General features: G+C 36.2%; 10 protein-coding genes and 1 long non-coding RNA gene across 15 annotated transcripts in view; 6 read left to right on the top strand and 5 right to left on the bottom strand.

Annotated features, from left to right (window-relative positions):
* Nucleotides 1-273, bottom strand: part of LOC114540219 — a 3,978-nt gene extending 3,705 nt beyond the window's left edge. Inside the window, exon 1 of the mRNA XM_028560489.1 lies at nucleotides 129-273. Coding sequence (XP_028416290.1) covers nucleotides 129-241 — 113 coding nt within the window. The 5' untranslated portion in view covers nucleotides 242-273. The remainder of the gene's footprint in view (nucleotides 1-128) is intronic.
* A 1,328-nt stretch (nucleotides 274-1,601) lies between these two features.
* Nucleotides 1,602-9,526, top strand: LOC114540217 (vacuolar protein sorting-associated protein 51 homolog). The gene is made up of 25 exons (XM_028560487.1): nucleotides 1,602-1,628; nucleotides 2,196-2,411; nucleotides 3,264-3,349; nucleotides 3,745-3,900; nucleotides 4,162-4,235; nucleotides 4,323-4,455; nucleotides 4,638-4,726; nucleotides 4,882-4,927; nucleotides 5,065-5,107; nucleotides 5,314-5,363; nucleotides 5,562-5,646; nucleotides 5,940-6,064; nucleotides 6,260-6,360; nucleotides 6,554-6,633; nucleotides 6,767-6,909; nucleotides 6,983-7,105; nucleotides 7,308-7,415; nucleotides 7,491-7,595; nucleotides 7,846-7,893; nucleotides 7,981-8,137; nucleotides 8,328-8,394; nucleotides 8,606-8,732; nucleotides 8,851-8,963; nucleotides 9,234-9,312; nucleotides 9,402-9,526. Exons 1-25 carry the CDS (start codon nucleotides 1,622-1,624, stop codon nucleotides 9,429-9,431), a joined length of 2,391 nt encoding a protein of 796 aa, XP_028416288.1. The 5' UTR covers nucleotides 1,602-1,621; the 3' UTR covers nucleotides 9,432-9,526.
* Nucleotides 9,527-19,959: 10,433 nt separating this feature from the next.
* LOC114540215 (ras-related protein Rab-24-like) lies at nucleotides 19,960-22,335 on the bottom strand. Its single transcript, XM_028560484.1, has 8 exons — nucleotides 21,861-22,335; nucleotides 21,293-21,361; nucleotides 20,988-21,066; nucleotides 20,831-20,898; nucleotides 20,642-20,741; nucleotides 20,485-20,535; nucleotides 20,322-20,384; nucleotides 19,960-20,226 (listed from the first exon to the last, which is right to left on the bottom strand). Exons 1-8 carry the CDS (start codon nucleotides 21,975-21,977, stop codon nucleotides 20,168-20,170), a joined length of 606 nt encoding a protein of 201 aa, XP_028416285.1. The 5' UTR covers nucleotides 21,978-22,335; the 3' UTR covers nucleotides 19,960-20,167.
* Nucleotides 22,336-22,590: 255 nt separating this feature from the next.
* LOC114540221 (WD repeat-containing protein 6-like) lies at nucleotides 22,591-25,485 on the top strand. The gene is made up of 7 exons (XM_028560492.1): nucleotides 22,591-22,771; nucleotides 23,225-23,320; nucleotides 23,969-24,059; nucleotides 24,124-24,309; nucleotides 24,470-24,740; nucleotides 25,024-25,181; nucleotides 25,394-25,485. Exons 1-6 carry the CDS (start codon nucleotides 22,678-22,680, stop codon nucleotides 25,144-25,146), a joined length of 861 nt encoding a protein of 286 aa, XP_028416293.1. The 5' UTR covers nucleotides 22,591-22,677; the 3' UTR covers nucleotides 25,147-25,181; nucleotides 25,394-25,485.
* On the top strand, nucleotides 25,387-32,118 carry LOC114540232 (WD repeat-containing protein 6-like). Its single transcript, XM_028560507.1, has 15 exons — nucleotides 25,387-25,634; nucleotides 25,789-25,964; nucleotides 26,247-26,572; nucleotides 26,777-26,935; nucleotides 27,115-27,192; nucleotides 27,310-27,405; nucleotides 27,654-27,752; nucleotides 27,890-27,956; nucleotides 28,283-28,345; nucleotides 28,453-28,927; nucleotides 30,960-31,387; nucleotides 31,535-31,681; nucleotides 31,791-31,876; nucleotides 31,974-32,059; nucleotides 32,112-32,118. Exons 1-15 carry the CDS (start codon nucleotides 25,387-25,389, stop codon nucleotides 32,116-32,118), a joined length of 2,541 nt encoding a protein of 846 aa, XP_028416308.1.
* LOC114540220 (ADP-ribose glycohydrolase ARH3-like) lies at nucleotides 31,972-34,967 on the top strand. 2 transcript variants are annotated; one of them, XM_028560490.1, is made up of 5 exons: nucleotides 31,972-32,059; nucleotides 32,281-33,308; nucleotides 33,509-33,744; nucleotides 34,047-34,109; nucleotides 34,174-34,967. In XM_028560490.1, exons 2-5 carry the CDS (start codon nucleotides 32,817-32,819, stop codon nucleotides 34,598-34,600), a joined length of 1,218 nt encoding a protein of 405 aa, XP_028416291.1. In that variant the 5' UTR covers nucleotides 31,972-32,059; nucleotides 32,281-32,816; the 3' UTR covers nucleotides 34,601-34,967. The 2 variants fall into 2 exon arrangements, with proteins under 2 accessions (XP_028416291.1, XP_028416292.1); XM_028560491.1 differs by lacking the exon at nucleotides 34,047-34,109.
* Nucleotides 34,968-40,680: 5,713 nt separating this feature from the next.
* Nucleotides 40,681-58,324, top strand: LOC114540223 (fibroblast growth factor receptor-like 1). Of its 3 annotated transcripts, none has more exons than XM_028560494.1 (7): nucleotides 40,681-40,887; nucleotides 43,657-43,848; nucleotides 54,651-54,953; nucleotides 55,247-55,267; nucleotides 55,594-55,872; nucleotides 56,097-56,462; nucleotides 56,736-58,324. In XM_028560494.1, the coding sequence occupies exons 2-7, from the start codon at nucleotides 43,770-43,772 to the stop codon at nucleotides 57,446-57,448; spliced, it is 1,761 nt and encodes a 586-aa protein (XP_028416295.1). In that variant the 5' UTR covers nucleotides 40,681-40,887; nucleotides 43,657-43,769; the 3' UTR covers nucleotides 57,449-58,324. The 3 variants fall into 3 exon arrangements, with proteins under 3 accessions (XP_028416295.1, XP_028416294.1, XP_028416296.1); XM_028560493.1 differs by lacking the exon at nucleotides 40,681-40,887 and adding an exon at nucleotides 42,135-42,383; XM_028560495.1 differs by lacking the exon at nucleotides 40,681-40,887 and adding an exon at nucleotides 42,481-43,143.
* Nucleotides 58,325-58,635: 311 nt separating this feature from the next.
* LOC114540236 lies at nucleotides 58,636-59,816 on the bottom strand. 2 transcript variants are annotated; one of them, XR_003689013.1, is made up of 5 exons: nucleotides 59,689-59,816; nucleotides 59,287-59,349; nucleotides 59,103-59,146; nucleotides 58,858-58,878; nucleotides 58,636-58,752 (listed from the first exon to the last, which is right to left on the bottom strand). It is a non-coding gene; the product is annotated as an uncharacterized LOC114540236 (long non-coding RNA). The 2 variants fall into 2 exon arrangements; XR_003689012.1 differs by having other exon boundaries at nucleotides 58,636-58,878.
* Nucleotides 59,817-62,326: 2,510 nt separating this feature from the next.
* On the top strand, nucleotides 62,327-63,695 carry LOC114540218 (transmembrane protease serine 3-like). Its single transcript, XM_028560488.1, has 2 exons — nucleotides 62,327-62,536; nucleotides 63,157-63,695. The coding sequence occupies exons 1-2, from the start codon at nucleotides 62,350-62,352 to the stop codon at nucleotides 63,672-63,674; spliced, it is 705 nt and encodes a 234-aa protein (XP_028416289.1). The 5' UTR covers nucleotides 62,327-62,349; the 3' UTR covers nucleotides 63,675-63,695.
* A 14,416-nt stretch (nucleotides 63,696-78,111) lies between these two features.
* LOC114540233 lies at nucleotides 78,112-94,008 on the bottom strand. Its single transcript, XM_028560508.1, has 23 exons — nucleotides 93,923-94,008; nucleotides 92,850-92,900; nucleotides 91,856-91,879; nucleotides 91,310-91,369; nucleotides 91,108-91,157; nucleotides 90,911-90,998; nucleotides 90,243-90,594; nucleotides 88,914-89,038; nucleotides 88,440-88,544; nucleotides 88,174-88,233; nucleotides 87,943-87,989; nucleotides 87,717-87,804; nucleotides 86,923-87,274; nucleotides 85,574-85,698; nucleotides 85,097-85,204; nucleotides 84,662-84,718; nucleotides 84,431-84,477; nucleotides 84,210-84,292; nucleotides 83,145-83,208; nucleotides 80,705-80,792; nucleotides 79,890-80,241; nucleotides 78,560-78,684; nucleotides 78,112-78,190 (listed from the first exon to the last, which is right to left on the bottom strand). Exons 1-23 carry the CDS (start codon nucleotides 94,006-94,008, stop codon nucleotides 78,112-78,114), a joined length of 2,616 nt encoding a protein of 871 aa, XP_028416309.1.
* Nucleotides 94,009-122,737: 28,729 nt separating this feature from the next.
* Nucleotides 122,738-127,829, bottom strand: LOC114540234. Its single transcript, XM_028560510.1, has 6 exons — nucleotides 127,755-127,829; nucleotides 127,053-127,149; nucleotides 123,976-126,748; nucleotides 123,558-123,657; nucleotides 122,970-123,127; nucleotides 122,738-122,823 (listed from the first exon to the last, which is right to left on the bottom strand). The coding sequence occupies exons 2-6, from the start codon at nucleotides 127,059-127,061 to the stop codon at nucleotides 122,738-122,740; spliced, it is 3,126 nt and encodes a 1,041-aa protein (XP_028416311.1). The 5' UTR covers nucleotides 127,062-127,149; nucleotides 127,755-127,829.
* Nucleotides 127,830-144,179: the final 16,350 nt, after the last annotated feature.

A 144,179-nucleotide genomic window follows, 5' to 3' on the forward strand; every position in this document is an offset into this window, starting at 1 on the left:
CTATAATACAAACTACAAACTTGTGCTATTTAAACAGGCATTGATCTGTGTATTATAAAGTGAAGCGACATCGCCGACATGTTATATAAAGTAAGAACACAGTCACAGCTCGCTGATAGTAATCTTACCATAATATAGATCCATCGCTTATTGAGCTTTCTGAGCTAGTTGAGATCCAAAGATCGCTCTTAATTACACGATGTTTAAATCTCCCGTAAGTCTTTATCTTTTTAAACTCCATAACTTCGCTTCGAATGTTGATATTTTGTTTGTTTTGATTTTTGGCGCGCTAGAATGTTGAAATGCTGATTGTTCGGAACGAACGTCGTGTGATGTCGTAAGAGCTCGGATATCGTTCGGAAATGATCGTGACTGTTCGCGCGGATTTCTCTTATTATTTTACCGCGTGTAGTTTACTACAGTTTGAGAACAAAAATTTTTGCCGCTTTTTGACTGAAAATGTTGGTTTTATTCAAAACGTCCGTCGGGTACGCTATTTCCAAGGTATGAAGTGAACTGTTTAACATTTGTGACCCTTTTTTACCATCCAAAGTAGTCAAATTCCTAAACATTTTTTCAATAATGTTTAGGGCCCAATCTTTGGTATAAAAATTGGCAAGATGCACACTTTATGTTCTGGCAAAGTCTGTTTTGCCAGTGGAGTGCTTTTGCCGTACATTATGCACATTAGTCTACTATTTATCTATCCAGCAAGCCATAGTTCAGAGGAGTAAATAGAAAAATACTAAATTAGAATTATTAGTGTCCTGATGATCTCTTTTGATGATTTACTCTTATTGCTTCACAGAAAAGAATGCCTCATCAAGCTTGGCAGAATGTCACTTGATCCACAAAAGGACCTCATGTGATCACTGTGTGGGACCCTTCCTCATCAGATGAAAATTGCTCCCGAAACTTGCTTGTTTTGTAAACTTTGCCACCATAATCATAGTATCTGTGGAAATCTGTGGATGGACAAGTGGCATGTGTCAATGAATGTCATCTTATGCTGATTTTTTGTCATCTGCGATAAATGGTAGACAAGGATTGTGAAAACAACAATTACTATTGGAAAATCTAAACTAATCAATTACATTAGCACTGTTTGAGCACAAATATTATGGCTGTAACCTACCAAGTTATTGATGGATTAACTATTGACGGATTACCTTTTTTATTCAATAAAAAAGATTAAATATTTTCTTAATTCAAACAGTATTCAATATGTTAAAGCTAATTTTAATCTATAGTTTGCAATGTTCGTGCTTAAATTTACATCATCAAACCTGCATTCAACAATTTTCTCAAAACTCCACCTTAAGATCACCTGTTATGTATAAAGATTTGTGCACAGGAGAATGATGGGATATAAATCAACTTTCTGAAATTTGATTGGACATCCAATCAATATTCTTCAATTTCTGCAATTTCTGTTATCTATACATTCTATACATGTTGTAACATGAAGTATTTCACATAACATCTCATTCCGACATTTCGTCCATTTAATTTTGAAATTAAAATAACTTCTCGGCTGCTTGTTTTAAATCGGAGGAGAAATTTGTTTATTTTTATTGAAGGGAATGTACAAGATGATCTTTTAAAAAGGAATTTGTGTAAAATGGCTGGTAAGTTATATTTTCTACGAAGATAGTATAAACCATTTCATTTGGGTAGGATGACTATCGTTTGTAAATATATAAATATTTTCAAATTCCTTTGACTTGCATATGCCAATCTTTGGCATATAGTGAACAAGTGGCATTAATCGAAGGCCCACATGTGTAGGAAAGAGATTTTAACTGAAACTTTTTATTATAAAAATGTACACCTAAAAACTATCACTTGAACACAATTTAGGCAGGAATGCTTAGGTCTGTGGTCTTGTATTGGGGGGTCCAAGGGGATGCTGGTCAGCTACCAGCCATGGGGTAGGATGTGAATATATGTTCAAAATATTCTGAGAATCATATGATATGGTGTTGCTTGGTTTGTCGAAGCCTCGGGTATAGGACTCCAAGCTCTCAAGTTCACCAAAATTTCCTGACGATGACTATGTTATGATTCCTCTCATTATATAAACTAGAGTAGAGACGATACTGATTGATTACACCAAAATAATTATAATTGGCACTGGTACCGAAACCTGCATTTCCAACGGTAAACAAAATGTTTGATCACTCTAATATTTGCAGAGGAAGATCCAGACAGCAGTGTCGCAAGGGCTAGGCACAGACAGAAACGTGGCCTGCTGAAATTATACTATGGGGTCGGAGAGGAGCCTGGAGAGACTCCGGTTAATCCTTGCGATATTAATGGGGCTCATTTTAAACCTGATGATTACATGGAGAAACTACTGAAAGAGAAAAGTCTCACTGAGCTCATGGACAAAGAAACCGATATTACAAAACGTAAGGACTGTAAAACACTTGAAATTCTTATTATATTCAGTTTATTTATATAATTCAGTGACCTAATGTAGCTGATAATTTTAACCTGAGTTTATGTCAGTCCAGTGAATTTAATGTAGATCAGTGATTTATGTTAATCCAGTCAATATAGTTCAGTGTTTCATGTAACTGTAGAAAAGCTAGATTATCAAAATTAGTAACCAATGTACTTTTATTATTCTAAAATAGCCTCCATTGCAATTCAGTGGATTCAAGGGAGATCAGTGGCTAATGCCTAATGTAGTTATGCTAGATTATCTTTATATTAATCCAGTTTATATATATAAAGCAGATGAATGGTTGATGAGCTGTGTAATTTATTAATCCAGTTAAATAAGTTAGATCAGTTACATGAGTAAATTTTGTAATGCTGGGTCAACCTGATATCAATCCAGTCGGTGCAGATATAAGGCCAAATTAATTGGATTACTTGTATATCAATCCAGTTAAATCCATGAGCTCACCTTACTTCAGAAATACTCGATCACCTTGAAATCAATCCAGTCATTGCAGAGATCATTGACTTGTACATATCTTCTGGGCCACTTTTATGTTCATACAGTTAATTTCACAGTAGATCAGTGGCTAACAGGCTTTGGTAGAAAAGTGAGGTTGTGGTACCCCGGTTCTCTACAGGTGTGGGTGCTGCCATCCTCCTCTAACCTACCTCCCTGAGGCTTTCCTTTTTTTCCCAAACTCTTTTCATCACCCCTGACACGTACACTGATGAGCTCTATAGAATGGTCACTTTGACCAACACAATTCCAGGAAAGAATGTTAGCAACTATGTATCTGCAATTTTACCAAATCTAGAAATCAAATCTTTGGACAGCGAAATGCAGACGTTGGTTTACGAAAATTACAATAAATTCATCAGCGCTACGGACACGATTCGCAAGGTGCGTCAACTGTTTTCTTTCAACAACCAATCCAAAAGAAAAACGCAAAAACAGACTTTTAGCAAATTATTGCGATGGCTAGTTAAGGTCTTTCAATCACATTTTGAGCTAATTTTTATCCACGTGATAAGATTAAGTATTTTGGCTCCAAACTTGGTAATTTCACTGTAATTTTAGTATCAGGTTATTTTCAAAATTTTCGCTTGCTTGCCAAGATATAAAACTAGTGTACGGTGCAATTTTTCTATTGTGGCATTTAGTTAGATGGAAAAAGCACGTTTTTGACTGCATCCGTTTGTGATATTGCGATTTTTCGATGAAAACAACAATTCAGCGTTTGAGCCCTATTTGAGGAAATAAAAGAATTGACGAAGTGTTGTTTGGACATATTGCAGATGAAAAATGATTTCAAGAAAATGGAGGAAGAGATGGATAATTTGTCAATAAAAATGTCCGCGATTACAGCATTTAACGACAAAATAAGCAACACATTGCAAGACAAACGCCTGCAGATTACCAAGTTATCAGGCGTTCATGCGTTGTTAAGAAAGGTTGGTGTTGTATCATCTGTAATAAACTTGAAGTTTAGTTGAAGTTTGTCAAGCGAGCGCTTCATCAACTGTCGGCACTTTGTCGAATGAAAACAAGAGTTGCATTAGTGTTAACGAGATGCTCCCATGTTTATATTCCCGTGAAAACTCTCAGTTCAAATCGTGATAGTTAATTCATGAGATTTGGCAAAGAAGAATTGTGTTTGTGCTACTTCTTGTTCGATTATCGGCTTCAAAAATAGTTTATAATTTTCGTTCCAGTTGCAATTCTTATTTGAACTTCCGTCCAGACTTAAAAAATGTGTGGAAATGAAGCATTACTCCCTGGCTGTCAGGTAAAACATGATGTATAACAATTTGCTTGTTATTTTTATTTTTGATACAGTAGAAGTTGTACAGGTTTTCTTTTCCATTCCCACCAGGTACTACACGAAGGCTCGCGACGTTTTACATCAATACCAACATATGCCTTCATTCCGTGACATTCAGCAAGATTGCGAAGTTATTGTTAAAGATCTTAGAAATTGTTTGAAAGATCACTTCAGAGATCCAAAGGTGGGCTTGCCTTGATAATCTTATCAGTAAAATAACCAGGCCGACTTACGTGTCATGTATTTTGGATGATTTTCTCCGGGTGCAAAGTACCTGAAATTATACATACACGTTCGACAAGTTGTGAATGACAATTTAGAATGTCTGACAATTTATATTTTGAAAATTTTACTTTTTCTTGTCAGTCGACTCCTAAACAACTCACAGAATGTGTTGACTTGCTGCTCCAGTTGAAGGAACCACCAAATGAACTATGTGATGAATATCTTGCACAGTAAGCCTGTTAACTTTCAATTAGCCAACTTTCTGTAAACATTTCTCCCGCAAGATTTACTTGCAAAGAACTATACATATTACCAAGATTCATCCTCACAACCATGCACATCTTATTCAAATTCTATAGATAAGTTTGTTGTTTTCTTATTTCAGTGCAAAAGAAAGGCTTGATGAAAATCTACTGGAATTGAAAAATCAGGTAAACTTTGATAAAAAAAAATCACATGCTAGTTTATCGTACATGCAGAAAGATCGAGGCTTGAGATTTGCGATTTTGCCAGCACATTTATCCTGCCTCAGTGCGATATCAAAGAGTTGAATTAAATATGTGTTTAGGTCGATTTAAAAGAGGATAAATCTCACCTAGGCTCGTATGATGGTAAGTGAATGTTTACATCAGAGATTGTTGATATCCGTGGTGGATTGATATGCAGCAAGTATTAAATGAGGTTGAACCGATTATGAATAATTATCAAGCCGAAGTTTGAAGCATTTGGCCTCGATTTAGAACGACAAACTGAGACTTTATACTATTTCAAATCATCTGACTGAAAACCGCACTTAATACTTGTTTTTGTTTTGCAGATAGTGTCCAAACCGACGCCAGCTCTGATGTCACAAGTCATGGGATCATGGTGAGCGATTTCAACAGGCACAAAAATTTTTGTTATACGCCCTCAAACTAGAAAATAAAAATCGTCAGAATCTAGGTAAACAAAGATGCTAACTGCTTGGTGAACAAGGGCATCTAGCAAAGGTCTTGGATACAGTAGACTGAGTAAAATATATCCATGCAATATTCTGTGCTGATCTTTGTTGTACTTTGTGTATAGGATATCTTGGAGTTCACGGACCACGGATGTAACAATTTTCTCAGCAATATATCTCTCGTCATTGCTTCTTACAATGAATTATTTAGTAACAGAAATTATGGACAGTAAGTTTTGTTTTGGAAGAAAATTGTGACAAAAGTTGTCGCATCTGTATATAGTATGTTAATACATTTGTGGATGGTAGCTAGATGAAAGATTTTGAAAACACATTGAATTTGCAGTGAAAATGTGCATTTTTTCATTTCAAACTTTCTTGTTTATATCAAAAGAAATTTTATCTTAGGGTTTTGTTCCCCAATAAACTGACCTTGGAAGTTCTGTTTCTGCATGATTATAACTTTGGAACATCGCCTAATTGTGTGTGTTTGTTTACCGATGTTTTTGTTTATAGCGATGATGAGAAGCAAAACATGGACGCCATTGCTCGAGAGAAGATAGTCACATTTGTTTTGACGCTGATGGGGGAATATTTTAAGATCGTTGAAGATCGCTTGGAACTTGAGGTAACAAGACAGTCTTTTTGTTGTGAATTTTCTAATGTATTGATGATGACCATCAAGAATGGTCTCATGTTCTCTTGGAAACACTATTTACAAGACAATTTAAAACAGAAAGTAATATCTAATTACTAATTTCGCGAAGAAATAGCGAAATAACATCAAACAAGGATGTATTTCGAACATTTTCTTTCTTTTTAGAATGCCCATGGCGATGATCAAATCTTGGTTAGGTCATTGGATCGATTCCATCGAAGACTTCAAGCCGTTGAAAAATTAATGCCCGAGTTGGGAGTTTTAAGGTTCGTACGAAAGTTTTGGCGCCAAATTTCCCGCCATTTTTGAGTTGCTCATCTCCGAAACCATCTGCCAACGTCTCTTCGCAACCAATCACTCCCACGTGCCCATATTTTCTTAAATACACACATTTTTAGATGCACGACATTGCTGAATTATAACGTCGTACTAATTTGTCATAATAACCCTGTTATACAGGTCTGGCGGGAATATTATCACCAGAACTGCTCACAAAAGGGTGCAGTTTTATACTCAAAGTCTACAACGGCAGTTTGCTGGTAAGTTTGTGTAGAGTTATATTATAAAATCGACGATTTTGAATCAAAACTGTTGTATGTTTTGTTGTAAAATGTATTCGAATTTATATCAATCATGTTTTCAATAAGTTTTCTTCGATCTGATTTAATCCAGCGTCCTTAACTGATCTGAGACAAACATTGGCTGCTCCAAAACATCAAAACAACGCCGAAAAAAACGAGACGTTAGCTGAACTTCGTTCAAATTTCCACACAGCTATCATTGGACAAGTTAAAACAGCTTTGAACAACCTAAAGGTCGGTGAAAGTCAGACACCTAACGTCTTGTCAACTATAGTTTCGAATATAAATGTTATTGTTTATATTTTAGTCGTTTATCGGTACAGACATCACCTTTGCTGTTCGTCCGTACTTTCGAGGTCCGTTCTGTTCTGACGATATTCGCCAAAGCCTCGTTGTTAGTCATATCAAACAGATTCTCAGTTCTGCCCAGGTATAAGAGTGTTTGTTCTGGCTTGAAGTTGAAGGAGAAAAATAACTTTACCACCGTTGCCTTGTGATACGATTTATAAGCTCATGCTCTGGGAAGCAATGATATACATGTAATTTGGCTTATCAAAGAAAAAATGGACTCTTAAATGTTTATTAGTGACTTGCTGTTTAGGACTGTGCAAGTCTTTTGTGTGTGTTTTCAGGCGTTCTGCGATAACGTTCGTGAGAAAACAATGCATGCTCCACCATCCCTCGTGTTGTTGTTGTCGAGATTGTGTTTGGATTTCCACGAGTCTTCTGTCGACTATCTAGTGAGTGATATTTTAGTGTGAAATGTGAAATAGGAATGATGATGTTCATGTGTGTTTTTTGTCTTCTTCCATTAGTTATCATTGACAGACCAGCAGTTCCCGGTGGATGAAGAGCTGGGCAGGGGATCTGTCATTACCTCTGTGACTGAACTGACTGACTTGGCCAAGACAGCCTCTCAGGTAAATGGTGATTATATCGTGTATTTAAGTTCATATCTTCCCTCAACCCTCATCCTCTGTATGTGGACCCTCATTATCTCTCATCAACCCTCATCAAGTTTGATCGACCCCTCATAATCTCTCATCGTCCCTCATAAACCCTCACTCTCTCGTCAATCCTCATTATCTCTCATCAACCCTCATCAAGTCACCAATCTCTCATCGTCCCTCATAATCTGCATCAACTCTTCTTATTTGCTATGTTTTTCAGCACCTGATAAATCACTTCGTTAGAATTCAAGGCCTCACTGTTTCTCAGGTAAAGAAAGAAAGAGATTGTTCAAGTAGGATACCCATACATACAAACCACGATCTACACTGTAAGCACTTATTCTTTTCTTTAAAGATGATTCGTAAAAGTGTCGAAACTCGTGATTGGCTGAGCACGATCGAGCCACGCAATGTCCGCGCGGTAATGAAGCGGGTCGTGGAAGATATCACCGCCATCGACGCTGAGGTTGGATCACTCTATGAAGAGGGCTCAAGAAAAGCCCACAGCTCAGGTATGGCGAGAATTATTGAATTCGTATACTGTAGCTCCAAGAATGACTCAGAATCAGGCGTATAGTATTATGGAAGTATTCTAGACTATTTTGCAGTGTCAAGCACCAGTTGTGATCAACAGTATATGAAGTGTAATTTGGAAACATATTTGATCATAATCGCTCTTACACGTCGCATTTCCACATCTAGATTCTAGCAAGTGGACTTATAACCAGCAACGCAGCCAACAACGAGGTCAGTGGAGTTTCACACCAAGGTAAATTAGAATACGGGATATGTACCTAACAGTTAAGTTGCCACGATCAAGACACGAGGTTGGGATTTCAGGGGAGGGTGCAACTAGCTGTAGCGATGTAGGAATTGACAAGGGTGTCGCTGACCGTAATACAAAACTGGAGTCACACAAATACTTCTGCGCTATGCCAAGTAGTATAGGCGATGGTGTCCATTCCCGTTTTACGTTTTAGTACTGGGTATGATCAAAGTCTCTTGAGCAATATTCAGAAACTGTTCTCGGAAAAGATCGAGATATTTAGCGCGGTCGAGTTTTCCAAAGTCTCAATTTTAACTGGGATTATCAAAATCACGCTTAAGGTAGGTTTTGACTGACCTACATTTCCAGCAGTCCTAAATTTTTTCCAGATTTGCTCGAAGTGTACTTCGAATGGGTCTTTAAAAACATAAACCATTCTAAAAAATTCATTTGATTTAGACATTGCTGGAATGTGTCAGGTTGAGAATCTTCAGTAAATTTGGTTTACAGCAAGTGCAGGTGGACACTCATTATCTGCAAGTGTACCTCTGGAGATTTGTTTCCGATGAAAAGTAAGAGCTTTCTGCTGTGGTATCATTGTGTGGTAATGTGATGCATGGTATGATATTGTATGGTATGATATAGGTGTACTATACGGTATTGTATTGTATGGTATGATATAGGTATAGTGTATGGTATGGTATTGTATGGTATGGTATGATACAGTTATAGTATATGATATGGTATATAAGTATAGTATATGGTATGGTATTGTATGGTATACAGTATATGTGCCGTGATATCATGTGGTTAAGCATGTTTTTCAACGTCCAAACATATAGGCTGGTCCATGTAATGCTAGACGAAGTGGTCAACAGCACAGTTCACAGATGTGTTGAACCTGATCTGATGGAAAGTAGCGTAAGTACAGATCCAACTTCGTAAAAACACCAGAATACATCCTATCTGTTTATGCGTAGTCGTTTAAAGAATATTTTGTTTTTCCGCAGGTTGTCGAAGTTATATGTGACAGAGGCTAAAAGAAATATTTTGAAAGTCCAAACACGATGGGAAAGTATTCTTTATTCGCCTGTAAATCTACGCAAAACAATAGTACATTTGATTAAAAAGTTTCTTATAATTCGCTTTAGCGAGTCCTTTTTCGCTTGCTGGAGTCTAAACTTCATTGTTTATCAATATTCGCCGTCTAAATCTTATTACTCCGGCGTCAGCGACGGAGTTGAAAATTCACCCTGGTTTTGTTTTTGTTTTGTTTTTGTTGTTTTTTATTTTTCGTCGTCGCAAGTCTGAAATGGCGCGATACATTCTAGTATTTAGTATGTGTATGTAACCGTATTTATCTACGTCCCAGTCTTATCTCCCAAGAGTTGTGGTGCACAGCTTTGGCTAATTTTCCGATGTGCGATTCGATTTCGCTCGCATGATACGGCAATTCCTCCAGGAGGAACAAATAAACCGTTGTTTTCATGCTGTTCGATTAAGTTTAGATTGAATTGGGGTATGAATATATTTAATACATGTAGATTCTGGTCCTATTTTAATAATATCGCTGCTATTTCGCTGCTTCTTTCAAAGTTTTATCAGATGTTACTTGATCAGTTTATCTCCGCTCGAGCTTTCGGCCGTACTTGGGCCGGCTGTGGTCGATGTTGTCGGCCCCGACGAGGCAGTGTTTGAAGTGGTCGCTGGTGTCAGCAAATGTCTTAAAGGCATTACTTGTTGGGACGACATAATTTGGCACAATACGAAGCACAGAATGAGCTTCCGTGTGTCTTCGACTCGGTATATTGTTTGAACAAATACTGCGGGTGAAGTTTAAAAACAAGTTACGGCATAAAATGGTATAGAAAATATCAAATAAACAAAAATCGAAGCGCCGAGCAGCCATTATGAATCCACGCGAGTCGCCAGGAGACATCTCGTGGGGTACGAAATTTCCATCCCGAAGTTGAAAGGGCCAATTTTTGAAATGGATTGGGGACATTTTTAATTTCGAGGCTTTAAAGTTTTAAACGTTTTTTTGCCGCGCTGAAAGTCCAATATTAGCAATATTAGCTATTGATGAGACGATCCCACGGGCTATAATAACTGTAATAAGAATATGAATTCAGAAATTTTAAAAAAAGAATTCTGGCGTGGCTAAATTTTTGCCATTTGGAAATACCACTGAGGTATATAAAAATTCCCTGATGTTTTGAATATGTTTAAGTGTGCCAAAAATCATGTAGTGGTTAAGAGATGCAAGTGGTAAATCCACAGACCCTTGGTGTTGGCCTGTGGAGTGTCAAGAGAAGAAATTGGCGTGAAAAAAACTCATTTTTCGTTGTACATTATTGCACTTTCTTTGTTATGCTAATTAGAAATTTGCAGTTATCTTTAATTATCCACACATGTGTTGTGTGCAGGCGGTGATCGTGCACTATTCGATGAAATTAACAAAATTTTGAATGTCCTTTAATCACTTTACTTCCTAATGAAATCAATATGTTTAGCTTTCATTAAATGCAGTAAGTGAAAAAGGTTACTTTACGTTTATTAAATATACTTCAACGCTATTGCAAAACGATAAAAACTCAAAAAAAGTATTAAGAAAACACGCGCAGTCGCAGTAAATGAGTAATAACCCCACAATCAGCACATAGAGTGATGTCACATATAGTAAGCCTTTGATGATTTTAGTTATATCCTTGCGGTCTTCGATGTTGTGTTGTGCGCTTGAATGCATCCTCAAATGGGACCATTCGATGATGATGAGGATGCATTCAAGAGGAGAGAAAAAAGTTGTTTGAATTATTGGGTGGAAGTGTTGGAAGAAAGTTTTAACTTTTAAATGTGCCAAAAGATGTTTGGACTTCATGAGCCGTCGTGATGGTGTTGTGGTTAACACAAGTGAGTTATTGGTGGTTCTAGCCTGTAAAGTGTCAAGAGAAGAAGTTGGCGTGAAAAAAGCAGTTTTCGATGTACTAATTCAATGGAAGTGCCGGGAGATATGTCTAAGTGTACCAAAAAATGTAAGTATTTCAAGAGCTGCTATGATCACGTAGTGGTTAAGAGATGCAAGTGGTAAATCCACAGACGCTGGTTTTGGCCTGTGTAGAAGAAATTGGCGTAAAAAAACACATTTCTCCTTGTACATTATTGCACTTTCTTTGTTATGCTTAAATTAGCATATTTGCAGCTATCTTTAATTATCCACACATGTGTTGTGTGCAGGTGGTGATCGTGCACTATTCGATGAACTTAACAAAATTTAAATGTTCTTTTATCACTTCATTTCCTAATTAAATCAACCTGTTTAGCTTTCATTAAATGCAGTTAGTGAAAAAGGACACTTTACGTTTATTAAATACACTTAAACGCTATTGCCAAACGATAAAAACTCAAACTAAGTATTTAGCAATCCCGCGCAGTCGCAGTGAATGAGTAATGACCCCACAATCACTACATTAACTAATGTCATATATAAGTAAGCAGGTTCTTACTCCTCTTGCAAACACGCCCGTTGCGCTGTGAGTGTTGATTTAGCGCGCGTATTAAGTCGAAAGCCGTAAAAAAGTTTTAAGTCAAATAAGAAACAGCGTCCATTATCCGTGGGGCGAATGGTCTAGTGGTGACGACAATAGCCTCACAACTGGGAGGTTGACTTCGAGAAAAGGATAAAGTAAATTAAGTAACCACAGCCGTTCAGCACAAGATCTTTGTAGTGTTGCGGCGAAGACAATGGCCTCCCAATATTAAATCGACGGTTCGAATCCAACCTTAACCGTTTTTCATTATGAATTTCATGAACAGGATGAAGTAAATTAAATAACCACAACCGTTCATTACTAGCTCTTGTAGTGTTGTGGAGAAGACAATGGTCTCCCAAGTGGTAAATTGATGGTTCGAAGCGTACCATAACCGTTTTTCATTATGAACTTCGTGAAAAGGATAAAGTAAATTAAATAATCATAACAATTCAGCACAAGATCTTGTAGTGTTGTGGTCAAAATGTTAGTCTCATGTGTTGAGAGTCAAAGGTTCGAGTCTCGTTTTGGATGAAAATTTTCGTTATTAATAAAACATGGTAAGGTTATGGTGAATAAATTGGTGTAGGCTTCCAACAATCACCAGTTAGCCTTGTGGTAAAGTCGTGGACTATCAAGTACAAGATCGTGGTATCAAGAACAGTATGGTATGTTTCTCATGGTGGTGGAAAGAAAAAGAAAGAGACAAAAAAATGGTAGGTATGTTGCTCGGAGGAGGTTTGTACTCGAATAATCTTTGCAAATCAAAGTTAATCTTTAGGGAAATTAGGAGATAGATAGGGTGAATGAGGGGTATATGAGTACAAAAAGACTTAGTAATAATTGGGCGGCCTCGGCTGCCGGGGCAGGGGGAGGGTATAGGTGAGAAAACAGCATATAAAAATGTTTAAGTCTTTTTGTACTCATTTAAACCTCTTTACCCCTATTTATCCTCCTATTTAGGAGGGCATATTCGCCCTCTCGCACTACTCCTCTCACACTCACAAATTCTCACCTTATTACCTTGTTGTTCTTTTTCGGTTTATCCAGGGCTTGAACCATCGACTGTATACTTGGCAGCTCATCGTCTTCACCATTACACCACCAGTTCTTGCGGTGAAAGCCTACAGTTTTTATTTTACCTAATCCTTCTTTGGAAGGATCTTTGACGAAACACAATACCTTTTGGTAGGATCTCAAATGAAATAACAATTTAAATGAGTTCACTTTAATTCATTTTCTTAATTTATTTTCTCAAATTTCACACACTGTATCTTTACTATCTTATTCGTAGCTTGTAATTTAATATTAACCATTTGTGTTGTCGCTAAACTTATCACATACAGGTATGCCGCGCCTTAAAGCACCATCTTTCCATAAGTTGGTTATATGCGACCCAAGTGAAGCTAATGGTTACGGTGCGATTGTTTTGTATTTTTAATGAGGTGAAGTCAAAGTAAAGTACAAGAATTAACAATGTATTTCAAAATCGGGCTAAAAGAAAGCCGTAAAAACCCGTCTGAATGTGAATTGGTTGTGAAAAATTTATACGTATGATTGTTGGGTAATGCGTTATCATTAGGATAATAATTGTGTTTATTTTCCTTAGCCTTGTTCCGTCCTTGACCGTGCTGGTATTTCTGAAACTCTTCTGATTTATCCGTCTAAATGTGAGTTTAAGACGAGTTTCTCTTGCAGACGGGATTCCCGTCCAACTTACCCGTCTCTTAATTTAGCGGACGGGAAAGTTAGACCGGAAAATTCGGACGAGAAACCCGTGTGTGATTCACACGAGTCCCCCGCCTTCGATGAGTTTCCCATCTCTAATATGAATCCGGCTAAAAGTATAGTCATGAGGCAACAAGCATTACGTCTGAAATGGCATCTGAAATCGCAAATATCCAGTTAAACAGACATTGACTATTTATTTCAAGACTTTGTTGTTTAAAGAGTCGAAACACTAGCTTGTATTGCTAGCAGGTTCGTCGAATATAAAATACGCTAATCTAATATTTGAACCTTTGTACAAAAGAGATCAGCGTCTTAACAACTGCTTGACGACCACATCGTTTGTCGATAAGCTATTGTTCTCTGCTTGACTTAATCGTTTCTTCGAAGGACTTTTAAATGAATAATTATGAATTGTTGCCGTAATATTGTAGAACCGCCGTTTGTTTGTTTGTTAACTGCGGAAATTACAGTTTTGAAATGAACAGCTTTTTTCTTAGCGTATTCGACGAATGCATGCTTGTTGCCTCATGATTATACGTGTTATACACATTGAAATACATTTTTAATTCTTGTACTTTTTGCTTTTATACCTATTTTGAAATGCATTGTTAAAACTTGTACTTTACTTTGACTTCACTTCATTAAAAATACGAAACAATCGCACCGTAACCACTAGCTTCACTTGCGCCGCAGATAACTAACTTATGGAAAGATAGTGCACTATGGCACAGGCATGCTTTAAGTTGTGTGCGCTTTGGACGAGAAAATTAATCATGAACATTAAAATGAACTTATTGAAATTGTTATTTTATTTGAGATCCTACCAAAAAAGTAGTAAATAATATAAAAAAGTGTAGCCTTTCACCGCAGGTTGTGGTTTTCTGGTTAAAGCAGTGCTCTCCGAGTTTAAAGGCGGAAAACTTTTCGAAAAGGGTTAGGTCAAATAAAGAACAATAGACTTTCGACAAATGACGCGGTGGTCTAGTGGTTAAGACCGTGATTCTCAATCCCGGGACAAGGGTTCATATCCTTGCAATGCAAAAAAACTAGCCTTGAAAACATCGGTATGATTTGTAAGCTTGAAAAAGTTAACACATTCAGTCTTCAGGAAGGCTGTAGATTTGAAAGAAATTGGAAGTAAAAAAAAATTTAGAAACATTTGAACAATTTTCGCTTCATAAAAGTACGTGAAATTAATAAAAAAATGCAAGTCAAAAAAAATTTAAAAACATGTGTCTCCTAAAAAGGCTGAAAATCAAAAACATGTCCGACTAAAACTTCAAAAAAAGTTTAAAAATTTCTCGCCTTTAATGCTAATGTTTACTCACCTTAATGATTTTTTTTTCACGAAAATTTGACAGGGTGATTTTCTCGAGACTGAAAAAATTTACTTTTTTTCACTTTTTTGAAATTCTCTTAGATTTTTTTTTGACGAAGAAGTATTTTGTCTTGGGCTACCTGTGTTGGTCCTGACACAGGTAGCCCAAGACCAACACAGGTAGCCCAAGACAAAATACTTCTTCGTCAAAAAAAAATCTAAGAGAATTTCAAAAAAGTGAAAAAAAGTAAATTTTTTCAGTCTCGAGAAAATCACCCTGTCAAATTTTCGTGAAAAAAAAACATTAAGGTGCGTAAACATTAGCATTAAAGGCGGGAAATTTTTAAACTTTTTTTAAAGTTTTAGTCGGACATGTTTTTGATTTTAAGCCTGTTTAGGATACACATGTTTTTCAACTTTTTTTGACTTGCGTTTTTTTATCAATTTCACGTACTTTTATGAAGCGAAAATTGTTCAAATGATTCTCATTTTTTTTTTACTTCCAATTTCTTTCAAATTTGCAGCCTTCCTGAAAGCTGAGAGTCTTAACTTTTTCAAGCTTACAAATCATACCGATATTTTCAAGGCTAGTTTTTTTGCATTGCAAGGATATGAACCCTTGTCCCGGGATTGAGAGATCACGGTCTTAACCACTAGACCACCGCGTCATTTGTCGAAAGTCTATTGTTCTTTATTTGACCTAACCCTTTTCGAAACGTTTTCCGCCTTTAAACTCGGAGAGCACTGCTTTAACCAGAAAACCACAACCTGCGGTGAAAGGCTACACTTTTTTATATTACTTACTACTTTTTTGGTAGGATCTCAAATAAAATAACAATTTCAATAAGTTCATTTTAATGTTCATGATTAATTTTCTCGTCCAAAGCGCACACAACTTAAAGCATGCCTGTGCCATAGTGCACTATCTTTCCATAATTAGTTATATGCGGCGCAAGTGAAGCTAATGGTTACGGTGCGATTCTTTCGTATTTTTAATGAAGTGAAGTCAAAGTAAAGTACAAAATTTAACCATGCATTTTAAAATAGGTTTAAAAGAAAAAAGTACAAGAATTAAAAATGTATTTCAATGTGTATAACACGTATAATCATGAGGCAACAAGCATGCATTCGTCGAATACGCTAAGAAAAAAGATGTTCATTTCAAAACTGTAATTTCCGCAGTTAACAAACAAACAAACGGCGGTTCTACAATATTACGGCAACAATTCATAATTATTCATTTAAAAGTCCTTCGAAGAAACGATTAAGTCAAGTAGAGAACAATAGCTTATCGACAAACGATGTGGTCGTCAAGCAGTTGTTAAGACGTTGATCTCTTCTGTACAAAGGTTCAAATATTAGATTAGCGTATTTTATATTCGACAAACCTGCTAGCAACACAAGCTAGTGTTTCGACTATTTATACAACAAAGTCTTGAAATAAACAATCAATGTCTATTTAACTGGATATTTGCGATTTCAGATGCCATTTCAGATGTAATGCTTGTTGCCTGATGACTATACTTTTAGCCGGATTCATATTAGAGACGGGAAACTCATCGAAGGCGGGGGACTCGTGTGAATCACACACGGGTTTCTCGTCCGAATTTTCCGGTCTAACTTTCCCGTCCGCTAAATTAAGAGACGGGTAAGTTGGACGGGAATCCCGTCTGCAAGAGAAACTCGTCTTAAACTCGCATTTAGATGGATAAATCAGACGAGTTTCAGAAATACCAGCACGGTCAAGGACGGAACAAGGCTAAGGAAAATAAACACAATTATTATCCTAATGATAATGCATTATACCCAACAATCATACGTATAAATTTTTCACAACCAATTCACATTCACACGGGTTTTTACGGCTTTCTTTTAGCCCTATATTGAAATACATTGTTAATTCTTGTACTTTACTTTGACTTCACTTCATTAAAAATACAAAACAATCGCACCGTAACCATTAGCTTCACTTGGGTCGCATATAACCAACTTATGGAAAGATGGTGCTTTAAGGCGCGGCATACCTGTATGTGATAAGTTTAGCGACAGCACAAATGGTTAATATTAAATTACAAGCTACGAATAAGATAGTAAAGATACAGTGTGTGAAATTTGAGAAAATAAATCATGAAAATTAATTAAAGTGAACTCATTTAAATTGTTCTTTCATTCGAGATCCTACCAAAAGGTATTAAGTTTCGTCAAAGATCCATCCAAACAAGGATTAAGTAAAATAAAAAACTATAGGCTTTCACCACAAGAACTGGTGGTGTTGTGGTGAAGACGGTGATCTGCGAAGTATACAGCCGACGGTTCAAGCCCTGGTTAAACCGAAAAAGAACAACAAGGTAATAAAGTGAGAATTTGCGAGTGTGAGAGGAGTAGTGCGAGAGGGCGAATATGCCCTCGCCTTGGGCGAGGAGTAGACTGAGGGGGGTTCTCTTTCCCCCGGCTTTCCTGACTTTCAATGCAAGCTTTCTTCAAACATTTAATCGTGTTAGGGGATAGTTAGGGGTATGTGAGGATAGGAAAAAGTAGGGATAGATAGGAGTAAATAGGAGGATAAATAGGGGTAAAGAGGTTTAAATGAGTACAAAAAGACTTTAACATTTTATATGCTGTTTTCTCACCTATACCCTCCCCCTGCCCCGGGAGCCGAGGCCGCCCAATTATTACTAAGTCTTTTTGTACTCATATACCTCTCATTCACCCTATCTATCCCCTGATTTCCCTAAAGATTAACTTTGATTCGCAAAGATTACTCGAGTACAAACCTACCCTGAGCAACATTCCTACCATTTTTTTTTATTTTCTTTTTATTTTTCTTTCCACCCCCATGAGAAACATACCATACCGTTCTTGGTACCCAGATCTTGTACTTGACAGTCCACGACTTTACCACAAGGCTAACTGGTGATTGTTGGAAACCTACACCAACTTATTCTCCATAACCTTACTATGTAATATTAATAACTAAAATTTCCATCTAAAACGAGATCCGTACCTTCGACAGTGGACATATGAGACCAACATCTTGACCACTAGACTACAAGATCTTTTGCTGAAATGCTATGGTTATTTAATTGACTTTATCCTTTTCACGAAGTTCACAATGAAAAACCGTTGTAATAGGATTGGAGTTATCAATATCCTCTAAACACATGCCAGAACAAAAGTTCCTCAACAGAATTCTGCCAAAAGAGTAGGTACCGATACTCGGTGTGCGCCTGTGGGGTATGAGTTGTCTGCTTAGTATATACGACATTGCTAAATGTGGTTATTGTGGGATTATTACTCGTTTACTGCGACTTCGCGGGGTTTATAAATACTTAATTTCACTTTTTCTCGCTTTGCAATGTCGTTTAAGTACGTTCCATAAACGTTAAGCGTCCGTTTTCACTCACTGCATTTACTGCAACCTAAAACTGGTCAATTTTTCAACAAATGAAGTGAATTAAGGACATTTAAAATTTTCTTGACATCATACAATAGTCCACACAGTGCACGAATGGCCACGTGCATACATCATGTGCGTAGAGAATTAAAGACAGTACACTTACATGCACGACGCATGTCTGTAAGTTGCAATTAGCATAATAAAAAAAGGCCCAGATAACGTTTCGAACCATGGTCATCTAGATTGCGAGAACGTTGTCTTCACCACTAGACCACCAGCGCTTGACGTTCAAGGCTACGTTTATCTCAATCCTCTTTTTGGGTGAATAATGAAAATCATTCTTCCGAGGATTCGAAATACCGACTTCAATGTTGCGAGACCATTGCCTTCATCACTAGACCAAAAGAGACCTAATGATTCACAGGTTCTTTTTTTTATCTTACCTAAATCTATTCTTTCGGGTTGTAATGATAATTTAACTTCTATACTTTTTAAAGTACGATGTGCTTCTGAATTTCGCGATCGAACATTTAGGTTCGCAAGGCATCTAAATGCGAATATGAACTGTATTGTTTATAATTTTCTTGTATGATTGCATGGCGACTTTAGTAATTATAATAACTTGTAGGTACACCACGTAAGTATTAAATACTGCAAAGCTTTCGGTCCGTTAACCCGGACCTTCATCAGTGCAATTACTTGAATACACGTTTGCGCGTCACTTAAATATCATGTTAGTCGTGATTAGTTTGCTCTAATTAAACCGTTTCATTTAATTAAGTTCTAATCAATGCGCGCGCCCTAGACAAGTATTTGACTAAGAGACACCGAAAAGAGCACGCCACGTACTATTAAGAGCAAACTAATCACGACTAACATGATATTTAAGTGACGCGCAAACGTGTATTCAAGTAATTGCACTGATGAAGGTCCGGGTTAACGGACCGAAAGCTTTGCAGTATTTAATACTTACGTGGTGTACCTACAAGTTATTATAATGTATTGTTTATGTTCAGAAGCTCTATATTAAAGACTGGCACGTGCGCCGGAGTTAACGCCAGAACAGGCGTCTTGTTTCTAGACAAATTACAACGGAAAATTTGCTAGCATTAAACAGTGCGAACTCGTTTGGTAAAACTAAAAGCGACAACAATTGTTAACAAATCTTTTTCATTCCAAAAAATATTAGTTAGTTTAAATAAATTTACATCGATTTATAAATCATACATTTTCGAATCAATCATTTTAACATGTCCCATTTACTTGTTTGAAAACTTTGAATTACTGTGGTAACCCATGGACAAAGAATAATACGGCTGCAAACTGCATTTGTGTAGAAAGATTATAAAATGAAAGAAAAATGACTCGCCATTTCAAATTAAACAACGTTCGCAACTCAATATAAAGCCCCTTTAAACACCTCTTGAACACCCTTAGAATGATTTGTAAATTCAAGAGCGCTTTTTTACGAATAACTCAAAACTCATTGGGTTTACATGATTTTCTTGATATGTTTTGAATTTCCGGCAAATATCTATATCAACAACAGCTTTGTCTAAGCGCTAACAGCAATTAATAGAAAGTAAACGGCGAACTAATATGTTTAAATACAAAATTTATATGCTTGATTTAAACGAAAGTAGCTTCTAGTTACATTAACTGCTGAATTTAGACTGCTTTAAACAGCTATCGCATGAAAGACCTATCTATCGCATTTCTAACTTGTCCAATATACGGCAATAGTTTAATTTTCAACCAGGAAATAGTTCCAAGTAATCAATCCCAAATCAAGGCCAAAGGCCATCAACGACAAGGGCATACTTTATGTTTCTTTTCTTCTTGCAAAGTAAGCTTGGGAGTTTCTAAAAATAAATATAATACAATCGACATCTATTCTCAGAAATCCAAGTTTAATACATATGAATGCGAGTTTAATGATTTGCAGAATGCTTTCAACCTTTCGGTTTGTTTTCGACTGGTTTTTCCAAACACGCCTTCGCGACAGCATAAAATAGTTCGGCTAGGAAGGAAATAAATAAAAATAATTGACTTTTTTAGAAGTTATTGCCATGGGATTTTGGAAACTTATGGTATCTAAAACCATGGTTAATAAAACTCACCAACATTTTCACCGTTTAAACTAGAAGTTTCGAAAACTTTCGCGTGGATTTCTAAGAAAGATGAATAAATTGTTACAACTTTGGTCTACAGTATGCTTTTCTTAAACAATGTTTTCGTGCTAGTGTTTGGTTTAAATCTTCAAAATAAATCACCTACCATCTGCATAATCTGTTGTGGTATGATAATCAACCTGCCTCGCCTTTTTGTCTTTTTTAACTAAATCTAATTTTGTTCCACATAAAAATATTTCACAGTTCTGAAAAAGATTCAACATCTAGTTTATTGTATAATCTCTTCAGTAATTCACTGGATATATTTTGTACCAGCAAATGTCATGTTTCGAACCTCCTCATGTGTGTGCAGTTCGTTAACCCAGAACTTCACTTTACTGAAGCTACTTCCATCCGTAAGATCTGTAGGGAAATTGATTTGAGAGTAAAGATAGAATCGATTTAGCAAATACATGAATACAATCCACTATACTTGTACTTGAAATATTTACCGTAACAAATTATTGCAGCCATGGCTCCTCTATAGTAAATCCGGCTCATCGCTTCATACCGTTCTGATCCTGCTGTATCCTTTATAATTTAAATTACTGCCTGTTTTTAAAAGTCCATTTTAAATAACTTGTAACCCCTGGACCCCATCTATGCCACCCTGTGTATGGGCTTTATCTTAACCTACCATGTCATCTTTCCCTCTCTGAAAAAAGCTGAGTACTGAAATTAAAGTAACCCCAACTTGGCGTTATCTTAAGACTGTTCCATGTGAAAACCCAAGAGCTGTTATTAGATATTAATTTACCCAAATTCCTAATATGAGTGTTTGGTCGTTGATTACTTCTCTTTTTGCCCCAAAAGCTGCACCTATCGTCTATGAAAATAATATGAAATGATGGCAGAATAAGACGGATTGATGTGTGTTAAGAGAAATATTGATACAAGCGTGGAAAGGTGCGGTATAAGAGGTCCTTCAGGTACATTTTAATTTAATGGATTGATTAAATTAATTAAAAATTCTGATTACACTACCTTTTAAATAGCAGTTCATTGGTTATACAAAAGGCATATAAAATCATCTGGCATTATAGACAGAATATAGTACAGAATATAGTACAGTATATATTAGGTACATTCAGAGCCATTTCACACTAGTAAAGTTGAGGTGAATATTATGGCAGAATGAGTAGTTGATTGGCCACAAATCTTAATGATCATAATGGTAGTTATTGAGCTAATTTGGGGAATCAATATCCTTATTAATTTTTTATTATACATATAATAAGGGCACTTGCCATTTCATCTTACATCATATACAAAAAAGTCACTAAAGATTAAACCTCAGGCGCGTCTGATCCAAACGATATACCTACATTTTGATAAGGAATATCCTTATTAAATCTGTCATGAAGGTATCTCTCAACGAGACAAGTTTTACCACTGTATTCTTTGCCAAGTAACACAACCTTTGCATCGACCTTGTTTGCCATGGAAAAACGCGCGATTGCCGATAGAAATATACAGTTTGAAATATTAACACAAGCCCTCTGTAAATATGGGCTTAATAAATCCTCAAATTGACTAGTTATGCTGAAAAAAAACTAGCGTTTGACGATGTCCGAGTGCTGTTCATGCACCATTAATCAGCAATTTTACACATCACGTTGAGGACGTTTTATGTATCCAAAGTTCCTCAGGCAAAATCCGGGCTTTGAAGAGCTGTCGATTCATCCACAAAGCAGATTTTCCAAATTTAGCGTCGAAAATGTAAACAATTTTCAAAGAATTCCCAAACAAAACCGAAAGTTGCTTCAACAAATTGTGTTTGTATACAAAGGACATTTACCGTAGGGCAAAGCACCAAAATGTCGTATGAAGCCATCAAAGTTCCGGTGTATGTCTTGTCAAAAATATGAGTTTAAAATTCCTAAAATGACTGAGAAATATATATTAAAAAGTCTAAAGATGATTTCGCTGTATTTTGTACATTTTTGCTCAAAATGATATCATTTTCAGGTCAATTTTATCCCGCGGGGAAAGTATTATAGCGGCACTTTATACCCTACGCAAGGTTCCTATGTTTCCATGCTGACTCTGCTGGAATCTGGAGGAACGATTCGATTCGAATTGTTTAACAGACGATCGACAGCTCAAAATGTCAATTCCAGCTCAATTCTCGCTGGCATTACAATGAATTCAGACGCGAGCTTTACCGTAGTGGATCGTGAACTAATTGCACCAGTAACCGCTCTGGAATTTGACGAAAAAGGGAACCTTTTTGTCGGTACGTGTTTCGATTTCGTCTGTAAACACTGGGAATTGTTACATTTGACGGTCAAAGGTCATTATGCATTTCTTCGAAAATCGCCTCGCTCCCTGTTTAGCTGAAGGTCACACCGTCACATCATAATGTTCCATGAATTTCGACCCCCTAAAAGCACCACTATTCAAGCTAACATTCCTGAATTCTGGTGAAAGCCTTTTTATAGGCCATTTTTTTCGACTGAATCCCATTTCGTTGGAAGCACGTGTTTGCAATTCTAAAATTTTACTTAGAACACACTACATATATAGCGTGTAATAGAATATAAATAGCATGTCATAGAATATAAATGGTTTAGCAACTGGGTTATCAGAATTGACAAAGCTTATTACAGCTAAACACGATTTAAGATGCATTTTAAAACCTCAACACAATGAAATTACCAGCTCAAATACCTGCATAACTACTGTTTAGGTGAAGGACCTTATCTCAAAATATATGATGCTACCATTGGAGAACTGGTTACAAAAGAGAGAATATTTGAAAGCCAAAGGATACATTCAATAAAACGTAAGCACGAACTGTAAGTCCCATCATATTTTTGATAAATATTTGAACATTTGATCAGATGTGGATATAAAGATAAATTTTGATAAGATCAAGCTTAAATGAACTATGAAGATTACTACATCTTTGTCCTTTGACATATCAATTTTACTAGTAAGAAGTCCATTTTGTGTCTAGTTTGATGTTTTTCATTAGACAATGCTTCTTCCCCTTAATTAGACCAATGACAGTAATTAGACAATTACTAAACCTGTAATTTGAACACACCCAAATGACCTCTAATTATAACACATCATGATTATTTATTACTACCAATTTATTATTACCTAATTTGAGTAGACCAATCTTTTCTCTAATTAGAACACACCATGTCCATGTACCTCCAAGTAGAACACAAATTGACTCCTATTTATTGTATGTCATTTATATCCATGTATTAGGAATCTCATTCTTCTTTTCTCTCCAATTAAACCACACCCTTAATCTCTAATTTAATCTCTATGATGGTTTAAACCACCATCATCAAACTATAATGATTCTATACATTGACCTATTCATACCAGCCCTTCTATATCCAAATTTCATAAGCCTATATACGTAATGAAAAATTAAATTCTCCGTCACTGCTAGTTTAATCACATATTTTTACAGTCTATCATTCAGACACACTCGGAACCAGGATTGTCATTTGCGGAGGACGGATTGTGAGGGTTCTGGACAGGCGAAATAGTGGCTCAACCAGGTTCAATATTTTTACAAATCTTAAATCTGTCCTAGAACATTTCTGATGCTTTGTTGTGTTTTAGCAAAGTCGAAACAATTCACAAAGAGACATTTAATGACTGGATTTGGGATGTTTGCTTACTGCAGGAGACAACGACTGAGGAATCCAATCGCATTGCTGTAGTTACAGGTCATAATGCTGTCTGGATATATGATTTTAACGAAGCCAAAAAGTGGTTGATATCTCAATGCGAGGAACAATGTATTTTGTATCCTTTTGAATTAATTCAGTGCGAATATACTCTTGGATATAGAAAACTGACGTCTGTAATTATGCCTACAGTCATTGTCCAAATGTCTTCAAATTTTCATGGAGTTTGACCATAAAACATGAGATTTTTTTCCATAATGGCCATCAACCGCGTGCAGATATTGTGCGAGATTCATCGGTCGAACGTTGAAGCAGATGTGGTTGGCGTGTGGAACAGTTTTTAACGAAGTTTTACTATGGAAAGTTACGGATAAGTCGCAATGTTCTTGCGATGGCAAGGTGCTTGTTAAAAAGCGACTGACAGGCCACGATGGCGTGATATTCTCGGTGAGGTACAGCGAGGATCGTGGATTGCTGTGTTCGGTGTCAGATGACAGAAGCATACAAGTTTGGCGGGCTGTCTTCGCACCTGATTATTCAGATGTTACAGTAAGTTACAGTCTAATGATGATCTTCAAAACCCTGCTCGATCAAGAAAGATTGTTTAGAACACATTTGTAAGACGCTGCAGGGGCGTGGCCGGTCCGAAATGAATGGGTGCACCCCTCGAATGCACAAGTGAGACGCGGTGGTCCCCATCCCTTCCGATTCCCCTGTGGCTACAGAAAAAATTTCCTGTCTCAATCTTTCTTATTTTGCCTTAGTTTCAAGCAGGTAAATTAGAGGGAACTTCGCCTACTGACCAATGTCTTTATACACGCGCAATATTCAGGTATCGGCCAAGCCATTGTTAACTCTTTATGGCCACAAAGCGAGGGTCTGGGACTGTCTCATCTTGAAGAACCATATTGTTAGCATTGGAGAAGACTCAATGTATTTTGTTGTGGAATTCTGATGGAAAAATAATTCGCTCGTGGAAAGGGCATATCGGTAATGTCGTGTTTTAATGTAAATCCTTTAAATCTCCTACAGTGCCTAATTTTCTCCTACGTTAGCCAACCTTAACCTACTTTAGCCTACCTTTACCTACTTTAGCCTACTTTAGCCTACCTTAGCATGCCCCACTTGGACTGTATTTCGCTACCAAAGGGAATATCATTCAATAGTGAGTCTTCCTACCTACCTACCTCTTCCTATGACAGGGAAAAGTATTTGGTCTTTGGCTTGTACAACGGACGAACAAACGATTGCAACGGGTGGTGGAGATGGCGCCATTAGGCTTTGGATGCTTGAGAATGACGTGGAAAATACGAGGAAAGAACATCATTTCGTTTCGAGCATCCCACAGCAACAAGAGATGACCACCTCTCAAACGAAAGAGGAAACTCCTCGATTGATCGGCTTACTTCAAGATGCCAGTGTCCTAATCATGACAGATCAAGGGTTAGTGTATTTACAATTGGTAATATATTGACTTGAAGAAGGGATCCTAATCCTTTCTTGATCCTGATCGATCCTAGCTGATCTCCTCTTGATCCTAATTGATCCTACCTGCAACCGTGCATAAACATACTACCCACTGTTTTCATTTTTTTAGGAACCTTTACAACTTCACGTGGAAACACGGTGGTACTTTACAATCTCCGGGAATATGGAGCCTCATTCATCATGAGCCAGCGTACGCGTCTTACAGCATCATGGCGCTGTCTGATTGTCGAACGATCGTAGCTCTTGGCAACCTCAATGGCAGTATCAAACTTATTTCTTTAACTGGTAGGCAGCGTTTAATATTGGTTAAACTTCCTCCTCTCTCTATATCGACACATGCACATAATGTATCGAGACCGATTTTAGTTAGGCACATGGGGTACATTTTTTAATTCTTTGAAAGAAATCGAAAAAGATCAGTTTTATGGAAATTCTGAAGAAATCGAAAAAGATCAGTTTTGTGAAGATTCTGAATGAACGTTTTCGAGATCTTTTAAAAGGAAGAAAATCGCTCATAACGTCGTTGGACATCACGTTGAATATTTCTTTACTCTTTTCTACACCCAGAACTTTCGTGGTGTGCCCTCGAGAGAAAACCCTACACTGACAAAGTTCTAAGTCTTCACTGGATCAAAGACGAACGAGGCGAGGGTAATTTTCATCTGTTCTCGTGCGGACCAGAAGGTTTGGTTATTTGGTGGTCAGTCGAGGGTCGAGGGAAGAGTAAAGAATTTCACTGCGAAGTGAAGGCAAGATTCCGTTTACCGTATTGTCGTCAGAGATGGCCAAACTCTGTGTTTTTGGTCGACGGAGATTCCCTCTGCTCGACGTTTCTTCTCTGTGGTGATCGACGAGGGTCGTTGCATGTTTTTAAAGCGACGAATGAAAACGAGGTGAGTGTTAAAACGTTGATAGATTCCGTGGATCTAGAAACGATCAATATATTTATAAGCAAGTGGTCGTATTGGTTGTTCAAGCAAAGTAGGGGATTTCAAATCTAAACCTGATAAAGTTAGACAGATATGTCACCTGGGCTAAAGAACAGTTCTGAACTTATGAGGTTGCAAGATCTTTTATTTGTATTGTTTTTCGTTCAGGCAACGGATCCAAAACAGTCCTTGATTGGTATCCACGGTCGGAATGGTGTGACATCGATATGCAGGAATTCTGGGTACATTTATACCACCGGGAGAGATGGCTGTATAAGACAGTATAGATTGTCTGAGGGAGAACTGGAACTACTCGACAAGAGAAAGGTTTGAGAATATAGTATTCATTTAATTTATGCAATATACGCACTGATCGCAAAATGTAAACTGGATGGAGAACGTAATTTTTGTTTACTATTTTTTTCCAAAGACGGATTTTACCTTTACCTAAACTGTCTATATTTATCCTGAATTGCCACGATCATATCGGTGCTTTTTTGACGTAGGTTTACAAGGGGATGGAATGGATTGATAGGGTTAATTTCACGCCCGAGGGTGAAGTGTTGGTCTATGGATTTCACACGGTAAGCTGTCTTAGTCTCGGTTTACGCTGTCGATATTTGAGTTTATCACTGATAAATTCTATGACTTATACGATTGGTAGCAGTCTTGATTGATAAAACGTGCTTTCTTTGATCCAGGTGGATTTTATTATCTGGAGCATGACTCGAAATGAGGTCTTGTTTCGTATTCCTTGTGGTGGCGGTCATCGCAACTGGGATATTTCCTCTACCACGGTATAAACTTACGCAATATATCTACTCCAACATTTACTCGCTTCAGGTCTGTTTTAGAAATGATGTAACGTTTACAGTTTAATATCTGATTTGGAAACGTTTTCAGATCAGAGGTCATGCTCCATTTAGGATTACTACTGACTAGGATTCTACGGTCCTTTCTCATCCAATTCAAGCCATGTTTACGAGCTGCGTACAATTAAAGAAGCACGTATAACTATAAGATTTACATCTGCTTGTTCATTTAGACAAATCATGATCTGGTATTCACGTATCTCAAACAGTCCTCGATAAACTTGCATATCTTCTCTGCAATTCAGAAACAACAGCGTTCATCCATTATTCAGGTACGTCTCGCTGTAACCGCATACGTGTCTGACATCACTTGTTTTCAGCCGTCCCGTCGATGCCGCAGGTCATAGCGAGAAGCAAGCTTTACTATCATTATTTACTTGTATTATTTAACATTATTTATGTGTTTTAGGAAAGTTTTCATGGACGTGAAACCAACTGTGTTCATTTTATCAGACCTCTACAAAAAACCAGCGAAGGTGAGCCTGTATTAATACGTCTTTCATTTGCCAGAAATAACAAGGGATAGGTTTGTTGCTATGGAATTTCGCCTTGAGTGAAAATCTGATCTAGAATCATCTCAGCAATGAACTCAGACATATTCCACATTCAAGGCTTTTCAAGTTTCGTTTTGGAAGCTGACTTAGGAAGCTGACTTGAAATTTTTGCGATCTTCACCATGTAATTTGTTTATTTATTCTAAGCTTTCGGTCCTTGAGCCCGGGCCATCAGAGAACTTTTAAAAACAGATTTGTTAGTCCTTGTCTTTTCTGTGGCTAACAAACAAGTGCATTTTTTTTTCTAGAAATTCAGTTAAGCTCTCTTTTAGTAACTGGTAGTGAAGATACCACGATTAACATCATGTCCTGTATCCTTGGTTATTTACGTTTTCAGAATGAAATACATTTTCACAAGTGATACGTATGTTTCTATATTTCCAAAATCCCTTGTCGCCCTTAACAGCTATATACTAAGACAATCCCCAGGAAATCAATCGACAAAGATTCCGTAAGGTTGCATCTTGCGAGGGTCATATCTCAAGCGTCCGTTGCTTGGCTTATATTGAACTAAATCCTCAAGACTCTGAAGAAACGCCTTCTCCTAAACACCTGATATTCTCTGGTGGTAGCAGAGCCTCCATAAAATGCTGGACGTTGAATGCGGACAGTATTCTGAGCGACAAAAAAAGCGACAGCTCTTCGAAAGAAGGGGCATCTTTGCACTCTAGTTGTACGCTTTTTGCAGAGCTGAGAACTCTCTCACGTAGGTCACGAAAGAAGAAACGACTCCGCCACGATGTTGATGTCGAGGATTTCTCGTGTGATGTTCGTATCATGTCGCTCAGTATACTTTCACTTGCTGAAATTCTAACTTATCCAGGTGGAAGTTTAATGGATATCCGCCCGAATGCTGTTGGAGTAATTGCTGCTTGCTCGGACGGATATCTTAGGTAGGATTAATTGATTGATCTATGGTCCAGTTCGCCGGAAAACGACTAATTCGACCATGGTCGAGTTCGTCGGAAAACGACTAATTCGACCATGGTCGAGTTCGCCGGAAAACGACTAATTCGACCATGGTCGAGTTCGTCGGAAAACGACTAATTCGACCATGGTCGAGTTCGCCGGAAAACGACTAACTCGACCATGGTCGAGTTCGCCGGAAAACGACTAACTCGACCATGGTCGAGTTGCCGGAAAACGACTAATTCGACCATGTCGAGTTCGCCGGAAAACGACTAACTCGACCATGGTCGAGTCGCCGGAAAACGACTAATTCGACCATGGTCGAGTTTGCCGGAAAACGACTAATTCGACCATGGTCGAGTTTGCCGGAAAACGACTAATTCGACCATGGTCAAGTTCCCCGGAAAACGACTAACTCGACCCTGGTCCAGTTTGCCGGAAAACAACTAATTCGACCATGGTCGAGTTTGCCGGAAAACGACTAATTCGACCATGGTCGAGTTCGCCGGAAAACGACTAATTCGACCATGGTCGATTTCGCCGGAAAACGACTAATTCGACCATGGTCGAGTTCGCCGGAAAACGACTAACTCGACCATGGTCGAGGTCGCCGGAAAACGACTAATTCGACCATGGTCGAGTTCGCCGGAAAACGACCAATTCGACCATGGTCGAGTTTGCCGGAAAACGACTAACTCGACCATGGTCGAGGTCGCCGGAAAACGACTAACTCGACCATGGTAGATTTAGCCGGAAAACGACTAATTCGACCATGGTCGAGTTCGCCGGAAAACGACTAATTCGACCATGGTCGAGTTCGCCGGAAAACGCTAACTCGACATGGTCGAGGTCGCCGGAAAACGACTAATTCGACCATGGTCGAGGTCGCCGGAAAACGACTAATTCGACCATGGTCGAGTTCGCCGGAAAACGACTAACTCGACCATGGTCGAGGTTGCCGGAAAACGACTAATTCGACCATGGTCGAGGTCGCCGGAAAACGACTAATTCGATCATGGTCGAGTTCGTCAGAAAACGACTAATTCGACCATGGTCGAGTTTGCCGGAAAACGACTAACTCGACCATGGTCGAGTTCGCCGGAAAACGACTAATTCGACCATGGTCAAGTTCCCCGGAAAACGACTAACTCGACCATGGTCGAGTTTGCCCGAAAACGACTAACTCGACCATGGTCGAGTTTGCCGGAAAACGACTAACTCGACCATGGTAGATTTAGCCGGAAAACGACTAATTCGACCATGGTCGAGTTCGCCGGAAAACGACTAACTCGACCATGGTAGATTTAGCCGGAAAACGACTAATTCGACCATGGTCGAGTTCGCCGGAAAACGACTAATTCGACCATGGTCGAGTTCGCCGGAAAACGACTAACTCGACCATGGTCAAGTTCCCCGGAAAACGACTAACTCGACCATGGTCGAGTTTGCCCGAAAACGACTAACTCGACCATGGTCGAGTTTGCCGGAAAACGACTAACTCGACCCTGGTCCAGTTTGCCGGAAAACAACTAATTCGACCATGGTAGATTTAGCCGGAAAACGACTAACTCGACCCTGGTCCAGTTTGCCGGAAAACGACTAATTCGACCATGGTCGAGTTCGCCGGAAAACGACTAACTCGACCATGGTAGATTTAGCCGGAAAACGACTAATTCGACCATGGTCGAGTTCGCCGGAAAACGACTAATTCGACCATGGTCGAGTTCGCCGGAAAACGACTAACTCGACCATGGTCGAGTTCGCCGGAAAACGACTAATTCGACCATGGTCGAGTTCGCCGGAAAACGACTAACTCGACCATGGTCGAGTTCGCCGGAAAACGACTAATTCGACCATGGTCGAGTTCGCCGGAAAACGACTAATTCGACTATGGTCGAGTTCATCGCTATTATTGATTGATTATGACCGATCTATAGGATTGTTATATTAGGTGGGATTTTTGGGTCACATATTATAGCATTGCTTTACACAATATTTTCATTCATTTTCTTTCAGATTTTATTTGTTTGACTATAAACTAAAAACCTTCACGAACATCGGTCGAGGAAAGTGCAACGAAAGATGTTTACTTCGTACAGGACATTTTAACCACATCGAATCTGCGAAAACTCACGTTGTTGTTTACGCGTCAGACACGGCTGGGTACATCAGCTTCTGGGATATCACGCATATGTACGTTGAGCATTGTGCTCGTTTGTACAAAAATACTGATGATTTAGATGCAATAGATGAGCAGCTTTGTAAGTTAGACATGGAAGATGATGGCCCTGTCTTGGATGACGATGATTTCCAAACAGGAAGTGCTGTTAAGTGTTCGAACGACCGAATTATGCTTAGTTCAAAAAACGATCATATAAGAAGACCATTTTGTTCTTATAAAATCCATCAGTCCGGGGTGAATTCTATCAGCTTACTAAGAAAAAGTAAGAGTTGTTTTACTTCGTACACAACGAAGCTGAGTAATCCTACTATTATTTGTTCTGATAAAGAATATCTTCTCTGTCTTAGCTCAAAATGGTGGCCACATGATTCGTTGTATTGCATTAAGTTGAACATTTTTTGTTTTTGAGACGACGGGAGTTTTGTGCTGTGCAGCGGCGGTGATGACGGCGCTGTTGTATTTACTACTTTCAAAATTCATGGATCAAACGAAGAAGTAGAACTGCGATGTTGGAACATGGTTTCAATTCCCGATGCGCACACGTCTGCCGTTACTGGTAAGCTTTTTTTGACACTAGCACCAGCTTGCGCAGACCGACAATGCAAAAATATTCGCAGCAAATTATCAATTCGTTCACAAGAAATCAAATCGTATGCATTTTTGAGGTGTGAAACTCTTGGACAGCGAGACAGCTGTTTCTACTTCCGTCGATCAGAGAATGAAATTGTGGAGAATGGATTGGAGTGATGAGGTATAGGAATTTGTTCAAAATTTTTTAAAAATATGTGTAGCCTACCTTGGGCCCCCTTTTTGGCTTTTTCCTGATCTGTTTAATATTTCTGTTTCAGGGAACAAAGTTGTGTGCGGTCAATTTAATTGATATTTTCTGGCTCGATGTAGTCGACATTCAAGACATAGACGTGCTGCGGAACAAGTTAGTATAAATGAAGTATTTATCGATCAAAACTTTTCATGATATTATTCAGAATTTAGCCTGTTCTAGAATGTCGGTAAAAATGCACGAAATTCACAAATACATAAGGCCTAAAATGAATGGAGTTTAAAATAGGCTTTCATAAACAAATATGGGCGATTTTGGACGCGTTTTTGACCACAGGGATGTTTTTTAAACAGTTTCTTGCTTCTTTTACGTAGCAATGGAACATACAGCATCGCAGCCTGTGGCGTAGGTTTACAAATGCTGACTTTGAAATCCCTTTGTCCGTAATTCCCGACCTAAATTCTGACAGAAGGAAATATTTTTCGTTGGGTTCGCCAAGAATGACAGCCCGTTATGCATTGGCCTCGACAACTCATCAAAGAAAGAATATTGATGTTCAAGTGATGGAAAAGTTTTAAAGCATTTGGAATTTTTTTGACCGAGGAAAATGGTTTTTGGTTTAGATTTTTTGTTGCTAATACTGCGGTATATACATCTCGAAAATGTATATAGATCAGTGTAACAAAGAGTTACGATTTTATCAAAATTTATCCCATTTCTAACCCTGGAGACTGCGCACGAGTCCTTCGATGTTAGCCAATCAACATCGTCTTAGCGGCAAGCAGAGCTCGTTTCAGCCAATAGCTTTATTTTATTTCATTTCAATTTTTTAAATTTTTTTTTACATGACGTGTCGTGATTAATTACCTAAGATTGCTGGCTCTTAAGTTTGTTTACTTCCTGATTCAAGATGGCGGCTGTTTCAAGCGTGAAGATTTTGCGTAGCAAATTTAGCGGCTGTCTCCTTGGGGCGCTGTTTGGCGATGCGTTGGGGGCAGAGTTTGAAGGCTACTATTGGATGTCACCCGTACCCGAGTGGGCATTTGAAGTTTTTTCTGAAGAAAAGCTTTTGAACTTTCGGGAAATGGATAAACCCCGTTTCAAATTCACTGATGATTCAGCCATGATGATGGCCTTGTGTCGCTCCTTGCTGTCCGAAAAGACGCTTAACATCAAGAAACTAGCTCGGGAATACACCGAGACGTTTTATCGTGAGCCATATCGTGGTTACGGAGGTGGAGTGAGAAGTGTTTTTCGCAGATTACGAGATGAAACGTTCAAGGATGTCACCCTGCCAGCACGAGAGCAATTTGACGGAAGTGGCTCGTATGGCAACGGAGCTGCAATGAGAGTCGCTCCTATCGCTTTGTTCAACCACGATAACCTCGAGGAGCTTAAGAAAGTAAGTTTAGCTTAAATCCAGGCAAATTCATACTCTAGAATAACTAGTTATTTGTGGTCAGCTTTTTTAGTGAATTTTCCTTTAACATTTCATATCAATCATACCTTATTCATGGAGGGGTGTTCTTTAGTTATTCCAGGAATTAACGTCTTGATGTCTGCCAAATTTTCAGAACATATTCTCGCTCAAATCATTTCTAGAATTCCGCCCAAAATGCTCTGGTAACGCACGCGCATGCGCACGGCATTAACGGTGCGGTTCTTCAAGCAATGGCGGTTTACGAATCATTGCAAACACCGCCAGGAACTCTTGATGTTGAAGGATACATCGACAAAATGATCGCTGCTGCTGAGGAGTTGGAGAGGGTCGACGTGGAGAGTGTCGAGGTGGAGAATGTCGAGGTGGAAAATGTCGAGTTGAATGAACCAGCAGAAAAGTAAGCAAACAACTCCCTCTCCCCACGAAACTTAGACATACGATATGTTGAGAGAAAGAATTATTCTCTCCACTACCCCAAACCCCCCCCCCTTCCTTCAGGTCACGAATCCTACGTCATACCACATACCCACCCCAGGTTACCCTTACCTTTATTGCTTTTAGAAAATAAATTCCAATTTAAAAAATAAAGGTGTTTTTGATTCACTGTTTTTAGCGATCTTCGGCGATTGTATAGATCCAGTGCCTTTTAAAACCATTTCAAATAGAACCATTAAAATACGTTAAATCTTCCCTTCGCAGTTCCAACATTTGCGATGCTTTTTCTCGGAGGCTTTTGTATTGTTTCACACTCGGAAACAGTCGGTAAGCTATTGTGTCTAGATCGCTTTCGCGTTTCTATGAATATAATCTGATGTTATATTATCAGATCGAACGATGAAGGTCGAACACCCGACGAGGAACAACGGAGATATGACATATACATAAGCCCCAAGTCGTATGTAGATCAGTTTCGAAATATCAAAGAAATGTTAGTGGGATCCAAAGGCAACCCAAGCACTCGACAAGTCATTAATACCTTGGGCACTGGCATAAAGGCCATCGAGGCAGTTCCAGCTGCGATATTTTCTTTTCTGTACAAATCTGATGCCTGTGTAAAAGATGTCCTGTTCTACGCCATGTCTCTGGGTGGCGACACTGACACCATTGCATGTATGGCGGGCGCAATCGCCGGAGCGTACTGGGGCCGAGAAAATATCCCGGAGGATTGGTACCCAGTCACAGAGGGGGTGGAAAAGATGACCCAGTATGCCGATGAACTTTACGAGTTGCGTGTTCCGCAAAGCACTGGTTAAAAAGACTACAGAATAAATGAAGTCCTTTCAAAGATCTTTTAGACGCTGATTGTAGAGGGCCAAAGTGTTTAGTGACTGAGTTTTTATCGGTCAAAGAGATGCGATGCAATAGAATTTTATTTAAGGAACATAGAAACCTATAGTATGGTGTCCGTTTTTCCGCTAATAATGCAACACACGACGCAACGCTTTTTATACAATAATGAAAATGTAATATAGTACAAAATCAGTAGTTGATAGTTGTTCGAAGATTTTCATAAAAATCTTGTATAATAACTAACATAGACGATGTGAAATTCTTTTTTTAATTGAAACCAGTCTTCGAGCCGTCATTTGAACGGTGTTTCAAGAAGGCATCTGGGCTATAGCTGTTTCTCAGTATAAAAAAGTTATGGAAATGTAATGATATATAGTTTAACTTATAAAAATGTTTGAAAATACAAGAAAATAAAGTAACAAAGGTCTGGCAATGGTTGAACTGCATACAGCGACATATTCTTGCCAATTTTGGTCAATCGGTCGAAGAGATGCGATGCAATAGAATTTTATTTAAGGAACATGGAAACCTAATTATGATGTCCGTTTTTCCGCTCCTCAAAGGAATGCCTTTGGCGAGCAGGAACGCCTTCATTTAACACCTTGAAGCGCGCCAAGGCCCCAAAACATCCGCTGCTTGAGAGTGGTACCCACACAAGCTCACCATATGGCAAAAAGAAACGATATGCGTGGTAAAACTCCAGAATATTTTTCGTTAAAACACAAATCTCTTCGATGTGCTTCGGAGCAGTGCGAAAGCTTCGCACGGACAAAGATGTCCGAAACGTGACGAATGGCAGATGGTGTTTTTGTATGCACTCTTTGAGTTTATAAAATTGACAGGAAATTGAAAATCAACAAGTCAACCTTTGTAATAAGCACAAATAGCTTCGCGTGGGTTCGTCGATGTAAATTAACGTTTGCATTAATAGACTTGAAGTATTCAAATGTATTTTTTGCATATTTTACTAAACACCTACTTCGAGAAAGAAAGAATTAAACATTGATGTCAGAGTCAATTTCAAATATTATGTTACACAAAGCAGAAGTCTTTCTACGCCTACAGTATATCTTGTCGAATGTCGAAGAGAAAGATTTCATAGCTTGAATTAATGTTCGTCAACTCAACTCTAACCAGGATTTATTTCATGATAAATATGGCAACTTTAAATTTTTCAATTTTTTTTGCCACACTGCGGCAACACCCGGCCTGTCGACAATCCATGATTGTAAACTCATCCCTATTTTGGCGGGGAAATGCGATGCATTCTGGTATACAGTGGTTCAAGCAGATACGATCTAGTAAATATTGGTTCATCATTTTAATGAAAATTCAATGCAAGCGACTATATTTGGATTTTCGAAATATGTTCGCCTTTTTTGAGCAAATAAAATATTGACACCCGACCAGACATGGGTTTTAATTAAGAAATGATCGTTTGCAAAATTTAACTGGGTAGAAATAATATTTTAACTTGTCATTCAATGCTAACTTTCAACACAATTCATGCACAGGCGATGCTATGCTTAGAAATGATCTCACGTCTATCAAAAGAGCTGATGTTCGCTGGATATACTTTGTATATATAACACCAAGCACACTCTGGTCGAAATTACTCGAGATTTTCTACATCGAAAGATCCACAATTTCGAAGTAAATCAAGCTGTCAAAATATATATCGCGTGTATGCAGTTCTTGCAATTTGCATACATGCATGCACGAACAATTACCAATGTTCCAGCTATTGTCTTGTAATTTGTTTTTATTCAATTATCACCAATGTTTACTGCACATTGACAGACAAGCTTTAAAGAGCAATGGCATTTTACTATTTGCTACTGACCGCGGTTAAAATATTTCCCAGGTAATCATGACAATTCTTTACAACAACGTCAAAACTAAATCAATATTTGCTCAACCATCGCGCGGGGTTAATGTATACCTTCGCAGAAAAAAACCCATGCGATTGTTAAAACACACAATTCAATGTTATTGCAAACGTCATATTTTTAAACAAGCTGGTCGAAATTTGCGAGCTTTTTTATCCATTGCCTCCTTACTAAATCCAAATTCCACGTTTAATCCAGGCCGTCTAAACTTGATGATAAATTTAGGACTCAGAGTGGACGATAAAAGCTATATTCATTACGTTACGTGCTTGAAATTTTTGTATGTTTTCGTAACAATAAAGACAAAACATATATATTGGACACTCGATAACTTTAAGGATAAGCAATTTACTTCAACACAGTTTTGCGTCGATGTCGGCTGGTTATGCTATCTTAAACCTTGCAAAATTCTATGAACTTCGACATATAAAAAGTAATCTTCAAAATGAATCTATCGAACTGAAAAACAATTTAAGGTATTCTGTATTATTCTGCATTTATGCACAATGCTTTGTGATCAATATTTTCCCTGTTTATTTTACACAATCTTTACTGACTGTACAAGTCTTCACCGATGCTCGGGGGGAATTTATTGCGTGTGCAACCGACATTTAAGACTGTTAATATAATTCAGTCAGTATTAAGCTAGCGTATTAATTTCACTTGTCTAAGTACTATAGTCTGAAAACTCGAGAGTAATTATTTCCATGGCAATTGTATCAATATTTACCAAACCACACTACTGTGTTAATGTGGTTTTGGCTGCATGAGAAAACACGCCACCATTGGCAAAAATACCAATTGTGTTTACTCAACAATTAAACCACCCATGTTGATAGTCGAAATCCCCCTGTGTTTTCCAGCAAATTCGTATCTAGACACGCGTCAAAGGGACCCTAAAACATCAATAAATCAGTTCTAATTTGCTATTATATAACAAGGCTAGGGTTGATTGCTCAGAAAAGATAGAGGTATATAACTTTTCAGTTTTTGGCTTGGTAAAAGATGAGATTTGCTGCTTCTAAACCCGTCGTTTCTCTTAATTCTACCCGTTTGAAATTCTTGTCAAAAGAGTAGAATATATATATAAACCTTATTAATTAATGGCGCTTTATACGTGCGGATCGAACACACTTGGTAAATAGCCCACTGAGAAAATTACCTAAGGCTAAAGCTAACAGGGAAGTTCACTTTAAAAGGTTTTCATCCATTAGTTCTGCTTGAAAAATCCTCGGCAAAAAGGTTTCATGTCCTGTCTTGTTCATGAAAATCATTTTCAATGAAGCTTGCTGCATGTACATACACAACCTTGCTCCTTATAGTTTGTCCAACTCATAAATAGTGCATTCATGGTTCCATGAATATAGCTACTCTATACATAGATATATTTAATCATTCCTGCGGTTTACCAAATATTGCCAATTCAATTGCCATGGAAATATAGTCAATAATAATCATATGTACAAGCAGGTTTTTAAGATAGAAGATAAGTGCGTGAGTGATATATATTTAAACATTGCATGGGGCTGACAGTATCTATAGGAACGTTTTCGACACAAACAATTGATTAAATCTTATTCTGCATCGAATGGTTTGACCGGAATCTCACAACGATATTTAAAGCTTTGATAAACATGGAGTTATTAGATTATTTGATGTGAAGATTTGCGTTAACCCCGGTTAAGCTTGCCGGCTTTTGAGCAACGACGTTTCCAGGTTTATACGAATGCATATGCATGGAGTGTATATTTTTGTAATTGCATAAAAAATAGCGAGGTTTCTGTGTGGATCGAGTCAGACTTTTATCTCAGCAAATGTGATCATCGTAAAGATTAATTTCATCCCATAATTTGGCATTCCCCGTTATTCGATGTTGTTGGTAACTGAGCAACTTGCCATCGAGTTTTGATTATGTTTGCATTATAATTGGGACGTTAATTCAGACTCACAATGTCACTATATACTGTATATGTCGCGTATAGCCAAATGCGTGGGTATACTTGGAAAGTATACCAATCTCATTGTCATTTCGACGAAGATTAATTTTCTATATATGCGTATAATACTCGACACTTTTCAAATTCAGGAAATTGAGTGCTGTCGTATATATATGTTGTCTTACAAGAGCCTCTCATTAAGATCATATCTTTTTACAAAAAAAAAAGGGAAATTTGTCCATTTTTTTTCAAAGGATATGTTTGTCATATAAGCGTTAGAAGCATGCAATCGCGAACGATAAATCAATCTTTTGAAAAATATGGGCAAATCCACAACCAAGATATCTACGTTTTCTGTCCGTTTTTTTTTTAAATGTCTATATGTGGGACGTGCTAGTCGAAATATGAAATTTTAATATATATTCTGATCATATCAGCTGGCTACGGCCGCCCGAATCGAAACTCTCTGGCATAAGTGTATTTTTATAAATATACTTTGTTTAACATGAATGGCAGCACGATTTTATATCTGCAGATTGTGATTTCACATTTATGATCGACATGAATTGTGTATTTACTTTGAAAAACAATTATTAACAATGTAAACAGCAGTTTTAAACGTTTCTAAATTATATTGCGTGCATGCTGCAAAGATGCATCCTTCATCTTAGCAACAGACGACTGTATATTCTATAAACACAGCTTTTTTTCATGGAAATATCTAAATTAAGGAATTTGAAAGTGTCCCAATGCACGAAACCTTGATTGAAATAAAACTGACGCGCGTATATAATCCCTTTTACTCCGGCTGCGCAATTATCTCAGCGTCAGGGCTGAACCACAAGACAGCAGAGCTAATATTCAGTTAAACATGTTTACAAATTTCAAATCAAGCCTCAAAGCGATCCGAAATTGGGAATAATTAATTTGGGGAAATAAAAGATTGAAATTTTTCGCACTTTTTCCCGTCTATTGTGCTGAAACAATGTTTAAAACATGACTATAAGTAATTTAATCCGCATTTAAATATATAGCTAGTAGCTCCATGGTCTCGTTTTTGCCATAGCTGTTCCACAAATCGCCAAGGTGGGCAGGAGTTTGCGGTTGAAAATATGTTTGTATATATGCTGTCTGAACAATGCAAGGGGATTGTTCGAATAACCGAGACTTGAAGTCATCGTAGTTTACAGAATGTGTTTGCCAGTTGCAATTGTGATATATATTTGCTCGAGGCAATGTTCAGCCGACATGCTACGTGTAAAATTTGAAACTTGAAAAGTATTTCACACTTAACGGTTCTGAGACAGACGATTGGGACATGAGCCAAGTTTGAAAAGTTATCCATATAAGCTAGATGGTATTGAGTCATATAAAAATCCGCGTATAAAAACACCCTGATAAATTGATCTCTTTCGTATCGTTACGTTGAACCAATTCACCTTTGACAATCAATTTACTCATTAATTTTTCGCAAAGTCATATGCTGTAACTGATATATCACTCAAAATGTTCCCCTGATATCCTGAACCGAAACTAAACCATTACTTTTTTTGGTGTAGGGAAATTTTTCAACAGTTTGCAATTTTTGCAATAATGTATGAACTATGAACTCCTTTATTAGTTTAATACTCTTGTTTTTGGATGCCAAATAATCGCGATATTAAAACCAGAAACCGCAGGTCACCAAAACTAATACAATTCATGGCAATTATAGCTAAAACTTGTATTCGTAGATACAGGCTTTTGAACGGATTTAGCCGACTTTGTGAGTCTAGAACGCAGTTCGGGCATGTCCTTCCAATAATATATGTGTAGACAGTTAAATAGAAAAACAAATTATTATCGGAATAGATTGTGATAATTTTCTCGAAGCGCTGAGATAACAATTAATCTTTTAGCAAAGTTATCTTTTAACTACCAGCTTGTGTTAGTCCGTATCGAAATTCCACGCATAAAAACATTTAAGCAATTTTTTAAACACACCATGCCTTCTTTAATTTGTACATTTTGTACACAAAGATAATGCATGTTAATTTCGAACAAAAAGCCGGCTGATTTTTCCGCACCGTCTTATTTATCTTTTGTAATACGCGGCACAGCAGTTTTTGCGTAAAACGTGCTTGAATTTTGCCCCTCAGGTTCCGGTTAAGTATTGATGAAATTTTTCATCCCACCTTTCAGTGCCTACATATATATTTCAATTCAAATTGATTGAACGTTTGATGGCATCAGCTAGACGTATGTTTTAAGACGGACCCCCAACCACGCCACGGCGTTTTTGTGAATATTCAATGAATGTGTTTATAATATAAAGCTGTGTAACGTTTTATCCCAAGTTATTCACAGCTCAAACTGTGTACGAGAATAACACTCGCAGCAGCTGTCACCGTTCATATTGTGATTACCTATCGAGCAACACAGAGGGTAAGTTTGTACTGTTAAACTAATTCGTACTGTGCTAGGGCTTTAGTCACGTCCAGGGCGAATTTATGGGAAAACATTTTTGTGGCATATCTGTCAAAAGTAATATTAAGCCTCATCCAATCTCGAGCAATTTCGGGTCTGTACTTTACCCATTTAAATTAGAGATGTCGTTTTGTGTTTGCATTAGCAGTTCGCTATCAGAATAGAAGCTGTCAAAGAAGGGTTAATATTTACACTTGCCTTTCTCTATCGTTGACACTACAACGTCGGTTAATTGAACCTAGTAATGCCGAAGACTTGAAAAGCAAACAGGCTTTTTCATCGAAAGAATGGCAGGCGAAAATCACGCGACACATCTTATTAACTTTGAACAAATGTTAAATAGTCCACACAGGGCGATCGAAATGCCTTCGAAAGCGTTTAAACTTTGCTAATCCGGTTGCTTCCAAGCTTCGCTTAGAGATTTCTTTTGAGTCGAAATAATCCGGAATTGAAAAGGTCTCATCTCATTGTTTTCAAAAAGCCCTGCCGTGCAAGCGATGTTTTAAGATATTAAACGCAGCAAGGGTCTGCCTTTCAAATTTCCATTAGCTTGCACGCTAGCCATCTGCTGTGGCCACAAATTATACACTTCAATGTAAATTCAAAGCTCTTCGCGGCCATTCACAAGAGTTTCAGCAGCGGGAAGTCTGGCTAATTCAAATGAGATAGAAATTATCGACTACTCAGCTTTGATTGGCTTTTGTCACATGCGGTTGGCTGTATCGAACGTGCGCTAATTATTATGATTAAATTGTCACAAAGGACGAACGCTGATTGGCCGAGCGCCCCCAGAGAGTTTATTTAGTTTGGGTAATCACTTTTAGGCCGCATTCAAACACGCTGCATGGGGTGAAAGCCTCGCGTTGCTTTCATCTCCTCAGAGCAGATGCTAGGGACGAAAATTAAAACTGCGCATAAACTCGGTAAAAATGACGCTAATGTCTCGTGTTGCGGTCTGCCCCAGACTAAATGAATGGTTAAAAATGTGCTCGCAAACACGCTCCCGTGTCAAATAATTCAAGCAGGCCTAGCAGATGCATTTAATGTTTAAACAAAAGCGATGTTTACTTCGCTGCATATCATTCACAGTTTGACACTGACAGCACAATGGAACTCCCATTTTTAATGTGAAAAACAGGAAAATTATCGATTTTCAGCAAATAGATCGGTTGGTGTTTGCCCAGAGTTTTGGAGTCGTGCTAGTTCAGCGACAGATAGTTCAACACCAAGTTTATGAAAGTATTTATACGCCCGTTCTACGCTTTCGGAAACAAAGGGCAGTTGACAGGGCTATATGTGACAGGTTTTAATTGAGCCTGTGCGCGCCGGCCATTGGATGAACCCGGCCTAAGATATTTGTAAGCAACCCCCGCTGAAAACTACGGCATATTGAAATCTCACTCGCTGGCTTTCAGATCAACACACGAGATACGGTTGGCCGTTCTAAAAAAAGGGTAAGTATCCAATGTTCATAAATTTGATACACGCGGGCTCCATATAATAATTCGAGGGTAGTATTAAAATATCACCCGCGATGCGATTGCCATGTAGTATTTTAATAATGCCTGCGCGGAATGTTGTGACCCGAGCGAACGCTTTTGAAAGGTAGGTAGGGTAAAAGCCATAAATCATCTCCACCACTTTACCATAACAACGGCATGGCAGGGCCGTTAGCTAGCAGCGTATTCTAGCAACGGAAAGGACTTGCTCTAGTGTGTCAAAAAGTGCTACGAGTCTGATTGATAGTGATCGATTACCTTTCTCACTGACTACATTATTAATGTCTTGCGCGATAATATAATAGCACACGCAGGGCCTCGCTCGTACGGGAAGAAATATTAATAACAGTGGGATTAATTAATGGAACTCGAACCTCTACTATAGAACTTCGCTCGCTGGTTGTCGAAATACCACATATATCGGACACCACGTTTTTACTTCACGTCGTTTTCTGTCTATCGTAGCGTGTAAGCCGTCTGCCTCACGAGAGCAAATATCGAATCGTTTGGTATATTAGCTCAGACGGGGTTCTTTCATGTTATATTAAATCATGTTTACGAGCGTACAACTCGAAGTATTTCGCTTCTGAGCGTGCGAATCGATCGACGTGGCTTGTACACCTTGACGGACTTCGCTTCGGAAGGCATTTTCTATCGGGAAATTCGGGCGGAAAAGCGTCGAACGAACGAGGAGAAATATGTTCCCAATACTCCGGTAATACATATTTTCTGTGTGTTCAAGTTTGATACAGATTACGATGGGGGTTATGTGGTACTTAGAAGCGGTCATCGTGTCCTTGTGAGCGACTTAACTTGCCTTGCTCAAACCCAGTGTCTCAGAATCGCAGACAAAAGCGCTTCAAATTTGATCCGGAGACGTCTTTTCAGTCAAGCAAAACCAAACAGGGCCGATCATGGCCGCGGCTAACTCCGTAGCGTGTGTCGCGAAAGCGTTTATTTAGCACTTGTGATGGACATTGTTGCAATACGGTCGCGTAAATCTTGCGTTCGTACGAGGTATTTACTGTTACAACTGCCTGAGTACGCCTGGCGCCGAGCATTCTGGTAAAATGCGACATAAGCCGAACACATTTTCAACAACTGAAGTCGTTTTATTTCTCGTGTTGACATACGAGAAAGGAGCTAAGTCGCTTACATGTTGCTGGGATTACGCGCACTCGCTTAGGATTGCCGTATCCTCAGACATAATGTGCTTGTATGATTCTAGGCACGGTTGTGACGCTTCCAAAGTCATCAAGTTGAGAGCGTGAGCTCGTCGCAAGTGACCGGGAAAAAATACAAAGAACTACGGCAGTGAGGACTCTGTAAACAGTGTCAGTGATGGCCGTTCTAATGGCAGCGTGGTTCTTTTATGCTACACTGTGGGTGCTAAAGAGCGCGATATTGGTTCATAGTGAAGGTAACTAAACATATCTGAACTATTCGCTATAGACTATAGTATCGATACTTCGCAACAAATCGACATGGTCTGTTGCAATAACCGTGTGAGTGAAATATGATCGCATGTGTTTGTGTTTATTCTCAGCTCCTTATTTCCCATGGAATGCACGAAGCCCTGAGTATTTTTCCCTTTTTTTTCGTGCTTAAAGTTCGCGGGGACGCTTTACCGGTTCTGCCAAAAGGACCCAAACAAAGTTCTTCATGTAATTATAGAAGTTTAAAAGCGTTCCACTTCAAATCGCTAGGGTAAAAAAGGGTTCCTTTCCGATCACAAAAGCTTATTTGTGCCTTTGCCAATATGCTTTCTTCATTAAACATGTGGTTTGTAGCCATCGGCTGCCGAAACCGTCTGTTTTTTGCACCGCAATTTCTCGCGTTTTCCGTCAAAATTTACCCACCGATATAACGGCAAAATACTACGATATAAATGGCCTAGTAATTGGTAGTACGATAGGGTATTTGATATACCAGTCTTCCGTTGCGTGTACGTAAGATTTATGGACTCATGACAGGACATGCTTTGCCTTCAACTTATTTTATTCCGGAAATCATAATAATTTCAAATTGCGCGCTGTATTCTAATCTAAATCCAGAGCAGAACAATTTTGTACAAGTAAAATATCGCTTTGGTTTTATTCGAGTCGATTAAAACGGCGCACAGCAAGCGACAGAAAGTGATTGAACGTGAGGGAAATTTTGAACGAAATCTTCACAGATATTTTCCGCCTTCTGGGCAGATTGTTGTCATAGGGTGTTCATGTTAAGGTCTGAGTGTGCCTAAGTGTTTCTAAAGTCAACTTGGAATTCAAAACCTTTTCCTAAAGGTTTCGACTGAATATAAACGACGTATATTGGGACTGTTAATCTATACTGAGCAGGTCGTTGTTTTTGTTTTCGTGCCTTGCATGATTTTATACAAAGGATATTATGCCCTTTCACATCGCTGTTCGCTTTTTTTCCTCGTTTATATTCACGGCTGTTTTGCAAGCAATATAGAAACCGCACATTTTTCGAAATGAGCCTATATTGATTCAGATGGCCTGCTGAATTTACGGCAAAGTTTAATATATTCGCGATACGAAGTGTTGTTTGGCGATGCATGAAAACTTGCCTCAAGCTAAAACTATTAGCCATTCAAGCCTGTCTGCAAAACAGCTTATTTTTAAAGGATTATGTCAAAAAAATTCGCAGGGAAATAGCGATTTTAGGGGATAACACTGATTTGTGGGAACGTTGACAACGGCATCGTAAATATATACGCTTCGTGTTTTATCTATAAATCGACCTCGAGTGGGGAGCCATTATATTTTTTTTAATGACAAAGAAAACACAAGCTATATTTCGTATCTTATGTTGTGGTATAGTAAGACTCGTGAAGCATTTAAGTCCAGCGACTTCGCTTTCTCGTTTACGCCACCCCAGTCGCAAAAGCAGGCTGGATACGTGAGCCAACGCATTTCGAGGATAATTCTTTATGTCGTTACTTGTTATTACCTTCGTTTATCTGCCCGCGATATCAAGCTTGCTCGTTTCGTAATCAGATTCTCACATCGCGCCAGGTCAAACCGAGTTGACCGCATAGTATATATGTGCACGAAGAACCTAACTCATAGGTTTCGTTCAGAGCAGATCGCATGTCCTAACCATGCAACAAACCTTTGCAAAATTGGCTGGCTTATGCTATACATGTATACGCACAATTGTATTTGAGATACACAGACGTACATTAGTGTATATTTAGCAAGCATTGTTCAGGGACAATAATACCTACCTCACTGGGTCACGCGATTTCACGCATTCATCTAAGTTACAGAGAAACCTTTGAATTCGGGCGTTTTTAAGTAAAACATCGTTAATTTCAAAAGCAATTTGCTTCATTTGTGAGTAAATTGAAAACTCTATCGAAGAAATTAAAAAATAGACAACAGGTATATCTAATGGGCTTCGTTCCTAACAACACAAATGATTGGAACTTCAGGTGTTTAATAGATTTTGAGTTCGTTTCCTAGTTTTTAAAAGCCTCTCATGTTTTACGTGGATAAATATACTATACGTGCAAAAAGCGTGTATTTTTGTAATGAATTGAGTCTTAGATTGATTTGAGATATCAGCCTTAAGGAAAACGGGTATATGCATGCATGTAAACATCTTCAGTGTATATTCAAACGTGAATTGTGGCATTTGCATAATACCTTTCGATTATTCTATATCCATATATACATATTTTAGCTGCAACACAGATGGTCAGGCAGGCATTGTGTATATTTTGCAGGAACTCCGCCTATATAGTTTTCAAGCCATCGAGACATTTTGAGCTGTTAAGTAAAATTATACAAAATTACGATGATGATGCATAAGGGTTAATAGCATTAGAGCCATTGAAATGTTCACTGATTTCTCAAGGACGTCTGCTGCAATTAACTTCATACTGCCAGTCGTAAATAGTCTCGAGTGTTTGTATGTATGCATGCTTATATTCTAGCAACGTACTTTCGTATTTATGTGTAAGCCAAGATGAGTTTCACCTAAATTTTGTTTTGACTTTGCCTAATGCGTGCAACTGTCTTTTTTAATGGTAAAAAACAGCAAAGAAAATAGGCTATTTGGTCGTGCGAGAAATTTATGTAAAATTGTCGGAAATAGATGTTAGAACGATCTGGTTTCATTTGAATAAAATTCAGACAAAATGTTAAACGGAGGATCATGCATGTATTGGCCTTTTAAATACTGAAAGCTTTAAGCAATTTGCATATTATGTTATTGGTAAAAATTGCTGCCATATATATATTGTATAGTTATTATACTTTTGCTGGAAACATAAAGTTATTTTATGCTTTTAAGGTAAACGATTCACCCATTTTTTCGCTTTGCAATATATTTATATACACAAAAGGCTTTGTCATATATCACAGTGTGGTCATATAGGCTTAATATTACAAATACCAATACAATGTTAAGTGAAGTCATATTTTCTGAATAATCTGGAAAGTTATTGATGCTCTCCAGAGAAAAATAATACCGTTGCAAACTCTGTTGGAGAATTTTATCGACTATCCGCGAATTTTCCTCTTGGAACACAAATTCGTGATATTCCAAATCCTGATTTTATAATACCTTAATTGTAAATCAGCTTACTACCCTATTGCAATATTTCTTCGGGTCAAACAGCTTTGTTCTAACCGCCTGATTAATAATCATTATCGCGAAAAGATTTAAAGTCATATAAAGTAGTCAAAACATAATCTATGCAAGATAGCTCGCGGAATGTGAGATCTCTTACCGACCTAAATACCGTGTATTGCTGTATACAAGGATTATTTTTTATTTAATAGCGTAAGGAATAATTTACATTCCTTAAGATGGGTATAGATGTAAAAATTATAAGCATATCATATGCTTCCAAGATACCAAACTCATATACGTGCTTGACTTGTGAACTTCAAGTTCAAAAATCGTAAAAGAGTCCTAATATTATTGCTTGCGTGTAATATGATACCCAGGAAAAGCGACTAAGATTTCAGATAATTTCACTAATTGAAATACTTGTTGAGATTAGACGCCGTGGAAATTGTTTTCGCGCTTTTTTCCCGCTCGATTTCAACGTGAATTCGCTGTTTTCTAAGCGCTATAGTTGTTGAAAACCAACAACATTGCAAAGGTCGAGTGTTTTGAATGCCAATATATTCGGAAAGTTCAAAAACAAACGCTGGTTCATGCAATGCCTGAATATGGGAACTGATTATTGCTTGAATAGGGTATTAATAGGTAAAAGCACACAAATTTAATAACTTTGATTAACAACTACATGAAATGAATGAGTGAGTGTTGTTTTTATGGAGATGTTTCAAATTTCCATACTAGGGTTTGTCTTCAGAGACCTAGCAATATCTCGTAACAGTCTCTCACCTTGAAAGTTATTACGCAACCTGACCCGGGCTGCATCTATCGCAAATTGCATTTGTAAGATTAAAAACATGTGTAAAAGGTTGACATTGAAGATTTCCATATTAAAATCTCGTTCCAGGCTTTCGAATATGAGGTAGTTATTCGTGCTTGGCTTTTTTAAATCCACTTTTCTAGCAAAATATTTTATTGGATTCAATATATTTTGCTCAAAGGCACTGAAATAGCTCAGCTAAAACACGCGAAGCATGTCCTTGTTAAAATATCATATGACTTCGGGCATTTTTATTTGATGTTCACAATCTTATAAAATCTATTCATTAAGTGTCGCGATGAATAACTATCCCACCCCCAGCCCAAATTAATTTCCCTTTAGATTGTGAGGTAGATTGCTGCAATAGGACATGTACAACACGAATATACACCTTCCCCCAACTGAATATTCAATCCGTGAAGATGTTTATTCACCTAATCCAATTTGAAAGATCTGGAAACAATTATCAAGTAGGGGTAACAAAACAGTATGAATGAAGCTCAAAAGAGACCATGGTATTTTTACTGTAAACATTGAGTTTGACATTTGAAAGTACCCCTCGCTGTTCTCTATTTTTGTTTCCGATGTGGTTCCTTATGCATCATTTCCTTTTGAAATTACGTTTCCGTGTTAAAACGTATGAAACTTGAGAGTTTTGTGTATTATACCGTGTAGACAGACCGGCATAAGTAATATAGGACGAAACATATAGTGCCTGCATAGGATTTCTTGTTGTGTTTCCATGGCAAAATCGGCATCCTCAAGGACTGTTTCATTTTTTAACCTTCATGAAGTCAAAAATCGTACATAATTTGTAATTTTAGTTTGAAAAGCGGCCAAATTTGAAGTGTTTTGCCCGAAGGCAGTTGTGGTTTTAGAAAGTCTAGAAGTACACGTATTTTGGTGTCTAATTTTGGGGCGATTACGTTATTGCGAAAAACATTTCTACATGCATTTTAACAATAACAAGATTTTGTGTGGGAAATTCCTCTAGCATTTTTGCAACTGCGGGCATTGATTTGAACATCAAACCAGACTGGAGTCAAACGTAAATTATAAACGAATGGTTTGTTCGTAATGAAATAACAGAGGCTAACTCGAATTATGGCAGGTGCATAGATTTATTAAAAACTTCCAATGACAGCCGTAATGAAGTGTCAATTTCTAAATTAACAAGTCCGTTTGATTTGAACGTCAAAGTGTATAAGTTAAGTTTATGTGTTCTAAGTTCTATTCAACTAGCTTTAACTAAAGGCTAGCTTTAAATTACAATTTATTGTTTCGTAAAGCCTATTTTAAGCTCGTTTACGAAAGAATCTCCTAACTTTGTTTCACGAATGAATCCAAATCAGCAAATTCCATAAATTATAATATTGCTGACTGCATTCAAACGTTCGCCATTTTCACATAGTAATCATTCTTGCTTGGGTACACAGAAATATTGACGTTAAACAACGCAGCCACATCACTCATTAAGTCCTTGTCAACACTGCACCGCGGACATAATGTAAAGGCCTTCAAAAAATATTTGCAATTCCCTAAGGGTAGATTTTAGTGTTCTCCAGACTCCCTGTCCTTCGAAATCACAAGAATTGCTGTAGTAAGTACATTTGCACTTCCACATTCCAACGTGAACTGTATCCGACTTATTTTTCTTCTTTTTTAACCCCAGTGCGCAAATGAAAAATTCTTGTCATAAGTCACTTTTAGCACAAGACATGTTTAAAAAAACTGGCTTAAAATGCTTGGATGTTAAGGGCGTTTCCTTGAAATGTTTCCCGTTTAAGTGAATTCTGCTGCGCCGAATTTGAAATTTGAAACGTTTTTCATTTCTAGAGATACTTAAATAGTGATAAAATTTCGTGAAATTCGGAATTCGTGAATTTGGGTATGGAACGCAATATGCCAACCACTTATAAAAAGGTTTTGCGGAATTTGAGGTTAACAAGCACTATTCCATTTGCATGACAGTAATATTTGTGACCAGTAACGAAACATGCACGACATTGCATAAAAGAGTTCTCTGACAACCGGTATTCCTATTCTTCTGACGAGAAGGAAGCAGTTTAGAGTACCTAGTTCCTTGAAAATAAGGATTTTGAGTGCAGGACGTGCATAGATCCCCCCTGCAAAGCGACATAATAATATTGTTTGTGTGTTATTTTTTATGATTGAATCAGAACCAAATATGAAACAGAATTCTGTACCATAAGAGTATCTAAAACATTTGTATTTTTTTAATACAAACAAATTTCGACTCCCATGGAAAAAAGCCAAAAACTATAATCGAAACGTTGTATTTCATATTCCTGTATTAATATATATTTCTGCACCTACTCGATCTCGTATAAGAATTAGCTACAATTGAATCAGCTAAACAGCCCACGAAAACACATCACTATCATTTAAACTTGCGCCATCGTACTGATAACAACGATTTCTGTTGAGGGTCTCTCGACCTAATGTATTCAATGAGTATAAGTTTTCCTAATGATTGATCATGTCGTAGTAATGATCGCCACTTATAGCCCAAACTTTACCACGATGCATATGCGAATCAAAACTATAGTTTAACTCGTGGTTTTCAAATCAATTTTGAAACGCCATTTCCATTTTAAAGAAAGAATATATCGCTGGTATTCTAAAAACTGACTCAGAATCGATATTGATCATGCAGGAACTTTGGTTTCTAGGGAAAAAATATTCGAACCATGCAAGTTTCGTAACCTTAAGTTCCTCTTAGTACGTGCAAGCGCGTTTGATGAATAGCTACTTTCATGATGAATATCCCTTTTTTTTTTCGTTATACGGAACATATATAGAATTCATAGAACAGGATTACTCAGGGAAGCCTTGCAGCATTATTTGAGAGAGCTTAGGGTGAAAATATTTGAGATAATTAAATTTTTTTTTCATTGTGAAATTATTGAAATCGTGCCCATAACTAGAGAATTTTTGGCTGGAAAAATTGCCCCGCGGGGAAGCACTGCATGCAGTTAAACCACTCGCATCGATCGAGAATATTCGGCTCAGTTAAGGTGTACCACCAGACATTAGATACCTGTTTGCCACTACCCTAGGTTTGCCTAGTTGTTTCTTGTTACTGCAAGAGCTAAATCAAAGGACCTCTCTAAAGAGAGATCCTTGCATGCGTGGACAATAGTTCTGTATGTTTTTACCTTTGGAGTCGTACATTGGCTGTGTGTTTCAAAAGCATATAGTGGGCAATATATAGATTTCGATAATGATTAGTAATAAAACGAAGTTTAGTTGCGAGGTTTTAATGTTGTGTATATTGTTAGTTAACCCCTTTCTCCCCCCCCCCTATAGTGATAAGTATTCTAAATCTAGTTCGTGATTTAGCCCATGTAACGTATAAATATAGAAAGCATTGCGATTTAATAAAGAATGCCTTATTCTTTTTCCTAATTCGATTGAGACATCTCTTGCGGCGTTGAATCGAGATGAAATTTTAAGAATTGAAACGCTTTTTTCCGTTTCAACAAAGCATGAATGGCGACGTAAAGCCATTCAGGTTTTCAGGATTTAATTCGCTTTGTCCATCTCTCGTTCTCTCAGTGGGACTTACACAGCCAAGACTGACAACCAGACATTCTTTTACAACTTTGGCGCGCAGGTGATGACGGGCCATCAATCAAGCAAAGTCAATGCCTCACAACGCCGTGTCCACATTGTGACATGTACATTAGCTGCGCAGATATGATGGGAATTCCAAACGAAAGTTGGCGCGTTTATGTCAAAATTCATTGTATTTTTAAGCTCATCAGATCTGCTCTCTGTAAAATCGACCACCTAGTAAAAATCGCATTATCGTGCGAATTAGTCTCTTCCAGAAAATGTCAACCTTATTTTTAAAAAGGAAATCGGATAAACTACTGCATGTTATTATTTTTTAGAAACAAGTTTTCGAAAAGCAAGTATAGAATTCATGTAAAAAAAAATGCCTCAGAATTCGGTTTGTAAAAGAAACGCTGGTAGCTTCAGAGACATTTGCATTTGCTAATTGTTGTATTTAAGATTGTATATAGGAAAAGGCAAAACGCTATTACTCTTTTAGATTTGTCAAAATGTCTATATGCAGCACACGGACTTAATAACCAAATTTAAGAATGTAGCTCAGAAGCTGGTAATATTAGTGACTCCATTTTCACCTGCTTAATTGCTGGTTTTAAAGATCTTATATCAGAGGCAAGACATTTCCCATTTGTCAAAATGTCATTACGATCAACGTTGTTTTAATCAATCTAGAGAATAATGAAGATGTGTGTCCAGTAAGATTATTAATTGAGTTAGCAAACAGTTTTTTTTATAGAAAATGTTTTTGTTATGTGTTTTAACTCTAATGCATTCAGGTCAGATATTCATACTTGTGTCAATAGAAACATGCGCGACCAGCTTTTACAAATCCCTTTACAATAGTTCCTGTAATGCTGGAAATCTTTTAACGAGGTGTCTGTGTGTAATAACCAGCCTTGCTGGCACCGTAAAGATTCACCGTGAAACTGTTTATGCAAGTTCATCATATCGAGTTTACGTTAATGTGCTTGGCTATATTGTACCATATCAAATTGTCACGATTGTTCATTGTTAAACGACAGTAATTCAATTTGATGCTTTGAGAATTAATTGTTTTAGACTATTTACAATTTGATGTTGTGAGAACTCTCTAAAATAGATTACAATTGATTGATACTACACTGAGAATTATTGCAATACAACACACTATTTACAATTTGATGCTATGAGAAATCTCTAAAGTACACTGCACTGACAATTTCCTGCTGTGAAAATTTTTCAAAATACACTATTGACAAAATTTCCACTGCGATAATTGTTCAAAACTAACATATGGTAGCTCTTTAAAAGCAAATCCTAGCCAAAAAAAAATGTCGCAAGTCCGGATTAGAAGCGCCTAAAACGACTTTCTTCGCCAATTGGTTTGAATTTAATAGGTATTTGATAAAGTTATAAGATGCGATTTCGACTTATTATATTTGGCGACTTAATCTGAGAACATTATTGTGCGATTTTTCCTATATTTTTTTTCATGGTTAGAGGAGATCTATGTATTATATATTTAGCATCAAGGTACTTAAACTCCGCACTGCCAGCTGTTTTGCGTTAAGGATATATTGCTTTAGTACTTATTTCACAAGGGAAGCAATCATTGGATCAATGACAAAATAATATATTACCTTACGATATGAGATTAGGCGAATATAGCTTACTTATCAACATGTTCATTATTTCTGTCTAATTCCACCCACTTAGAGATATTTCGGCAATAAAATAGGAATGGTATTTTCAGATATGACTAGATCAAAACATGGTCACCTATATATATTTGTTGAAATTCGACTGAATCCAGACAAAACATGATTATTCGTTTTCCTCAGGTGCAATTTGCCTGATCGTATAAGCACTTCCGTTCAATAATATTACAAAAGGTTTTTCGACCCCGCGCGTCAGGTAGAAAGACATACGATATTTTGTTTTTCCGAGCACGCAAAAAATTCCATTCCTTCCTGTGGGATTTCCACACCCCGAGCCTAACAGGACTTGAACTTTTGCTCTCAGATAATTGACTATAGTCTGTGTTTTTAGCTATGGATATACAAAAAAATCTACAATAGTATTAACTCAAATCATTTGCAGAAACGACCTGAGGATATCCGGGCAGCCATTCAATTCGACACAATCGTTTATGTTTTCTTTGGTTACTTCAAATGCATTTCACGACGTAATATAAAAATCGTGAAATTTTCATTTCATCTTGAAATAAATTAACTTTAATTAATACCAACTATCCCTTGGGTGGTACTTTTTTTCAAAGATACTGCAAGTTTGACGTTTTTGAAACAGGAAACGAAATGACTGTGTTGAGATCTATTCACGTTAAACCAAGAGACGTTTTCAATTTACAGAAACAATGCAATACCGGTGCATGACGTTATTTGCTACTGTCCCGAGCTTTTATCTCGCCATTTTTCATCGATGATGCAAAGTCTGCAACGATTTAACCGACATCACATCACCAACTTGTATTAGGAATAAAATTTTTCTCACAATGCTTAAATGAGTAATATCATCCTCTTGACACAAGATACAATAGCTGTCTCGTTTACAAAATTCGCCATAATCGGCGCATTAGTTTCAGCTCAAGGCACCCTTTGTTTTTGCTCGTAACCTTTTTTGGTTATATCCGCGATAGTATTGCATTTCATGGAGCCAAGAGATATCCTTTGAATCCGATGTTGTGGCTGGATTGTTTCTAAAGTCGCCTTTCCTTGTGAAGAAATGTTAATCTTAAAGTTACAAGTGGTTGTTATAGCGATTTTCTAGGAAACATAAGGTGATTTTCACGCTTAAAGGAATTGGCAATTAAATTTTTGTCCTCTTGTGCTACACTCAGTGAGTTTAACTGTGATGTAACGACTTACGTCAGCAGTATAATAAACTTTTAGGCAATTTGTATGATGATGGGATGAACCCAAGGCACGCATTTTCACTCGTTCAAAGACATTCTTTCTCGTTGTACTATCGAGTTTATGGCGTAGATCAAAGCTCTAAAGATTAATCTTTAAAACCATAGTGAAAACTGAAATAAGAAAATCTTTTTAAAAAAATGATTTTTAAAATATGATGGGCTATATACGTGCTTCCACATTTTACACAAGTTCCAACCAAACTTTGACATCTAGCTTTGAAACTGTAATGTGTCTTGTTGCCCAGATTTAGCTAATACTGGAAATTTTAAAAATCTGTAATGGTATCCAAACCAATTCTTCTTTCGAATTTCGCAGGTGAGCCCAGGTTTCGTGGCACGCCAAAGACGAATTATAGTGCGTACTTGGGGGGCTCGGTCAAGCTAAAGTGTCCAGCCACTGGGACAAATGGCCCGAATACGAAAAAGACTTTCGTCATCTGGTACAAAGGAAACGAGATGATTCAAAGCGGAGATGAAAAATATAAGTCAAGATTTATGATGGATAGACCGAAGCGCCTGAAAATTACCGGCATCAAAAAAGAGGATGCTGGAATCTACAAGTGTAATGCTTATAATATGCATGGGAAAATTGAGTTGGTTATTGTGCTGAATGTTAAAAGTAAGTTTTTAGAAATTAAGCACTAAAATTCTGGCGCCAAAAGACTAGTTTAATTTTAACTGTAGTTAAGGACAGAATTCGCCAATCAAGTTGTATTCCTACTCATTTAACGATACTTGTTTAAAGGCATAGCAAACCTAAATGTTATAAGATATTCAGACAACACAACGTATTTCAAAAAGTATAGAAGTTCAAAATGTGACCAAACCGTTTGTTTACATACGGACTTGATTTAAATTCACTTTATTACTTTCCACTTATTTGACTATATCATCGATTTTTTATTTCTTTAGGTGTTAAAAAACCTGGAAGAGGTGAGAGTTTGTTATATATATTTTATTATTTCAATCAATATCTATTCCGTTTTTCCATACTTGTAAGTTGCAATCATTGTTAATTTTTACAGTTTCTTTAAAACTTGCTCGTTTCTCTTAAAAAAGTTTGACATTTGAGAAAAACGTTATGCAAATATCTTATAGACCAAATTTGTGTGTGTATTTTGATACAGTATCAATATTACCAGCTTTCGCTTTATGTACAATATACTTATTCCATGCTATTTAATCAATGATTTAAAGCTTTTAAAATCCTGTGAACTCAATTCAAATATTCATATATTCACCACCTTGAATTTTCCCAGGAAAACCTCCGCGGTTCAAAGAAAAGCTGAAGATAAAAAAGAATTATAAAACAGGCGAAACGGCTAAGTTACCATGTCACAGCACAGGAGACCCTGATCCCAATGTGAAATGGTTTAAGGATGGCGTTCCCTATGGTGTGAATAGAAGAACAAGTGTCGCGGCTGACGGGTGGACGCTCAATTTGAGATATTTGAAGACAGACGACACCGGCTTGTATTCTTGTAGGGTCAGCAACAACGTTGGCTATATAATCCGAAATTTTACAGTCATAGTAAAAGGTACAGTATGTCAACATTGCTTGGGTTTTCCTCGGATGTTGCTCGGGTTTTCCTCGGATGTTGCTCGGGTTTTCCTCGGATGTTGCTCGTGTTTTCCTCGGATGTTGCTCGGGTGTTCCTCGAGTTTTACTAGTTGCTGTTGTTTTTGCTGTTGTTGCCAAAGTGTTGCTAAGTTTCTAGGTTTTGCGACCGCCTGACGAACTCCAATTTCTCTTTATTTTTAGAACGGAGTATGAAACCAGTTATAGAAGAGCCTGAGGAAAAAATGCGTGCGGTTTCACGGGGCCTTTCGGTAAAATTCTTCTGTAAAGTTTCCAGTGTGGGTGAGGTGACTTTTGACTGGAGATGGTCCCGCGAAAATGGCAATAAGACGGTAGATTTGAAACCCTTGAAAGAGTTTGGTTCAAAATACATCGGGAATGCTTCGTGCCATTACGAAACCAGTCTCAATCTTTTCTATTACGATGGCTTTTTGGTTATAAAAAATGTGGAAGAAAAAGACGAGGGAAGGTACAGTTGTTTGGTAAAAAACAATCACGGTAAAGATAAAATGGATTTCTTTCTTCGCGTGAAAAAAAGCGCCGAAACAGGTGAGAATCTACTAAGATATCTCATTGAATATTGCATGAGAAAGTTTCTTCAACTTGCACATTTTACTATGCCTTGAAAGAGCAACACGAATTTGGTGAAACTTGATGGTGGAATATTGTAGTAGCATTATACCTAAAAGTTTATCATCTCATTCAACCAGGCCCAGCGTGCCAAATCATCTGTGATGTAGTCATTTGTTATTAACGTTGTTCTTGGTAGAACCACTCCATTTTCTCTTCGTATACTAATGTTTTACAAAAACTTACGTTTAGACGAAGATCAGAATGAAAATCGATTCTTGTTACCAGCGACGCAAAAGCCACCTCATGGGACCTCTTCCCAGGAGGGTGAAAGAGTTGATTCTGAAGAAGGAATTTCAATCACGCTTGTCGCTATTTTGACGGCTACCATCGTCGTAGCAATGATTTTCATCGTCGTTCTTGTCATGTGTTGTCGGAAACAACGCAAGAATCTCGAAAAACAATACGTGGACGAATACCAGCCCCAGAGTTTATTTCAACCGTACCCTGAGCATACCAGTATTTATCAAGAGATGCAGAGATATGCTCAAAAAAACCACAGCGGCATAGCCGTTGATGCAAAGGCGGGCTCAGAAAATCCCCACATATATGAGCAAGTTTCGTTTCCAAGTTCTCTGAACTCATGTAAAACAAACGGCGAGTCGACGACAGCTCAGTCTGTTTCAAGCGAAATGTATTTAGCAAATTCGAGAACGTCACTTCAGACTACGCTTTGTCAAGGATGTCCACGAGAAACCTCGCTGGATTGCAAAGGAAGAAACGAACATTCGCTACCTCGAAAGACTGGATCGATCACGGGCGTGACTTTACCCGGTCGGGTCGCATCCCCCGGGGTAACAACGTCGGGTAGCAACGTCGAAAAGAGAGTCTGGGATAGCCAGTCGTCTTTGGATGATAATCCAAGAAAGACTAGTCCCCAGCGCTCACGGGAGTCCATTGTTTAAAGTGTGTGTAGCTTTGAGAAAAATATTAGAAATTAGAAATTATTTATAACCATTATGTACAGACATACAATCGCTATGCTTATTGCAAAACTACAGTGTTCCCCCTAATTTATCTACGGGTTTTTGTATTTTCGATCTCAATTATGAGACGTTCCTTCTTGAAAACGATTGCTGTGTAAATATTGAATTCAAGGCAGGCAGTAGGCACATCCTTGAATTGTTGTGTGATATTTGTAAGGTCTTGAGTGTCAGGCGTTTAAATTCGATACATTTGAGCTTCAAATTGCGTGAATTTTTCAATAGGATAACTCCTAAATTGTTGCAATTGACCACTCGTTCGTTAAAAGTAAAGAAAGAAGCCTTTAACTAGGCCAGGTAGTAGTGGCTGTGATATAAATAATAGTCCAAGATGCTTGTGTGATTGGGATTTAGATATGCGGAATAGAGGATACAGTTAAATTATTGAAGTCTGCAGCTATTCTTTAGTAACATGCTTTCGTGATTGATTGCTTCTGGATATAAAACAATATCAAGTTTTTAGAGTATGGAAAAAAAACTCATGAATATTTGCCTGAAAAATCGTTCAAAAAATACCTAGAATAGACCTTTCTCATAATGACGACAAACGGGATGGTGCTAAACGACGTTTGATTGGCTCGTTAATTTTGCGGAGCCAATTAAACATCTTGTGATGTGTGCATCTCACTTTTGACGTCATTATGGTAGGTTCTTGTTGAATTCAACTGAAGTTTTTGTACAGTTCTGCCTGTGTGTATAAATGTGTATATAACAGAGTATCGTGTAAATTGTATTTAATGTACTTTACGTGAAATGCATGCTGGGTAACCGAACAAATTACTAAAGAAATATAAAACATACACGTGAATTATGTCTGGTTTAATAAGCTTTTTGCAATGACTAGAAATCTCAATCTAGACTCAATGACAATGACTAGTAATCTTATTAATATCTATAGCTCTAACAAAGCGAGCTTTAGCTGTTTGGGTCACTAAATCTTAGATTTGAGTACACCTAATACCCGAAAGTCTCAATTTCGATTCATTTTCTCCCATAAATTGAGCCATGACATTAACATGCTTCAAACTCGTAGTCCCATCTCCGCCATTTTAACAGGAAAACAATACAAAATATAGCTGAGGGTTTTATTATGAAACATATATACAGCTTTATATAATTTACCGATTTACAAAAATATTACAATCTATTAATCACATATAAATTGGCCCATTTAATTCGCAGGCGTCGAATGCATCTGGTGATCAATTTTTGCAATCAACTCTAACCTAAAAATAACAATAACTAGATCATCTTTCAATTCGGATTACTTCTTCATCAGATTATTCGTCCAAATTTGAAAGTTTTGGAGTTTTTCCGCGGCGGGAACGTACCGTTGATGAATCTCGTCATACCTGTGGGAAAAATAATGTGAAAGTTGACCGCTTTGACAAACTGAATTTTAGTTTAATAGAATTTTTTGTAGTCAAATTAAACAAATTCGTTTAAGAATTGCCTATTTTTTCAAATTGCTATGCACATCGCATAAAAATGCGATAAAATTCTAATTAATATGAGCATATATTACTGTTAATTCTCCGGTAAAAACCGATTAAATTTTTCATTGGAAAATACTCACTGTGCGTCCATTTGTCCAACTAAGTTTCTCATTTTCCTGATATTCTAATGAAAATATTAAAATATTTCACCATTCGCGCTCGCAACCGGAGCAAATTTAGGGTAAGAGTTCAAGCACTAAACTTAATCATATACAAAGCATGAATAATTTATTCAAATCAGCTAAATAGATTCCATAAATTTACTTCTTCAGTTGATTTTATAGCATTCTCGTTGTGAACAAATCTTCTGGTGCTTTGTGATAAAATCTAGAAAATCAAACACTAAAATAAGTGGAGATTCAATTAGAAACATTAAAGTATGAATAAGAAACGATTTGGTTCAATATTTCAAGCATTTAGATGTATGATTGAGATATATATTCAAGCCAAAAAGTTCAAGTTATAATGGTGGTTGTGCAGAAATAATTGCTCAATCGTGGTCAAGTTTCATGTTGGATGCCAGGTATTTGGTTATTTAAGTTGTTACAATAATTAAAGCATTGATTTTAGCATCATTAGATCATCAAATTGATGATTAAATTGATGTTTGTTTTAGTGTGAATTGCCATTTAAATATGTTATAAATACGGTGATATTTCGACCTACATCGGGAGATCCAGATGCTTTAATCATCTGCTGAGCTAGTTTCCCAGCATCCGTGATATTAACGTTCACTCTTTCGGTAAAACGTTTGCATCTCTCGATTGTTCGTTTATTCTCATCTTTGGCCGCCATTTTACTTTTTAGAGCGGCGTACTTCATATAAGAGGTACCATAATGAATCGGTTCTTATCACTTGCACATTGTTCCGGGTCAGCATGCCCGACACGCTTCGCGTCTTTGCGCCCTTTCTTAACTTTCTTTTACGGATATTTTGCCGCAAATTCTTCGAAATCACAGTTAGTTACAAGCGTTCTCTAAAGTATAGGGCTATAGCCTTTTGTTTTCTTGCCCATTTGTATTGCTTCAATGGGCTCACCGTTTTATGTACGATTTCGAAGGGTATATTTGTGAGAGGGTGCTCTTCGAGACCACAGTCAGTCAGTCAAATAACTGACCAAATAAATGCCGTTCTTCGCTACAATGTGACCAGTATTCGGTTCTAAATAGTCAGTGAATTGATCTACCTTATCGAATAAAATCTCACCACTATTGGCACTGAACTTATGTTTCCAATAATTTACCAAAGTGCTAATGAGAGATTTCTTGTCTTGGGTAAAGTAGAGTGTAAGATTTGATCTTCAAGATAAATACCACGTCGGCAAGTCAGCAATCTAACCGATAAATCTAACACACACACTACATTTTTTATTATTTAAATTTTCAATTTTGCAAATAAAGCATTGTTTAGTAATAATTATATTTTTCAACAGAATCTAAAAGTAATTTGAATGTGATATCGTTCGTTTATTTTGAGGAGCAGGTTATATAAATATCTACTAAGTTCAAAAGATACAAAGCCGCCTTCACATGCAGAACTTATCAACAATTCTCATCGAATTTTTTTTTAAAGTTGCAACTTATTGTATTAAACGGGCCATTTAAAGAAAGTGTATTTATAGTAAATGAGTTTAAAGTTTCAAACCACTGAACTCATAGCAAAATGAAGCGCTATAAAAACAACGGGGGGGGGACGCTAGTTAGTTGGGCAGTTATATTTTTTAGTATCATTCAGCTACATAGGCACCCATGTGCTTCGTTATAATGTTATCAATAATTCGTCTAAATTATACAGTCATTTTTGAAAAGATATATCATATATGCATTACTTAGTGAATGGTAAATTACCACCGATAATTACAATCTTTAAAATATAAAGTTTCGTCAAATTAAACTCGATTTTTTTGACATTTTAAAATATAATTTTAAAAATTTTTATGGAATAACTCAGTGATGCATTTTGCCGGCAATAGTTTGCTTGCTGTGAAATCGTCAATCATACTGTATATAATTCAGCGCGTTGCCGAAAACGTTTTGCTATAAATATAATGCTCTAATGTTGCGCAAGCTCTATTCTAAACACATAGTCCGCTGTATAAACAGATATATAACAGATATAAATGACCTCTTCAACCTGATTCAATACACCGATAATGGAAACGACAATGATCTTTTATGAATGGTAATATGCCTGACGTACATTCGTCTTTGAAGCTCGCTTTTATGAAGCTTGCTGGTAGCAGCATTGTGCATTTTACGTGAAAGTTTTCTTGAAGTGTGAACCGCCATGAATTCTTTGACTCTAGTGTGTTTATTAGCAGCCGTTGTCTTGAGTAATGGTAAGTAACGTTTTATTATTTTCTCTACTTTATTATGCATCTTCCATCTCTACGAATAAACATGAAATACAATCAAAATTTTAAGATCATTGCTAAAGACCTTAAAAAGCAATTTTTTCATCGACAAATACAATACAGTCTTTAATATATATGTTGTGTTTTGTTTTGATAACGGCGTATAGCTATTAACCAAAGAATACTGCGAATATTTTTAGCGATAAAGTGCAAAATCACGGTTGAAACTGGCTCAAAATCCTATGCAGGAACAGATGCAAACGTTTTTATAACATTGTACGGTTACTCTGGTAGTTCATCCAGATTATCTCTAAGTTCAGACGAAGATATCTTTGAAAAAAACGAGTAAGTGACATCGAGTTTTGATATTTCCGTGATTGATGCCAGTTTCAAAATCGCTATGACACTGCTTCCGTACGTGTTTCCAATGGTTATTTTGAGGTGTTTTTGTTCATTTCAGTGTTGATGTTTTTGTCGTTGATATCCCGGATATTGGACCAGTGACCAGAATCAGAGTTGAACATGATAATTCAGGGTGGGGTGCAGGCTGGTATTTGAAACAGGTTCATCTTCTCTTGCTTGATAATTCATTTTCTATCCTGTTTATTCTGCTTTTCCTGCTTTTAAACAAATTTCATACAATTCCATACATAGTGGGTTTAGATTTCTGAGAATTTTTCTTCATACTAGGTAGAGGTAAAATACGATGGTGAAAATACTGGCAGCGTATTTGATTGTGATACGTGGATCAGTGACGGCTCTGGTCTTTCAAAATCTTTCTTAGGTACTCTGTGTTTCTCTATTGAATACATGTAAATACAACAGACCCTATTCCCAAAGGTCCAAAACAATCGGGGGAAGATGTCATTTCCATTACTTCAGGCTCTTCCCCGTCGCCTTCCCCAAAGCAAGATCTGAAAGCCCATTCTTGTTTCTAATTTTCCTCATAGCAAAAAATGCCTGCGGTTTAACTATGACTTCCTCGTCTCGTATTGTCGGCGGGAGCAATGCACTTTCGGGACAGTGGCCATGGCAGGTCAGCGTGTTTTACAAAGGAGGACACTGGTGCGGGGGGTCGATCATTGATAACGAATGGATTGTCAGCGCTGCGCATTGTTTTCATGACGATCGAAATACGGCAAACTACAAAATCACCGTTGGTATGTGGTCAAGATTATGTTCATGTATCGTTCTTCTTATTTTTTTTATATATTTCATTTTCACAAACTAAATAAGACAACAATTAAGATAATATAATTCACGACATGCTGAACTTTGAAAGGGGCGATGTTGACATGCAGTTGTCAAAATAATCGTCCGATATTTAACCTCAAACATCGAAGCTAAAACTCAGGATTTTTTAACATTAAACTGATAGCAAAGTTATTTCAATCTTTAGTGTTAGTTTAAAAGATTCTGGTCTCATAGGGGATTCAGTTTGACATGTTGAAGCTATTCAGAGCAACATAAGATGACTCAGCACAGTTTAAGTTGCACCCCGGGAAGCTCTGGATTGTATTTTATACTTAATAGCAAACTAGTTTAACTATTTATTGCTGTTTTAAAAGATGAGGATCCTTCCAAAATTAATTATCTTGCTAGTTTAAAGCGAATACATAAGTTAACTTCAGCTATATGGATTCAAAAAGCGACTGTAGTTCCGGAGTAGTTACCCTTTGCAATTTCTTTATATTTTCTTCTTATAAAAAACGACCAATGTGTTGTTATATGTCCTAATATTTTAGTGCGATTCGAAAGTAGTTTTGATGTCTTATTTAAGGTGATCATGACTTGCGATACAGCAGTAGATACGAACAGGTTGTTCCAATCGAGAGGCTAATAATTCATGATGACTACGATCCCAACAGTCAGGATAATGATATAGCGTTGCTGAAGTTGGAAACCCCCATCAAGTACAATAGTCGGGCCCTACCCGTTTGCCTGCCTTCCTCTAACCTGCCTGCGGGCACGCAATGCTGGGTGACAGGCTGGGGCGCCTTGGAGGAAGATGGTCACGGTCCAGCGATCCTGCAACAGGCTAAAGTACCTCTTGTTAGTAAGCAAGACTGTGGTTATGTTTACGGTTCGCTCACATCGAGCATGCTCTGTGCTGGCTACCACACTGGGAAGATTGATTCCTGTCAAGGGGACAGCGGGGGACCATTGGTGTGCAGTGTGAACAGAAGGTGGCATCTGATGGGCGCTGTGAGCTGGGGCGTCGGCTGTGCTAGAAAGGGGTATTATGGGGTATATGCTGATATTGTACACTTCAAAAGCTGGATAACTAATGTGATGTAATGTGGTCATAACAAATAAACTTTGACACATTGTGCTTTTTGTTGTTTTTTATTTTGGGAAATTTAAAATGCCGAGTGGCGATCGTCTATTTTAAAAAGTACGTAGTATAGTGATCTGGGGACACATAAATAATATTATTATTTCCTTGTAACAAAATGAATATTAATTTGTATGTCCCAAAAAAAAGGTTAAAAATAGTCTACTTTGAGAAAAGGCTTGACTGAATATATATATATATATATGTGCAGTTAAAAATTACAAAAAATCTATAGATGGAAACCCTAATACTTTGTAATGTCACACTAGTCCCGTCGGCAGATTGCTAATTTTTACACCTACTGGTGTGTGAGATAGACGAAACTTATTGCAATGATACATTAAAGTTAAAAAGTGTTTAAAATGACACTTACAAATAAGATAAAAATGGCATTATATCAAGTTATCAACCGTCGTTCAGGAGCGGCCACATTGGCGTATGCATGGATTAATGTTGATCCAACTATACTTTTCGTTTAATGCCTCAATACTGTGATGTAAATTTGGACAATAACACACGTTTCCATCAGGCACGTGATTGCATACCATGGCAAATGGTAAATTCTTATTTTCATGTACTATACAAACCAAGGCACCCGAATCGCCTTTTTTGGCGAAGTCATCTGAATTTTTTCCTCGAATTCTATAAAAACCAGAATTCATGTTGTTTGGCAGATACGTTGTTGTTATTGCAAAAAGTTCTCCTTCTGTTTCGTCGGATTCCGAGCCATATTTCTTGACTGTAGGTAGTTTACCCATTTTTATGTACGTCTTGAATAGTTCTCCGACTTGCTTTTTACTTAGTAATTCTGATTCAACCCTTTCTCTTTCAAGGGAAGCAATCGCCTTATCGCAGGTTAGCTTTTTTTCAAGAGCGATGAGAGCAATATCATTTCTGTCGTTGTATAAACCACACTCGAACACTCCTAACACTGTTTCCTCGTCAAAATATTGGTAACTACCACCAATACATCCAGCAGCGTCATCGTAACAGCAGTCTTCCTTCAGTCTGTTGTGTGCTTCAAATGCGTCTTCCGGTAAATCGTCGAAGCAGTAACAAACATGATAGGGGGTGATTGCGTAATGCTTTCCGGGGCTTTGTACCTGGGCGGCAAGGATTCCTATGGTTCCGCGTTTTTTATTTTGTACGTAAAGGGGGTCACCAGAACTAGGCCCTCCAAGAAAACGAGGGGAAGTTCTTAATCTCTCTTCGTCTTCGCTTTCCGGCTTAAATTCAACGAACGAGGCAATACGATCACCAAACAGGTTTCTTAGATTTTCCATGCATGGTGCTGCGTTTCGAGCGTAGGTGATGTACATTCGCCATGATTTTTTTTCTTTATCAATCCCAATATAGGAGTCTATTATCCAAGAGAATCTAAAAAAACGTTTGTAAAACCAGCAAGAAAACATATTAGTGTGGTATTGTGGAATGAGCCAGTTAACAAGAGGTTTTATAGTTTGATATTTTCCATGGAGTTAAAAATATTCTCCAAATTCCATGGAGTTAAAAATATTGGAAAACAGACCGAAATTCACCCTAACAGCTTATTGCTGTAAAATCACAATAATAAAATGAACGCTATACTGGATATGAATCTAATAATTATAATGTATCGTTAATGGTTCTTAAGCATAATAAGAAATTTTTAAAAATTTCACCTTTTCAGTTCATTTACATAAGCATCTTTCATGTCAAAATTCTCGTCAAATATGTTTTCTTCAAACCATTGATGTTTCGACCCTATTTCTTAATGAAAAAAACAGTGTTTAGATATAATATAATCAGTAAATACCATGCAGTGACAGTGATGCGTAAAAAAATCCTGAAAGACAATAAAAGCAAGAATGATTTGACCCTATTAAAAATGGGGTTTAAATAGTATGTTGCGTATGCATTCTATTACTTCCTTTGAAGGTCAGGTTCAAAATCTTATCACTGAATTGCATACCATTCCATACAATGGATTTTACCTGAAGAAGGTGCTGTGTTTGTGCTGCTATGTTTCGCCGCATTATGACCTGGATTGTTTTGTAAAATTGAATTCCTCATATGTTCAAATTTTCTGAAGAGGTAAAATATATAAACTTTAAAAAAAATTATTATTAATAAAGTTTTGAGATCTCGTGGTATTTTTAAAATTAATGTATACCACTATAGTAACGGGTTGTTTTAAAGGATTCTAGTTCAAAGGATTCAGGTTAATTCTTCTATTTTTAAGATGTAGGTATCGTATTATGATATCGCTATATTTTGACCATTATTGCAAAAAAAAAACATTTTAAAAAATAAACCGAAAAAGAATAGCCACCCTTGGTGTCTAAATACCGGACAGACCTCCTTGCAACTTTTTTGTTATAGACTATGGATAATATCTTCGAGTTTAGTCCACTGGGGTAGTTTGTTCTGGGTTAACGCAGATATTCAAACGCTTGCATATAGAACTGAAGAAAAATGGCGGATAAAAATTTAAAGAACTGACCCTGGCTGTTCCTTCTCATCCCCATTGCTACCACCATTTGTTTCATCAAACCCTAAAAATCGAACATTGTATATCACGCGTAATAATTGTAATTGCTCTATTGCAGATTACACAAATGCCACGAGTTTGATACGCTTTTATTATAATCAGTTACCCCAGTTAGCTACCTCAATTATACTTCAGCTAGTTCACGTATAGAATTTTGTTTATATTTTTAAATTAAACAACAAAACTATTGTTCCCTTATTATATATCATGCTGACCATGTATAACTCAAACTAAACCCATAAGTCAATATTTTCATGGTAACTTGTTTCCTTCTGATCATGTTTAGAAGGTTTCGCGGGGACATTTATCATTGATCTTTACCTTTTCTGGAGTTAAAAGCTGATTTCTCTGAAACAATCTCTGTTGATTCTTGCACGTCCGTATTCTGTGTGACAGATGTGTCCGATACTTGGCTCTTTTCCAGAGTGTTATCACTGATTGGTGATACGATTGTCCCTTCCGTTTTTTGACGCTTCAAGGGTGGACTGCAGATCAAAGTTAGAAGCGTGTGTGAAATCGACATATCCGGTATCTATAAAGAGGTAGAAAGAAATGAAAAGAAAGAAAGTAAAAAATGATGCGATTTTTAAAAGTCTTCAATTTGAATTTCAGCACCTGGTTTATATAACCACACAATTGTACTTTTCCGCTTTTAGCTAACATATTGATCTACGTTGTTAGAAGAGGAATTGTGCTCGGGGTGAAGCGCTTCTAGTTGAAAACGTCGGAGATCTGACGCCCTGAGACGCTCTTCAGTCTTTCTATACATTTACAAGTCAGTAATTTCGTGTAAATATAGTTATAATAAAGCAAAAGATTCCCGTTCTGTCGAACTAATGTGCAGGACCGAATCAATGTCGCCGTTTCAACATACAGCAACAAATCCGGTAGAAAATTATTACGCTTTTGAGCCGCAAATGTTAGAAATATAATTGAATACGAAATCGTTTCGACAAAGCGATTTAGTGTGTTGACTAGTTTAAAGCAACTTAATTGCCGATTTAACGCAACATAATATGATTGGCCGGTAAGGAAAAATCAAGTATAGATGAAGAAAAGTGTGTATGGGAAGTAGTTTTATATGCAGTACCACAAATGCATTTTGTGATAAAGTTAAAAATAGAAAATAATATTTTTGTGACATTTGAAAGTAGTTCTGTGATCGGATGTGCTAGATAATGATGAGGTATGGTGATAGATATTGAGATTCTGATACACATCAAAAACTAGATAGCTTACATAATATGATGTAATCACAAAATAGAGCTTGACTCTGACACGTTGTACATTTTATTACTTTTCTTTATTGCGAATCTTTAAGATGGTAATGCGCATAAATACAAGACATTCTCCAAGCTAGGCCACGCCCCACTACTATACATACTAGTATATGCTTTGTATCATAATTTTAATTATTATCAATTGTGCGTCTTTGAGTCTAAAATTCGTTTAATGAATGTTATTTGATTTCCTCAATCAGCTCTTTATATAATGAGCATTCATGCACGTACACAACCTGTAAATATTCTGTGAATTTTACATAAATTTAACCAAGGTCGTTTCTGTTTAAGCAAGGTTGAATGTTCATCATCTTCTTGTGCTTTTCTATTAATGCCTCTAAACTATAGCGTAAATTTGAACAATAAAAGGCCCGACCTGTGCGATTGCACACCATAGCAAACGGTAATTTTTTATCTTCATCTATGATACAAACCAAGGAGCCGGAATCGCCTTTTTTGGCAAAGGCATCTCCACCTGTTCCTTTAATTTCATAAAACCCCAAATTTCTGCCGTCAGATAGTTTCATTCCTGTTATGGACTGAAGTTCCCCTTGTGTTTCCTGGGTTTCCGCACCATATTTTTTTACTGTTGGTAATTTATCATTTTTCATGCACCTTTCGAATATATTTCCGACTTCTTTTTTACTTAATAATTCTGATTGAACACCATTTCCAAGGAGAGCAATGGCGCGATCTAAGGTCAGTCCCGGCGTCAGTTTGATGAGAGCAATATCGTTGCTGTCGTCGTACAAACCACACTCGAATTCTCCCAATTCATTTCCATCTATATAATAGCACTTGGTTTTTCTACAGCCAGTCGCGTCATTTGAGCAGTCGCCCTTCAGTCTCTCGTGTATTTCAGTTATGTCATTTGGCAACCTTTCGTGGCAGTAACACACATGATAACAAGTGACCGCGTAGCGATCTTCAGGATTTGATGTCTGGTTGGCAAGGATGGTTAAGGTCCCGCGTTTCTTTATGTTATTATTTCTTAAGCAGAGGGTATCACCAGAACTAGGTCCTTGAAGATATTCATCTTCATCGTCGCTTTCTTCGCTAAACTTAACAAACGGTTTAATTCTATCACCAAACACGTTCTTTAGATCTTGCATGCACGGTTCTGTGTTTCGAGCGTAAGTGATGCGCATCTGCCATGATTTTATATCTTTATTAACACCAATAGAGAAATCTTTCAACCAAGAGAGGCTAAAATGCCGCAAAAAGAGTATGATCAGTACTATTATAGAAGCCTGTGCGGGCTGTATAATGAAGTAGACATTTGTATGGTGGCGCACGCATACATTCATTGTTAAGTAAATCTAATGGTATGTGTAGCTGTAGGTGTTTGAGTCACTTGGACACCTCCAGTACAAAACGTTTGTGGAAAACGCCGCCTTTTGCGAGTAAAACAGCCGTTAACAGGAAATGCGGTTTGACTAAATCATAAAGATGAAAGTAAAATATAAAATTTTAATTAATTAAAGAAAATACGTTTAAATGGATTTAGTGCATGAGAAGAGAGACGTTTGATCTAAACCTTTGTTATGTGAACAGTCTGCAGCTAGTTATTGAAAAATAAATTTTCAATAGCAGTAGGGTTATACCCTTTTTAAAGGGAATTAATCCGCAAGTAGTGAGACGACTGGTCCTAATGGAGTAGATAAGAATTGAGCGTGTTGACATGGTATAAAATATCAAAGTTTTCAATGGTCAAAACAGCATTACCTAACCCTAACCAAAAGTTCTTAAATCGAGTCCTAAAAACACGTTTTTATACTAGCAAAAAACAACGTTCTCCACAAACGTTTTGTGCAGGATGTGTTAAGGCTCGAACTTACTACTTCCACAATCCAAACTATTTTCTAAACGATCCTTTAAAGATATTTATCTAGTTAATATTTTTACACATGACTTTTGGTCTTGACAAAAAGGATATAAAATTCACTAAAACCCATGCATGGATAAAGATTGCAGTTATAGCTATAATTCATTTATAGGAAGTTAATTGGTGATAGTAATTGCCTTCTTATCGGTGGATTTTCACTTCATATTCTTTACGTTTTTAAAAATTTACCTTTTCTTTCTCAGTTTATTCACATGAACCGCTTTCATGTCATAATTCTCGTCCAATATGGTTTCTTTAAACCATTCATCTTCTGACACAAAAATAGGATTTAATTTAGGATTCAAAAATAGATTTCATTAATATATTATTAGTATATATATTCGAAAAAAGGTCTTACCTGGGTTAAAGGTATTAAGAGGAGGGATTTCATCGCTAGGTATTCCCTCGGTATTCCCGGTACGACGTTTTTTGTCAATTTTGAAGACATTCTCTGAGGGACGTTTCCTGCAAACCTCGTCTTCATCAACCATACCAGAACTAGCCACTAATTCAACCCTAAAAAAACGAAGGCACGTTTATAGTTAGAGTAAGAAAAAGGCAAGATGTTTAATGAAAGAGATTCTAGTAGTTTGACGGTGTCCTAAAAATAAAATTAAAAATATTCGAGGCGTGCCTTCAGGCTTGCTGCTTAAACTTTAATATAGTTTAAATAGCTGGCTTACACGATTTTATTTAATGAAAGCGCGGGTAATTACCTGTTACTGATGCCACAATCAACTAAGCAAGGTTCAATAGAAAGATTTAATGCCTCCAAGCTCGATTTCAAATTATTGCAGTAATAGAAACCTCCATGAATTTTAGTTAGGTAGGCAAATGGTATCTTTCTGCCATTGCATATCATATAAACCAAGGATCCCGCATCACCTCGTTCTGCAAAGACTTTTCCTTCCGGCGCTCTTATTCTGTAACAATTGTAGTTTATCACTTTATCGAATGAACAACCTATTGCAAACATCTCTCCTTTTGTATCTGCAGCTCCGAAACGGCCAACTTTTCCAACAGGAATAAATCCATTCATCTCTTTAAACTTTTCAATTACTTCCTTCTTACTAGCCAATGTTTTCTCAATGCCTTTTTCTTCAAGATGAGCGGTAGCATTTTTGCCATTTAAATCTTGATCAATTTCGATGAGAGCAATATCGTGTTTGTCATCGTATAAACCACAATGGAACTTACCCAGTCTTTGACGTTTGTCCCCGTCTGTAAACTCATAGGTCGAACCAGCACATGCCTTTGAGCCATTTTTGTAGTCATCCTTTAGTCTCTCGTGTTGTTCAGCCCAGACTCCTTGTAATTTTCCTTCGAAACACGAATGATAGCAGGTGACTGCGTAATATTTTCCTGTGCTATCAGCTACCACGCCAGAAATAGATGCTTTTCTTTCGTCTGTTTGGCCATGTTTATCCTCTGACCTTGGCCCTGGATGAAAGCCAGATTCAACATCATCATTATCAGTTCGTTCTTCGATAAGATTAACAAGACTGTCAATAATGTTACTAGCAAATATTTTCTTTAGTTCATCCATTAACGGTTTTTCGTCTTGGACGATGTTGGACGATGTGATGTATATCTTGTAGTAACCTATGTCAAATCTTTTCACCCAGGATAATCTAACAAACGAATCAGAGAGAAAGTACAACTTTAAGTATATAACAACTCAAAGAAATATATATATATATATATATATATATATATATATATATATATATATATATATATATACACATATAAATAGTTTCCGTAAATATATATAAATAGTTTCCGTAATGGTGACTTAAAAGTAAAACACAGTTTAATTCTTTCCTCTAATTCACGTCAGTTTTAATAGATTGTTTCAGTCTTAATCGCTAACCTTGACAATCCTTTCATATATTCTTCTTTCATTCTGAATTCTTCATCACAAATATTTGTCCACACAGCCTTTAAGACTATGAAATTCAAAACGGTTAGAAAAGAAAGTCAAGTTCGTTCTACACATCGGTTTTGCTCATAACAATCTGAGGACCCTTTTGATGTAAAAATTTCCCAAATTTCTCTTGTTTTTCTGAACATAAAAAATTAGTTCACATTCACTAGACATGAAAAGAACCTAAATCTCATTGGATATTGCAGACAGCACATCAAAATTTAAACAAACCGTTTGTTTACATAGCTACGAACCATTTTAACGTAATATCTCATAAAGTCGAATTACAAGTAATTTTTAGTCTAACTACTGAGCAACAAGTATTACAATACACAACTTTTATGGTATCCCATGCATCGCATAGTTTACTTCATACTCTCCTAATACTATGTTTTATAACATGATTTAGACTAATATAAAGCTGTATGCAAGAATCGTTTTGTGATTGTTGAGATAATCCAGCATGTAAAAGACTACCTGACTCTGGTAAGATCTCGGGTCTTTTCATTGTCGTCGCCATGGCCATATTTTTGAATTTTCTGAAAATGACACAACATAACTGAAACACTTCTTTAATTAATATAGTACTTAATTTGTAACAGATAAACCAGTGTTGAAATAAAAACTGACTTTAGTAATCATCTCCTAGTGAAAATTACGGTTTAAAATCCAGGCAAAATATTATATCATCGCTAAAAACCTTGCCAAAACCTTGCCAGATTTCAAACAAACCCCAAATATCACCATTTTGCAAACTCGAAATTTGATTTATTTAAAAACACAGGAAGGAAATTTGTTGCTCTATTTTAACTTTGTCGTTGGCGAAACCAATTTGTTTCGTTTTATGTTTTGTCAAATTGTCGGCTGACAGATTTTACTAACCAAAAACCTATTCTATAATTACACACAATAGTTACTCAAAAATAGAGTTCATCTAGAAATCTTTAGGAATTAAGTTAGGTTACAACATGAAATAGTGGCTTACCTAAAGATATGTAAGTTGATCTTGTTTAATTAGGTTTGCATGAAATTTCCAAAAACAATATATGCGCATACATTACAATTATATACCTTGCGTCGTAGACAAATGCAATAGTCTTCTATGCGTCGTATAGCTATGCACAAAATAACCTGGTGCCAGGAAATACCAAGAATTAAATTTATTCGCGAAAGCATGCGCAGCGTATATGTATGAAAAGCTTTGTTATTTTTACAAAGCTTTCTTTCCGTTAACGCGGACCTTCCATTGGTGCAAAATCGTCATTAATAGTAGATTTTGATGGATCCTGATGTAGCTATTGCGGGGCAAAGCAAAGCGTTTTTATTGTATAGGTTAACAGTACGTATTAGAGACCTTTAGTTTGACGTTTACGGCAAACGCCAAACCGCTAGCAAAGTTTGTGTTTTAATTCCACTCTCTTTAAGTGTGCGGCAATTTAGCTAAATTACAAACGTTCTGCATAAAACTTGTGATGTTCAGCAGTAATGTAAGAAAGCAATAGGCTATTTCTGATGTATTTAGAAAAGCAGCAAATTAAGCTTTGCCGTATGTGTTTCACGTTCGCCGTATAAAATTTAATGCTTGAACGACGGCATACACCCTCAGCCGTTCAAGCATTAAATTTTATACGGCGAACGTGAAACATATACGGCAAAGTTGAATTTGCTGCTTTTCTAAATACACCAGAAATAGCCTATTGCTTTCTTACATTACTGCTGAACATCACAAGTTTTATGCAGAACGTTTGTAATTTAGCGAAATTGCCGCACATTTAAAGATAGTGGAGTTAAAACACAAACTTTGTTAGCGGTTTGGCGTTTGCCGTAAACGTCAAACTAAGGGTCTCTATTATTTACTAACACGACTTGAGAGAAATTAGCAACAAAAATCCCACCACCTGTAAAGAGAATTAGCGATGAATTATGCTTTTGTGAACTAATTCCGTCTGAAAACTTGGAATTTGAAACTCCCAGATATTATGATGGAACAATGCGGTTTATGCACATCCACGAAATTTGAATATGTTAAGTCTGGTAATTAGAAACCTCCTGATTGGCTGAAAGTTAAACAGCTTGGATTTCGATATTCTTGTTTCGAAAATGTAAATTCATGTACCTACCTTAAAGCCTTTCATCCGTACTGTTTTCGTCGATCGAGTTGTTTTTCCGAATTCGAATCCGATTGTCAAAAGGCAAACATAAAGGCTCTTACAATACAAAATACTTACACTTTCGTCATCATCCAAACATTTTATTGCATAAAATGTGGTTAATATTGTTTGTTTATACAAAAATATCATTCATGGAGAGTCTTGTTTTAATATATAGTACAATTATAATTTACTAAATATTCCCCTCTTTCTAGCTAATTCGTGTAGTAAAAACAGATAAAGCCATAGTAGAGTCCTTTATACATCAAATTGACGCACCAAAAAAACCAAAAAATCAAACTAAAAGAAGACTTTTCGTATTGCAAGTGCCGCATAAAAATAATTTATTCATATCTTTCAATAATGTGGCATAGCGTGTAGCTAGCCTGCTGGTCAAGGTCTGTCTTTAAAAGTCAAATTTCATTGCGCGCTTGAAAGCTAATTTGGGAGAGGTCTATTTAAGTCATTCTGTTGTATTCGCATATAGTTGTTATAGTTCAAAGAAACTAACTCATCTGTTGGTATAGAACCCTCTAATCAGAATTTAACCACTTCATAGATACAGCAACGTGCATTTTGCATAGCCATCACACAAATCATATACATTCTTTGAATAATCTCGAATAAGCTCAAACAAACAATATTGTTTGATGTGTGTGGTCATGATAAGCGTAAATTTGTGCCATGTTTTATACAATTTGTATTTGACATTATCATTGATTAAATTGAAAATGTCTTCCCATGCTTATAGATGACACGACTATAAGCCAAGTCTGACGAGAAACAGATACATGCATGAACTTTTTGACTATTATTAAAAAGTATTTTATAAATGTTGTCAAGGCGTAGGCGGAGGACCGATAGTTGGTGACTTTTCCTAACAGTTACTGACTAGAAACTTGTATTTTGTATCACTTGCACTCGAAATGCATATACCCTTTGAGAAAATCATAATCCTAGATCGAGTGAAGTGCTACAACAAAATGCGTATTTATTTATCTCATTATTCATGCATGCTCGCGTTTCAACTGCGTTGAAAACCGAATATTTTTATTCAAGTTCATAAAACCACGTCTTACCAACTGGTCTTTTCCCTTTAATAATGATGGAGTAACAAAAACAAGAATGTTGTATACATATGAAAGTGCTCTTTTTCTAGATTACCTTAACGCTTGGAAGTAATCGAATATACATAAATATATATATTATTGTCATGAACATACATGCACTAGGACCTGTTTATACAATATTCACATAGTACTGTCGCCTTCTATCTACAATAATTGTTACATTAGTATATCAAATATAAGTTACTACTTACACTAACAGATATTAAAACCCGAATGACTATGTCCACTTTAAACCAATTTCGAGCTGCTGCTTGTCCAAAGTAATGATAAACTTATTATCAAGCCTATACCTGCGGAGAAAAACAATATTTTGTTATGCAAATAATTTATTTTAAATATTTCACTTCTTCTGAATAATGTCTTAATAACAATTAACATTCCAATGATCAAGCTGAGCTTGGCTAATTTTAGTTTAAAAAGGCATCAGTTATTAAGGCCTTTATAGAACTGGTCCTTGTTCTGTACGTTGTTGGCAATGTTAGTCAGTCGTAGCATTTCGATACTACGCCGTATGTTTTGTTGTAAGAATAGATAAGAATAGCATTCTCAAATCCATGTTTATAATAAAATTATATTGACTATTGTAAATGATCATTCAAGCACTGCATACCACAAATAACAAGTTTCCAAACCACTGTTGTTATTGGATGTGCAAGTCAAAACAAGCGTCTTTTCGTGAGAAATGTTATTTCATTTAATATATTGCTCATTTATCACATGAAATTCAGTTTTATAAATTTATCCAGTAATCAGTCCGTTATCTTTCATTTTTGCACTGTCTTATAATTAAGTTGTCCAAATACTATGCAGAGAGCAACAAAATTCCAAACACGATGTACAGAGCAACAAAATTCTAAATACCATGCAGAGAGCAACAAGGTTTCAATTTAACTGTAGGTTCTTTTCCGGAGGGTATGGAACAAACTTGATGTTAAACATCTCATATTGAAAGTCTTTACTCTTTAAATTAGCGAAGAATTTTTCTAAAAATTTTCCTAAATTAAAATTTTCATAGCGTTACTGTGAAGAATGTCACAATGGATTTGAAAGAGTCGAGGCTCACACGGCGACATAATCTTCTGTAGCTATATTTCACAGTCGTATATATACCGACTACATTTTTACCAGAGACTCAAGGGCCTTTGAGGAATTAAGCAGGGTTCAACCTGACATGTTTCGACGCTATATACAGCACTTTAATGCAACCAAGCAAAAAATCTCAACTCGCACTGCGTGAACTCTGATCAACTCATTGCGATCACTGCATCTCTCTAAGTTGCGTGTTGACCCCACTTGAAATCATAATTTTTATTGAAAATATCGCCACGTCATTAATTTTTTATACAACGGTTGGAAATACCTGTCACAGACGTTTGGCAGAATATATAGCCTGCGATGTGTAACAAGAAAGGAATTTTATAAATTATAGCCTATATACCACTGTTATTTTCAGGGTGTTATTTTAACACCAAAAACAGGGGTTACGAGATTTAATCGAAAATAATTCTTTTTTGGGGGTTACAAATAACACCGTTTCTGGAGTTAGAAATTTAATCCCCATTTGGGGGTTAGATTTAACTCCTATTTTGGGGTTAAAATAACCCCGTTTTCAGGATTCCGCTATAATATTCGGAAAGAAATAAAGAATCATACAAAAATTTGAGCAAAATTTTATTACTTTATATCCAATCTACAATATTTACAACACAAATACAACTTCATATTAAAGTTTCGTAATAAATCATCAGAAATCTAAACATTTTTCTTTTAAAGAACAAACAAAGGCATTGTAAAAACTTTACAAATTATATCCTATAAGGTAGGCAACTTCAATCACAATATCGAGATGTACACATGAAAACAATCCGAAAATACGTCAATTAATACCTAAAACTAATCTAAAATAACAAGTGAAATGAAATCTACAATATTTTTACTATATACTTCCTATGTTTTAACTTTGAAAACAAGTTATAGAAGCGAGAAAAATGCGAAAAGTTTTTGATGTTTTACTCATTTTTGGAAAATGAGATTACGAATTCGTCATTTTCAAACGTCAACAGCGCGGGTCCTGCAACGCCCCATTTAAAAAATGGCATTCAAAAACTTCGCATTTTTCTCGCTTCTATAACTTGTTTTCAAAGTTAAAACATAGGCAGTATATAGTAAAAATAGTGTAGATTTCAGTTATTTTAGATTAGTTTTAGGTATTAATTGACGTATTTTCGGATTGTTTTCATGTGTACATCTCGATATGGTGATTGAAGTTGCCTACCTTAGGATATATTATACTATATAACACCTATTCATCCTACTATTAAATATATTTAATTCATATATAAGCCCTTATTTTCCTTTAGACTATGAGAATATGAACTGTTCCATATCAAGATATATTTAGCAACCTACATTAGTTTTGTATTGAATTATTTTGTCGACACTTGCTGAAGTTTTTCTGTTGGAATATTGAAAACATATTACACGCTTTTCTCCAGCGCAATTGTGTTTCTATCCTGGATAGCTGAGCAACTGTACATTTTCTTCAAACTGAAATTACAGACAATTTACCTCACGAACTGCAGTTTAATTTATATCCACAATCGGCAGGTAAACAGTCGCACTCCGAGAGGCATGAAAAGGATATTCAAACACGTACATTGCTGTTTTCAACTGCATATACAGCAAATCTCCCAACCTTCTTTGACTCTTCCTCGTTCAATTCAGTTTTAGTCGTAATTTATCTTTAAAAATACAGGCAATTCTCCTGTGGAACCAGCAGTGCTTGCGAAGGTTTTGCAAAATAGTTCGTTTTGTATGATTGCATCAGCTTGGTCACGTGGTATAATGTCCTTATTTTAACCCCCAAAATGGTGTTACATTGTGTAACCCCTCTACGTGGTGTTATTTTAAATCCAATTTTGGAGTTATTCAGCTGGAATTTTGTAACACCCCTATTACACCCCTAGAATCCCTTAAAAGTGGTGTTAAAATAACCCTGAAAATAACAGTGTACTAGACCGCAATTGTACATTTAAACTTTCTTTGCACTTGTACGTTGTACTTCGGTAGCTTCTTACTGAGTAAAGTTATCGAAATGAAAAAGATTTTCATTAGTCAGAAGAAAGAATAACTTAGACTTTGATATGTTATATCCAATTATTTCTTTGAAGCGAGCAATGTTCTTGCCACCTGGCTTGAATTTGAAGTGTGTATATAATTCCACTCGAAATTTAGACCCCTAAACCTCTAGACATAACCTTTATAGCTACATATAGCGCAAATTTCAGCGGGAATGCATGTATATATAATTTCTTTAAAGATTTATACATCTAATGTAGCTACGCTTGCAGTGTCTCAAAGAGCCTGCATGATTACCGTTTGATCGGAATTAAAGACTGTCATTACAAAAGTATTTCGTAATTATTATTTTTGTCTAATAAAACAAGGTTACGACTATCAAAAACCCGCAAACAAAAGTTGCATACGGTTTTCGTTGCGTCAAATTTCTGAAAGAGTGTTCCTTTCGCATTTTCTATCCTCGAAACACCATGTTCTTGCCCATGGCATGCACCAAGGCCTAAAGAACGTATAATTAGTTTTATAAATTAAAAAACTTCAGTCCAGGGCCAGAAGCACTCTCTAATTTCGTAAACCAAACAACACATATTTAGAATTGCATAAGGAAACTAGCAGCGCCACCACGAAACTGATTACTTTTGGGAGGATGGAAAGTTGGCAACACATGCAGTGGTATTTATTACTTATTGTTATTTAACTAATAAAATAGTCATAACGACAAAAGCAAGCGAACGTACCATGCAATTGTCTCCCCGATATAGTGGAGAAACGTGGCATTGCTGCAGGCCTGATCACAGCAATATTATTGTATAAACCACAGTCGAACAGCCCCAATACAGATTTTTTATCCATACAATAAATATGATACCTGCTACCAAGAAATCCAGCAGCGTCATAGGTACAGTAGTCCTCCTTCTGTCTGTTGTGTGCTTCAAATGTGTCAAGAAAACAAGAGGAAGTTCGTGATATCTCTTCATCTTCTTCGTCGCTCTCCTGGATAAATTCAACGATTCAATTTAGGGTTCTCTTTCACCTGGAACTTTACTAGGGTATACTTTTAGAAGTAACCGAAGATGTAAAATTTTTGAACTTTCTAGGTCTTGACTGTAAAATATGGTCATCATTAAACAATAAATGATGGCTAAAATTTACCTGATCGATATCGGAATTGAATTTTCTAAAAATATTTCTATTTAACGAAGCTTTGATTGTTGAATATTTCAATTAATATGCTATTAACTGTCGGTAGTATTGTCGGCGATAATCTACGTATAATTATCTCCGTTGAACAGCGACGATCTCATGACAGATATGCTGGAACAATGCAATTTCGTAACTATATACTGTTATGATATAACATTTATAGTACGCGCGTGCTTGATTGGTCGAGAAGCGTGTTTCTATAACTGTATAAAAACACGGGACTTTTCCCGCCTTAACTTAACAAGCGAAGTAATGTAATGAGAATTTGTAATTGAATCGAATTATCTTTTATTGCGTCATATAATTGAAGAAATAGAAATTTTTTTCCTGTGCTTCTATACAGTCATAGTATACACCCGACTATTGTCTATTACAAATCCTACTTTCTGATTGGCTACTCAACCATTGTCTATTCGTGATGGTGAACGTTTATGAAAAATTCGCTCGCGCGACCGTATAAAATTGAATGAATTAAATTTTTTCGGTGTAATTGCGGTGTATCGATTATTTTTCTCGAAATTAATATATCTAGGTACAGGGTGTATACTAAAACAATTACGGGCTCGTCTTCCCGCTGATTATTGCTTACACAATATTACGTACACTTGTTTCTATAACTGTGTAGAAACACGGAAAATGTTTTCTATTTCTTAATTGTGTAGTGCAGACTTACTGTGATTACGATCGATTTATACTTTGTCACGCTGGTCGCGTCGACAGATTGCTAATGTGTACCCTTACCTATTGGCGTGTAAGTTACACCAAACTTATTGCAATCATACATTAAGGCAGGCTTACAATGACACTTAAATAAAATAAAAATTGCAAGCTTAAAAATAACATTATTTAACAATTATCAACTGCGGTTTAGAAACGGCCACATTGATGAATGCAAGAAATAATGTTGATCCAAATATACTCTTAGCTTTCTTTAATGTCTTTCATACTTTTATGTAAATTTGGACAATAATACACGTTTTAATTTGACTGCTTACCATAGCAAATGGAAAATTCGTAAACGTCCCTGAACTGCCTTCTTCTTCGAAAAAATCGTCTTCTTCATATTCTGTTATCAGAAGGCGTTTTCCTTTTGTTTCGTCAAATTGCAGGCCATACTTCTTGGCTGTAGGTAGTTTACTCATTTCACCAGAACCAGATGCTTGAAGAAATTGAAACTTCTTAGCATCACCTTCTGGGGTGAATTTAACGAACGAGGCAATGTTATCACCAAACACGTTCTTTAGATCTTGCATGCAAGGTTTTGTGTTTCGAGCGTAGGTGATGCACATCTGCCATGATTTTGTTTCTTTATCAGATCCAATATAGAAATCTTTTATCCAAGGGAATCTAAAAAGAATGTTTTTGTACGTTTAAGACCAGCAAAGAAAACACGATTAGTGCTCATGCAGTTTGTGGAAATGAGGCTTAAACAGTTGTATGAAATTGACAAGGATGATTTAAAATACCTAAATATACTTAAGACATAAATAAACTCGATTTGCGGGAATAACGATTTCATAAGAAGGAATTCAGGTCAATAAAACTGAAATTCAGGTCAATAAATTTCGATCAAAGTGAAAACGACCGCACGTTAAACACTGAATTAAAAAAAAATTTTTGATTAACAGGAACATGTAGTAAGCTTGTGCAAAGCAAGTAAAGTTCCACTATACAGCATAGCAATGAATTCCAGGGTTGAAAATTCGCGTGTGATGACTGTGATCATGATGGTGTATTAGATAATGGCTTCTTAGTATAATGTATATATATAATATGTTTTTAGATTGATTAGTATAATAAGATACCATACCTTACATTTGTCAGTTCATTCACATAAACCTTTTTAATGTCATAATTTTCGTCCAATACGTTTTCTTCAAACCATTCATATTCTGACCCTATTAAAAAAGATTTAAATACCGTTGCGTATACACGCTAACTAATTTTGCGTTGGGATTTAGTTTAAAGTCGAGTTATTTAATTAATAAGAACAAATCAAGTGAGTGAGGGGGAGGGGGTAGTCGTGTATTATTGACCTTCATCATTCTTGTCACCAGCTTCTGTATTTTTCTTCGCCAGGGAGCTATAGAATATATAAGTAATATTATTAATGAACAAACTTCGGCCCAGGTTTCTTGACTAACTGAAGAAATATGAGTTGTCCCAATAAATCTATGAAAAGTTTGAATTGGCGAGAATGTTTTATCAATGCCTTGTTAACAAATGACAAAAATGTGATCATGACAAAAAAACCTTGGCTAACGTACCATATCTTATCCAAAGGATCAGAAAATTGCGCAACTGGGCGGCGCAGTCTTTCAATACTAAAATATATTTGATAAATTTTATAATTAAAAAATTCTTAACCAGATATTTGTCCCTACTAAAAACAGCTAAAGGACAACCAGCGGACTGGCAACGACACTTTAAAATGGGAAAGCAAACAGTGTACACTGATAAAATTAATACCATAACCTTTATACATATAACGCAAATATCAGCGGGAAGACATGCATGTATATATAATTTCTATAAAAATTTACACATCTAATGTAGCTACACGTGCAGTGTCAACACGAGCCTGATTACCGTTTGATCGGAATTAAAGATTGTCAATATCAATTATCAAATGTATTTCGTATAATTATTATTTTTGGCTAATAAAAAAAAGGTTATGATGACCAAAACCCGCAAACAATTACCTTTTTACATACTGTGTCCGTTGCGTCAAATTTCCTGAAAGAGTGTTCCTTTCGCATTTTCTATCCTCGAAACACCATGTAAGTCTTGCCCATGGTATGGACCGAAGCCTAAAGAACGTATAATTAGTTTTATTAATTAAAAAACTTTGGTCCTGGTCCAGAAGCACTCTCTAATTTCGTAAACCAAACAACACATATTTAGAAAGGCATAAGGAAACTAGCAGCGCCACCACGAAACTGATTACTTTTGGGAAGATGGAAAGTTGGCCAACACATGCAGTGGTATTTATTACTTATAGTTATTTAACTAATAAAATAGTCATAACGACAAAAGCCAGCGAACGTACCATGCAATTGTCTCCCCGGTATAGTGGAGAAACGTGGCATTGCTGCAGGCCTGATCACAGCAATATTATTGCATAAACGACAGTCGAACAGCCCCAATACGGATTTTTTATCCATACAATAAATATGATACCTGCTACCAAGAAATCCAGCAGCGTCATAGGTACAGTAGTCCTCCTTCTGTCTGTGTGTGCTTCAAATGTGTCAAGAAAACAAGAGGAAGTTCGTGATATCTCTTCATCTTCTTCGTCGCTCTCCTGGATAAATTCAACGATTCAATTTAGGTTCTCTTTCACCTGGAACTTTACTAGGGTACTTTTAGAAGTAACCGAAGATGTAAAATTTTTGAACTTTCTAGGTCTTGACTGTAAAATATGGTCATCATTAAACAATAAATGATGGCTAAAATTTACCTGTCGATATCGGAATTGAATTTCTAAAAATATTTCTATTTAACGAAGCTTTGATTGTTGAATATTTCAATTAATATGCTATTAACTGTCGGTAGTATTGTCGGCGATAATCTACGTATAATTATCTCCGTTGAACAGCGACGATCTCATGACAGATATGCTGGAACAATGCAATTTCGTAACTATATACTGTTATGATATAACATTTATAGTACGCGCGTGCTTGATTGGTCGAGAAGCGTGTTTCTATAACTGTATAAAAACACGGGACTTTTCCCGCCTTAACTTAACAAGCGTAAGTAATGTAATGAGAATTTGTATTGAATCGAATTATCTTTTATTGCGTCATATAATTGAAAATAGAAAATTTTTTTCCTGTGCTTTTCTATACAGTCATAGTATCACCCGACTATTGTCTATTACAAATCCTACTTTCTGATTGGCTACTCAACCATTGTCTATTCGTGATGGTGAACGTTTATGAAAAATTCGCTCGCGCGACCGTATAAAATTGAATGAATTAAATTATTTTTCGGTGTAATTGCGGTGTATCGATTATTTTCTCGAAATTAATATATCTAGGTACAGGGTGTATACTAAAACAATTACGGGCTCGTCTTCCCTGATATTTTGCTTACACAATATTACGTACACTTGTTTCTATAACTGTGTAGAAACACGGAAAATGTTTTCTATTTCTTAATTGTGTAGTGCAGACTTACTGTGATTACGATCGATTTATACTTTGTCACGCTGGTCGCGTCGACAGATTGCTAATGTGTACCCTTACCTATTGGCGTGTAAGTTACACCAAACTTATTGCAATCATACATTAAGGCAGGCTTACAATGACACTTAAATAAAATAAAAATTGCAAGCTTAAAAATAACATTATTTAACAATTATCAACTGCGGTTTAGAAACGGCCACATTGATGAATGCAAGAAATAATGTTGATCCAAATATACTCTTAGCTTTCTTTAATGTCTTTCATACTTTTATGTAAATTTGGACAATAATACACGTTTTAATTTGACTGCTTACCATAGCAAATGGAAAATTCGTAAACGTCCCTGAACTGCCTTCTTCTTCGAAAAAATCGTCTTCTTCTATTCTGTTATCAGAAGGCGTTTTCCTTTTTTTCGTCAAATTGCAGCCATACTTCTTGGCTGTAGGTAGTTTACTCATTTCACCAGAACCAGTGCTGAAGAAATTGAAACTTCTTAGCATCACCTTCTGGGGTGAATTTAACGAACGAGGCAATGTTATCACCAACACGTTCTTTAGATCTTTCATGCAAGGTTTTGTGTTTCGAGCGTAGGTGATGCACATCTGCCATGATTTTGTTCTTTATCAGCCCAATATAGAAATCTTTTATCCAAGGGAATCTAAAAAGAATGTTTTTGTACGTTTAAGACCAGCAAAGAAAACACGATTAGTGCTCATCAGTTTGTGGAAATGAGGCTTAAACAGTTGTATGAAATTGACAAGGATGATTTAAAATACCTAAATATACTTAAGACATAAATAAACTCGATTTGCGGGAATAACGATTTCATAAGAAGGAATTCAGGTCAATAAAACTGAAATTCAGGTCAATAAATTTCGATCAAAGTGAAAACGACCGCACGTTAAACACTGAATTAAAAAAAAATTTTTGATTAACAGGAACATGTAGTAAGCTTGTGCAAAGCAAGTAAAGTTCCACTATACAGCATAGCAATGAATTCCAGGGTTGAAAATTCGCGTGTGATGACTGTGATCATGATGGTGTATTAGATAATGGCTTCTTAGTATAATGTATATATATAATATGTTTTTAGATTGATTAGTATAATAAGATACCATACCTTACATTTGTCAGTTCATTCACATAAACCTTTTTAATGTCATAATTTTCGTCCAATACGTTTTCTTCAAACCATTCATATTCTGACCCTATTAAAAAAGATTTAAATACCGTTGCGTATACACGCTAACTAATTTTGCGTTGGGATTTAGTTTAAAGTCGAGTTATTTAATTAATAAGAACAAATCAAGTGAGTGAGGGGGAGGGGGTAGTCGTGTATTATTGACCTTCATCATTCTTGTCACCAGCTTCTGTATTTTTCTTCGCCAGGGAGCTATAGAATATATAAGTAATATTATTAATGAACAAACTTCGGCCCAGGTTTCTTGACTAACTGAAGAAATATGAGTTGTCCCAATAAATCTATGAAAAGTTTGAATTGGCGAGAATGTTTTATCAATGCCTTGTTAACAAATGACAAAAATGTGATCATGACAAAAAAACCTTGGCTAACGTACCATATCTTATCCAAAGGATCAGAAAATTGCGCAACTGGGCGGCGCAGTCTTTCAATACTAAAATATATTTGATAAATTTTATAATTAAAAAATTCTTAACCAGATATTTGTCCCTACTAAAAACAGCTAAAGGACAACCAGCGGACTGGCAACGACACTTTAAAATGGGAAAGCAAACAGTGTACACTGATAAAATTAATACCATAACCTTTATACATATAACGCAAATATCAGCGGGAAGACATGCATGTATATATAATTTCTATAAAAATTTACACATCTAATGTAGCTACACGTGCAGTGTCAACACGAGCCTGATTACCGTTTGATCGGAATTAAAGATTGTCAATATCAATTATCAAATGTATTTCGTATAATTATTATTTTTGGCTAATAAAAAAAAGGTTATGATGACCAAAACCCGCAAACAATTACCTTTTTACATACTGTGTCCGTTGCGTCAAATTTCCTGAAAGAGTGTTCCTTTCGCATTTTCTATCCTCGAAACACCATGTAAGTCTTGCCCATGGTATGGACCGAAGCCTAAAGAACGTATAATTAGTTTTATTAATTAAAAAACTTTGGTCCTGGTCCAGAAGCACTCTCTAATTTCGTAAACCAAACAACACATATTTAGAAAGGCATAAGGAAACTAGCAGCGCCACCACGAAACTGATTACTTTTGGGAAGATGGAAAGTTGGCAACACATGCAGTGGTATTTATTACTTATAGTTATTTAACTAATAAAATAGTCATAACGACAAAAGCCAGCGAACGTACCATGCAATTGTCTCCCCGGTATAGTGGAGAAACGTGGCATTGCTGCAGGCCTGATCACAGCAATATTATTGCATAAACGACAGTCGAACAGCCCCAATACGGATTTTTTATCCATACAATAAATATGATACCTGCTACCAAGAAATCCAGCAGCGTCATAGGTACAGTAGTCCTCCTTCTGTCTGTTGTGTGCTTCAAATGTGTCAAGAAAACAAGAGGAAGTTCGTGATATCTCTTCATCTTCTTCGTCGCTCTCCTGGATAAATTCAACGATTCAATTTAGTGTTCTCTTTCACCTGCAACTTTACTAGGGTACTTTTAGAAGTAACCGAAGATGTAAAATTTTTGAACTTTCTAGGTCTTGACTGTAAAATATGGTCATCATTAAACAATAAATGATCGCTAAAATTTACCTGGTCGATATCGGAATTCAATTTTCTAAAAATATTTCTATTTAACGAAGCTTTGATTGTTGAATATTTCAATTAATATGCTATTAACTGTCGGTAGTATTGTCGGCGATAATCTACGTATAATTATCTCCGTTGAAACGGCAACGATCTCATGACAGATATGCTGGAACAATGCAATTTCGTAACTATATACTGTTATGATATAACATTTATAGTACGCGCGTGCTTGATTGGTCGAGAAGCGTGTTTCTATAACTGTATAAAAACACGGGACTTTTCCCGCCTTAACTTAACAAGCGAAGTAATGTAATGAGAATTTGTAATTGAATCGAATTATAATATTTGTACAAAATCTTTTATTGCGTCATATAAATAAAAAAATAGAAAATTTTTTCCTGTGTTTCTATACAGTCATATTATACACCCGACTATTGTCTATTACAAATCCTACTTTCTGATTGGCTACTCAACCATTGTCTATTCGTGATGGTGAACGTTTATGAAAAATTCGCTCGCGCGACCGTATAAAATTGAATGAATTAAATTATTTTTCGGTGTAATTGCGGTGTATCGATTATTTTCTCGAAATTAATATATCTAGGTACAGGGTGTATACTAAAACAATTACGGGCTCGTTTTCCCACTGATTATTTCTCGTTCTCCCAAACTCCTACGTACACTTGTTTCTATAACTGTGTAGAAACACGGAAAATGTTTTCTATTTCTTAATTTTGTAGTGCAGACTTCACTGTGATTACGATCGACTTATACTTTGTCACGCTGGTCGCGTCGACAGATTGCTAATTTGTACCCCAACTGGCGTGTAAATTTCACCAAACTTATTGCAATCATACATTAAGGCAGGCCTACAATGACACTTAAATAAAATAAAAATTGCAAGCTTAAAAATAACATTATTTAACAATTATCAACTGCGGTTAAGAAACGGCCACATTGATGAATGCAAGAAATAATGTTGATCCAAATATACTCTTAGCTTTCTTTAATGTCTTTCATACTTTTATGTAAATTTGGACAATAATACACGTTTTAATTTGATTGCTTACCACAGCAAATGATAGATTCGTAAAGGCCCCTGAACCGTCTTCTTCTTCAAAAACGTCGCCTTCTTCATCTTCTGTTATCAGAAAACGTTCTCCTTTTCTTTCGTCAAATTGCAGGCCATACTTCTTGGCTGTAGGTAGTTTACTCATTTCACCAGAACCAGGTGCTCGAAGAAATTGAAACTTCTTAGCATCACCTTCTGGGGTGAATTTAACGAACGAGGCAATGTTATCACCAAACACGTTCTTTAGATCTTTCATGCAAGGTTCTGTGTTTCGAGCGTAAGTGATGCACATCTGCCATGATTTTGTTTCTTTATCAGCCCCAATATAGAAATCTTTTATCCAAGGGAATCTAAAAAGAATGTTTTTTGTACGTTTAAGACCAGGAAAGAAAACACGATTAGTGCTCATGCAGTTTGTGGAAATGAGGCTTAAACAGTTGTATGAAATTGACAAGGATGATTTAAAATACCTAAATACTTAAGACATAAATAAACTCGATTTGCGGGAATAATAATTTCATCAGAAGGAAGTTAACTGAAATTCAGGTCACTAAATTTCGATCAAAGTGGAAACGCCCGCACGTTAAACGCTGAATTAAAAAAAAACAATTTTTGATTGACAGGAACATGTAGTAAGCTTGTGCAAAGCAAGTAAAGTTCCACTATACAGCATAGCAATGAATTCCAGGGTTGAAAATTCGCGTGTGATGACTGTGATCATGATGGTGTATTAGATAATGGCTTCTTAATATAATATGTTTTTAGATTGATTAGTATAATAAGATACCATACCTTACATTTGTCAGTTCATTCACATAAACCTTTTTAATGTCATAATTTTCGTCCAATACGTTTTCTTCAAACCATTCATATTCTGACCCTATTAAAAAAGATTTAAATACCGTTGCGTATACACGCTAACTAATTTTGCGTTGGGATTTAGTTTAAAGTCGAGTTATTTAATTAACAAGAACAAATCAAGTGAGTGAGGGGGAGGGGGTAGTCGTGTATTATTGACCTTCATCATTCTTGTCACGAGCTTCTATTTTTTTCCTCGCCAGGGAGCTATAGAATATATAAGTTATATTATTAATGAACAAACTTCGGCCAAGGTTTCTTGACTAACTAAAGAAATATGAGTTGTCCCAATAAATCTATCAAAAGTTTGAATTGGCGAGAATGTTTTATCAATGCCTTGTTAACAAATGACAAAAATGTGACCATGACAAAAAAACCTTAGCTAACGTACCACCATATCTTATCCAAAGGATCAGAAAATTGCGCAACTGTGCGGCGCAGTCTTTCCATACTAAAATATATTTGATAAATTTTATAATGAAAAAATTCCTAACCAGATATTTGTCCCTACTAAAAACAGCTAAAGGACAACCAGCGGACTGGCAACGACACTTTAAAATGGGAAAGCAAACAGTGTACACTGATGAAATTAATACCATAACCTTTATACATATATAACGCAAATATCAGGGATGACCAAAACCCGCAAACAATTACCTTTTTGCATACGGTTTCCGTTTCGTCAAATTTCCTGAAAGAGTGTTCCTCTCGCATTTTCTATCCTCGAAACACCATGTTCTTGCCCATGGCATGCACCAAGGCCTAAAGAACGTATAATTAGTTTTATAAATTAAAAAACTTCAGTCCAGGGCCAGAAGCACTCTCTAATTTCGTAAACCAAACAACACATATTTAGAATTGCATAAGGAAACTAGCAGCGCCACCACGAAACTGATTACTTTTGGGAGGATGGAAAGTTGGCAACACATGCAGTGGTATTTATTACTTATTGTTATTTAACTAATAAAATAGTCATAACGACAAAAGCAAGCGAACGTACCATGCAATTGTCTCCCCGATATAGTGGAGAAACGTGGCATTGCTGCAGGCCTGATCACAGCAATATTATTGTATACACCACAGTCGAACAGCCCCAATACAGATTTTTTATCCATACAATAAATATGATACCTGCTACCAAGAAATCCAGCAGCGTCATAGGTACAGTAGTCCTCCTTCTGTCTGTTGTGTGCTTCAAATGTGTCAAGAAAACAAGAGGAAGTTCGTGATATCTCTTCATCTTCTTCGTCGCTCTCCTGGATAAATTCAACGATTCAATTTAGGGTTCTCTTTCACCTGGAACTTTACTAGGGTATACTTTTAGAAGTAACCGAAGATGTAAAATTTTTGAACTTTCTAGGTCTTGACTGTAAAATGGTCATCATTAAACAATAAATGATGGCTAAAATTTACCTGATCGATATCGGAATTGAATTTTCTAAAAATATTTCTATTTAACGAAGCTTTGATTGTTGAATATTTCAATTAATATGCTATTAACTGTCGGTAGTATTGTCGGCGATAATCTACGTATAATTATCTCCGTTAAACAGCGACGATCTCATGACAGATATGCTGGAACAATGCAATTTCGTAACTATATACTGTTATGATATAACATTTATAGTACGCGCGTGCTTGATTGGTCGAGAAGCGTGTTTCTATAACTGTATAAAAACACGGGACTTTTCCCGCCTTAACTTAACAAGCGAAGTAATGTAATGAGAATTTGTAATTGAATCGAATTATCTTTTATTGCGTCATATAATTGAAGAAATAGAAATTTTTTTCCTGTGCTTCTATACAGTCATAGTATACACCCGACTATTGTCTATTACAAATCCTACTTTCTGATTGGCTACTCAACCATTGTCTATTCGTGATGGTGAACGTTTATGAAAAATTCGCTCGCGCGACCGTATAAAATTGAATGAATTAAATTATTTTTCGGTGTAATTGCGGTGTATCGATTATTTTCTCGAAATTAATATATCTAGGTACAGGGTGTATACTAAAACAATTACGGGCTCGTCTTCCCGCTGATTATTGCTTACACAATATTACGTACACTTGTTTCTATAACTGTGTATAAACACGGAAAATGTTTTCTATTTCTTAATTGTGTAGTGCAGACTTACTGTGATTACGATCGATTTATACTTTGTCACGCTGGTCGCGTCGACAGATTGCTAATGTGTACCCTTACCTATTGGCGTGTAAGTTACACGAAACTTATTGCAATCATACATTAAGGCAGGCTTACAATGACACTTAAATAAAATAAAAATTGCAAGCTTAAAAATAACATTATTCAACAATTATCAACTGCGGTTTAGAAACGGCCACATTGATGAATGCAAGAAATAATGTTGATCCAAATATACTCTTAGCTTTCTTTAATGTCTTTCATACTTTTATGTAAATTTGGACAATAATACACGTTTTAATTTGACTGCTTACCACAGCAAATGATAGATTCGTAAAGGCCCCTGAACCGTCTTCTTCTTCAAAAACATCGCCTTCTTCATCTTCTGTTATCGGAAAACGTTCTCCTTTTGTTTCGTCAAATTGCAGGCCATACTTCTTGGCTGTAGGTAGTTTACTCATTTCACCAGCACCAGATGCTTGAAGAAATTGAAACTTCTTAGCATCACCTTCTGGGGTGAATTTAACGAACGAGGCAATGTTATCACCAAACACGTTCTTTAGATCTTGCATGCAAGGTTTTGTGTTTCGAGCGTAGGTGATGCACATCTGCCATGATTTTGTTTCTTTATCAGACCCAATATAGAAATCTTTTATCCAAGAGAATCTAAAAAGAATGTTTTTTTTACGGTAAAGACCAGCAAGGAAAACACGAGATGGTTTCAAGTAATTAAGAAATAAAAAAACTCGATGTAGGGGAATAATTATTTTATAAGAAGGAATTAACTGAATAAACGCTAAATTAAAAATCGATTTATAGTTTACAGGAATATGTAGTAAGCTTGTCTAAATCAAGGAAAGTTTACTCTACAGTATAGCAATGACTTCAAGTCTTCAAAATTCGTGTGTGATCTTGATAGTGTATGATGATGGTTTCTTCAGAATAATATATTTTTTGATTAGAATTATTAAAAAAACCATACCTTCCACTTTTCAGTTCATTCACATAAACCTCTTTAATGTCACAATTCTCGTCCAATACGTTTTCTTCAAACCATTCATTTTTTGACCCTATTAAAAGATAAGGTTTAAATACCGTTGCGTGCATTTAATAAGATGCCTGGGTTGTCCGGGGAGTCACTAACAAGTCAGAATTAAGAGGAGGTCATGTGATATTGACCTTCATCATTCTTGATACACGCTGCTTCTTGATTTTTCGGTGGCAGGAAACTATAGAATATATAAATTATCTTATTAATGAACAAGCTTTGGCCTAGGTATTTTTACTTACTAAAGTAATATGAGTTGTTCCGATAAATGTATGCATGAAATGCTTAACAAATGACAAAAATGTGATCATGACATGAAACTAGGCTACATACGGTGTCGTATCCTCTAGATCAAAACTTGACTTAACTTTGCGACGGCTTAGTCCTTCAAAACTAAATTGTATGTGATAAATTTTATTGAAAAACATTCGCCACGAAGCCCTGCTAAAAAATGAGTTGCGCTAATACGGGGAGATGACGTAAATTCATTTGGCGATAAAGTTTTATCACAATGTATAGAGCCGTTAAATCGCCAAACTTTGCACTTTTCCCTGCAAACGCACCTTAATTCAGACTATAAACTAGTATGGAAAAAGTGTGATTACTATAAGTGCCTTTTAGCTCTAAATATAGTCCCAAACAATATAGAATTCCGCATTGGTAAAGCAAATGAACAGTCCGAAGAATCTTGCATTCCAAATACACAGCGCAAAGATCAGCGAAATTGTGTAGGGAGTTGCAAAAATAAACTGAAAATACAACACTGATGGAATGGTGAATTGCATGGTATTGAAATGGCATATGTTAATACAGTGATATCATTATGCGTATAATTTCATATTTGATGGAACAGTTACAATGACAAGAAAGTTAACTAACCTTGAGTATAACCTCCTCAACTCTCTGTTTAGTTGTATGAAAACAAATAATTAAATTAATTAATGTTATCAATAAACAACTGTTATTTGCCTTAATTAAAGAAATGCGAGCTGCTTTGATAATGAAAAAAGTTCTCAGGACCTACACAAGTTATTTGCATAAAGCTGTTCGCTTATGGATATGGGATTGGCAATAGATTGAAACAAAGAACTTGTAATGCGCCACTAGCATAAATATAGGACCCTCTGTCTATTGTAGTGGCTATGTTGGAGGAAGTTTCCTCTATAATTATAGAAGCTCTGAAGTAGTTATTCAGTTATTCTGTACAGTAACCTGTTCGATGATCAATTCTTCACACATTTACATTATATATCATATATTCTAGAGGTTTAAAGGGTCTTAATTTCAAGTGGAATTATACACACTTCAAATTCAAACCAGGAACAGTTGATGGAAAAATGAGTCAACGTCGGTCCTCCGGCAAGAATCGAATCTTGGAAATCGAACGGTTTTGCGATGCCAGTGCAATGCTCTTGCCACTGATTCCTGCCGAAGGACCGATAGTTGACTCATTTTCCATCAACTTTTACTGGCTGTTCAAAGTGTCTATAACTCTACTCGAAATTAAGACCCTTTAAACCTTTAGAATTTACCTCATAATTGATATCATATATAGTAATGATAAAAACTTTTATAGTAAAAGTTAAAGGATGGAATACAAATTAGTACACATGCATGCGACACTCGTCGTGTGGCAACTTTCTGGTAATGAAACAACATTTTGTAAACTCATTAATATTTTACCTTTAAAACAAGAAAACATGTTTACGCTGATATCTAAGCTGCACTATTCTGGATCGACTATTTGACTATTCACTGTCAAGCGATTTTGTTCTTTGCTTTTCTTGGTTTTATTCCTTTTCTCGAAGCTAGCTTTTGATTTGCACTTATTATATATAGCCCTCAAGTTAATTATGTGAATGAAATAACCTACCTTTCGTCCAGGTACCCCAGGTCCGTCGTCTCTCTGCATAATAGTTCGGAACTAAACAATTTAATAATTCTATGAATGAGATCACCGAAAATGTACAAGGTCAAGGTAGATATACAATGTAAAATATATATCATTGCATGGACAACTACAGTAGTTTGGTCGGAATGCAAATTTGCCACCACTCTGTTTTGTAGGATATTAAATTGTATTATTGAATACTAAATTGGACAAATATTCGCCTCAACTAAAGAAATACGAGATACTCGAATAAATGTGAAACATGTTCAGCGTTTCCACAATCTATTTGCATAATGTTGTCTTGAAACAATAACTTTTAAAAAGAATGACCAATATATGTTGTTAATTATTGAACCGTCTTTCTATGCTGACGCAATAGCTATAAACTTTTCGCGATGCTTTGTAAAATACAAAAATATAAAGTAGTTCAGAAACTTTTCGCCAGCCACATAATTATATGAATCTTGCACAACAATTCTTGTCAGTAACATCAAGGCCGACACACACTGGCGCGATTTGCCAATGCGACGCGATTTTTACGAATTTTTCCCAGTGATTTTTCCCAATTCCAAGGGAAGAATTAGCAGTTGCTTAATATTGAATTTTGTATTATTTTCACTCGAAATTAAGACATGTACGCAAGGCATCACACTCTAGACATTGTTCCACATCCAGTCAAGTGCAACGCGATTCATATAGTGTTCGAATATTGTTTACATCACGGGTTTTGATATCAGAGTTCATGACCGAAAAGGTTTCATTTTAAGGTAATAAAATCACGTCTTTAAGTGCCGTGAAAAATGGTGAGCAGTGCTTTGATAATGACCGATTGATTAAAACAAAAATGTTGTTTATGGATGTGTTTTCTTTTTTCTATTTTGATTATTATATTATTATATATTGAATGACGCCATAGTGTCATTAAATGAACAACAGCAAGTTTAAACAAGATCTACATCAAACTCTCGTCTTCTGACTGACAACAATAGTTTTTACGTTACGTTTACGTAATATTTTGGTCATGTTGATATCAGAACATATAAGTTAGTACTTACCGACATAATTCGGGATCTATGGCATCCATGTTCAGCTTTATAGCTTCCACTGTTTTGTACAGCTCACTGGTTTTGAATGTCGTCATAATAACATTCCAATGATCAAACTGAGCACTCAGCGTGAATGTATCTGCTATAATATTTGTGTCTTTTAAAACCACGGACTCGTCAATGGTTTTAATACTTTGCTGTATATACATTCGGTGGTATATATGTACGTTTGTTAGACGTCGATAGTAATAGCCTTTCAGAATCAATGCGACCATTTATATTAAATTGTATTTGCTGCTGTGTATAAATATGATCATTCAAGCACTGCATTCCACAAATAACAAATTTCGAAACTAGTTTTTGTAAGTCGAAACAAGCGTCTTTTTTGTGAATGTTCGCTGAAAACTCGAGAAAACTCGACGAGTTCACGAACAGATATGCCGAAACGATCCAATTTTTTATTTAAACGTGTGTATGTGGCGGTGGACTGCATAATAAGTACGACCCAGACAGTCAGAATAATTTATGATATATATTTTTGTTGAGATGGCACCCTCCATCAAGTACAGTATCGGGTCCTACCCATTTGCCTGCCTTCCTTTAACCTGACTGGAGGAACGAAATGTTGAGTTACAGGCTGGGCTGCCTTGGAGAAAGATGGCTCCGGCCCAGCAATTCTAAAACAGGCTAAGATACCTCTGTTTGTAAGCAAAGCTGTGGTTATGTTTACCACACTGGGAAGATTTATTCCTGTCAAGGGGACAGCGGGGGACCATTGGGGTGCAGTGTGAACAGAAGGTGGCATCTGATGGGTGCTGTGAGCTGCGGTGTTGGCTGTGCTAGAAAGGGATATTATGGGGTATAATGCTGATATTGTACACTTCGAAGGCTTGAGTAATGCGATGTAATGTAAACATGCATGGAAATTAAAAATTGACTTTGACGCATAGAAGTTTTTGTATTCTTTTTTCTCTCTTGAAAACTTTAAATGACAGTGTGCAAAATTACAGCAATAGACCTTTCTTATAATGACGTCAAACGCGGAAAGTCTGATGTTACACGAAATTTGATTGGCTCCACAAAATTATCGAGCCAATCAAACTTCGTGTAACATCAGACTTTCCGCGTTTGACGTCATTGTGAAAAAGGTCTATTAGACATTGTCCAATTCAAAGCAGTGACAAGGTGCCATTATATTCTATACTATCATTGCGTTCACATCATTGTTAATACTTTTGAACCCAAGCAATTGCAACCACAATTTAAAGCGCTGCAAATACTTTGATAATCTGAGTTTTGATTAATGGCCATTTACAAGGCTTCTTTACATGCTAAGACTTTTAGTGCGCTTATATTACAATGTGTATGCATACAATTGTCTCCCTATAATAAGGTGCAATTTCTATGATAAAATGTGAAAAGTCCAAGACAATTTGGGGGTGAATTCTTAGTGAAGTCGAGTGATTTTTAGACCACATTGGTTTAAACAAGGCTCAATCTCTGAACACAATTCCTCTAAACCTTTACGTAAATTTTGACAATAAAATATATCTTTGTTTTCGTTTTGATTGCTCACAATTGCAAACGGCAAATTTTTGCCTTCATCTACAATATACACTAAAGCGCCTGAATCGCCTGGTTCAGCAAAGGCACTACCACCTGTTCCTTGAATTCTGTAAAAGCCTTTATTCATACCTGGCTTAGTTTCATTTTCAGTTACTCCAGACAGTGCAATAAGTTCTCCTTCCGTTTCTTTAGTTATTGAACCATACTTTTTTACTTTGGGCAACTTACCATTTTTCATGTACTTGCTAAATAATTGCCCTACTTCTTTTTTACTTAACAATTCTGATTCAACTCCATCTTTAAGAAGAGTAGTGGCGTCATCGCAGGTTAGCCCCGATGCAAGTTTGATAAGGGCGATATCATTACTGTCATTGTATAAGCCACGTTCAAATTTTCCTAATTCTGTATCTTCGTTAATATAATGCCACCCGATACCAGCACAACCAGCTGAGTTCTTTGAGCCGCAGTCTTCTTTTAGTTTCTTGTGTGCATCATTTATGTTGTCAGGTAACTCGCTCTCGCAGTAACAGACATGGTAACAGGTTACTGCGTAATGGTCATCTGTGTCTGATAGCTGTGTGGCAAGGATTGCTATTGTTCCGCGTTCTTCATTTTTGACGTAGAGGGGGTCACCTGAACAAGGTGCGCGAAGAAAACAAGAGGAAGTTCTTAACTCATTATCATCAGCGTTACTTTCTGGGATAAAATCAACGAACGAGGCAATGTTAACACCAAACAATTTCCTCATGTCTTTCATCGAAGGCTTTTTGTCGCGGGCGTAGGTGATGTATATTTGCCAAGAATTCTCTGGATGCCTTGTGACACCAATATAGAAATCTTTAACCCATGAGAATCTAAAAACCACGTGAAACACGGCAAAAATGAGTATGTTAATATGGCTAGTTTGAATGGTACTCAAAGGATTTAAAATTGTTAAGTGGAAGGTGAGTTCGCTCTGCGCATCGGTTCTGCTCATAACAATGCGAGGACACCCTAAAACTCCATTTAGGCGTATAGCAAATCTAAATAGTTTTAGTACCTTTCACTTATCAATTCATTGAGATAAATATCTTTCATGTCATAATTCTCGTCAAGTATGTTTTCTTCAAACCATTCATTTTTGGATCCTATTGGTGAATATAACAAATACATTGTCTTTCAAATTGTGTTAGGCCAACGACAATATATAAAGCAATGCAAATAGCGGGAAAAACGAACCTTCCCGATATCTAATGAAAGGAAGGATGTTTTCTCCAAACAAATTTACGATGTCCGGAACTCGAGGTGCTTTGCCGAATTCGTAAACGATTTCTACATGGCGATTTTTGGATTCCCCGACGAGTTGAAAACTTTCAACCCATTCCAACCTGTAAGATATGTAGCTATTGAACACCATACTCTAGCTTTCACTACACCTAACAATAATTAAAAATAATTAAAAATACTACCGAGAAAAATATTACTAGTTTGGAAAAAGAAATACATGTATATTCATGACGAGGCCCGGTTTCTCTTGATGTGTGTTTTACAGAGCAAAACCAATAAATAACATGTTTATTAATGAAAAAATCGGGATAATTTTAGTAAAGGCAGGCAATGAACTTCCTTTAAAAAAGTTGACTATATAATCACAGATATAATTTTAATTTGTACGCGATTTGCACAAAAAAAATCATAAATTCAAATTTTCGAACTACGGTAAAAACCGTTGCAAAAGCTGTAAGCGGGTCCGGTTTAGCGGTCCGAATCATAGGCACCCCGTAAACGAAGCAATATGATTGGATAAAATAGCGTGGTAACCAAACCGTATTTGTTGTAAGAACCCTTTACAGTTTTTCAATTTCAAATGCTTGGATGATCATGATAGCTGTTAAAAGCTCCCCTTCTTCATGCTTGTTTTCAGTCATCGTCGGTTACCTTAACAGTTTACACTCGTACTCCTCTTTCATTTTAAATTTTTTATCGAGAATATTTGTTTCAAACCACTCAGTCTTCGAGACTATAAAATTTATAAAGTTAAGGCAAATTTATTGTAAGAAAATAATGTAAGTGAATTCATTTTACAAGTTATTGATGCAATTGGGCAAAAGAACACTAATATAAAAATGTTTCTTGCCAGAATATTTTGAATAAAAGAACTTACGCTTCTTGTAGGTAATTACAGGAAATCTTTTTTCGTGGAACAATTTCTTAATATCAACAGTACGGGGTACTTCGCCAATTTTGCAGACAATTTGTAAATGACGTTCATTGCATTTACCATGTCCATCAACCACCATAAAATTTTCTACCCAAGGTAACCTAAATGGGAAGATACGAGATAGTGGGCTTTATACTAACATTTCAAATTTTCGAATGCTTTGGGAACCTTCAAAGAAATTTATGATGTGGGTCATATCAAAGTTCATATGTGATGGGTAATATCAAAGTTCCATGGAATTTTCAAGAATATTACACCTCAAATTCAAATTGTCCAATGAGAAAGTTAGATTTTTGCCACGTGATCATGAAAATTTTCACCGTATCACTCTTACGTCTCCGTATTCGCTGCAGCGGCAGATTTTTTCATATTCACCGGTGAATATCAATTCGCGGAAAAACGCGTGGTGGCCACGCGGGAATAAGGAAGAAAATGGCGGGAATAGTGTTGTTGTTTGTTTGAAATCAAGAAATTAACGATTCTGACGAGAAAATTAAGCGTATTCTAAACGAAAACACAAAGAAAGCAGAAAACACAAAAAAAGTTGACTAATGTCAAAATACATTTTACGTTAATATTTTACGCCTTTTTCGAGTACTTTTCGAATACTTTTCTGAACCTTTGTTATCGGGCTTTGTACTGTTGTGTTTGTCTATTCCACATTATCGGGAAAAGCCCTCGGGGAATATAATCACTTCGGGAAATATTTTTCCGAATCTCCCGAGCGGAGGTTCTACAAATTATAAACATACATGTGCCATATTTCAGAATGCTACAACGAGAGGTAATGAAATATATAACAAAATAGCAGAAGTTTACATTGCTGGCGCCGTTTTATCATTAGCGAGAAATATCTTTATTAAGACTTAAAATTATATATGCTGCGGAAACACGTAAATTGGCTTCACGAGGGATCGGGACCCATCCAAAATTAGAGATTCCTATTCATATTTGTTCTTGATATATGATACAATATTAACATATATGTTTGGTATTCCTGCTCGCTGAAACACTCAAAGAATATCCTTAGTTACCTTTCCAGCTTCTTCTTGTACTCCTTTTTTATGGTGGTGTCTTTGTTGAGTATTTTTCTCTCAAAAAAGTCTCTGTCTATAAATAAAGAATGTGAATTGATGTTAGATTGGGAATTCTTTATTATAGATTATTTACAAACAATTTGAGGGCAATTTGTATCGAAATAAATACTTGTAATGGAAAACTACGTATTTAGCAGGAACGCTAGTATAGAGTAGATTTTTTCACGAAAGAAGGCACACAAAGAGCGTTCTTCTTTTATGAAACTATTCTATTTTTTACTTGTGTTGTTTAACTATAACATTAACTATACATTGGTCATGCAAATTAAACCAAAAAACAAAATTTTGAGGATATAATAGTAAGTTTTCTCATCTCATCATCTAGCTTAGGGAGTTGATAGAAGTGATGTTAAAGCCCATCCTTTGCTTCTTGATGCCGTTTATTCGTTACATACAATGGTACCTTTACCTGAGTAAGCTTTTTTGTCTGAAGCATTTGCAGTTGGTTTTCGCACGTGCGTTTTTCGTGGGGAAGGAGCATAATTTCTTTGAATTTGTGGAAGATATGTGATCTTATTTTTGGAAGGGTCTACACCGATTTGTATGACATACATTTCATCACCAGCTGTATTACTGACAGGAAGGAATTCAACCGTCCAAAACCAGCGATGATCGACATGTTTTGGCCAAGCCATCCTTGCGATTTCTGTGTTAATCTTACGAGAAACATTTTTACGATCGTCTTCAGACATTATTTCACCACAAACGATCCCATATGAAAACACACCATAAATCAATATCCCGCCGTTATTGTCTAGGAACAATGATACCAATTCTAGTAGTTTGTTCTTTTGTAGACCTATGCGATAAGCCGCGCTATTGTTATTTGATTTGTCATTCTCCAGTATCATAAACACAATTTCAATTTGTGGGAGATTAAAGATAGTCGCGTCGAACTCCTTGCCTTTAACAAGCTTGGGCAGTTTCGATGACTGGGGGTTCGACTTTGATTGTATTAAATTTGGACGTCGATTCCAATTCTTAGCGGCATGAGCAATTTTTTTGTTTTTGTTTTCAGGATGAACCATTTTGAAATTGATCTGAAAACGAAAAGTGAAAAAAGATTTATTACATTTCCTATATAAGGCAAGTTTAAACCAGTTGTAGTAGCTGGGCAAAAATATTTCTTACTAATATAAGTTTTAAATATAAAGCCCTTATAGTTCAAACGAAGATGCTACTTGATTCAAATTAAGCCTCATTTGCACTCGTTGACTTGTTTCAAAATTTGAAACTGGTGGTCAAACCGTGAAAAGCGAGACTTACAACTTTTCATCCCCACTTCCATCTCGCACGCATGCGTGAATGCATTGGTCAGGGCTCAAAATTGTGAAGATTAATTCTTCCAAAGTAAGAATATGATCTCTTAGAGGCAGTGAACTGATTAATGATACGATCCCAAACCATGACATGCAATGTTGTTATGCATGCATGCAGCGCCATTATATTCAGGAGGTTTTCTTACTTCTGCAGGTGTATTTAACCACATTGCCTAACAACCTGCCATTTCGTTTTCCTTGACTAGAAACATAGTCAACTCACTTATTGTTCGCTTTTTATTACAAACTGACTCAGTATATGCATAAACGTTTATGGCATAGTCGCCAATATGTAGTTTACCCATAGGCATATGCAAGCATAATTTGTCAAAATTTTTTGATCAATTTTTTGAACTACGCAGCTGGATTAATCCTACAAGTTTTGATGAATTTCTTGGTAATGTTTAAACAATTGTTAAAAACAGTTATTCGCGAAGCAATTCGACCCGAATATTTGCTACTAATTATTCAAGATGTTAGAACTAGGAATGTAAACTTTGGTATAGTGTACAATATCTTTGTACATATACACACATACGGGCGTACAGGACCCAAGTCAGTCTCTTAAGGGGTCTTAAGTGTATAGTATTATACTGCATGATAAGAACGTAAACATTCAAAATTGCTAATCCATTTTGCGTTGACACATATCAACCAAATAAACTGCCGAACAAAAGTAGTTTTAACGCAGTGACGAGACTTTTTTATACAAATTTATTATATAAAATAATTTGACTACGAAAATTGCAGCAACTCGCAATGTTTTGCAAGTTGTGGTAACCATAGTGAATTAACAAAGTAAAGGGAATAGATGTAAATATAAAGGATGATACATACATTTTTAGTAACTTAAAGAAAGAAAGGCATCTCTAAGAGCGACTGGGTAAGTGCAGTTTATATATACGGGATTAGCTCTATTTTAGGTATTTGAGCAAGGTCCACAATCTGTTTTTACCGAAATTTGATTTTCTATAGTCTTCTATAATATCTAAAGGCCCATTTACACTATGCGATTTGTCGTTTACGATTCGTACTCTGGCGTATGTGAACGTATGAACACACGTACAAACGTGACACTTTAAATTCCAACCTGAACAAAATTGAATGAAGATTGTGGCATAGGCCCTCCTTTGCATTCGTCAGAATGATAATTGCATACTATTTATCGTGTATTAATTAAATAGGCCTTAAGAATTATCGCTGTGTTTAATTTGTCCTTTTGCATGGGTTCTGCGGTACGCTATTAAATATATCTAAAAATATAACATATACAATACAAATTATTTGTTATATATGAATTTTTTGAAAAAGAAAAGTTTGAAAGACTTGACGATAAAGTGAAATCGGAGAAAACAGTTTTCAGATGTTTGTAAATTAGGCTTCATGCATGTTTCGGAAAATTTAGTGATAGATCCATCACAACCTACTTTCCATTGAAAGTTTTATAGGCTTAAACACTCAAGGTTTTAAACATTTTGTGGTTACAAACTAGTACGCCGTTCGATTTACATTTGTTTCATTGCAAAAACACAGTGGTTGGAGATATGTTTAGTAAAAAAAATTACGCAGAGAAACTCAGTAGTTTTTACGTTAATAACCGTAGTATTTTATATAATAAAATGAATATTTGCCGTGTTTTTCGCGACGACGCAAATCCGGATACTCGATGACGATGTCTTTATCAGACTTCTGGCTTGGAATACTTATGAACTTAAGAAATATGAACCGAATAAATTAATATATAAATTGTCTCAGAAAACCCCGCCGTCTATTATTCTGCTGCATAATTTCAAGTGCGTCATGTGTAATCTTCAACCCCCTAACTTGTCCATGCTTCCCTCCCGTTTTTTAATCATTATCGCGAAGCAGATATATAAGATCTTTAAAATGCACTATTTATGTGTAAATGTTTTACTTTCCTACCTTTTTTGCCATAGCTACTGCGAAATATTTCCACAAATGCGTTCTTTTCGTCCACCAAAGACTGTAAACTCGTAGATCAATTCCACGTATGTTCCAAGTTGTTTCTTTGAATTCGCGGTTGTCATGACAGCTCTAAAACCGCAGAATGTTTTCATGACGACGTTTTGGCATTTTTTCCATCAGCCTTTAAAATCCTGATGGATTTATTAGCCTTTAAAGGTACCGGACATGACGTCAAATCGGGAATTTCCTCCAAACAGGAGAAAACTGATTTGAATTCTCGATTTGACGTCATGTCCGCGGTAACTCTATAAAGGCCAATAAATCCATCAGGACAAATTTTTTAATAACAAAATGTATGGCAAAGTTTATAAAATATTGATATATTTAAATATCACCGCAACCATAGTATATATAGGCACTTTAAACATTTAAGCTATAGTACGTTACAGAATGAAATGTATTTCGGGGATTTTATCTCTCTATACTTTGGAAAATGACTTACCTTAACTCAGGTAATATAACAGGTAACTCCGCTATACACGACTTATTGAACGAAGGATTTCTAAAAGATATGAGCGCGCAAAAGATGGTGGATTATATTAATTATCGGAATTCCCTCGGAACTTATACATAGTCTTTTTAGATTGCACTGAATTGCGCGTTTAAGGTTAATTTTTTCCGATAACTTCATGTGTTTACGCTTTTACATGATTACGGTTTGACGTCATTGTTAAAATAGATCATTTTTATGTGTTTTAGACCATAGAAATATGCTATATATTCAGTACAAATTATATATACCAGGTTGGTGCAAGCGGCTAAATTGAAGCGAATAATCGGCTGACCGTTCATCCTTGTTCCATCTTAAATCCAGTGCAGATATTTTGAAGAAGGGCGAAATAATTTTATAGATGGATATTAGAAATAATTCACCGAAACAAGCACCACAAGTTATGTTTCTCAGAATGTGTATTGGATAAATTTACTTTGTTGATATTGCATTTCAAAAGTTGATAACTATAACGCGTGCAAAAGTGACGTAATGTCACTACTTTTGAATAGAAAATAAACATTTTCGGTATTATTCAACGTATTTTTGTTTTGTGATCGATTAAACTTTATGAAGAACTCTACGGATGACTAGCTTATTGGCTTGAAATAAGCTTGGGGCGTCTGCTAAATTTGTATCATAAATTTTGGTCAAATGCGTCTTTCCATGCAGTAATTTGAACGAAACAAAGAAAGAAGAATGAAATGGTCCCGGCAACGTACTGGTTACTTTTTTAAATATTTTAGCACCCCCCCGCCTTCATAATAATAGAAATAGAATGTTTGCTGATAATACTGTACTCACATGTATATTTCTACATACTGATACATTCGTTCTTACAACTTTAAAGTTCTCACAACGTTATTATTTAAATATTGTTGAGAACAGTTATTGTAATTGAACATTTAAATCAGTATCAACTTGTCGTTATGGCGTTAGACAAACTGACGTAAGCACTTTTGATAGCGGCTTGTTTTTAGGTGTCTTTGGACAAAAACACTGTGTATTTTCGCAGCTTAATTTAAACTCGTTATTAACAATCAAATAAATCATCTCTTAACAATATAAATGTCGATATCCAGCATAACTCGTAAAGTAGCTATAGCTGTATATAAAGCTTAATTACACCTAAGTATTAGGCAAGGGTTGAAGGTTCGTCTTGACCTAAGAGATTTCCAAAACAACTGAAATAGGTTATGTGCATGATTACAGGATGCATGCATGAATACATGAATAGTTATACGTCTTTATATTTAGGTTACGATTACAGTAAAGAAACTTATTAATTTTATTTTATTTAGCTACCTAGCTTTCAAATGCAATTCTTCTAGCCATTTCTAAAAAGCCAGCTTACGCTAAAATGCTTGATTGTAATCTGTGCGTATTTAAACATGTGTAATTACCTTACACTTATGGAACCACATTCGCCTAAGCAAAGTTCAAGAGAGGGGTTTAGTGCTTTCAAACTCGATTTCAAATTAGCGCAATGATAGACACCTTTATACTCGTAGCACAAGTAAGCGAATATTATTTTTCTGCCATCTTCATATATTATGTAAACCAAAGATCCCGAATCACCTTCTTCTGCGAAGTCTGCTTCATCTGCCAGTTTTCTTATTCGATAAAAACCATCGCTTATTCCGTTTTTTAAGGGCCCTCCAGCTATTGAAAACAGTTTTCCCTTGGTCTCTTTAGTCTCCGAACCAATTTTTCCAACAGTGACTGTTCCGTATAATTTTAACATGTCCACATAAATCTTTCTTACTTCGTTTGGACTGAGCAAAGCCTCTTTAAAGTTGTTTACTTCAAGGAATGTGATCGCATCAGTACAATTTAAATTTTCCTCAAGTTTGATGAGGGCTATATCGTGTTGATTGTTGTATATACCACTATGAAACGTACCAAGTTTTCCAGTTTCGTCTCTACTTTTATACTTGTATGCGACACTACATTCCTCTGATTTAATATTGTTTTCCCCTTTTAGTAATCCATGCATTTCGAATTTGTCATCGGGCAATGACCCCTGAAAACAGACATGATAGCAGGTGGTTGCGTAGTGTATTCGTGGAGAAATATTTTCAACACAAAGAGTACCTATTGTTCCACTATTTCTGTCTGATTTAACTTCACCCCCTGTTTTTGGTCCCTGAAGAAAAACGAGTTCGCCGCCATCATCGTCTCGTTCTTGGATGAAGTGGACAAAACACTGAATGTTATCACCAAATATATTTTTCAGCTCATCTAACGGTCGTTTTTGGTCTCCAGCAGAGATTATGTATATTTTCCACGTGAAATCTTTTTCGACATCAAAACCAATATAAAAATCTTTCACCCAGGATAATCTGAGAATGATGTGAAAGAGGAAGGAAATTAAATTTACCTCTTTAGGAAACATATAATTATGCATTCACAATCAGGTCTTTAAATGTAAAATGGTTTGGGAATACTAGTTATTGCTATGGATTAAACCGTTTTTAAACGGTTTTGTTACTTGCTTATCTTAAGGAAATTGGTTTAGGATTTGGTTATTTGGATTTGATTTGGTCTTACAGCTTTGCAATTTCATAGTTCATGCATTCTCTGTTCTTCCTATTTTTGAAAGAGTTACCTTCTCAGGCCATTCTTGTATTCCTCTTTCATTTTGGAATTTTCATCAAATATATTGCTTTCAAACCATTCGGTCTTCTCTACTATAAAATTCATAACGGCTAAATTAGAATCAAATATATTATAGCTATTTACAGATCTAGGGGTATTCAGGCAGAATAAATTACACAGCTAAATTTGAAATTCATACTGGGAAACTACTAGTAATTTACTCTGATCCGTCACCCCTTGATCCACCACTCAGTTTGACGGGCGAAAAAGTATTTTATTATTATTTTGGTTGTTATAAGTTATATATCAAGTGTTGAAATTGATACGAATAAAGAAACTCACACTGCTTATAAGAAATGAAAGGAAGAATGTCTTCGCCAAACAATTCCACAATGTCCAAGGTATTAGGTGCTCTGTCAAATTTGAGGACAATTTCTAATTTACCGCACATATCGTCGGTATCGATGATTTTAAAACTTTCCACCCAATCAAACCTAAACAAAAAGTATTTTCCGGCAATGAAAATTACCTAATTATCATTGAACATGCAACAATATTGATGCTTTTAAAAACAGTTGTGCGAACAGCAATCTCTTGTGATATTACTAGAAAATACAACAATTGTATATGTTGTTTAATGCATGCTTAAGAGGAGTTTTTTAGAAAATCGCGTATATCTTTGCACAAAACGTCGCAACCAGACCTTCGCTAAAATATGCTTCGCGGCCATTTTGAATTTACAAAGTTTGGTAAAGTTTTTGTGTTGAGTGACATCTGTTTACTGACTTTTGGAGAATTTCAAAACACGAAAAGCTCCTTAAAGTAAAGAAATAATCAATATTTTGGTATACTGAATGATATAATTTTGCATGCATACATTTTTATTAGTGCTATTAGTTGTATTTATACAGATCATACATGACTTGGTTTTTGTCTTCCTTGGTTACCTTGACAATCCATCTGCATATAATTGCTTTATTTTGAGATTTTCATCAAAAACATTTCTCTCAAACCACTCTGTTCTCGGGACTGTAAAATAATTAACGCGGTTAAGATATAAATATATGTTATTTATCGGACTGATGGTCCGTATATAAAGAAATATTTCCTAAGGTCTCAAAAACAGCCCGAACCCAAATGCCGAGGGACGTTATATTTTCCTATACAGACCGACAAACCGGTAAACGTAGGTTAAGTTGTCTGAGTTCGTTCACAAGTTAGTAAAAATAACAAAGAAACGTACACTCCTTGTAGGTAATGAATGGAAGTGCTTCTTTGCCGAGGATGTCAACGATGTCACCGGTTCGAGGTACTTTGCCAAACTTGCAAACAAATTCTAAATGACGTTCACTGAATTCCTCGTTCGCATCAACAACTTTAAAACTTTCCAACCATCCTAACCTAAACGTAAACGAAGTATTATTTGATTTTTCACGATTTATTTTGTTTTTAAAATTTCAAGGGATGCAAACTTAAATGTCTCCCTATTCGATCCTGAATATTTTTCTCAAAAAAATATAAAGAACGAAAGTTTTCTTAATTAGGTCGTCCTTAAAAAGGCGTCCATTGGCTTACTATTGTTATTTATAATATATCTATTTATTGTATCTATAATATATGAATATATGCATAACTTTTTTTGTCGCTATTCCCAGCAAACTAAAAATCTCATTCCCCTTACTTTCGTGCATGATAACTCAAAAAGTAAACAGCAAACTTGATAAAATTTTCATGGTTGACTTTAAAGACAATCGAGTCGGAGGTGAACTAAAAGTTTTGTATTCCGTTCAGTCTAAGTAAAATAGCGACTGGATATTTCAGAGTTTTATTTATTCTAGTTCAGCTCCGCGACATATTGAATTGTTCTGTTTTCACTTTGCGACCTACTGAAGGTCACATAGGACGAATTGAATTTTTATTCTACAAAACTCCACATCTCAGACATAAAGATCCAAACGACTCAGACATATTCATAAGACTGGATTAAAGTGTAAGCATTTATCGTATTTATACCTTGCAAGTTCTTTTTTATTCTCGTCGTGAAGAACATCTGTTTCAAGGCACCACGAATCGTTGTGGCCTGTAAAAGACGAGCATAATTGTATATCAGTAAATTGTTTATATCGAAAAACTAAGCAGAAAATTTGATATAAAAGAAGTCACTATGCTTGTTTAAGGGATGATTACTGTTAACGTTTTAAGATTCGTCCTTCAAGTATTCAATCGTAACATGTCGGTAGAAGACTAAAACAAATCAATATGACTTAAACTAGAAATACATACATGCAGCAACCCCTCGCCTCGGTTAAACGAAATTAGTTAAGCATAGGGATGGTAATAAGATTGTTAGAAAATTTATATGGGTTGGGGGTTTTGAAGAGTACGTGTATGTGAGAAGTATGGAAATATTTTTCTGGGCGTAGAAGCACTGTAGTCGTAGCAACTCGCAACGGCCGTATATTTTCAAAGTTTACCATAGGTAGCCCAATGCGCTGCATTACGTACGTCACTCGGGTCACGTATATAGTATATAATAATATAAGGTTGGCAAGAATATTTTATTTTCAATATACATCGTTTAAATATGATCAAAATATTAACATCTATTCTATAAAATACGCCTATTCTATATGAAATTTGCCGTGTCCCGATGCGGGATGCCTGTTGCCGTGAAAAAAAAAATTGAAAACTCGTATACGCGATCCTATTGGTCATCACAAAAACGGTCAAAGCTGCATGACCAATAGGATCGCGTATACGAGTTTTCAAATTGAAGTTTTTGCACGGCAACAACAGGCATCCCGGATCGGGACACGGCAAATTTCAACAAACTTTTGGCATATTTTCATTTTTTAATCGCGTTTCATTGCAAAAAAACGACGTAGAAATTTAGTAAAACTACCCTACACTTAGGGGCTGTTATTTTTTTGGCGTATTTTATAGAATAGATGTTAATATTTTGATCATATTTAAACGATGTATATTGAAAATAAAATATTCTTGCCAACCTTATATTATTATATACTATATACGTGACCCGAGTGACGTACGTAATGCAGCGCATTGAGCTACCTATGGTTTACCATTATATTTTTGTGAAAAAATTGGCAAAAATACGACAATAGTCTTACAATTTTCTAGGAGTTAAGTTAGTAAGTTACTCATCTATAGTCAGTGTTATTTAAGGATTAAAGCACTCTGTGAATGCATTATCGGGTTTTACATGCACGAGTTCACGAACAAGGAACGAGAAGTTCAATACTGCATGAGGCGAAGCCGAGTGTAGTATTGAACTTTGAGTTCCTTGTTTTTGAACTCGTGCATGTAAAACCCGATAATACACAAACAAAGAGTGCATTAATGCTTTTAATATTCATTTTGAGTAAACTCGTAAAGACTTTATATCATTTTAAAATTTAAATAAACAACACATGCTTACCTTTAAATACTAAAACACCCTAACCGGTTGCCCGTTTAGTATTTTTCAGTGTGGATTCATCTATAATTACATTAATTTCGTCTTAACTAAGTTTGGCAAATTTTTTGTTTATTGCCGCCATTTTGATCGTGCAATAAATCCTATAACAGCACTGCCGTGGCATTGTTGCTATATAAAATTCACTCACGTGGTACAAATCGACCAATCAGTCAATTATTTTAATTATTAATTACCATGAAATATAACAAAAGACATTCGACTGGTTTTTCCACGCGAATACTTTGATTTGATTTTCTTTTTGTCATTATGAAAACGGAGTTTATAAATGAAATTATAATGTCATCTATCACATAACACATTCATATTTATAGTGAAATACATTTGACAATATTAAAGTTGTGTTTACCACAAATGAATGACTTTTAAAGCTGTGCCGGGTGAAATATTATCAAGTGCATTAAATCTTCCGACTTCATTATACACGGTTAATTCGGTCGAAAATTTGGTCTTCTTAACTTTGTTAAACCGTAAAAAGTTCTGACCACATTCGAGTTTCCCTTTAATGTAATTAAAAAATACATATATTCCATATTTATGAAAATATAAATATATACTTAAATTTTATATATAAATATAAATTTCATCAAAATTCTGCTAAATGACAGTTATTTAAGAATTAAAAAACGAGTCGCGTGCCTTTATGGTGTAATAATGCACGATGGGGGAATGTTGGGAGAATACGAGAGGAGCTTGTAGCCGTAGCTCGACCAATCAAGAGCTTAGCAGTTCACACTGGCGCATGCGCATAACATAAAGGACCATCCATGGCGTGAGGTCCATTGCATAGTGGCGGCCGACTTTGATTTTGCCTTCACATCGTGCGTGTAAATATCGGAGCGGAATTAGTACCCTCGCACGGTAATCCGCACCGGCTCGGGAATTAATTATCAATTTGTTGAAATACCACGTCCATTGATTATATGGAAAGCTTTCAGTCCGTTAACCCGGGCCATCATGTGCATAAAATAATATTTAAAGCGTGGTGTTCCTACAAATTGATGATTTAAGTTATAAATTCACCATTCACCATTTACAATCCAACTCAAGCCAAAACAATCATTTTGAGACAAAATTTGGCCAACTTTTTTCTCGTGATCACTCGGAAACTATTCTAATCCCTTACCTTTAGCAAAGCCAACAGAAGCTCTTTCGTCTGCAATTTCTGGTGTTAATTCTTGTGCGCATTCAACATTGTCATCACTATCGTATATTTCGTCATCCGTGATCTTTACCACCTTTTCAAAATACAAGGCTCCAGCCAAAGTGTACGTGCAACTCACTGGTGTGTCGTATTCAAAAATATGAGGCTTGGTTGGTTTTACCCAACATTTTTTGAAACGGTCGTATTCTTTCACATCACACCAAACACCAGGAAAGCGCATGACCTGGAACCTAATTTCGATATTGGTGGCATTGTTTGGCAGGAGAATCGAACCTTCGCTCCCTTCAACCTCCTCATGTTCACTTCTACCGTTCACCTTATAACCAACGAGCATCTTCGAAAACCAATATCCCTTAGAAATATACTTTATTCTCTGGTTCACAGCAGTTTGGACATTTGTTTCCCTGCAGTCAATATCATCGAGGCTCGTTATTTCGAGTAGATCTTCTGCTTCGCATTCGTGTTTATCGCCATTTTCTATACCTCTCGCTAATCCTGCGCATTTATCTTCATTTGTTTCGTTATTGGAATCCTCGACGTCTTTACCAAGATCATCACCTGTTCCTGTATTCTCGTTGTTTTCACTCATTCTTGAGATTCCTTCTCCAACTATTCCTTTCATATTCTTTGCAACTGATGTGTTTTCTGAATCTTCTTTTATCTCTTCATTCTGGTTGCTGGATTCGCCTTTCACTTCCGCCTCCGGCACATTTCTAATACTCTTGACACCGGCTTTGAAACGAAATCCGTGCACGCGCGTGTTAACAGCTTGTGCTGATCTCACTACAGCTTTTTTCAAATGATCCACTATGAATTTATTTTTGACACCATCATCTAAACGCTCCTCGAAATATTCAGTAAATGCTGTCGTTGCAACTGTTGCAGAATCTTCAACAATTTGAGATGTGTCAGAAGAAACGCTTTCAAATGCTGTCAATGCTTCATCAAAGGAAACCACATCTTCAAGCAAGTTTTCTGTCAGCCCCCCCGGTGCACCAGCAATCCCTCCCATCAAAGCATCGAGAACCACGTGTAGAAAAAGTTGTTTCCAGGTAGGTTTTGGTCCACCTGCAAGGATTGTGTCCAGATTATTAGTAAGAGATGTGACAAAGCCACGAAAAGCTGCAGTGGCCATCCTCAAGATAATTTGCCGTTCCAGAGATGCCTGGGCAACTTTAAATGCAACTTTTGCCGCTCCACCAAAGCAAACGGCTATTCCAGCCACTCCCACGCCCATAATTGCTCCACCCACAGCACCAACCACTAAACTAATAAAGTATTTTTTAAAGGAGCTAACTTTTTCTGTCGCTTCACGATTTATTGTTCGTAATCCACTTGAAATCCCACCACCTATAATACCTCCTGATGCAGCCATCATGCCAAGAACAACGGGTCTAGCCATTCCCGCTGTTACGAATGTTAAACCAATCCCCGCCGTTACCAGGACACTCGAGAGAATCAATAATCCCATTCTCTTTCGATATTGTTTCTTCTGTTCATCGCTGTAACATTCTGGCTTAAATACTTCCCCCCATCGCGCTTGCGAGCACCAACCTTTGTCATAATCTGCGACAATATTATACGCAGCTCGGGCTTTGGGATCTTTGAGAATCTTGTACGCGAGAATGATATCTTGACAAATAGTTTTATCATTATTCTCAGGATTCTTGTCAGGATGCCAACGCAGAAGTTGAGAACGATAAGCTTTCTTAATCATCTCGTTCTGTTCTTCAAAGGGTTTCTTACGAACTTTTTTCATGTTAAGCCCGAGGATTTCATACAGGTTCTTGCTTCCTGATGCTGAAACTTCCTCATTCATGTTTTTTCGTCGTAAACAAATTTGTTTTTCTTCGTGTTTTAATGTTTCTTTTTTCACATACAAATGATCATCACCACGAATTCGAAGCACCATTTCTTCTTCGCACTTCCTCAACGACCAGAAAGTGCTCATTCTTCTCCCATCATTACGTGCACTCAGTTGAAATCGAAAAGCTTCTCGATTCATATGAAAATATTTTTTACCTGGTTCCACAATCTTACTGATTGATAGGAACTTCCGGCGATTCCAATTTTTGTGCTGGAACAAGGTTACCGGAATAGCTGACTGGTTGTCGACCAAAATCATCATTTTCTAGAAATGATGAAATTCTAAAGCTATATACATGATACAAAATTCCTACCTTACAAATGCCTTGAATAAGTGGTTTTTAACTCCCTCCACAATGAATCTGAGTGATGACAAATATTTTTTAGTCCGACTGGGGAGGATGTACAAGGTGACCGCATGAAGGGACTAGTTGTTAATCACAATCGACTTCAAATTTCTGCTCTATATTGGGAAGTGTTATGATATCCAATAACATAAAAATGTTTATATACGCGTGCATGTATCACTGCCGAAGATACGTAGAAAACGTAGTTAGATTTATTTATATATATCTTAATAAGGGAGAGTTGTAAAAGATTTGCAGGTAGCATCCGGGGGAAATATTTATAAAAATAGAACTGATTTTATAAAAATAGAACCACTTTAAAGAGGAAATTGTCCTCAGTAGATACATGCTTTTTTAGATCGATATGTTGCCAATTCGCTATGATATTCACTTTAAAATACATGCGATTTATTATTATTCAATATTACACGTGTATCAAAGCGACCTATCTATAAAATATTGCCCAAAATGCAAACTAAAACGGGTTACAGTGATTTATAGTTCACATATTCAGGACTATTTTGATATCTTTAGCGTCAAAATCGAGCCTTTAGAGGATTTTTGCCGATTTTTTTATATAAACATACCTGATGATATGAATTATCGCATCACCGGCAATACTATTTCACAATAATAAAAATATCAAAAAAAATTTCGGCAAAACACGTTGGTCATATTCGGCAAATTTTCTCCCGGTAAAGAGGGCTCAGTTTTTCAGCGGTCTTCGCATAAAAAATTAAAAGCTTTTCGTTTTACGCCTTGCTCTCAATTTTATGTAAGTTGTCCGCTGACAATATGAGCCTGCACGAGTGGGAGAAACTTAGCTAAGTTGGACCAGCGTGAAAAACCCCGAAAAACTGACCTCTTGGGCCAATTTTATGTCAGGAATCAGGAATCGATTTCTGGGTTCAAATTTACTTTAGGTTGATGGCGTCATGGAGTTTTGTCACCTTCTCCATGCGCATGACAACATTCCGAGCACGAAGTAAGCTCGCGCTTAGCAACGATTATCGCTTAGAACATATAAAACGCTATTTCTCCGACTCTTTTGCACATCCTGCCACATAAATTACTCAAAATTATAAAACAATGATAATATGTAAAATTCAGACATTTTAAAGACAAAGTATGTGGTTGCTATTGGTGAGTAATTTGAGATAACAAAGCAACCTATTTTTTTACTCATGTTTTGACTTATCACTTTTGGTTTGAATATACTATTTAAATCGTCTTTTCAACCTCTATCGTTTGGTGGTATTCCGGAGTCTTCAGCGGCCAAATAAATTGCATTTATTTCTCTGATGATGCCTATGGCTCTTAATTATATAAATCGACCTCTATTTCCCCATAAGAACAAACTAAGGCGTTAACTATTCCACGTGAACTCGTCATTGCGTATATTTCATTGGTAGCCTATTGACAGTATTGCCTTAAATCAAAGAAAAGCGCCTGACATGCATGAAGATGTCTGTTCGACAAAATACAATGTCTAGAACAATATCAATGACATTGATAATGACGTGTCTAACAAACTTTTTTCTTATAGTATGGTCTTCTAATAAATAATTCTTCAATCTCAGCTTCAATCTTAGAAACCCTGAACTTAATTTTGATAAACCAGATAAAACTTAATAATAGTGGACTCAAAACGTCTAAAGAATTGTGTTACGTAATCATTGTTGCTAATTGATCACAAAACCTAACATTCTCATCTTCTCTAGCTGATTATGTCATCTTTCCTTTATACCAGACCTAACAGCCGTAAATATATATGCAGTAACTTGGAACATCTAAACAAACAGATCTTGTAGTTTTCAAATTTATATCTTGAACGGCTTTCCGGTCAATGCTCGGTTTTCCGTTATTCGCAAACTAAAAACAAGTGCCAACTGAAAATTAATTTAGCGCGGAACACAACACCATAGAAGGACACGCTCAAAATATGTTTCTAAAAATATCAGGATTTAAACGCAGCTGTAACACGTACACTGTATGCAAAGCGGAAGTAGAATGTTAATTTTGTTCGAAATTTCTAGACATGCCTGATACAGACGGATCTAGCCCGTTTAGGGGTAGTCAAACTAGTCACGCGACTAAGGTAAAAATTGCACAGATATAATAATTCAGAAAATTTCCAAGTACTCCAGTTTATTCCATACAGCGTCAGAAGTCCGCATATTAATTATGGTCTCCAGTAAGTCCAGTTATATATCTCATGCATCGCTTGAGCCAGCGTACAGATTAGTAAAAAAGGGGACGACTCCCTGAATTTTGACTAATCTGAGGCACATTCAAGCCATTTGATTGGTCAATTCGCATTTTGATTTAAGTTTGCGGGGTGTTGACTAAATTGCGTAATATTCTTGCGTTTTGATTGGCTGTCTAAAGAAAATTTCTGGCTTCTGATTGGCTTGATGCGTTTGACTAGTTCGCTGCGTGGGGTAATCTAGTCAACTTAAGTCAATCGGAATATTAATCGCCCATACGATTTGATATTGCCAGTCTACAAGTACCAAACTGTCAGGTCTGCGATTCGATTCTCAAAAGGCAGATCTTTCGAAGGAAATTCACGCGGAAAATGCGAAATCAGTCGAAGAGGTTCTTACCGCTATTTACGACACAAACAACATGGTCGAGAAATTTCCCTTCTTGCCTTCTTGGTAAGAAGTGCATGTACTGCATTAAGGTAAATAATTCTGTTGATTTTCATATAAGCTGTATATTACAATAATAATGAATGACATATGACCAGACAAGATTAAAAACTAACGATTAAAACTTGTCTATGTTATAATAAAAGGATATTCTATTTCGTTGGCTATATTCGTAGATATGTCATTTTTATGATATTTGGACTTTGTACTCTCACACTATGGACTTTGGATCTTTCCTTAAATCTTTACAAAACACAGCGTTTTTGTATCCAAATACCAAAATTTCAAAAAACATCATCTAAACAGTAAACTAGTTGTAAAGAGATCGAAAACTTCACTTGACTAAAACATGTTGTTCTCCTAAGACTATTCTATTATTTCAGGATGTAAATTTTTCACCATACAATATTTATATTCAATATGGTTCAGTTACCGCAAGTATTTATGTCAAAAAACTAGACCTCTTTATATACACAATAGTGTACCTACAAGCTAAACTACTTGATAATAATGAACTCAATATGTGTTGTGGCACTATAAGTGTTGAGTCAGGTTTGCAATTGTATTCATTTATATTATGTCATTTTGAGCTGATTTCATATTATCTGTAGTATGTATTACGATAATTTTCTTTTAAAAATAAAATGCACACCCCCTTCCTCCCCCACGAATCGTTCCGAAAAAATAATCGGGAGAAATGTACCTGCGGTAGTCGGACCGAAAATTTTTGTCTAGGGTAAGAAAATTCTTAGATTCGCCCCTAAAGTGATACACTCTATATAGCCTGAACACAGCTATAGATCGATACACTCGCACTCTCAAACACACCAACTCTAACCTTCTTCTATTCCTTTATACATTAAATATAGAAAGCCATGCAGTGCTAAATAATGGTTTAAAAGTTAAACGTCTAAAGAACTCGCGTTCTTTTCGTAATTTCGCGTAGCGTAGTGTAAGCGACCTATATAGTTTCGGCTTGGTTATCTTTATTATTATTATTTTCCTCTCGTGTCGACCCCCAGCGTCGCTAGCTGCAGGCCATATCACCCTAATCGGGGACCTGCTCACAGGTAAGTTGCTACGTCACGGTTAACCAAGACACTCTCATTGGCTCCATTACACATTACACATACGCTCATTACACATTCAACTGCACACGCCGAGCACAGTAAGTCTACACTAAAAGATGTCGAGCGGTTTCGAAATGGGCTGTTCTGTGTCTCTCCCGCTTTCAAGTTTCATCATTTATGTTGAACATAAGTTGATTATTACAAAGTTGATTACCACAAATCTCGTATCGTGTTCTTCTATGTATCAATAAAGACCGTGATTCATGCGATGTGTTCATGTAAAAGAAAAACTTAATTCATAAGTTCGAAAATGCCAACACTTCTATAGTCAGTCAACAATACCTCAGACCACGTCATACTATAAAATTTCTGTATGAACGACGCGACCTTAACGCCTAGCAGGCGTCTTGTTTGTTAATAGTTCATGCCTGTCCATGTATTCTAAAAACTACTCACACTCAAACTCATTGAGTGGAATTAAGTTCTCAATCTTCTCGTAACGTTTCCACGATGATATTTTTAATCGAATAAGAGCTTGATTTTTAGTGTCATACCTTAAATCATTCCATTGACGAAGAAATAACTTGATCAGTTGATCAGTAATAACAGCAATAATTTCTAAGTTACACTTATTGATTGAGTGTGAGTGTGAGTGTGAGTGTGAGTGTGAGTGTGAGTGTGAGTGTGAGTGTGAGTGTGAGTGTGAGTGTGAGTGTGAGTGTGAGTGTGAGTGTGAGTGTGAGTGTGAGTGTGAGTGTGAGTGTGAGTGTGAGTGTGAGTGTGAGTGTGAGTGTGAGTGTGAGTGTGAGTGTGAGTGTGAGTGTGAGTGTGAGTGTGAGTGTGAGTGTGAGTGTGAGTGTGAGTGTGAGTGTGAGTGTGAGTGTGAGTGTGAGTGGGGCTTTTTGACGATGGTGTCACGTTATGACGTTCTATTCTAGCTGGTCTCTTTACATTTGTATACAGTATGATAGATAGCGAGAGCTTGGGAATAGTTTATTCTGGTTTGACGATGACTTTGGAATAAATCGAATTATCACTGTAAAATTTTGTCTTGTTGTCTATCGCTGATATCTTGAGTTATGACGATGTTATTCGTGTATTTTGTCAAATTGCTGCTGGTAATGGTTTTTTGATAACCGACTATAACCGACTTTTTGATGTGTATTTTCACAAAACAAAGTCGCCGACTGCAATTACTGATTGAATCTCAGTAAGAAGATATCATTTGACGTTTAGATAGATAGTACTTACAGACATTACAGCTGATGGGTGAACCAGCTCCAGTGACACTGTGAAGCCAGGAACAACACTCACGGTATTCGATCTAAACTCGTCTAAAATCTATTGGCATAAAAATCTTTGGCCTTGAAGACTGACTTGGTCTAATTTAATTTGGACTATAGAGATATTTTTGTTATTCATGCGAATAATGTATCATATCTATAACTGCTCTGCATGATGTCTTAGAAATCTAAATTCCAAATCTAAATTGCAAAATAACTGAGCACAAAATGTTTTGTACTCGCAATATAATTCTGCCAAAGTTTTTCGATACCGTGTTACATGTAAATATTTATGTTCTCGCCCGAGAACGTCGGTATACATGCATCAATGTTGCTCTTAAAAAGTCCATAGTGTCTGGATTGTTCATGTATCGTCATTCACACTCACTCAAGCATTGCCTTCCCAGAATAGCATCAGAATCGAAACAAATTATTTCTGTATAACCTTCATGTAAAATTTCATTCATTTCATTTTTCACTTTTTCATCACATAATGACATGCAGTTTAGTGAATTTATTTCACCGCAATCGGTTTATTTTATTTCACCCTGGCTCAATTAATGCCATATGCCAAATCATATAATTACCATCAACATTCTATAAATTCATGCATATATGATAACAAATATAAGTTTCACGCAAATACCATGTTTAATGTGGCAACAAAAAGACATTTAAGTTGTCAGTCGATCATTCCAATTGAATGGCCTATACCTACCACCGACGGTATATCAATATATACGTGGAATGTTTCAAAATTTCAGTTGTTGATATAATTTAATTACCATAATTTTTTATTGTTGAGGGAAGAGTGTTTTGAATCTTTTGTGCTTATAGAAATTTCTTATCAAAATAAAAGGCCATTTAAATTTTATTTATTCCAGGATAAAAGCATGATTAACGATGAAGAATATCTTCATTGATAAAATACCCAGTAGCTTTAAAAGAATTGGGGGTTATATGATGACATATTCCATATTCCATATTTCAAGGTTACAGTAGCTATACTTTGAATTTTTGTTCTAAATTCAATGTGGGTGTCAAATTGAAATATCGTTTTGTTTTGTATATCATATTGAAATATCGCCACGTCCACGTCGTTTTTAATGATTTTATTTACCACTTTTGGGAAATCGTTGTGGAATGAACATACCTTCACCCGTATAGTGATTGTTCATAAGATTTTATTAGAGGAGACAGCTGGGAGCTATCGCGCGATCGATGTTTGTTGAACGTGAACGAAAGTTCGCTTCCGGGGTTAATAAGTGCATGGATAAGAGATGTTTGAAGGGGACCTTAATAACGCATGCACCGCAGTTGCTCCTTTGACGAAGCTTGGTAACTAATAAATGAGAAATGAACATTCGATTGGACTTATATTTTATTAAAGTTAATAAATTACATGACGTTTTAAAGTTTTTAACGATATATGAATGTAACTATGACCTATCACAGACAAGTACAACCCATAGTATTTTTTAAAAATATAAAATGAAATCATGTGAGTCAAATATTAAAACAATAATAAAAGATTTAAAGATCATCACAGCACAGAAACAGTTGGTGAAATAGGAACGACTCGTAGTTTATAATCTTTGAAGTTGTACAAGTAGGTGTCTATATTTTGCTTATTCAGTGTTTGCTGTAAGAATGCATTGTTATTTTGACAAGTACTAGCTTGGTATGTCGTTTGACAAGGAGCTAACCGACCGTTTAAGGCTTTACATCATCGCTTAAACTTTAAAAAGAGTTCTCAAAAGTGTACTTCAAAGTGTACTTCATCACTTTGCAGCTTATATAGTCGCTAAAATCATTGAATAAAATAAATAATCGAAAAACAACATTCGACGTTTAGTGCTTGTATGGTTATTATAATTATTTGTGCTGTTTTGATGTTTTGAAGGTTTAGCTATAGAAAAGTTTAACACTCACTTAAACTGCAACGTAATGCAGCAGGCAAACAGGTGATTTCTGTTCACCTTTACGACTGTCTTTGTTTCCGAAAAATTTGCACGAGTTATTTCATAATATTAGCGTAGAAAGTTAGGTCTGGGTAGCGCACGAAATATTTTGCTTCGTTTAAAATGGCGAGGGGTTGCTGCATGCATGTATTTCTAGTATAGTATTGTTGAGATGGCGACCCCTATTGTGTACGGTAGTGTCGGGCTCTATACCCGTTTGCCTGCTTTCCTCTGACCTGCCTGCAGGCACGGAATGTTAGGTTACACAGGCTAGGGTCCCTTGGAGGAAGATGGCCCGGCGATTATGAAACAGGCTAAAATACCTGTATTCAGTATGCAGCGCTGTGGCTATATTTACGATGCATGTTCAGTTGGCTACCACTCTGAAAAGCTAGATTGACACAACATTTTGTATGTAGTGTTGACGGAAGGTGACAGCTGATGGGTGCCGTGATTTGGAGATTCAGCTGTGTCAGTCCAACTTAAAAAGATGAATAATCAAGTGACCTTATGAGCAGTTAAACTCAGTTTATTGATTAAATCATCCCAAAGAATAATACACATTGACGTAATCCGTGCTCAAAATGAAATTCAAACGAACAATATAATAATAGAATAAACAAACAAACTTCACTAAAACTTCATTCAGCAAGCAATCTATGAGAGCCATCTTTTTTGATATTTATTTTCGCGCGCTTTGTGTTCGCATTGTTGGCGTTCTATGGCAAGGCACAAGGACACGATCTAGTCCAATAACTGTGTTTTGTGGATTCAATTTCGAAATAATATTTAATTCAATAAGAATGTCAACAGTTAAAGTTACGTATTGAACACCGAATATTGGGAATTTTGCGAAGCTTTCCGACAAACCGATCAGGAACGAGAATACACATGAAAAAAGTGTTTAATGAATGATAAATATGTTCAATGAATGATACATTTCGTGTGCAGATATATATAGTATGTACATGTGTTCTAAACATTATACCATCGTGCAGCAACAGTACTAACATGATTATTTTTTTATCCCTATGAACTACACAGGACACAGCGACCCTGTTGTATAGAGTGCAATAAATGATGAGTTTTTATCGATTATTCGTTCTTAGTGTGCATGCCACCCGCTTCCCGTGCTATCTAGCCGGGAACAATGTAAATTGCTATAGGTACTTAGACAATTGAACTATATGTGGACATTCATACCACAATCACCGAGGCAGGGTTTGACTGAGAAATTTAGTGCTTCCAAACTGGATTTTAAATTTGCGCAGTGATAAACTTTTTTATACTTATTGCTTAAATAGGCGAATGGTTTCTTTTTGCCATCTTCACATATTTTATACACCAAAGCCCCTGAATCACCTCTTGTTGCGAAGGCCGTTTCATCTTTCGCTTTTCTTATTCTGTAAAAGCCGTTGTTCATGCCATTGCGTAATGGCATTCCTTCAATTGAAAACAGCTTTCCTCTTGTATCCTTTGTCACTGAGCCAAATTTCCCAACATCAACTCCGCCTTTTTCTTTTACTTCCTTTGCAAACATTTCCTCGACTTCCTCTTCACTGAGCAAAGTTTCCCAAAAGTTGTTTTCTTTAAGAAACTCGACCACATCGTTGCAATTTAAATTTTGATCAAGTTTAATGAGGCCTATATCGTGTTTATCGTTGTATAATCCACGAGCGTAAGTACCAAGGTTTTGAATTCCGACTTCAGATGTATACTTATAACTGATGCCAGTACATTCCGGTGAGCCATTATCACAGTCTTCCTTCAAATCCTCGTGCATTTCGAACAAGTGTCCCCATAATTCTCCACCGAAGCACACATGATAGCAGGTGATTGCGTAGTGTTTTGATATGTCCTCTCCCTCAACACCAAGAATGCCTATTGTTCCAAACCGACCATCTAGAAGTACATCTGATTCAAGCTCATGCCCTGTTCTTGGTCCATTAAGAAAACAAGATTCACTGTCATCGTCTTGTTCTTGGATGAAATCAACAAAGCAGTAAATGTTATCACCAAATATTTCTTTCAGATCGTCCATCGACGGCTCTTCGTTTTGGGCAGCAGTGATGTATATTTTCCATGTCTTATCTTTTTCGATATCAAAAGCCACATAGAAATCTTGTATCCAGGGTAAACTAAGGAACATGGAAAGGACACTTCATTTGTGGTAAATCAGATACTATAAATTCGACGTGAATTAAAATATCTCTATTCCTTTTTTCATGACTCTATTACCTCGACAAACTATCCTTGTATTCCTTCTTCAATTTAGGTCGTTTGTCTGCAAAAATATTTCTTTCAAACCACTCAGTCTTCGGGACTATAAAATTCATAACGTTCAAACCATTAATCAACTATATTATAGGCATAAGAAGTGTTAAAGTTAGATTGGCACGAGTAAAACATTGCCCGAAATGCAGGCCGGTAAGCGGTGAGGTGTGTTCGCTCATGCAGTTCAGTTTTCAGCTTATTATTTTGATCAGTGTCGCTTAATTAGAGAAAAGAATATGACAATTGTTTTTATGTTATAAAACAGATGTAGTCCGATTGTAAAAAAAACATATACTTTTATCGTTATTCCAAAACTGGTAGTTAATTTAGTGAATGATATTTACACTTTTCATAAGTGATGAATGGGAGGATTTCATCGCCAAATAGTTCCAGGATGTCGGCGATACAAGGAACTTTGTTAAAATTTAGGACAATTTTTATGCGACGTTTATCACACTCTTCATTTGCGTCGATAACTTTAAAACTTTCCACCCATTTAAGCCTATTAAACGAGAAATATTTATTGTGAAAATTCGGAAACAATTAAAACCTGTCCAATCTTCCATTCAGCCTTGATATAATATTCTAACCAAAGAGGATGCATATTTTTGAAGTGGCATTGAAAAGCAGTAGAAAAATGTTGTTTGAACAATATTTGTGTTATTTTTATCATGACTTGGTCTCCGCCCTGATTAGTTAGTTACCTTGACAATCCATCTGCGAATATCTTTTTCAGTTTAAAATTTTCATCCAATATAGTACTTTCAAACCAATCGGCTTTCGAGGCTATAAAATTTATAAAGTAAGTATCTATTGTACTTAAATTTGTAAACCGCGGGCCTAATTAACGACACATACCCTTCTTGTACGTTATGAAGGGAAGGACTTCTTCGCCGAATAGTTCCACAAGATCATGGGTACAAGGTACTTTGGCGAATTTTAGGGCAATTTCTAAGCAATGTTTACTCCCTTTCCGGTCTGCTTTGATGATTTTAAAACTTTTCACCCATCCGAGCCTAAACAATAATCTTTTATCATGAGAAAGTACAACAAACGCCTAGCTAAATCTGACCAATTGTATTAATCCACTGGGTTAATAGCATTATCAAAGAGCATACGAGAAGTATTACTTTGAGTTGTCTGTTACAATATGAATTTCTCGCAATATGAATTTGTTGAAGAAATGATTTACAAACTGAAAAGTTAATAAGTGCGTATAAATGAACCGTCATGTATGTGAGGCTCTTAGTGAACTCTTCCAATTGATAATATAAGAATTGAGTATTCGATATATAAAAAAACACGAGAGTCAATATCATAAGAATTTAATGAGTCAAAACCAAACTGAGACTTTGTGGAGTAAAACACTTCTGCTCATTTGATTCCAGGCAAAGCTCGGCGCGGTCTTCACTTTCATTTCGTTGTTCTTTGATTTAGACTTCAGTGAATCGGTTACCTTAACAATCCATTGGCGTATTCCCTTTTTATTTCAAAATTTTTATCCAGTATATTTGTTTCAAACCACCCAATCTTCGAGGCTATAAATCAAGTTCATAATGTTAAGGTGTAAGTAAAGCTGTCGTACAACATACACAGGTTAGTGAGAACAGTTTATGTGTTGTAAGTCTTGTAATTTTGGCTAACAAGAATTGTTTACAAGAATAATTCAAAGTAAGAAATTTACCTTTCTTATAGGTAATGCAAGGGAGGATGTCCTCGCCAAGGAGTTCCACGATGTCTTCGTTACAAGGCACTTCACCGTATTTGCAGACAATTTCTAAATTATAGTCATTACCTTCCTCGTATGCATCGACAATGCTGAAGCTTTGCACCCATTTAAACCTTAATTAAAAATCACTATTTCAGGTGGTAAAGGAGGTTTAGGCAACAAACTCCTACATGTATTCACTTCACAGTGGATCTCAAAAACTTATAGCTATATCCCTTTTTCTACATATCGTAATTTTTCGTTCGTTAGAAATTTCATAAAAAAATTGTTAGATAAATTGATACATTTTTAAATTCCAAGTACCTGGCATCACGGTGCTATATTTATTATAAATTTAAAAATATTTAGAACCTAAATTTATGCATAAAAGGAGTGTTTGAATATATTCAAGGTAATGTCCAATCCAGTATAGGATCGTCAGAAAGACCTGCAAATCTGTATGGGGCGTTAATACTATTCGAGGAATACAACAGCGCTATTACATAGAACTAAATTCATTAGTTCTCTAATCTTCTGAAAATGTGCATGAGAATATAGATTTACCTCGCCATTTTTTCTTTATACTCTTTCTTCATCTCACCATTTTCGTGAAATGCACCCATATCAAACCACTTGTAAAATGCATTATTTCTTTCTTCGAAACCTGGAAATAACAAGTATATTCTAGGGATGAATAATAAATTCTTTTTTTAGAATAACTAAAAGAAATAACTTACATCCAATTCGGTTTTATAAAATTATAATGGTAACATTCCTCATAAAATTTGTTCTTCGTTGTTATACAACTAGTAAAGGTGACCACTAAATTCAAATAAGGTAGCCACGTGATTTGAAGATGATCTTAGTAAATTGGTTCCCCTTGATTAAATGCGGGGGTGTGGGGCTAAGAATATAGTAGTTACGTACAAAAAACCATCAGCTCCATCAGCTTCCACCAAAAAAAAATATTATTGATCTTTACCTGAGTCAACAGAATGTGTTTCATCTTCATCTGAAACTATCGGAGTTGATTCTTTTATGCCCGAATTCAGCGTGGAAGATAACATCGCTAGTTGGCTGTCTTCTATAACGTGATCAACTTTGACATCAGCAGATATGTGATCTTTATTATCAACCAATTTAACCGTGCCATCGTAGCTGCCAAATTCTTCTCTAGATTGAGCCCTACCATCAATATCGAATGTATTGTCATCATCTCCACCGGTGATCTTCATCACCGCTTCACAATCAGCCAAAGTAAATGTGCGACTCAGCGGTTTGTCGTACTCGAAAATATGAGGGTGGATTGGCTTTACCCAACATTTTTTGAAACGGTCGTACTTTTTTACGTCACACCAAATACCAGGAGCGCGCATTACTTGAAATCTAACTTTAATATTGGTAGCATTAGTTGGTAACAGAAATGAACTTTCACTATCTTCAATCTCATAATGTTTTGTTTCGCCGTTCTCTTGAAAATCAACAAGCATCTTGGAAAGCCAAAGTCCTTCAGAAATATACTTTAGTTGATGCTTCACTGGACCTGTGAAGTCGTCACTATTTGTCGTTTCGTCCACCAACGTCTTGTATCTTGGTAGACCACAATCAAACATCTCTCTAAAATATTCTCCTGTGATTTTTGTTACTTTTTCAAAATACAAGTTTCCATCCAAAGTGTACGTGCAACTCACTGGTTTGTCGTACTTGAAAATATGAGGCTTGGTTGGTTTTACCCAACATTTTTTGAAATGGTCGTACTTTTTCACATCACACCAAACACCAGGAGTACGCATGACCTGAAATTTAACTTTGATATTTGTAGCATTGTTTGGAATCAGAATCGAACTTCCACTACCATAACCCTCGTGATGTTTCTCTTCACCGTCCTCTTCGTAATCAACAAGCATCTTGGAAAACCAAGCTCCTTCAGAAATATACGTCATTCTTTGTCCCGCCAGTTGCGTACACTCATTATAATTTGTTTCTTCTTTTTCATAAGGTGGGGTTCTTTTCGTGAAGTCACGTTTCACATTTGTTTCTACTGGCATCGGCATATAAACCTGTAGAGTTTTATCTGATTTATCTGAGTTGCCTTTTGCATTTTCCCCACAATCGTCTTGTTTTATTTCTCTATTGGATTTTTGAAATTTATCACTCACATCATTACTGTCTCGAGTACTCTCTTCATTATCACTGGTCGTCGTGATTCCATCTTTACCAACCGTTTCTTTCGCATTCCTTGCCGCTGATTTTGTACTATTAGCATAGTTTTTCGTTTCATCACACGTTTCCTCAGATATATCATGAAATGCTTCATTGGATTTAGCTTCCATCCCTGTTATATCTTCTCCGTCTTCGATTATTTTTGGAACTTCATTATCCATCATCGTGAAATGATTTTCAACCGCAATTGCCGCTAGTCTTGCACTATTTTTTATATCGTCCTCTACGGAGTTATTTTCGACATCATCATCGAGATGTTCAATAAGGTTGGCAAAAGTTTCCACTGCTATTTTTGTAACGACTTCAAAACGATTATGTGTGCTAGAGGAAATTACTCTCTCAAATGCTGCTGCTACGTCTTTTGCTGAAACCAGCTTTTCGATCATGTTTTCTGTCAGCCCTCCTCGTAGCCCCGCAATTCCTCCTAATAATGCATCAGTTAAGACATGTAAAAGAAATTCTTCCCAGGTTATTTTCTGCCCATCTGCAAGGACTGCGTCTAGATTATTTGCAACGGAATTGGTAAAGCCGCGAAAAACATTCCTAGTCATCGTTATCGCAATTTGCCGTTCAAGAGAAAGTTTAGCATCTTTCAATGCAAGCTTTGCTTCTCCATCCAATAACTTAGTAATCTCAGCAACTCCTGCCCCCATTGCTGCTCCACCATCAGCACCGATCATTAAACTAATAAAGTATTTTTTAAAAGCCTTAGCTTTGTCTATCAATTCTCGTGATCTACTTGAAATCCCGCATCTAAAAGTTGCTCCGGCTATTATCCCAAGAACAACGGGTCCAGACATGCCTGCTGTTACGAATGTTAAACCAATCCCCGCCGTTACCAGGACACTCGAGAGAATCAATAATCCCATTCTCTTTCGATACTGTTTCTTCTGTTCATCGCTGTAACATTCTGGCTTAAATACTTCCCCCCATCGCGCTTGCGAGCACCAACCTTTGTCATAATCTGCGACGTTATTATACGCGGCTCGGGCTTCGGGATCTTTGAGGATATCGTAGGCATTGATGATCTTTTGACAAATAGCTTTATCGCCATTCCCAGGATTCCTGTCAGGATGCCAACGCCGAAGTTGAGAATAATAAGCCTTCTTTATAATCTCGTTCTGTTCTTCGATGGATTTCTTGCGAACTTCTTTCATATTGAGGCCCAGAATTTCGTACAAGTTCTTCATTCCAGACGCTGAAACTTCTTCTTTCATATAATTTCGACGTAAACAAATTTGTTTTTCCTTCGGGAATTCTTCATCCTTTACTTGTATGTCATCATCACCACTGACTCGAAGCAATATATCCTTTTCCCACATGATTGGACCCCAAATAGTAATATTCTTTTTTTCAGGGGGTGCTGTGAGTTCAAATCGAAAAGTTGTTTTTCTGTGAAACAAGAAGCTTTCACCTCCATTTACAATGAAACTGAGCGATAAAAAAGGACTTTTACTCCAATTTTGGAGTATATACAAAGTGACGGCATGAGGTGACTTGTTGTCAACCAGGATCATCTTCAAATGTTCGCCCTATAATTTTAAAATTACATATATGAGTGTTAAATATTATTCACCGCGCATTGCTGTCGCGATAAAACTTATGAAAATGTAATAAAATATTTCATAGAAACAGGATGTGGTATCTTATGTAAGTATGATTTGGAAATCGAACAATACTTTTCTCACTCACTCAATACTTTTTATCACCTAAGATACACTGTCATTTTGTAGGTTTTGATCCATTTTACAAAATACAATGTTCGCGCAAATAGTTTTATAAATTGAAAATAAAAATATGTGCTATATATATGCGTTCAAACTATGACTGCCATACCTCGGCCATAGCATAGAATCAACTAAAACCTTTGATATCTTGAAGATTGGATGTCTTTTAACTTATTTAGTACTTCTTTTTCCACGGAAATGTTAATCTAAATATTGAATAAAAAAGTAAAAAGGAATAAATACAGGCATATTAGTGAAATAGGCAGCCCGGTTCTTGATGACATTTTGAACTATACTTTTGCTTGATCGTAAATTGTGTATAATTACTGCGCTGTACATTACGCTGGACGTCGATAATAATAGTCATCATAGCTGGAATGGTGAAAAGAGGAATGACAGAAATAAGCCATATAGCCTATAGCTATGAAATCACTTTCTACCACTATTTTTCGGCCATAAATTTAAACAAACGCTTTGTTTACATTCTGAACCTATATAAATTTCCGGGAAAACAAGATACATAGTGTGTATAGGTTACACAATATTGCTTTGGTATGCATTTTGAAGGAGCTTTTTGCGTTCAGAAAATTTCGTAACATTAGAAATTTGAAACCATGTGGGCCTCACATGAGCAGAAACGATGCTTAAAAAATGGCCATGACTTCTGAAAGGATATAGCTACGTCCGCATATAATATATTTTCCTGTTGATAAAACTACAGGATTTTTATTTTTATGCACTCGACCTTGAGTGAAACATGTCGAAACCTTCAACACTGCTTTAAAAGACGGAAATCATGAGATCAGATTACCTGCGTCAGGTGCAGCAATATCCGTCACGATAACTCAAAAAGTAATAAAGCTAACTTCATAGAATTTTCATGGTTGACTTTAAAGACAGTTGGCTGGCAGGTGAACTTTTGCAATCTGTTGAGTCTAAGTAAAATAGCGACTGATTATTTCAGATAGATCGCAGAAGTTTTATATTTATAGCCTGTAAAAGTTTTTATTTATTTGAGGTTAAGCTCCGAGGCAAAAATATAAAACAATTACATCGTTATAGCGTTAAAACCTAGTTTGATTTTCAATGTTTGTTTCAATGTTTGACAACTCCCTTCCCTGCTCTGCAGTCATAGCTGCTTGCATGCATGTAATAAAGGTATGATAGAAATATTTTGAAATAGAATTGAATATTCCTCAGAGTTGAAGACTAACTTGGAGACCTGAGTAGCGGTTCACAAATCGACCTTAAACTGACAAAGCTTTCCTGGGAAATGTGAATTTCTGTGAAGAAATATATTTTATATAGCTATAGCCTATACTTATCGTTCTCAAATTCCAAATGAACAAAATTAATTTAATTTTGGAAAATACGAATTTATTCAATTCATTTCCTCGATCAATTAACTTTCATGCAAATGTGGTTTAGCGACTGTTCGGTGACAAACTTCTCCGGCGAAGTTATTGTATATTATGTAAAGCCACACATTATATGCAAAGATATTTGATTCAATTCTTAGCTATGAAAATTTGGTAGGTATTTGGTGGATATAATTTTAAATCCGGACAATTCGCATCCGTTAAAATGATTATTCCTAACAATTACGAGAAAATATAGAAACCAGGCTCAAACAAAATTGAAAATTCACGTAACTTAAAGGAATATAATTACCATTTATAAAAATCAAAACTATATACAAATTAATTATTATAGTATAACACTTATAGTACGCGCGTGCTGATTGGTTGAGAAGTGTGTTTCTAAAACTGTATAGAAACACGGGAATTTTCCCGCCGAACTTGACAAGCAAAGTAATGTAATGAGAATTTGTAATTGAATCGAATTATAATATTTGTACAAAATCTGTTTATCGAGTTATCCTGAGCGGGCGCGGAACGCCTTCAAGGGTACTAATTCCGCTCGAAGATTAGAGATTACACCCGGAATCCGGGAGGACATAGCGGAATCCAAAGTTGTCCAAATTCTATGTCATGGACGGTCGACGTTTGGTCGTTTTGTAAGTTATGCGCATGCACGCGCAAGTAACGACTGGTAATCAAGACTAAGACAGAAGTTTGTATTTTAATGAGAACGTCAGCAATTTAACTGTTATTTCGTAAACCTTTTTGTAAAAGCCTTTCATGAACTTTGTGCAAAATAAAACGAGAGAAACAAGATGTATGAAGCATGACAGTTAGCAAAGATGAACATGGATACAGTCAAGACAAAGCCGTGTAAGAGAAATAATTCATAATCTGCAAGCTTATAACTGTTTTCAAAGAGTACGCGTTTAATTTGTTTACCGTGGGACACAAAGGTGTGAAAAGACCCCATCAAAGTTTTATGACTTTAACATTATAGTGATATTCATCGTTGTCATGGACCCTATTAGAATTAGCAACCATGCAGCCTCTATCCTTATTGAATGTTGTAACTTGAAAATTCTTTCATGTTGTCTGAAGCTTTACTCTATGTTTGTCTGATGTAAAGGTAAAAATGAGCAAAAATTGAGCAGAAAACATCGCCCCATGCAGCTTTACTTTTTTACAATAAACGGAAATGAGAACAGCTGTAGGTATAGCGCTATAGCCATATCATACGCAATTTTCATGTTGCTTGGTTTTATCCGTCTTCTAATGCTTTTCATCCCGAGACCATGCATTCAAACCAATCCAATAAACATGTTACATCACTTACATGTAAATTTCAATACAGAAGCGATATTTTTAATATATTTTCCGGGCAATTTTATCCGCAAAAGCCGCGTGAATATAGCGCTAAGCCTATGATTTCGTCTCTCTATATATCGATTATCGTAGTGCCTACCTACAGTACGCTAATGTTCTCAAGCGTTTACAGATACAAACAGCATCAATTGACTAGTAAAATTAAAGTATATTGTGGAAATACGTTCCAATATAACCAGGGACTATAGCGTGGCAGCGTCTTCAAACAACTTAGCATCAAATGTGGACGTGTAACAACTGCCTAAAATAGACAAAACACTTCTCGACGTTTCGACCTGAGGGCCTTCGTAACTTCGCCGTACTATCTCTCCTGCTTAGTTACATTAAAACACTCGAAAACTACGTACATGAACCCATATCTTCCCTAGGAAACTGCATGCAGTGGATAATTTAATCCTACGAAGTTCGAAACTAACCTTGTGCTGAAGCCAATGGCAATTATTTCTTTCAGATGTCTTCTGGAATATCAACTTTTACTGATGCTTTTTCTCGGAACTTCGATATATATTCCGTTAAACTCAAGATATTGTATGCCGAATCAATTTTCTGAACTAACTTTTGTTTCACCTGTTCAACACATTTCTTATTTATTGCATGCGAAAGAAAATTTGCATGAACACGCAATTAAATGAAATTGCTATCATGTTTCTAAGGAACTAAATGCATGGACCCAGCTGGAAGCAGTTGCTACGAGAGACGAACATTTTCCATTTTAAATTTAATTTTGTATTTTGACAAAACCTAAAAACTAAAAATATTTCAATCCAGAAAGCAATGTTTTTTGTGCTTTTGAAAAATTTGCATAGACATGCGATTGAATAAAGTTGTTATTGGTTTTGAAAAATTATTTAGAAAAATATTGCGTCACTTGACCTTACAATAGGCCTAACTGCAAGGTTGCCCCTCGTGATCAGTAGTTTAATTACAATTTATATTCTTTACTGCCACTGTTAAAAATATTATTAATTGAATTCCTCGGAGCTAAAGACTAACTGGAAGAGCTGAATTGTTTCCTAAAATTTTTTCGTTATGTTGACCTCAAACTGACAAAACGTTCCTGCGAAATGTGATCCTATACGCGTCCAGAAAAGTTTTTAACAGCAGGCCTCTTTTAAAATCAGTGGGCTCTCTAAGCATGCAGAAACGATGCGCCGAAGTCGCGAATGCGATGTTAAAGAAATCATAAATAGAAAATAAAGATTGCCGGTGTTATTCAATGTATTTTTTTGCTTTTGCATGCTTACAAAAACTTACTTATTAACAAACAAATGGTTGTTAAATACGACTGAAATTATAACTGAACTTACTGAAGCACAAAATCAAACTCTGATTTATAACTATGACACACAAAGCATAAAGCCATTGTCCACAAAGGCGCAGTGATAGCTACTACCATCACTTATACACAACGTCCGTGCCAAGTTGTTATATATATTCGTTTACAATAAATAACTTATAGGAGGTTGGTTAAGATCGACTTCCGATACCAATATTCAGTCTGGCGCATGCGCAGACGTAACAGTCCTCTAAAATGTGTGACACTGAAAGTCGCAAGACGCGAGTACAGTTTTGGGGCTGAAAATCATGGAAATGGATAGGTAGGCGCCGAAGCATCGAATTATATTTACTGTATTATTGTCATTTTCTGCAGTACTTTTCTAATAATATTATTTAGTTTTTAGTTGTATAATGTTTCTGCTTTATTTGGTGAGGATTTTGATTAGAGTTTTGATGTGAATATAGGCGCTATATACTCGGCGCCATGTTTATTTATTTCTTACAGAAGTCGCAATCTTAACGCCTTAAAATTTCCGCGCTGCCAAACAGTGATATGTCATGTATTTTCGTATCGGTACTGATAGTGGACGTAGATCTTAACCTCCCTATTATTCGTTTGTAGATACATACTGTTTACTTACATTATCGCTTACATTATTGCTGATATGATTACTTCTACATCTATTTATAATAGGGTGCTGAAAGGTGCTGATATATTTAACAATTATATCCACCATGCATGCAATTACTAAATGCTTGCTTCCATATTTATTGCTGAGATATTTATATTTACCATGCACTAACCAAAATTATCTGATATAATGGCCGTACGAACCACGGGGGCAGGGGGGCTTGAGAACTTTTAGAAGCAGAGGGCTAAGCCCCCCTGAGAATTTCCCCAAATCCTGGACCGTTGCACAGTGCACACGTTTTGAGTTTGCAACAATGACCTTAGCTAGCGTTACCTCGTTTAGGAGACAGCTGGACCCCCCCCTGGACCCCCTACTTGTGCCCCACGCCTTCGGCGCTAGAGGATTAGCCCCCCTAACTTTAAACATCTTCCTACGGCCCTGTCTGATATAATTTAATTTATTTGTTCCAATGCACTTGCTAATTGTTGGTTATCCTTATTATCGTTTATTGGAGCATGATGTACCTGCATTTCATCGTACAGTCACTACAGTGTGTCCCAAAAAAACCCAAAACTGTTGAAATCAAATTTAAATTACCTATGCACGATTTTTTTTTCCGTGGGGATTTAACACAACCTATAAAATGCTAAATACAGCTAGAGAAGGGGACATGTTGAAGGTCATGGTAAATTTAAATATTGTTATCAATCCATTTCTGTACCCATTCTAAAGTACCCTACAGGGTGTTACACTGTTATGGGTGATTTAAGTAGTTTTGGGTTTGGGGGCCGGGGACTCCCTTTTTTCTTTCCTTGGGGTATCATTTTATTTTTACCTATAGTAATATAGGTTTACTGAGGTATTATTTTAGATTTACCATGCACTTACTAAATGTTTACTAAGGTATTATTTTATATTTACCATGCACTTGCTATATGTTTACTGAGGTATTATTTTATATTTACCATGCACTTGCTATATGTTTGCTAAGGTATTATTTTATATTTACCATGCACTTGCTATATGTTTGCTAAGGTATTATTTTATATTTACCATACTCTTGCTATATGTTTACTGAGGTATTATTTTATATTTACCATGCACTTGCTATATGTTTGCTAAGGTATTATTTTATATTTACCATACTCTTGCTATATGTTTACTGAGGTATTATTTTATATTTACCATGCACTTGCTATATGTTTACTGAGGTATTATTTTATATTTACCATGCACTTGCTATATGTTTACTGAGGTATTATTTTATATTTACCATGCACTTGCTATATGTTTGCTAAGGTATTATTTTATATTTACCATGCACTTGCTATATGTTTGCTAAGGTATTATTTTATATTTACCATACTCTTGCTATATGTTTACTGAGGTATTATTTTATATTTACCATGCACTTGCTATATGTTTGCTAAGGTATTATTTTATATTTACCATACTCTTGCTATATGTTTACTGAGGTATTATTTATATTTACCATGCACTTGCTATATGTTTACTGAGGTATTATTTTATATTTACCATGCACTTGCTATATGTTTACTGAGGTATTATTTTATATTTACCATGCACTTGCTATATGTTTGCTGAGGTATTATTTTATATTTACCATGCACTTGCTATATGTTTACTGAGGTATGATTTTATATTTACCATGCACTTACTAAATGTTTACTGAGGTATTATTTCATATTTACCATACTCTTGCTATATGTTTACTGAGGTATTATTATATTTACCATGCACTTACTATATGTTTGCTGAGGTATTATTTTATATTTACCATGCTCTTACTAAATGTTTGCTGAGGTATTATTTTATATTTACTAGCTCTCACTAAATGTTTGCTGAGGTATTATTTCATATTTACCATACTCTTGCTATATGTTTACTGAGGTATTATTATATTTACCATGCACTTACTATATGTTTGCTGAGGTATTATTTTATATTTACCATGCTCTTACTAAATGTTTGCTGAGGTATTATTTTATATTTACCATGCCCTCATGTTATTGATTAAGTCTGATTGTAACTCAAGCAGTTTGATCTAGTATTCAATACAATTCATTGACTGCATGTACCAAGGCAGGGTACAGCAGAGACGTTCATGGCTTCCAAACCGGATTTCAAATTGGGGCAGCAATAAAGACCTCCGTGTATGCCCTGTACGTAAGCAAACGGGAACTTTTTGCCATCACATATCATGTACACCAAAGACCCCGAATCACCTTCCTCTGCAAAATTTCCTTTACCTCGCATTCTTCTAACCCCATAAAAAGCGCTGTTCATGCCATTCCCCAGTGGCCCACCATCGATTGAAACCAGCTCTCCTTCTGTATGATTAGTCACGTGACCAAATTTTCCAACAAGAACCTTTCCATGTTCCTTAAGCTTCTCTCTTAACTTATAGCCTGCTTCCTCTTCACTAAGTAAAACCTCTTCCAATTTCTCCTTACTGAGAAAGGTGATAGCATCCTTGCAATCTAATTCATTAAGTTCGATGAGGGCAATATCGTGTTCGTCGTTGTATAAACCACGAGCAAACGTACCAAGACTTTCAGTTCCGTTTTCATTTGAATACATATAGGTAACATTAACACATTCTGGCGAGCCATTGTCGTAGTCTTTCTTCATTTCCTTATGGTCTTCGCGAAAATCTTCTGACAATTTTTTGTTGTAGCACACATGATAGCAGGTCGTGGCGTAATGATTTTTTGAGCTTTTAACTCCAGCACTCAATTGCAAAATTCCGATTGTTCCGGAAGCTACATCATTGTTTACTCCATCCCCTGATTTTGGTCCTCGAAGAAAGCCAGAATATTTATCATCATCGACTCGTTCTTGGATAAGATCAACAAAACAAAATATGTTATCACCGAATATTTTCTCCAGATCTTCCATGCACGGTTCTTGTTCTTGATAATAGGTGATGTATATTTTCCACGTTTTATCTTTGTTTCTGTCAAAACGAATACTGAAGTGTTTTACCCAGGACAATCTAATAAACAAGTGAAAAAACAAAACAAAAATTATATCTATTTGACTTGTCATAACTTTAAGAGTACACTCAAATGCACTCAAAATCTCACCCAACATTGGATTGGGTATCGAGCGCCGTATACCTAAGTTTAGATAATTCTTCCATAATAGGATAAAGCGAACACTTTCTTGAGACAACCGATATTCAAATTGGAAAACTCTAAAAATAATTTTATTAAGAAACATTCTGATGATCATGAATGAGGGTTTCATGTTTGAAACCGTTTGTGCAAAAATATTGTAAAGGCTTTGAATAAGTTACCCCCACCTGGGGTAAAAAAACCCCAAATGCCTGTACGTTTCAATCTGCCGGATACGGATGATGGTATGCGTGGACTCCACTCGGGGTCAGCAATGTACACGAAGCTTAAGTGCGAAAATGCAATGTTGTTTATCACTACATATGGTAATTAATCCAGGTCCACGCATTTTGTGATATCCTCGTAGATCATGCTCTTCTCTAATTGCTTTCAAAAATAACAATTTGAGTTTATTTTTTAAATCTTGATTTAGCCTTCATTGGTTACCTGGACAATTTACTCTTGTAAGTCTCCCTCATTCTGCTTTTCTCATCAAATATAATTTCTTCAAACCAATCGTTTTTTGGAACTAGTAAGAATAATAATGAAATATTTATCGATGAATTTATGGGTTATATGAGTTATATAATTTTAAATATTCTGTACGTTACACGAAATTTGCCAACTTCGCATGAAGAGTTAAATTTTTTACACTTTGAAACTTTCCAAACAAAACTCACCACTTTTACTTATTTTCTCTAGTTTTAATTAAGTTAAGAAGGGAATGGTCCATTGTTAGCGTTTATCGACATGAGTTTTTAAATCTACAATTGTAGAATGTGCCCCTTTAAAAATGATAGTTAGTTTTTGTAGGATATAATAGTAAGCAAACTTACACTCTTCATAGGTAATGAAAGGAAGGTTTTCTTCCCCAAACAATTTTGCGATGTCATGGATGCGAGGTACTTTGCCAAATTTGCAGACAATTTCCAAACTATGTTTACGGCATTCCTTATCCTGAACCTTTTTAGAACTTTCAAACCATTTAAATCTATTTAATTGAATGATAAGTGTTTATGGTTTACTGTAATAAGAACCTGAAAAAAAAATTGCATGGGCACACTTATCTTGTTGCAAAACCGGGTTTTGCTTGTCCTAAATGTTCAAAAAAATGACTTATTCATAGTTACCTTTTTAATTCGTTTAGGTATTTCTTTTTCACGGTTTGGTCGTTAAATACCATCTTTTCAAACTGTTTTTGTCTCCAGCCTCTATCTATACATATTAAATTTTCAGCGTATGACATTTGGCGAGAGCAAAACTCATAGAAATTCTCACGAGAAATACTAATATCAATTTTCCGACTTAACAGTATCAGCAAATATTGTGCGAATTCCGGTAGAATTAAAAACTTGTGTCAAAATTTCTAGAATCAAATAATTCTGTGGGTGCCCAACCCATGTGATCATTTGCCTGAGCTAAAAGCAATGTATGCATGCCGGATATAGATTTTATTGCATGCACTTTGCACTACTACACTTAATGCACATGCATGAGAAGTGGATGTTGTTAAATTTACAGTAACGACTTTGATTTCTCGATATTTTATGTGAAAAAAAGGCTCTATATAGACTGATTGAATAACCTTCTAATCAATGAATTTGGACAATTAATTACTTACTACGTTATCACTCACCACAATACTGCAAACTAAAAGCAAAACACGCTAGAAATAATTTCTGCAGCATCAACCTACCGCGTGGCTTATTTCTTACGTCCCCGTAAACATGGTCCATAACATCAAGATTTGTACTGCTTTCCGGCCGTGTGCAACGAAGCAGCTGAACACCATACACCTGATTTGCGACTCTTCTTTTTTTTGTGAAACTGAAAATATATAACAATCATAAGTATCATTTATTATATGACTAGAATAGTTCATCCGTCCATCAACTAAAATCAAGCATTCTGATTGGTTCCTGAGCGGTCGGTAACCAACAGTACGGACCAGCCAGGTTTCTCTTACTCGTTTTTAGTCATATAATAAATAGTTTATTGACTGAGCTTGTTCGGTCCGTACAGGAGGATACTGGTCTCGTTCTTTTTTCGCTTGTATGGACCTCGCCTAAAGGCTCGGTCCATACAAGCGAAAAAAGAACTCGACCAGTATCCTCCTGTACGGACCTCTCGTTCAGTCAATAACATATATTTATTTAAAACACCATTAATCGTGTTTGTTTATTTATTTATAACTTCATGTTTATTTAGTTTTTTATAACGTTATTTATAACGAACGGACGGACGGGTGGACGTACGGACGGACGGACGGACGGACGAACAGAGACAAGACAGACAGATTTTGTGGTTCCTAGTAATAATTACCTTGGTTGGAAGTTTACCCTGTTGGAAGTTAAAGTCTGCCGTTCGCAGCAGAAGTTCACACTATCTATCTTATTTTTTTTAATGAATAACTCAAGGAGTATGATTTCTGTTACCTTGTTATTTTCCTGTTGCCTTGATTCCGCTCAAACTCGCGTTTTACTCCTCGAGCTATGAGAACAAAGACAAGTAACAAGATGGCGTCAGTGAAAAAGTTCATATATTTAGGATCGCTCTTTTTGTTACCAGGACTAAATTTTGTTACCAGGGGAAATTTTGAAAAAAATATTTCACAACATACTTTAGTTTAATAAAAACGCAGACGTAAGATGTTCTTGCCATATTTCCCAAATTATATGGAGCCACCTTAATAGCGTTCTCCGGCAGTTTTCTAATTTTCTCGATTGTTTCTGAGAACACTATAGTTGCTACAAACAGGGGCGAAAATATCACTATAATTGGGGATAATCTAATATGAAACAGATTTCAAGACTCTATTCTATTCATATTAGTTTCAAAATTATTAAAAATATTTGGAAACAGACCGAAATTTACACTAACAGCCTATTGCCGTAAATTCACAATATAAATAGTTAAATGAACGCTATACTCATAGTCAGCATTGCAGGCAAGCCTGCTACAATCTTTGCATGCGCGGACATATTGTTCCTATTTAATTGAACATGGCTATACATCAACCAGTCTTCATTTTAAATTAGGGAAATTTGACGGGAAGAACTTGGTCTTATTTAGTGATCAATCTTACTTATAACTTCTTTCGTTTCTTTTTTTCGAATCGCATTGCTTCTAAGCTTTCGAACTTGACCTGTAAGACAGTCACTGCTATCCGCCATCGAAACGGATGTTATCACTTCTCTAGGCACCTTTTTCATTATTATCTAAAAGTGAAAACATAGCTTTTTTTAACTTTCGAAATATTCCCACCTGTTTGGCTTTAACATCGTCAATATAAATTCAGTTAAGGTAAACCACAGTTGCAAATCACTAAGCAAAGTGCATGTATTATCAGCCACAAAATCAGCCACATGGAATGGCAGAATTACAGACAGTTGCAACTGCCAGATTATAAACACATGCTCATTACCAAAAACAATGCACGACTAAAAACATTGTATACAAGGCAAATGTCACAACATAGCGTCAGCTTGAAATCCATGTATATTTCTCAGCCCATACATTTCAATCATCCAATACATTCCGCACATTCTTTGTTTGACGCCCACTCGCAGACATTTAAATCAAAACTACTTATATGTATACAGGGTGAGTCAGAAAAAAGTCCCCTCTATTGAAATCAAGCCTTTGTTAGAATCTGATTGCCTTAATATTATGATAAACCCAATTGAAAGCAAGACGCTTTATTTGAATGCCTCAACCTAATAACTATGCTATTTACACACTACTGCGTTGATCATGCATTCAAATCAACAAAGGCTTCATTTCAATAGGGGGGACTTTTTTTTGACTCACCCTGTATAAGTGGCCAAAAAACGCACCTATTAATTAAAAAAGGTATAGAGTTAGATGTATATCACCAGAATAGAAATAACGGCGAAATTCGAACTGATTTTAATTCAGTTTTAACAAATATTTGTTATAAATACAAAAGAACGTGGGAATTAATGATTCCTTATTTATTTTTATGCACTTGCATGACCTTGAGTGAAACATGTCGAAACTTTCAACATGTACTGCTTTCAAAGACGGAAATCATGAGATCATTTTACCCGCGTCAGGTGCAGCAATATCGCATTCTGATCTTCACTATAAATATAGCCTGTCTGCAGACCTGATGCAAGTAAAATAATTTGCATTAGCTAGAAACGGCTGATATAAATATCGTTTGTTCAAGCAAATATAATCGCATCTCATTGGCCAGTAAACGGTTCTTCGCGTCGTGTTTATATACAGTTGAGACGCTACACGGGAGAACATTTTATCGAATCTTTGAAAAATATGAAGATATTGAAATTATCACGATTAGCTTTGACGATTTTTCCAGGCTATCTCGTCGCGCGTTTGTGGGTGGCTACACGGAAGTTTTTTAATGTTTGTTTCAATGTTTGACATTGCTCTACATTGCCCTCCCCTGCTCTGCAGTCATAGCTGCTTGCATGTATGTAATAAAGGTATGATAGAAATATTTTGAAATAGAATTGAATATTCCTCAGAGTTGAAGAGTAACTTGGAGACCTGAGTTGCGGTTCACAAATCGACCTTAAAACTGACAAAGCATTCCTGGGAAATGTGAATCTCTGAGAAGAAATATATTTTATATAGCTATACTTATCGTTCTCAAATTCCAAATGAACAAAATAAATTTAATTTCGGAAAATACGAATTTATTCAACTCATTTCCTCGATCAACTTTCATGCAAATGTGGTTTAGCGACTGCCTGAAAACTTCTCCGGCGAAGTTATTGTATATTATGCTTATTTATGCAAAGTCGCACATTATATGCAAAGATATTTGATTCAATTCATAGCTATTAAAATTTGGCAGGTATCTGGCAGGTATGATTTTAAATCCAGACAATTCGCATCCGTTAAAACGATTATTCCTAACAATTACGAGAAAATATAGAAACCATATAAATTTAGTTGACGTTAGCTCAGGAAATTGTGTACTTGATTTGAAAGAGCGAGGGGTTGCTTCATGCATGTATTTCTAGTATAAAAGAAATAAAAACATTTTTTCCTGTTTACAATAGAAACAGTTTTTCCCGGACAATGTTTTCTATTTCTTAAATGGTGATGCTTTTTCGTCAACTACTTCAAAATTTCCTTCTTCTCGGCCAGATATTTCTCGGTAAAAACCTCGCGCTCGGTTAATAAGAAGTTATTGATCTATATACACTAAAATATATCAGAGCACAGTCCGACGGCGAAGCATTAACTCGAACGAACCAGTAAATTGAGGACGAATAATTAAAGTGACGAAGAAACAGCCAATAGGACAATCATAAATAATCACATGAGATTACGATTCGTTTTGATTGGTTGAAATCGAGAGAGGGCGCGTGGGACACAAAGTTGTGAAAAGACCCCATCAAAGTTTTATGACTTAAAATTATGTTGATATTCAATGTTGTCATGGAATCTATTGCAAGTTGAATACACAGCAGTGAGTGCATATAGAATTAGCAACCGGCCTCTATCCTTACTGAATGTTGTAACTTGAAAATTCTTTGATGTTGTCTGAAGCTTTACTGCATGTTTGTCTGATGTAAAGTAAAAATGAACAAAAATTGAGCAGAAGCTGAGTTAGCCTCGCCCCCATGCAGCTTTACTTTTTTACAATAAACGAAATAGAGAAAAGCTGCAGGTATATAGCGCTATAGCCATATCATACGCAATATTCATCCAAATTGCTCGGCAACGTTTTTTTATCCTTCTCCTAATGCTCTTCATCCCAAGTGCATGCATCCAAACCAATCCAATAAACATGTTACATCACTTACATGTATATTTCAATACAGAAGCGATATTTTTAATATATTTTCCGGGCAATTTTATCCGCAATAGCCGCGTAGGTTGCTATAAAGAGCTGCTAGAGGTAAATTCAAAACTGCATGAGTTTGAGTTTGGTCATGCATTCGTACAGCTCTATCTTACTTGATTTTCTAGTCAAAATATTTGTTCCATATTTTGAAAGATGCAGTCGTGGACTTTTTCTAAGCTGTTGGTCAGGAGCGCTATGTAAATGAATTCAGTCGACATTTTTGTATTTTCTGAAAGTCAAAAAGCATACCATGGGTAAATGATGCGTATTTCTACTCAACTGCTCATTTTATACAACCCTCCTCCCCATGACAAAACCCGATATTACTGTATGCCTCAATTTCATTATCATGCTTCTTGCGTATTAATTGCCAGACATTAATATTTAACTAGAACTTGCTTTTGCCAGGTATTTACAATTGCAAATTTGTGAATATTTGTGAATTATTAATTTTGTCTGTTTTTTGTCAACACAGTTAGGTCCCAAAAAGCAAAGAATAGTCGTTATACCGAATTCTAGAATTTTGTTACGAAATGCGCACATATAATGTTATTTAGCAATTAGCATTGTAAAAAAATAGAAGGTCAATGTAGATGAGGAAATTACTTGGGGAACATGTCACATAAAATGACGTGTAAAGTAAATATTATTATGACCCTTCGGAATCACAAAATTACTTTTCCTGTCATAAGGTGACAGCCCATAGGCTTCCTGCCAAAGAATAGTACTGTCGTACAAAGTTCAAGTGTCACGACTCAAGAACATAACTTCTATAGGCGGATACTTGTTTGTGTCAATCATTCCTCTGTTATATTTTCCTCGGTTAAGCACTTAAAGCCTAAGGTCACGAAAAGCTTAAATAGATAAAATTATTTGTAAGATAGTTTAAGTTTTGAGATATGGTTCACAAAATAATAATTTGATAATTGTACTTTAAGTTGTTGATAAATATTTTAAGTTGTGAACAAGTTTTAACAATGATCGATTAAGCAAAAGACGAACTCGACTAGTGCGTCAACGACCTTAAGTAAACAAAATACGAGAGCTGGAGCGAGCCTCTAACGCCAACCCACACTTGTAACCTACAACGTTGATTGGATAGTGTGGATCACGCCACTTTGCATAGGGCGTCTTCAAGATTCCCTCAAATTTTATTATAAAAGGCGCACAGCAACAGAACCTTCAGAGTAAAAGACCAACGGAGTAAAGCCGTATGAAACGTTGAAGAAGCTCGACAAGACAAAAACAGACTAAGAAGACACGACTAAAACGACGAAGACTTGAAGCAAAAGCTGATCAAGAAGTGAACATTTAGAAATAATAGTTAAAGCTTGTGAAGATCTCCTACCTCGCGTATAAAATATAAATTAACAATTTGAAAACCCAAGATAAAGCAGAACGAAGTGGCAGGAAAATCTTGAATTGAAGTAATTAAGATTAAGGAGACAAAAAAGGTATTGAAAATCGAAAAGTTGATATCCTTTAGGAACTTGAGCAAATTACAAAATTCGAATGGAAAAAAGTTATAATATCGGTAATGATAACATTCGAATCAGGCTTAGATGCGAAAATTAAGCGAAAATGGTACAGTTGAGCGAAGGATTTTCATTGTCGTCAAATTTTTTGGTATACCTAACGTGCAATATCTGTGCTTCTGGAAGAACTCTTCCAGCAAAGCTTTCCGAATCGAAATCCATGTACCCGCTATATGCATGTACCCGCGCGGCAAGCACAATCCAGCGCAATGAAATGAGAGCATGGAGCAAAACATGAAGAAGGTTTCGGACTGCAGGAACTGTCGAAACCCCATACCAATTTCCAGAAGACCGCTTATATTGCAAGATGAGTTATCATCATCATCATCTTGTCCTTTTCCCTTTAAGGGAAATTGGGCCTTATTTTAAGGTTTCCGTAATCCAGGTTGTTTTTTTTTACGAGAAAGGGTGATTGGCCCCAAGCTCAACCTACTACCGGTAGGAACGGTGGGTTATTCTCTGTCTGGGCTCTACCTCTTGACCAATCCGGCAAGGTTGAACCTGCCAGGGACCAAGGTCCCAGCCGGCATAGCTCTAAAGGTCACTGAGCCTCGCAAGCTTCACCACCACGTCAAGGTAATAACCCATGGTGAAGAAGATGAGTTATATTGCACCAAAATTGCGTTTTGATACAAGTGCATATATGCTTTAATTTTGAATGAACGGCGAAGTCAATGCGGGAAAAGTTCGGCAGGGCGTAAGCATCACATCTGACGCTATAGGAACAGCATTATGCGGCAAGGGAAAACGTGTTTAGAAGTAAGAGATTCACGGGCATATATAGAGCCCTGTTTACATGCATGCACTACACTAAATTTATTGGCACGGCTAAATAGCTAAAAATGTTATCCGACCGACCTGACGCTGTGCACGTGCGTCTTTTTTTGTGGAATCGTGTGAAATATTTTCTTATCTTAACGCACGAAACGTCGCTATACTTGCGCGACGACACGTTTCATAGGAATTAAAATCCGAAACAAACATCGCATTTTGATATCATTTTAAAATTTCTTTATTATCATCGCGCACGTCGAAAAATATTAAAGAGAGACCGTTTAACGGAGCGAAAGCTTTGCTTTGTATTCTCTAAACAAATATTCCAAAAATAGAGGAATTAAATTCTTTGTTCTGGAAAGGGAAAAGTAGGTGCCCCATGGACACGCAGGGTGGTTCTTGTTCACGAATATTTTCTATCAGCAAAGATAGTTCTGGAACTTTGAGTATTTCTATCACTATCGCTAAAAGAGATATGGTATTACTTATATACAACCCTTAAATGCATAAAGAAAAGTAAAATTCCTAGTTATAATTTCAGGGTTCAGGGCTTACCTGGAAGGCTGATCGAGTTTTTTCCTTTTAAATATTTCAACAATGACTTTTTCTGAAGCTTTCTCAGTCGACTTTTCACTAATAATTGCTAACTGCTTTATATCATATATACATATAGTGGTCGAAGTTAAACTCCTTTGCGTGGGAGTTCAGTTACTACTTTTCCAATTTAAAGGAGGTGCCTGCCTTTATTGTGACCGCGGGAATTAATTTATTATTTATAATCGCATTTATTATTTATAATGCAAATAAATAAAACAATGGCATAAACAATTTATATATGAAATTTGGTCATTTAATTTTTTCTAGCAAAAACGTTTCTTCTGTTCTTCAGCGGTGACCTCGTATATGTATATATAGTCCCTGATTAAAAAAATATGCCTTGTAGCCTATATCGTTCTCGTAACTTCGAAGAAATCTGCAATTATTTTTCTAGGAATATTAAGGAAAGACTGATAATTAGCAGGCAGACTTTTAATGAAAACAGAATAATAATAATAACCATATGTAGCCATTATTTATTAATTTTAAAGCTGGGAAATTCCGAATTTGGAAAGTAGAATTTAGAGCAAATTCATCTTAAAACTTAGCTCTGTATTTCTCATCGATTGCTCTTTACACCATACCCTTTTTCATGGCATAAATGTATTTCTGCAATTTACGTAAAATAACCTTTTTCCAGGAAAGGGCTATATGCATGCTTATTGCTCAAATGAGAATCGATCGCTCATATTAT

This window comes from Dendronephthya gigantea, unplaced genomic scaffold (genome assembly GCF_004324835.1).
Source record: "Dendronephthya gigantea isolate DGI-Jeju-01 unplaced genomic scaffold, DenGig_1.0 000225F, whole genome shotgun sequence".
In the NCBI taxonomy this organism is placed as follows: Eukaryota; Metazoa; Cnidaria; class Anthozoa; order Malacalcyonacea; family Nephtheidae; genus Dendronephthya; species Dendronephthya gigantea.

Coding starts and splice junctions, on each gene's coding strand:
- LOC114540220 (XM_028560490.1), top strand. CDS start 32,817: ATGGCGGCTGTTTCAAGCGTGAAGATTTTGCGTAGCAAATTTAGCGGC. Junction 33,309..33,508: donor ACCTCGAGGAGCTTAAGAAA/GTAAGTTTAGCT, acceptor AATCATTTCTAG/AATTCCGCCCAAAATGCTCT. Junction 34,110..34,173: donor TTCACACTCGGAAACAGTCG/GTAAGCTATTGT, acceptor TTATATTATCAG/ATCGAACGATGAAGGTCGAA.
- LOC114540232 (XM_028560507.1), top strand. CDS start 25,387: ATGACAGGGAAAAGTATTTGGTCTTTGGCTTGTACAACGGACGAACAA. Junction 27,753..27,889: donor AGCGTTCATCCATTATTCAG/GTACGTCTCGCT, acceptor TATGTGTTTTAG/GAAAGTTTTCATGGACGTGA. Junction 31,682..31,790: donor GCACACGTCTGCCGTTACTG/GTAAGCTTTTTT, acceptor TGCATTTTTGAG/GTGTGAAACTCTTGGACAGC.
- LOC114540221 (XM_028560492.1), top strand. CDS start 22,678: ATGAATTCAGACGCGAGCTTTACCGTAGTGGATCGTGAACTAATTGCA. Junction 23,321..23,968: donor AAGGATACATTCAATAAAAC/GTAAGCACGAAC, acceptor ATATTTTTACAG/TCTATCATTCAGACACACTC. Junction 24,060..24,123: donor CGAAATAGTGGCTCAACCAG/GTTCAATATTTT, acceptor GTTGTGTTTTAG/CAAAGTCGAAACAATTCACA.
- LOC114540223 (XM_028560494.1), top strand. CDS start 43,770: ATGGCCGTTCTAATGGCAGCGTGGTTCTTTTATGCTACACTGTGGGTG. Junction 54,954..55,246: donor TATTGTGCTGAATGTTAAAA/GTAAGTTTTTAG, acceptor TTATTTCTTTAG/GTGTTAAAAAACCTGGAAGA. Junction 56,463..56,735: donor GAAAAAAAGCGCCGAAACAG/GTGAGAATCTAC, acceptor ACTTACGTTTAG/ACGAAGATCAGAATGAAAAT.
- LOC114540217 (XM_028560487.1), top strand. Junction 5,108..5,313: donor TCACCTAGGCTCGTATGATG/GTAAGTGAATGT, acceptor TTTGTTTTGCAG/ATAGTGTCCAAACCGACGCC. Junction 7,416..7,490: donor AGTCTTCTGTCGACTATCTA/GTGAGTGATATT, acceptor TTCTTCCATTAG/TTATCATTGACAGACCAGCA.
- LOC114540233 (XM_028560508.1), bottom strand. CDS start 94,008: ATGACGACATTCAAAACCAGTGAGCTGTACAAAACAGTGGAAGCTATA. Junction 91,370..91,855: donor TTGAGGAGGTTATACTCAAG/GTTAGTTAACTT, acceptor CATACAATTTAG/TTTTGAAGGACTAAGCCGTC. Junction 83,209..84,209: donor ATGTGAATGAACTGACAAAT/GTAAGGTATGGT, acceptor ATTTTATTTAAG/TGTCATTGTAAGCCTGCCTT.
- LOC114540234 (XM_028560510.1), bottom strand. Junction 123,658..123,975: donor AACACATTCTGTTGACTCAG/GTAAAGATCAAT, acceptor TGTTATTTCCAG/GTTTCGAAGAAAGAAATAAT. Junction 122,824..122,969: donor TTGCATTACCTATAAGAAAG/GTAAATTTCTTA, acceptor CTTGATTTATAG/CCTCGAAGATTGGGTGGTTT.
- LOC114540218 (XM_028560488.1), top strand. CDS start 62,350: ATGACTTCCTCGTCTCGTATTGTCGGCGGGAGCAATGCACTTTCGGGA. Junction 62,537..63,156: donor AAACTACAAAATCACCGTTG/GTATGTGGTCAA, acceptor GTCTTATTTAAG/GTGATCATGACTTGCGATAC.
- LOC114540215 (XM_028560484.1), bottom strand. CDS start 21,977: ATGGCAAACAAGGTCGATGCAAAGGTTGTGTTACTTGGCAAAGAATAC. Junction 21,067..21,292: donor CACTCATATTAGGAATTTGG/GTAAATTAATAT, acceptor TAAATTATAAAG/GATACAGCAGGATCAGAACG. Junction 20,536..20,641: donor CACAACAGATTATGCAGATG/GTAGGTGATTTA, acceptor CATCTTTCTTAG/AAATCCACGCGAAAGTTTTC.